Raw genomic sequence first — 144,179 nt, 5'->3', positions numbered from 1 at the left:
AAAAAATTGATCAAAGTCAAATTTCTAGATTTGACTTGTAAGAGGGTATAATCAATAGATGCAGCAATTTAAAGAAACAGGACTATGTTCCAGTTGAATGTGAATTTTTTTCTAGATTTGAAACCCAGAAGCTTGCACTTTACAGTTAGCCAGGACTGCCATTTATTATAATTTAGTCATGTTCCACTAATATTCCATCTGCATTCTGATTTTCCAATGAATACCTTTAGCCGTCAAAATACAGCTTTCCTTTCTGATCGGTGAATTGGTTTTAGGCGTTTCTTTCTCCTGTCTCTCCCTGCAGCGTTTTACTAAACTGCAGTCCTTCCTACAGCTGTCTAATGCATTATATATAAACACATACATAATTGAACTCGTCTAAGATCTGCTAATTCGTCCAATTGTCATTTTTATTAAGGGCATGACTAACAAAGACTCATTTATTGCCGTAAGAGACATGGTGGCAGCAAAATGTGTTTGTGTCTGGTCCCAATGCTCATCTAGAGTTGTCTATACAGGAGAACCCACCTTGTCACAATGTGGCTTATATACAATTGTTTATTAATGAGAACATGGAAATATATGTGTCACTAACTTTCCACCCTACCCAGGTGATTACATTAAGCACATTTAGCATACTGACAGTAGAATATCCAAATAATAAACTATTATACTGATATAAGCATGCAGATAACAGCAATTGACATTTCATGGAAAGGGGGTTAAGACTGCGTTCCTAGAACTGTATTGGAAATTTAAAAAAAAAAAAAAATCTTTGTAGGGAACAGTTTAAAGTGTTATAGATTTTCACAGAAGTAAGGGGAGCTCAACATAGCTGAGATTACTCTTGTTTTATCAACGACACTCTGATAATCATATTTGAATTAATTTTGTTTCTGGTCTCAGTCCCCACTCGGAGACACCAGCCACATTCCAAAGTGCCCAAAGTGCCAGCTCCTGTGTTATAATGTATTAATGAGAGCAAGGAAGGGGCTTTTAAGTAACCCCCTAACATGCCCATATGTAATGACGATGAAAGCTTTTAACCTAATTAGAGTAGACCGTGGTTATAAAATACTATTCTACTGGGTTTCAGTTTAGTCACATTAGCACATAGGCTTCCCCTCATTTCTCATGAGCTGTCTGAGATCTAGAATGATGATAATGAGAATAAAAATAAAGTGAATTCTCTTACAAAGTGTCCTATTTGGCTGCTGCCAATCAGAATACCACACTCAGATTATCCCAAAGTAATATGAAGGCACAAGGCAATTTTTTTTTCAAAATTGCTTAAAAAAAAGTATCCAGTGAAATAATGACTGGAATAAAATATAAAAATAAAGAGGTGCAAACAGTCATAATGTACGGCCCACACTGTATTATTCTTAGTATCCAGGATTAATGTAAGACACGCAAAAGAAACAAAAACAGTGTAAAAACATTAATACAGTAACTCGCACTCAATAAAAAGCTCAATAAGTATTGAACAGTGAGAAGTAGAATGGTGCAAGTATCATGCACATCCGAGGGTCGTATGTGTCCACAAAAACCTTATCATTACTGATCAGAGCTAAGATATGGCCTTGTGTTATCCTATAATGTCATTCCTTAAGGTCCAGAGAAGGTGTATAAATAAATCAGGTTTCCTATTCTAAAATGGACTAGTGCAGGATGGTTATGCTGTGATATAGTCTGTAGAGAATCATTTTTGATATTCTCCAAATATCCCTTTTGCTCGTAAGGGGTTAATGAAATCAGTACAGGTTTGCAGTGAGATAATTTATTTATTAAGTATTAAATGCTAAATGCTGCACAATATGTTTCATCTGAGACTGTCAGGATCGGGACAGGGATCCAACACGCAGGGTACAAAGAGTGGAAAGGTACGTATACCGGGCCTTAGAATGGCCGGACTAACGTACCGAGAGTGATAGAGAATAGTCAGAGACAAGCCGAGGTCGAGGGAACGAGAAGACAGATAAGCGAGAGACAAGCCGGGTCAAGGGATAAGAGAGAAACAGGGTAGTACAACAAGCCGAGTCAAAACCAAATAGAGCAAACTAGAATACCAGAGCACTGAGTGACTAGACAAGCTAGAACCACGACAGGGCAATGAGCTGAAGAGAGAAGCAAGCTTAAATACCCTGGCTCCGGATGGTAAGCACGCCTCTGACAAGTGCCGATTGGATATCGGACACTTGAGTGACAGATCGCTCGTGATAGCGTCATGACGTCACGTATTGAGCGTCCTGCTAGAAAAGGGTGTGGATTCCTCGCGGCCGGTGTTTAAGTGGCTGGATGAACCGCGAGGAACGGAGGAAACAGCTCGCCTGGATGGATAAACCACCAAGTCTCTACCTCTCTTAGAGGTAGAGGCCTCAGGTACCCTGACAGTACCCCCCCTCTCAGATACGCCCACCGGGCGGAAGGAACCGGGGCGAGATGGGAAGCGGAGGTGAAATGCTCTGCGAAGGCGAGAAGCATGAACGTCCTCCTGAGGTACCCAACTCCTCTCCTCAGGACCATATCCCCTCCAGTTGACCAGATATTGCAATTTTCCCCTTGAAATTCTGGAATCAACGATGGAGCTTACCTCGTACTCCTCCCGACCCTCCACCTGAACAGGACGAGGCGAGGAGACCTTAGAGGAGAATTTGTTGCAAATAAGGGGTTTTAACAAGGAGACATGAAAAGAGTTAGGAATGCGTAAGGCAGGTGGCAGAGCAAGGCGATACGCAACCGGATTGATACGAGTGAGAACCCTGTAAGGGCCTATGTAGCGAGGAGCAAATTTCATAGATGGAACTTTTAGTCGAATATTCTTAGTACTTAACCATACCCTATCCCCAGGAACAAAAACAGGAGCAGCTCTTCTATGCTTGTCAGCGTGTTTCTTGAACAACGAGGAACTATGTAACAGAATTTGCCGAGTCTGATCCCATAATTTCTTCAGGTTGGCGACATGATCATCAACCGACGGTATCCCCTGAGAAGAGGAAACCGAAGGAAAAATCGAAGGATGAAAGCCATAGTTCATGAAGAAAGGGCTAGAGCGAGTTGAATCGCAAACAAGGTTATTGTGTGCGAACTCCGCCCAAGGAATCAGACCGACCCAATCGTCCTGGTGTTCGGAAACAAAGCAACGCAGATACTGTTCGATTTTTTGATTGGTACGTTCAGCAGCTCCGTTAGACTGAGGGTGATAGGCCGAGGAGAAGTTCAATTTGATGCCCATTTGAGAACAAAAGGATCTCCAGAAACGTGAGACAAATTGAGAGCCTCTATCAGAAACAATCTCTGAAGGAATCCCATGTAGGCGAAAAACCTCTTTTGCAAAAATCTCCGCCAATTCAGGAGAAGTCGGAAGTTTAGGTAATGGCACGAAATGAGCCATCTTAGTAAATCTATCCACCACCGTGAGAATAACAGTCTGTCTCTTGGAAGCAGGCAAATCAACGATAAAGTCTATGGATAAACAGGACCAAGGTTTCTCAGGAATGTCCAAGGGGTGTAACAGGCCACATGGAGATGCATGAGGTAGTTTAGTTTTGGCACAAGTTTCACAAGCTGCGACGAACTCCTCAATATCTTTTCGAAGTGAAGGCCACCAGAAATCCTTGGATATCAAAGAATATGTCTTGCGAATACCAGGATGACCAGCTACTTTACTTTCGTGAAAACATTGTAAGAGCTCCAGTTGAAGTTCAGGAGGAACAAAGTTTCTTCCCTCAGGAGTGTTTCCGGGAGCTAGATGTTGTGACTTCAAGATCTGGTCAAGTAGCGGAGAATGAATTTTGAGACTGGTATTAGCAATAATATTGCATTTGGGTACAATGGAGGACATAAGTGGTTCAACTGAAGCAGAGGGCTCATATTGGCGAGATAGCGCATCGGCTTTAGAATTCTTTGACCCAGGTCTGTAAGTCAGAACGTAATTGAAATGGGTAAGAAACAACGACCAACGAGCCTGCCTGGAGGACAACCGCTTAGCCTCTCCGATATAAGACAAATTTTTGTGGTCAGTTAGAATGGTAACAGGATGTAATGTACCTTCCAATAAATGTCTCCACTCTTTCAAAGCCTTGATAACCGCTAGTAATTCTCTGTCACCAATGTCATATCTGCTTTCAGTACCGGTCAATTTTTTAGAGAAAAATCCACATGGATGTAATGGTTTATCAACCCCCAACCTTTGAGATAGGACAGCACCTAAACCAGTCTCTGATGCGTCTACCTCAAGTAGAAAAGGCAGAGAAGTGTCGGGGTGAACTAAAATTGGAGCGGAAGCGAAAAGCTCCTTGAGAGTTTTGAACGCAAGGAGAGCTTCAGTAGTCCAATTCTTAGTATCAGCCCCCTGTTTGGTCATATTAGTGATAGGTGCGATAATGGAAGAATAGCCCTTAATAAAGCGCCTGTAATAATTAGAAAAACCAATAAATCTCTGTATGGCTTTAAGACCTGTGGGTAAAGGCCACTCTAGAATGGATTGGAGCTTATCCGGATCCATCTTAAATCCCTCCCCAGAGATCACATAGCCGAGAAAGGTTACCTGGGTTTGATCAAAGCTACATTTCTCCAACTTGCAGTACAAGCCATGCTGGAGAAGCTTGTGCAAAACCCTCCTGACTTGCTTGTGATGAGTCTCAATCTCACTAGAATGAATGAGTATATCATCTAGGTATACAATGACGCAATCTTGCTGAAATTCCCTAAGAACCTCATTTATCAGATCCTGGAATACAGCTGGCGCATTGCATAACCCAAAAGGCATAACAGTATATTCATAGTGACCATATCGAGTATTGAATGCCGTCATCCACTCATGTCCCTGCTGGATTCTCACCAAGTTATATGCCCCTCTGAGGTCTAACTTGGTGAAAATTGTAGAGCCCTTCAAACGATCGAAGAGTTCGGTGATCAAGGGAATCGGGTAGGCATTTTTAATGGTTATCTTATTCAAGCCTCGATAATCAATACAAGGTCTCAAAGAACCATCTTTCTTTTTAACAAAAAAAAATCCAGCCCCGGCAGGGGAGGAGGACCTCCTGATGAATCCCTTGTCTAAATTCTCGTGAATATACTCCTCTAGAACTGAGTTCTCTTTTATAGATAATGGGTATACATGACCTCTGGGAGGCATGGTACCAGGGAGTAGGTTAATTTTGCAATCAAAGGACCTGTGTGGGGGTAAGGTATCGGCTTTCTTTTTGTCAAATACTGCCTTTAAATCTAGATACTGAGACGGAATTTGTGTCTCTGTAGGATTGTCAGAGGTATTCGATGTATTAGTTAATCCGAGAGGTAAGACCTTCCGCAAGCATTTTTCTTGACAATTCTCTCCCCACGAAACTATCTCCCCTGACTCCCAATTAATAATAGGGTTGTGTCTCCTCAACCAGGAGTACCCCAGGACTATGGGAATAGACGGAGAAGAAATGAGCATTAAGGATATATCCTCTTTATGCAGGATGCCAACAGTTAAGTTAATCGGTATGGTCTCATGGAAAATAACAGGCTCAAGTAACGGTCTACCATCGATGGCCTCGACAGCCAGTGGTGTCTCTTTTAACTGGGATGGGATAGCATGCTTGGCAACAAAACCCTGATCTATAAAGCTCTCAGCAGCTCCAGAATCGATTAGTGCCATAGTCTTTACTACTCCCTTCTCCCACCTCAAAGAAACGGGTAACAGAAGCCTGAACTCTTTGTAATTGTGAATAGAGGACAAAGTAGAAACACCCAAGGCCTGTCCTCTAGAGAAACTTAGGTGCGAGCGTTTCCCGAACGATTAGGACAATTTAGGCGTAAATGTCCTCTGACTCCACAATACATACATAAACCCTCCCTTCTTCTGTACTGTCTCTCTCTCTCTGTGAGATGAGTACTGCCTATCTGCATAGGTTCAGAAATACGTAAGTCCTCGAACTCAGAATTTTGAAAGGTAGGCGCTAGTTTAAAGGAGGGTCTACGGGTCCTATCTCGAGTGTTCTGCCTCTCTCTTATGCGTTCATCAATACGAGATATAAAAGAAATTAAATCCTCCAAATTTTCAGGGAGTTCTCTAGTAGCGACTTCGTCAAGAATTACATCTGATAACCCATTCAGAAACACATCTATATAAGCCTGTTCGTTCCACTTAATTTCTGCCGCCAAGGACCTGAACTCTAGTGCATAGTCCACAAGTGTTTGATTGTCCTGTCTAAGGCGCAACAGTAATCTAGCTGCATTGACCTTTCTACCAGGAGGGTCAAAAGTTCTTCTAAACGCAGCTACAAAGGCATTATAATTATAGACTAGTGGATTATCATTCTCCCATAAAGGATTGGCCCATCTCAGAGCTTTCTCAATGAGTAAAGTAATAACAAATCCAATCTTCGCTCTATCTGTAGGATAAGAGCGGGGTTGTAATTCGAAATGGATGCTAATCTGGTTCAGAAAACCACGGCACTTCTCCGGTGACCCGCCATAACGTACTGGTGGGGTAATACGGGAAGAAGCACCTACAGTGGCTACCTCTAGACCTGAGACTGCAGGAGAAATAGAAGGAGTACGTGTCTCCTCAGGTGGGTCACTAGCACGAGACAAAAGTGCCTGTAGTGCTAGAGCCATCTGATCCATCCTATGCTCCATGGCGTCAAACCTGGGATCAGAAGAACCAAGCTGACTGTTTGTACCTGCAGGATCCATTGGCCCTGTCGTAATGTCAGGATCGGGACAGGGATCCAACACGCAGGGTACAAAGAGTGGAAAGGTACGTATACCGGGCCTTAGAATGGCCGGACTAACGTACCGAGAGTGATAGAGAATAGTCAGAGACAAGCCGAGGTCGAGGGAACGAGAAGACAGATAAGCGAGAGACAAGCCGGGTCAAGGGATAAGAGAGAAACAGGGTAGTACAACAAGCCGAGTCAAAACCAAATAGAGCAAACTAGAATACCAGAGCACTGAGTGACTAGACAAGCTAGAACCACGACAGGGCAATGAGCTGAAGAGAGAAGCAAGCTTAAATACCCTGGCTCCGGATGGTAAGCACGCCTCTGACAAGTGCCGATTGGATATCGGACACTTGAGTGACAGATCGCTCGTGATAGCGTCATGACGTCACGTATTGAGCGTCCTGCTAGAAAAGGGTGTGGATTCCTCGCGGCCGGTGTTTAAGTGGCTGGATGAACCGCGAGGAACGGAGGAAACAGCTCGCCTGGATGGATAAACCACCAAGTCTCTACCTCTCTTAGAGGTAGAGGCCTCAGGTACCCTGACAGAGACAAAGGGTATATATATATATATATATATATATATATATATATATATATGTATATTTCTCAATTTCTCCATATTAAACCTTTTGTTATTGACTATGATGTGAAAAGCTATCAGGAATAGTGACAATCACAAAAGAAAGCCGCTCAATAAAATGTACTGTTGCCATGGAATCTATGTTCGACTCCATGGTAATGAACGGAGCCTTTGGAATTATCGATACAGTTGCACTGTAAATCCCAGCACATCTAGAAGGTGCATATTGCCCTGTAGTTGTTGTGGCTACAGGACCCATGTTATATACATATCCAGCAGCACATGTATCTGGGCATCTGACTGCCTACTTAATCAAGTCCATTCATGTAATATGTTCTAGCCCAGACTTAAAAAATAAGTAAATGTCCCAGACAAGTGAAGTTACAGTATTTATTCCACCAGGATATGGCTCCATGAAATTATAGCGGCTTTGTCCTGTGATCTGGTAGTGTTTTGATGGCGTGATGGAACCCAACGGTTTTGTGGTCCTTGATGAGTAGAGTGAAACCCCAGTAGGATACTATAAAGTTCCTGAGAATGGATAGTTCAGAATTACTTCATAGCCTTACCGTTAAATGCATTCTGTAAAATCTTCGATGGGGCATAACATTGGAGGGATCCCACCCAGAATATTACCGGGAAGACAACCAGGGGTATAATATAACTTCTAATATTGGCTGGTTGGTATTGACTCATTTTTTGTTGGTCTCATACAGCAAGCTTCAAAACACTCTTGAGACAAGACATCTTCAAGTCAACGTAGCGTGGCTTTAGAAAAGATCATTGTGTGATTGCGGGATTATTTTAATGGAAGAGCCTACTAATTGATTCTGTAAGATTCTTTTATATGCACTCCTTGTTGCCATATTGAACAAATTCTGTAATTTGCCATCAGTTATAACTACAAGTGCCTCTTGAATGCAACAATAAAAACAAGAACACTAACAGACAAAAAGTTAGCAATGAAAAAAAAAAAAGTCAGACACATTCACATTACATTGACTTCTTATTTCCTCACAGTATGGCAGTATTCAGTATTGAATGGCAGTATGATGGTTAAAGGAAACACTCTAATTATAAAAGAAAATATATTATTTTTAAATTAAGATCTGTTCCTGACTAAGATTTAAAAAAAAAATAATGTTTAAATAAAGTCAGTAAATCTGTAATCCAACGCTTAGATAGATTACACTCTGTAGCTGCTTTTCCCACTGGTCCAACCCAACACGTGGTCCTACAGCAATCACTGCAATCCACCAATTCAATGCCTCTCATGTAGAAGTATGGATTCCAATGCTTCTCTATCAGTTAAATCAGCTGCATTTTGTGTCAAACCTTGTGTTTTGTCTTGCACTTCATATACGGTGGGATCAGGCCCGGACTGGCCATCGGGCACACCGGGCAAATGCCCGGTGGGCCGCGGTGGCCATGGGCCGAGGCCGGCAGGGGAAGGTCCCAGGATCTCCCCTGCCGGTCTATGCAGGGCCGGCACTATCCGAGCGCCGGCCCCGCTGTTTTCAATGAAGGGCCGGTGAGGAGATCATAGATCTCCCTCACCGGCCCCCTTGGAGAGACCTGCGGTTGGGGAGGGAGGGAGAGGACCCGGCGGAGCTCTATCTTGCAGCTCCGCCGGGTTCCTCTCGCGAGATCCGGCGCGTTGCCATGGCAACGACCGGATCTCGCGAGAGTGAACTCTAGCCCTCAGGTTAGAGTTCACTCACCACTGGACCACCAGGGATGGTGTCGGAGTGCCGGTCCCCCCCACCCACTCACCAGCATGCCGGTCCCCCCCTCCCAGGCTAAAGGTAAGAAGGGAGGGGGGGACATAATGCATACTTTTTTATTTATTTTACCCCCCCAACACTCAATCCCTTCTAACATTCACACACAGCACACACATCACTATCACACACAGCACTCTCACTCCCATCACACACAGCACTCTCACTCCCATCACACACAGCACTCTCACTCCCATCACACACAGCACTCTCACTCCCATCACACACAGCACTCTCACTCCCATCACAGCACTTTCACACACAGCACTCACTCCCATCACACACAGCACTCTCACTCCCATCACACACAGCACTCTCACTCCCATCACACACAGCACTCTCACTCCCATCACACACAGCACTCTCACACCCATCACAGCACTTTCACACACAGCACTCTTACACCCATCACACACAGCAGTCTCACACCCATCACAGCACTTTCACACACAACACTCTCACACCCATCACAGCACTTTCACACACAGCACTCTCACACCCATCACACACATCACACTCAGCACTCACACACATCATCCACAGCACTATCACACTCATCACATTTAGGACTCACACACACATCACACTCAGCACTATCACAAAACACATCATACACAGCACTCTCACACACATCACACTCAGCACTCACGCACATCATCCACAGCACTATCACACTCGGCACTCTCACACACAGCACTCTCACACACACATCACCCTCAGCACTCACACACATCATCCACAGCACTATCACACTCAGCACTCTCACACACATCACACTCAGGACTCACACACATCACACTCAGCACTATCACAAAACACATCACACACAGCACCCTCATACACAGCACCCTCACACACATCACACACAGCATCCATCATACACACATACTGCACCCCTCACATACACACCGAACCTCCACAACACACACATACACAATACTTCCAAATATATATATATATATATATATATATATATTATATATATATACACACACGCACACACACACTACATTCCTGACATACACACTCTGGATACCCTATACACACACTAGATTCCTTGTAAGCAAACACATACTACACCCCTAAACACACACTCTCTACAAACACTACATCACATATACACACACACACACACTATAGCCTGTATGCACACACTTGCTACATCCCCTATACACACATTCTTTACAGACCCTAGCCACATATGCATTACATTACACCACAAACACAACACGACTAAAACCGACCTTATTACACAATACCACACCACAATCAGCTCACTCTATACACACACACACACAATCCCACAAGCAGGCTCCAAACACAGCACGATACTCTTTCCTGGCATTTTTGTCTCCTGGTATCCATTTATAGAGACACCAGAGACAAGTTGCAAGGAAACACAGTGCAAGCATGTTATTAAATTTGCTTGCACTGTGCAGAACAAATACAGGGCTTTTTTCTCATGCTAGAGCTCTTTAGCAGAGCTCTGCGCATGGTCTGCCCTGGCCTGCACTTTGAGAAGGGGGCGTGTTTGTCGTTAGTGACGACAAAACACGCCCTCTCTGCACCGCCCCTTCTTAGTGGGCCGCTGTGATAAAAAAATGCCCGGGCCGAATTTTTATCCCAGTCCGGCCCTGGGTGGGATGAATGTTACAATAATTGAGTATAATAACCTGTGTCCAATAAATCGTTAACCTAATTGTTATCCATGGTTTGAAGGTCTGATCCAAATGTGATATTAATGCTCCATATTAAACTTCATGGTATTTATGATTTGTAGACATTATGGTATGTGTTAAAGGTCCTATTTATATATTTGGAATGTATTTTGGACTTTCTCAAGGCTCCTTTTTTATAAAGACATTGAGTTCCTTTAAAATTGCAACATATTGCTAAAAGAATATTCAGAATTTCAGTGAGTATTCCTCAATGTGAAGATGAAAGCCTTCGGGGATTCAGCATTCACATTAATTGTTGTTTATCGTGTTTATGATAAAGTTGTTCAGGCAGCCAGCTGTTTCTGTTTGTCTATATCGTTCAGTGGAAATTTCTGGAGGAGTTTTAACCCTTTCAGGAGATATGGGAGATGGTTTGCTGATTAATGTATGATGCTGAATGGTGTACTGTTGTTCAGTCACAAATTGTCTGCAATATAATTCATTACATTACATCCATATATTTAGCTAGAAGAATTGCTATCAAATGTGTAGAATTGATATTAAAGCTGTACAAAGGTTTGACTCCTGTCATTAATAGTCCAACTCTCAATATAGATATGGTGAACAGAATACACAGTTCTCTATGCAGACAACTATGCAGAGTGATGGGGAGAGTATGAGAACCTTCATTTTGTTCCACATCAGTGTTTGACCTTCCCACTGGCCTGAGAAGCAGGTAGCGAGACCAGCTCTGCATGAGCCGGCAGGGGCGATGAATGGATCTTCTGTTGGCCTTGGCCTATGAGCATCGCGGTTGGTCCTGTATGCTCATGGGGCCCCGGGCAACTGCCCAGCATGCCCATTCATGAAGACGGCCTGGTTGCCAACATTAGATCAGCACACATGCAATTTATGGATGCTTTTACTTCGCTATAGACATCATTTGGAATCCTCGTTCATTCTAACAGGGTTTGTTTACTCTATCCTTGTTTCATTGTTGTTCTGCATGTAACATATTGTCTGTCATTCAACTCTAGATAACTATACACAAAATTAATTGAAGGCTGTCAACAGATTGTTATAATAACACCAAACACCATTCTTCAAAACAATATACCTTAAAAAAAAATTTTGTAAATATGTTTTCTTCAACAATCCCTGGAGAAAGCAAACGGAATATCGCTCATATTGATTTATGAACAATTCTAGTAAAGACTCCAGACATTATTTTGATAAGCTAATGTTTTAAATGGAGAAGACCTCCAGATTTTAAGGTAATTAAGCAAGAGTGAGGCCAGTGAGTAAGGTTTAGTTAATCAAAACAAAAACAAAAAAAGTTAAGAGGACAGGGACACTGTACTAAGACCACTTCAGTGGACACCTAGAGTATGCCTTTAAACCAGGTGATCAGGCTGCTGCATGCTTTTAGAATAGCTAAGCAAATCTAGATCATTAAATGGGCACTCCAGACCCCATCAAGCACTTTGGCTTGCTGAAAAGCATTATGTGCGAAGAGTGTGTCCTCTTTTTTTTTCATTTAATAGAAATTTACACTATAAATTAACCTGGTAACACCTCCTGGCTTTTAAAGCAGACAACAGGTCATGTTACTTCCTGGTTTGTTTAGCTTAGTTGCACTGCACTCACGAGACAGCAATTGCCCAGAGCACCTGCCTTGCAAAGACTTCTCATTGAGCTTGTTGGGAAGTCTGTGATTGGAAAGCCACAGAAAGTCTGGGGGGGCTTACAAAGGTTGCAAACAAGAGATCTGCAGGTTTTGCAAGCGGTTTTTAGCTATAACTCCAAAGAACAAATGCATAATTAAATGCATGCATGTTTTCATTTTGGTATATGAACTAGACAGTGATTTTTTTAAATTAATTTTGTATTTAAGCAGTTCCATCATTCTGTTTCCTGTTCTCCCACCCACAACAGCATCACTATCATAGTGCCTGATGGGAAAATTACTGTTTATATAATATGGTATTGATCTATTTATTTCATTGCTATGATTTTCTAAATTATGAACCACATAATAATAATAATAATAATAATAATAATAATAAAAATTAATGTTGCATCCAAATGTTAGAAAGCTAGTTTAATTATTTTAATGTATTTTTTGCCTGCTGCCGCCCTCCCTTTCCATTCCCAGTAGTCCCAGACGTTTGCAGTGGCGACATTTGCAGTGGCTAGTATCTATTATAATTGGCAAGTAGCTCAGGAATTTACATTTTGAATCATGTGCCACAATATTGTCACGCTATAATCTGAATCCTTATAACAAATAATAATAGTCACAAAACAGTCAACATCCATTTGAGTGACAGTATCAAACCTCCCAAGTATCCCTATTTAGGAGGGACAGTCCCTATTTTGTCACCAAATCCCTCTGTCCCTCTTTTCTATTCTAATGTTCTTCATTTATAGTTTGTTTTTTGTTCTTAATTATATTTTAGTTGCATAAAATGTTATTAATAACTTGCCCGACCCTGGTCACCAGTCATGGCGCAAAAATAAAAGTCCAATTGAAATGTAGGGAGCTATGCAGTTTGTGTATTTCTACATTCAGTACTTGGTTGAAACTCCTGGAGCAACCAATAACATTGATGTTTGCGGTAACTCATGGTCATTCATGCACATTAGTTTGAGATATTTAGCATTTTTTCTCACACCACTGACTTGGGTCAGTGATATTTGTTGCTTTAAAAAAAAATATATATATACAATAAGATCATTTTTTCTGAGGTCTAAGTATAACATTACAATGTGGTTTAAATCAAAACTTACAGCTGACCGTTCGAAGACACGTATGGGTTTCTTTTTAGGCTCATCTTTAGATCTGAAAGTTTGTTTTGTATCAGGGACCTGAACTAGTGTAGTTATCCGTGGTAGAAAGAGGATCCAGGCACTCAAAGTATCTTCAGTTGTATTTATTAGGATAAGTGAGACACCGCAACGTTTCGACCCCTGAAAGGATCTTTGTCAAGCTTTGAGTGCATGGATCCTCTTTCTACCACTGATATATACTCCCTGGAGCTGGGGTTGGGGCTGGCCCTGGTCCAGTTTAGCACCCGGATCTTCACGTGATTGGAGTGCAGTTCTTTTTTTTCCTCTTTAAACCAGTGTAGTGTCAGATCCAGCTCATGCATTAATAATCCCTTTTAAAATCTTCTGAAATAATAATAATGATAACAAAGTGTTTAACCAGGAAAGGTACATCCAGATATTCTGTGATTTCCAAGTATGTCCTGGGAATGTTTGCTCAGCATCCAGTCGATGTTACTAGCGCAAAATTATTTTTCATGTAAATTACAGCAAGATTTCATCTATTATTTTAGAGTCACCCAATTTAAAGATTACATTTTTACAGCCTTCAAATGAACACTCCGAAATTCTCTCTGCAATTTTCTCCTTCTAACCAATTTAACTTTGTCATTTTCTGCCAAGAGGTTTGAGTAACCCATGTTGTATTTTTCATAAATGACTTGTCTTTTACTCAACAAAAATAAACCATTTCAAGTTCCATAGCCCGCAAACACTCTGATCACTTCCTTCTAAGTAACATTAAATTATTTTCATTACCGTTATGCAGTGAGCATACACTGACCACATTCTCATTAGAGGTTTTTAAAAATAATTTCGCGAAATATATGCTTCTCCTCTGTACTCACAGAAACACCAAACAAAACCACTTATGGGGAATTACTAGTTTCTACGACTTCTGGCTAAACACTAATGAAAAAGATGATTGCAATAACTTGTAGTGCATGCATGTAATCTAATTCACGCCACTAATAAACTCTCCCAATTGCAAATAGATATAGTTATCTTATAGAGCTGAACAGATGATGAGTGGGATTCAGAACATATTTACACTTGGGAGATGCAAGATCACCCCCAACCGAGACTCACATTTATAGATATTTTATTCAATGTTCTCAGAGATTGCAATGCAGACTATTCCACTGACCTCTGACCACCAAGTCCTTATAACCACCGTGTGCCACCACTAATAAAGTCAAATATATGTATATATAGTGATGTGAAGTGGGTTATATCAGAGCTTTGACAATAATGATCGAAATGTATTGTTTTTCGGGGGGGGGGGGGGGGGTTTGTGCTCAGTTTATTAAATCAATTCATTTTATTGATTTCCAAGGCGTAAAAATAGAGAAATGTGTTTGAAAAAGGAAATATAAGTAAGGAAATATAAGTAGATTTCACAAATAAATTTGTAAAAAATATTTATAACTCTGTAATATGTATCAGCAGAATGGAACCCATTTATTCAATAAAACGTGCTGCTCTATTATTGGTGAAGTGTATGCATAAAAAAATGTTGAACTGTTGGGTTATGTGCGTATATGATTATCGAGGAGGAAACAACTAAAGAGGAGTATAAATGTACACAATTCATATAGGACAAATATTGCTTTATTCAAAAAGTCTCTTGTTTTCCTAAGATGGAATAAAGCATGACGAAGAAAATGTACTGTATTAGAAATGTATCCATATGCTCTTATGTTTGGAGTGCCAAAATGGTTGTGTTATTCTGGACACATATCACAGATGTATGCTGATGGGCAGCATATGAAAAGTTCTGCTCAGCCGTATGTACAATTCCCACGAGGAAGATAGAAAATTAGTGTATTAATCGAGTCTGAATTTATATCACGTGCAGCTGCAGGCACAGAATTCTAAGCACAGTGTGTGTGTGTTTAACAGTGTGGGCAGCTATGTATGTAGCGGTGTGTGTGTATGACAGTGTGGGCAGCTATGTATGTAGCGGTGTGTGTGTGTGTGTTTAACAGTGTGGGCAGCTATGTATGTAGCGGTGTGTGTGTATGACAGTGTGAACAGCTATGTATGTAGCGGTGTGTATGTATGACAGTGTGGGCAGCTATGTATGTAGCAGTGTGTGTGTATGACAGTGTGGGCAGCTATGTATGTAGCAGTGTGTATGTATGACAGTGTGGGCAGCTATGTATGTAGCAGTGTGTATGTATGATAGTTTGAGCAGCTATTTAAGTAGCGGTGTGTGTGTTTAACAGTGTGGGCATCTCTGTGCATGCCCCCACCCCCTCACTGTATCACTGTATTTAATTAGACACTATAGAGTAGATAGGGAGAGGGATTTTAACAGGCAGAGCAGGTGCCCCCATCAGGTATGTGCCTGTAGGCAGGTGTCTACTCTACCCTGGTATTAACTAAGGAAAAGTCTAATGCAGTCTTGATAAAAGAAACGGAATTCTTTCCTGCATTATTTTAATTCTACATACATGGGGGAGCACCTTTCATGTGCTGCAGTTTAGCGAGTAAAAAGATGGTGGATTCGGCAGCCCTGTGTTCTACAGATACAACAGGGCAGGGCTCCGATTCACGCTTCACAGTTTGTACACATATTAGCACCACTGATATGTCATGAATATGTGGCAATGTTTTGTTAAGGAATTAACCAAACCTACTATCATAAAATATGTATAAAATAACCCATTATTGTGTTTATTTAAAATTGGTGCTAATGTTATTCCAGTAAGGAATTTATGTTGCTGAGGGTTTTTTTTTTTGTTTCAAAGAAATAAGAAAATATATTGTGCCTCAAGACACACCAAGCTGTGACCTGCCTGCTTATGGTTTTACTGTTATTGTGCTCGATTGTGTGCTGGATTTAATGCATTGCCAATGTACATTTAGAACATGTAACTGCAGCATTATGAAAGTAAAATATGTTGACTATACCACCGTATACAAACACAGGAAAAGGTTTAAAGATAACTGGCGCCACAATAATACCAAAAACCAGTGCAGTAGAAATTCACCCAAGTGTTATGCCATAAAAACACTCATACATACATAAATTCTTTATAAAAAGTAAAGTGCACAAATGGTAAGGGTATGTCACAACCGCAGCAATAGGTAGAATGTAACCTGTTAATAAAAACATAAAAGCGACATAGCACAGACTGTATGAAGTGGTATGCGTGCAGGAAATACAAAGGACACTCACATATTCAAGAGCCCTTCATTCGGCTCTGAACTCAGTAGATATAGTATCCCCACTATTGCGATAGCTGGGATCGTCTACACAACACCAATATGAGTGGGGATACTAGATCTACTGAGTTTGAGCCGATCTGAAGGGCTCTTGAATATGTGAGTGTCCTTTGTATTACCTGCATGGATACCACTTTATACAGTCTATGCTATGTTGCTTTCATGTTTTTATTAATAGATTACATTCTACCTATTGCTGCTGTTGTGACATACCATTACTATTTGTGCGTTATCACCTTACTTTTTATCAAGAATATACCACCGTATAGTCTACATATTTTACTTTCTTTATTCTGCACTGAGATCTAGTAAGTTAAACCCCGACTTTAAAATATGGATTAAAATATATATATACTATTTAGTGAATAGAACCCTATAGTCTGTAATAACAGTAATCATGCTGGATTTGTAGCCCTACAATTCTAACTGAAAGCAAAATAAAAACTTGTGGCACTATCTGTTAAGAGGGGGGGGGGGGAAGCACAAAAAAAACATACATCCAAAGATTTTTTTGTACAGCCACCCTTTACATTACAGGACACAAATAACCTCCATCTCTATTGTATCACTTTAAGGGTTACTTTAACTCTAATTTACTTTATATTTTAAATTATAAATTTACCCAATCTCCTTTTTAATTTAAAAACCTATAAAATAAACCTGCTGGAAATCTAGTGTTGGGCAAAGTTTTACTCTGTGATTGGCACGTCCTGTCTGTCGTCACCCTGCGTCACTTCTTTACTCTCTAAAGTCCAATCACATGCTTACCATAGAGAAGGATTTGATTGGACCGATCTCCAGTGCATGTGTATGCTCTGATCCGAGGAAGGGAGAGAGTGTGGGGCGGATAAGGGATGGTCGTCCAGGGATGCAACTCGTCCTGGCCAAAAAGTGCAGATAAAAAAAAAAAAAAAGTGGCCATGGAGGGCAGACTACCTCTTTAATCCTGCATTTCCTTGTTGTATTCCCCACATCAGAAGCCAGTTCACTTTTTTACAAGAATACTTCTTGTGCTACAATTAGTTCCCTTACAGTGGTAAGATAAAGGATCCATTCTGGCCTTCTGAGTTAGTCTATAGCTATCTGTATAGCAGAGTATGTATCCTGGTTCCATTCCTCCCAACATTTTTGACACTTTCATTTTAGGGGTGTGGCCGGGGGTGTGGTCAGGGGCAGGGCTGTTCTGTGAAATTTTAGGTGAATTGCTAATAACAAGTTATGCAACTGAAATGTAATTTAGAACAAGAACAACGTATCTTATTTGCACTGATGGATTTATTAAACATATTTATTGTAGTTTATAGACACATTACTGTATTATTGCTGTGGAGCTGTTATACACTCAGACACACCAATTATATGGAGCTCCTAGAAAAAGAGGGACATTAGGATAGAAAAGAAGGACAGAGGGATTTGGGCCCAAAAGAGGGACACAAAAATGTTGATCTGAGATCTCCTTCAATTTACAGATTTCTAAATGCTTTATCATCTTCAAATAGTTAAAATCCATAATACTAATTTAATTAAATCAACATCTATTCAGAATGATTGTCTAATTCCAATTACAATGTTTCAGAATGCTGGTCTAATTTCAATCCCACATATTTATGAGCACACAGTACCTAAACATTCACTGTCCGTCTGTGTAATCATTACAAATGACTAGTTTTGTCACCAATCATCACTAATTAGGCCACAGAATTTAAAATGTTATTTTTGTGTAGCATTTCATCTTGTGAGAACCCAGATGCTACGGGTACAGATGGTGTGGTCCAAACGAGGTCTTAGTAAATTTACAATCAGGAAAACAGATATTCCCCCCCACCCCTAGATAAATGCTGGACAGACAAACAGGCAGACACCTGTAGAAAGATGATGTTAATTCCTTGAAATATTCCACAAGCAGCAAATTATGTGATACTACCTGCAAAAAGCAAAATAATCAAAATTTACAAAGTGGAAAAATGAAGTACATAAGTATTGGCTGTTTATAGTGCGCATGCATTCGCAATACACTGGATGAAATACAGTTATGATCACAATATTTGAAGATGTCATAAAATCAAATGTCTTTTCCATAGGGGAGTTACACCCAGACGAGTCATTAAGAAGCACGATGGTGATCGATGTGGAAAGAATGACTGGTGGCTTAACAAAAAGTGAAGGATCTCATGTCTCCTGTAATACAGCATTAATATACCGTAATGATGTTTTATGTATGGGTAGGGCACTTTATATAAAATAATAGAGTGGGAATCAGAGGAGGTGGCAATGGGGACGGGGGCAGGGGCGGGGGCTACTAGTAAAGAGTGAATGAACGTGTTGATGCGTCACAGCACAATACTAAACTATATAATGTAATTGCATTTTTTACTCATTATTGTATTCTGGTTCTTGTAGTATTGCTATAAAATATTTCATATAAACTTAGGAAAGAGAGTGGAGTTTCATGATTTGGTCTCAAACTGGGCTACTGATTTGCAGTTGCCCTCAGGCCAAATGTAGCAAGCCTTCCTCTGGTGGGAATGATTACACATGAAACACTTGAATTCCTAAAACAATTGAATGCTACTGAATTTACTTCTCTGAAAGAGATTTAGATGACAATACATGCTGACATTATTTCTGGCTTAATAAATAACAGTTGATCTCACTCACATCAACAGTATCAATTCACACTTATTTTTACAGATTTCTTGGTAACATCACTTAAAGTTGAAATATTTCAAGGAGCCGTTATATAACACATGTAACTTTTAAGGTCACTTTTTAAAAGCTTATTTCGTCAGCAAAACCATCTGGGCAAGTGCATATAATGAGTCATAAAAACAACAATTCCATTTGAAAAAGTCTGTTGACGAAACGCGTTATGGAAATTTTATATTGTGTATTTTTGTATTAAAAAGTATTTTGGTCATTTGTTCGTGCCAATTATCTTTTTTGATATACACATAATTTTTATTCTACCCTGGCTTTTTATTATTTTATTTATTTTTTACTGTTTTTGGTTTTATAATCCTTGGAAGTTTCCTGCACCCCAAGAAATCCTAGGTGGGGATTAATCCACCTATGCTGATATCAAAGAGCAGTCGGTCTGCTCTCCACTTGTAAGTACGGTTTTAATTAATTTATATTGACACTGTCATACAGTGAGCACTATTGGTTGTCTCTTTTTCCTTTCTGAGAATTGGACACCAGTGACGGAGAGGTACCCACTACATATCCCATAAGCGGGGATTATACCGCTGTACGCGCTTTACCCTAGAGCTGGATATAAGCTCTTACAAATGTGAGTTCTCTACCATTATTTTCGATTACGTCCATATTTGAGCTATACATATTGCACTATTGGTTGTCCCTCTCTTTTATCTTCTATATAAGTGGAACCACTACAATATCTGAAGACCCCATCATTGCACTTGCTTCCCTAAAGACCATTCGTAAGGACATATAAGTTGGACTTCCTTTTATTTGGACTTTATTGTGGCGCAGTCTTTTTTATTGTTGTTTTTATTTGTCTTGTTTTAAAGGGTTTGGAGGGATTCTCTTTTTAAGGGTTGCTGCCTGTAAGTTGACCAGCGCTGTCTCTTCCTCTTACCATTTCTATATAATGAGCCATGCACCACCTAGATTAGCTGAAATGTTTGTGTCCACTAAAGTGCTGGTTCTGTGCGCTAGAACTTTATTAGTACAGTATTGTTTATGAAGCAACCCCAGTTTAAAGGGGCACCGTAGTCACCAAAACAACTTTAGCTTAAAGATGCAGCTTTGGTGTATAGATCATGACCCTGCAGTCTCACTGCTCAATTCTCTGCCATTTTGTAGTTAAATCACTTTGTTTATACAGGCCTAGTCACACCTCTGTACATGTAACGTGCACAGACTTCCTAAACAATTCCTGTAAAGAGTCATCTAATCTTTATACTTCCTTTATTGCAATTTCTGTTAAAGTTAGAATTTCTCATCTCCTGCTCTGTTAATAGCTTGCTAGACCCTGTAGGAGTCTCCTGTATGTAATTATAGTTCAATTCACAGAGCAGCAGACACAAATTTTTAAAGCAAGTTACATCAGATTAAAATTGTCACAATATTTTTTCATGCAGACTGGTCACAGCCAGGGGAGGTGTGGCAGGGGCTGCATAAATAGTAACAAGAGTGATTTAAAGGGACACTCCAGGCACTCAGACCACTTCTGCCTATTGGAGTGGTCTGGGTGCCAACTCCCACTACCCTTAACCCTGCAAGTGTGATTATTGCAGTTTTCATAAACTGCAATATTTACCTTGCAGGGTTAACTCCTCCTCTAGTGGCTGTCTACTAGACAGCCACTAGAGGGCACTTCCTGGATTCTAGCACAGGTTTTCTGTGCTATAGCGTCGATGGACGTCCTTGCGCTATGTGAGGACCTCCAGCGTCGCTGAAATCCCCATAGGAAAGCATTGAAAGCATTTTTCAATGCTTTCCTATGGGGAGGACTAATGAGTGTGCGCGGTACTGCCGCACATGCGCATCAGGTCTCCCCCCGCCGGCGGCCACGCATGCACAATAGGTCTACCCCGGCGGATGAAGGCGGGGGAGGAGCGTGGGCGGACCCTGACCCAGCGCCGAAGGACATCGGCGCTGGATACAGGTAAGTCACTGAAGGGGTTTTAACCCCTTCAGCAACTTGGGATGGGGGGTGGGAGGGAATGGGAACCTGCAGTGCCAGGAAAACGGTTTGTATTCCTGGCACTGGAGAGTCCCTTTAACTCCTAAATGGAATTGAGCAGTGAGACTTTAGAGGCATAAGGTATACACAAAAACTGCCTTATTAAGCTAAAGTTGTTTTGGTGCCTACAGTGTCCCTTTAAGAATCTGTTGTATTGTAAATCTCAGTTTGATCACATGGCAACACAGCACTCATAGTTGCGGTGTAGTTTCTAAACAGTCCTAGATTGTGGAACAAGTCCCATAAAAGTTGCAGTGGTGGACCTACCTTGAAGATCAAACATCAAATCAAATTCTGCAGCATCTGAAGTATCTAAAATCTGCAGCATTAGATCCCATGGTACATACAACTCTCACATAGGTCTGACAACTAAGCAAAAATTAGCTATTAGTTATGCTATCTTTACATTTTGAAAAATGATTTAATAGGACACATGGATAAGCCTTAAAGTAACGTTGGACAGAATTGGTCTAGACTCCTTGTGGAACAATGTTCTTTCAACATCACTGTAAACGTCAAATACCAGATCGTGATGGGTCATAACTTTAAGCACACTGGAACTAAATTGACAAAAACTAATAAGTTGTTTACATAATTTCCATATGATCACTAAAATGTCTGATTCTTAATTATAGGAATTGCTATTGAAGAATGATTTCACTTTAACACATATTTTTAGACAAAAGGGTGTGTGTAAAATATTTCTACAAGAAGGCACTTGTTTCCGCTCTTGCCAATGCTACAAAACTTTGCAAGTCGGAAGGTTGATGTAGAGCAGAAATGAAGTATTATATAGTTCGAAGTCAGAAGGTTTAGCTGTAGGCCTGTAGCGCTTGGAATGAAATATATCATGAAATAAGTTCCTTATTTACTTCTAACTAGTGATGTTGCGAACATAAAATTTTCGGTTCGCGAATGGTGAACTTCCGCAAATGTTCGCGAACCGGCGAACCGGGCGAACCGCCATAGACTTCAATAGGAAGGTGAATTTTAAAACCCACAGGGACTCTTTCTGGCCACAATAGTGATGGAAAAGTTGTTTCAAGGGGACTAACACCTGGACTGTGGCATGCCGGAGGGGGATCCATGGCAAAACTCCCATGGAAAATTACATAGTTGATGCAGAGTCTGATTTTAATCCATAAAGGGCAGAAATCACCTAACATTCCTAAATCACAATGGATATGGATTGACACCTGACATATTGACACCTTGACATATGGATTGACACCTGTCCTCAGAGACCCTGATACACACCGACACAGAGCAGAATAGGGACTGTTCTCCCTACATAGGGTCACTTGGCAGAAATGGATTGACACCTGTCCTCAGGGACCCTGATACACACTGAAACAGAGAAGATAGGGAATATTCACTAAATGCCAAACATTGTTATACAGGGGAATATTCAGTAAATAAGTAAGTGTCCTCCCGCCCGCCTCCACCCGTGAGCGGTGGGTGGGGCCATAAAAATAATGAGGGGGGGACCTACTGTATGATGTTGTATCGATCAGGTAGTGTAAGGGTTATGCCCACTTCACAGTGACAGACCAAACTCCCCGTTTAACGCAAACAACCGCAAACAGTCCATTTGCACAACCGCAAACTCCCCATTTGCACAAGGTTGGATACCAAGCTAGCCATGTCCCGTTCCTTGTCCTCACTGATGTCATTGAAGGTCTCTTCCTCCACCCAGCCACGTACAACACCAAGGGTCCCCGAAAGGTGACAACAAGCCCCCTGGGACACCTGCTGTGTTTGGTCTTCCACCTCCTCAAAGCCACCTTCCTCCTCTGACTCCTCTTCTTCAGACTCCTCTCTCTGCATTGCCTCTCTCTGCGTTATTATAAGGTGTGTTAAGTAGTACTATTCTTATCAGTTTAATCCCTGTTATGAGTAGAGGACTATTTCCTTGTTTCGCCAAACCCCTTCAAAGATGGAAAAAGCGGTATGAGTGGAAGAAACGAGGAAATGTGGTCAGGTGGTGGTGCCAGCCCCACCGAGGGCTTGTACCCAGGTATGCTAATAAACTGAAAAATAAAAAATCTCCCAAGAAGAAGATCTAAAACTGGCATAGGAAAAGGTTAGACAACTATAATAAAGTGATACCTACAAATCCTAGTGAGCATAGGTGTATAATAGAGGGAGAAAGGGAAAGCAGAGTAATGCTTTCTAATACCGTGGTTAGTACCCTTTGTTAAAGTAAATTGAGTAATGGACAAAAGTCTTTATTGTATCATTTATAAATAACAAAGGGATACTATACTCATCCCCCTATAGTGGCTAATTGTGTAATAATGGTAATACTATTACCTAGTATATAATATTGCCAGGGGCAAGGAAATTCCCTCTAAATAGATGGGTATAGGCAGAGAGTATGGAGATGCTGTCATAAAAAGTGTCAATAAGGTGATATAAAGTTAAATGTATCACAGACACAAAGCCACCCTTTCTCTTAGCTAGTTTCCAGAAATGCTGGATAGGTAGAAGGGCTATAAAGACTCAGAGAGGTCTAAGAAGAATCCTCTAAACTAGCCCTAATCTCCTTAAACACCTTCAAGGGTGTTCTAAGCTAAAGCTCAATCTAAACGTTTAGATGACTGCCTGATTTCCCATCACAGATGCTGGCAGATGCTAGGAATAACACTGTGCAAGACAAAGAGTGGGTCTAAGTGCCCATAGTGCAGTAAAGTGTCCCTAGTGAAGTGAAAAAGAGAATAACAAGCTGGCACCCAAGAGAATAACGAGCTGGCGCCCTATCAGGGGACGTGTATATGGCATCGATTTTAGGAACCGGGAGATGGAAAAAGATGCTTGGTCGGTCCTCCTACTTCAAATTTGGGGCACTGCGTGTGCAATCTAATGTGCCACCAGATAGGAATAGTACTACTTAACACACCACTCCTATCAGTTTAATCCCTGTTATGTGCCTTTTTTTGGTTTGGTTTTTGAAGCCACAGTGCAGCACCAGAGGCCCGAAAAATTAGGCATGTACACATGCCTGAAAAATTAGGTATTGTTGCAGCCGCTGCTGTAGCAGCAGCCAGAAAAATTGATGTTTGTTTCCCAGGCAGAAAGTGCCCTAAAACATTGCGGCTTGAACCCTAGTTGGTGGCGGATAAGTCACGCAAGTCAACCGGCATTCAGAGCTAAAATACAGCAGCATGTGGACCATTTTTAGCCCAAGGCAGCTCATCTCATCAGGCCTTTTTTAGTCGAATGTATCGCCCACTGTCAGTCCCTTCGGGATCAATCCCTCATTCATCTTAATACAGGGAGTGCAGAATTATTAGGCAAGTTGTATTTTTGAGGATTAATTTTATTATTGAACAACAACCATGTTCTCAATGAACCCAAAAAACTCATTAATATCAAAGCTGAATATTTTTGGAAGTAGATTTTAGTTTTAGCTATTTTAGGGGGATATCTGTGTGTGCAGGTGACTATTACTGTGCATAATTATTAGGCAACTTAACAAAAAACAAATATATACCCATTTCAATTTTTTATTTTTTACCAGTGAAACCAATATAACATCTCAACATTCACAAATATACATTTCTGACATTCAAAAACAAAACAAAAACAAATCAGTGACCAATATAGCCACCTTTCTTTGCAAGGACACTCAAAAAAAGCCTGCCATCCATGGATTCTGTCAGTGTTTTGATCTGTTCACCATCAACATTGCGTGCAGAAGCAACCACAGCCTCCCAGACACTGTTCAGAGAGGTGTACTGTTTTCCCTCCTTGTAAATCTCACATTTGATGATGGACCACAGGTTCTCAATGGGGTTCAGATCAGGTGAACAAGGAGGCCATGTCATTAGATTTTCTTCTTTAATACCCTTTCTTGCCAGCCACGCTGTGGAGTACTTGGACGCGTGTGATGGAGCATTGTCCTGCATGAAAATCATGTTTTTCTTGAAGGATGCAGACTTCTTCCTGTACCACTGCTTGAAGAAGGTGTCTTCCAGAAACTGGCAGTAGGACTGGGAGTTGAGCTTGACTCCATCCTCAACCCGAAAAGGCCCCACAAGCTCATCTTTGATGATACCAGCCCAAACCAGTACTCCACCTCCACCTTGCTGGCGTCTGAGTCGGACTGAAGCTCTCTGCCCTTTACCAATCCAGCCACGGGCCCATCCATCTGGCCCATCAAGACTCACTCTCATTTCATCAGTCCATAAAACCTTAGCAAAATCAGTCTTGAGATATTTCTTGGCCCAGTCTTGACGTTTCAGCTTGTGTGTCTTGTTCAGTGGTGGTCGTCTTTCAGCCTTTCTTACCTTGGCCGTGTCTCTGAGTATTGCACACCTTGTGCTTTTGGGCACTCCAGTGATGTTGCAGCTCTGAAATATGGCCAAACTGGTGGCAAGTGGCATCTTGGCAGCTGCACGCTTGACTTTTCTCAGTTAATGGGCAGTTATTTTGCGCCTTGGTTTTTCCACACGCTTCTTGCGACCCTGTTGACTATTTTGAATGAAACGCTTGATTGTTCGATGATCACGCTTCAGAAGCTTTGCAATTTTAAGAGTGCTGCATCCCTCTGCAAGATATCTCACTATTTTTTTTTTTTTTTTTTTTTTTTTTATATTCTTTATTTTTTCGTGCAGCATATAACAAGATGGCCTGTACCGCCACAACAACAGAAAACAGGCGCAATTTGTGCATAATAAACATTTACATGGCAGATAGAGTCCAGCACTTTTATATATTTAGTGGAGTATAGCTATTGTGTCCTTGGTAGTAGGCTACAGTGGTTCTGGTAGTGAGGTCTCCAGGGGCACAGGGTTGTACTGGTGAGTTGGGGATAACGTGAGCTTATCGTGTGAGAGACTCGTTTGGGGGGGGGGCACAGTGAGATTTCTTATGTGGGTAGGCTGGTCTGCGTGTCAGAGCCCCTACGCGTATGAGTAGGTAAGTCCTCGTTCTAGGCAGAGGTAAAAGTGTGGTCTACTTTCTTTTAGACTAGGGAGGAGGGGGTGTCTCTATTGCGGCCCTCGGTCTGGTCCCCTGTTAGTATGGGTTCATCTGGGGTCTCAATGGTGGGCCTTAAAGAACCATGACCGTAGGTAGTCGTTTATATGTGGAGGGGGAGTGTTGTCATAATGTAAAGGGTCATGTTGTAAAGGGTAGCGGCAATAATGAAAACAAAATTAAAAGCAATAACGACAAGAACAATGACAGGTTGCAGTACTGTAGATCAAAGTTCAGCACTTAGTGTAGACAATCTGTGGACCCGTTGCGAAATGGCAAGTCCGGCCACTTGGGCGCTGTTACCAGGTTTCCCCTGAGGAGCGTATTCTTATTTTAAAGGATAGCGGCAATGATAGCGGCAATAATAAAAACCAAAATAAAAGCAATGTTAACAATAACAATGACAGTTTGCGGTAAGGTAAATCAAAGTTCAGAACTGAGCGTAGTCAGTCTGTGGACCCGTTACGGAATGGCACGTCCAGCCACGTGGTCGTTGTGTTCAGGTTTCCCCTCTGGCATGCGGTTTGCGTTGTGCTGAGCGAGGAGTGAACTCAGGTACGGTGGAGGGGTTTATACCTGCCAGGCTCGTCATGTTTGGCCTTACTGCTCCATGCAGGCTCAGGTGTTGCATATGTTGTTCCAGTTCCTGGTAATTCGTTGCTCTGTATGTCGCACCTTGGTGGTTGAAGGATAGGGCTCTCGGGAACCCCCATCGGTAGGGGATGTCCCTAGCCCGCAGTGTCTGCAGCAGTGGCTGTAGGGTCTTGCGCCATGCGATGGTGCCTCTGGTGAGGTCCGGGTACAACGATAAGGTAGACCCCTCAAACACTAGAGGAGAGTGTCCACGAGCTGCTGTACGGATCGAGATCTTGTCTTGCAGTGTTGGGAGCCGGATGATCAGGTCCGCCGTCGCCTCCGCTGGTGCAGATGTTGGTTTCGGCAATCGGAACATGCTCTCTGGCTTGATCGCCTTCGCTTGTTTCGGCGGCAGCAGGGTATTGAGCAGACGTCTGATATAGTGCGGTAAGTCAGTTGGGTTCACTGAGTCTGGAATACCCCTTATTTTCAAGTTGGTGCGTCGCCTGCGTTCCTCCAGGGCTTCTGTTCTGTCTGCCGTAGCTTTTTGTCTCTGTTGAAGCTCAGCCAGTGCTTGTTCCACAGCTGTGAGTCTGGAGTCTTGTGTGTCCGTCTTTACCTCTAGGAGGGTTATTTTTTGCACGGCTCCGTCTATGGCGTCCTTGTAGTGGGCCATGTCCGCCGCTATATTTGCTCGTAGTTCCGCGAGCATGTCTTTAAGTTGGGCGGCTGTGACAGGGTCTCCTGTAGCCGGTGGCGTGGCTTTAGGCACTGCTGGCTGATTATTCGAGGCCTTTACCCCGGGGTTGTAGGAGAGATCTTCCGAGGAGTACGAGGATCCCTCGTCTCCCGACGCCATTTTGTCCCATGCTGGTCTTTGAGAGCCCCGCAGCATCTCGCCAATATCGTGGCAGAAGGGGCCTCTATCCGCCCTTTGTTTTTTATTTTTCCGACCCATTACACTCTCATGTAGTGGTGTGACAGTTTGGTGTCGGGTCCTGGCACTTTTTCCGTCTTTTTACCGCAGTTTTTAGCTCGGTAGCTCGGAGCTCAGGGAAAGTGTGGCCGCTCCGTTCGGCTGCTCGATATCTCACTATTTTTTACTTTTCTGAGCCTGTCAAGTCCTTCTTTTGACCCATTTTGCCAAAGGAAAGGAAGTTGCCTAATAATATGCACACCTGATATAGGGTGTTGATGTCATTAGACCACACCCCTTCTCATTACAGAGATGCACATCACCTAATATGCTTAATTGGTAGTAGGCTTTCGAGCCTATACAGCTTGGAGTAAGACAACATGCATAAAGAGGATGATGTGGTCAAAATACTCATTTGCCTAATAATTCTGCACTCCCTGTAAAGGTGAGGTAATCTAGACTTTTTTGACCTAGGCGACTTCTCTTCTCAGTGACAATACCTCCTGCTGCACTGATGGTCCTTTCTGACAGGACACTTGAAGCGGGGCAGGCCAGAAGTTCTATCGCAAATTGGGATAGCTCAGGCTACAGGTCAAGCCTGCACACCCAGTAGTCAAGGGGTTCATCGCTCCTCAGAGTGTCGATATCTGCAGTTAAGGCGAGGAAGACTGCTACCTGTCGGTCGAGTCGTTCTCTGAGGGTGGATCCCGAAGGGCTGTGGCGATGCGTAGGACTTAAAAAGCTCTGCATGTCCTCCATCAACAACACGTCTTTAAAGCGTCCTGTCCTTGACGGCGTGGTCGTGGGAGGAGGAGGATTACTTTCACCTCTTCCCCTGTTAGATTCCCGTTGTGCAAAGCATACTTTTTAATTTATTTTGCAAATGCTGCATCCTTTCCGACTTGTTGTAATTTGGTAACATTTCAGCCACTTTCTGCTTATACCGGGGGTCTAGTAGCTTGGACACCCAGTACAGGTCGTTCTCCTTCAGCCTTTTTATACGAGGGTCCCTCAACAGGTACGACAGCATGAAAGGTTGGATGCCGAGCTTGGTTGCACAAGGTTGGATGCCGAGCTACTCATTTCCCGTTCCTCCTCCTCAGTGATCTCAATGAAGGTATGTTCTTCCCCCCAGCCACGTACAACACCACGGGTACCAGATAGGTGACAACGAGCACCCTGGGATGCCTGTTGTGGTTGGTCTTCCTCCTCCTCCTCAAAGCCACATTCCTCCTCTGACTCCTCTTCCTCACAATCCTCTTCCAGCGTTGCCGCAGGTCCAGCAAGCGATGCTGATAAGGCTGTTTCTTGTGGTGATGGTGACCACAACTCTTCCTCTTCACGCTCATCTACGGCCTGATCCAGCACTCTTCGCAGGGCACGCTCCAGGAAGAAAACAAATGGTATGATGTCGCTGATGGTGCCTTCGGTACGACTGACTAGGTTTGTCACCTCCCCAAAAGGACGCATGAGCCTACAGGCATTGCGCATGAGCGTCCAGTAACGTGGCAAAAAAATTCCCAGCTCCCCAGAGGTTGTCCTAGCACCCCGGTCATACAAATATTCATTAACGGCTTTTTCTTGTTGGACCAGGCGGTCGAACATTAGGAGTGTTGAATTCCAACGTGTCGGGCTGTCGCAAATCAAGCGCCTCACTGGCATGTTGTTTCGCCGCTGGATATCTGCAAAGTGCGCCATGGCCGTGTAGGAACGCCTGAAATGGCCACACACCTTCCTGTCCTGCTTCAGGACGTCCTGTAAGCCTGTGTACTTATGCACAAAGCGTTGTACGATCAGATTACACACATGTGCCATGCACGGCACATGTGTCAACTTGCCCAACTTCATTGCCGCCAACAAATTTGTTTCGTTGTCACAAACCACTTTGCCGATCTCCAGTTGCTGCTGAGTCAGCGACTTTTCCACCTGTGCGTTCAGGGCGTACAGGAGTGCTTGTCCGGTGTGACTCTCTGCTTTCAAGCAAGTCAAACCCAAGACGGCGTGAAACTGCCGTATCCGGGATGTGGAATAGTACCTGGGAAGCTGGGGGGGTGCCGTTGATGTGGAGCAAGACGCAGCAGCAGAAGAGGACTCAGCAGAGGAGGTTATGGAAGAGGATGGAGTAGGAGGAGTAGAGGAGGTGGCAGCAGGCCTGCCTGCAAGTCGTGGCGGTGTCACCAACTCCTCTGCAGAGCCACGCATTCCATGCTTGGCAGCCGTCAGCAGGTTTACCCAATGCGCAGTGTAGGTGATATACCTGCCCTGACCATGCTTTGCAGACCAGGTATCAGTGGTCAGATTGACCCTTGCCCCAACACTGTGTTGCAGACATGCCATTACTACCTTTTGCACAATCGAGTACAGGTTGGGGATTGCCTTTTGTGAAAAGAAATTTCGTCCGGGTACCTTCCACTGCGGTGTCCCAATAGCTACAAATTTTTTGAACGCCTCAGACTCCACCAGCTTGTATGGTAAAAGCTGGTGGGCTAATAGTTCAGACAAGCCAGCTGTCAGACGCTGGGCAAGGGGGTGACTTTCTGACATTGGCTTCTTATGCTCAAACAAGTCCTTGACAGACACCTGACTGTGGGCAGATGAGCGGGAACTGCTCAAGGCGAGAGACGGAGTGGCGGGTGGTTGAGAGGGGGCAAGGAGGACAGCAGTGGTTGATGTGGCTGAAGATGCTGGACCAGGAGGAGGATGGCGGCTTTGAGTTTGTGTGCTGCTTGTACTCATGTGTTGATCCCATAGGCGTTTGTGATATGCGATCATGTGCCTACGCAAAGCAGTTGTACCTAGGTGGGTGTTGGACTTCCCACGACTCAGTTTCTTTTGGCACAGGTTGCAAATGGCATCGCTGTTGTCAGAGGCAGACACACAAAAAAATTCCCCACTGCTGAGCTCTGCAATGACGGCATGCTGGTGGTGGACACAGCATGCGTTAATTGGCGTGCTGTCGGGCTGACCCCGGGTGCCGATGCATGCTGTCTGACTGTGCCACTAGCACCTTGCGACAACCTCCCCCTGCTTCCAACTCGCCTCCTCCTCCTCTCTCTCTCCCCATCTGAACTTTCTCCCTGTTCTTCTTCTTGCCGAGCGGGCACCCACGTGACATCCATGGACGCATCGTCATCATCAACCGCTTCACTTGTATCTGACAACTCAGCAAAGGAAGCAGCAGTGGGTACAACATCATCATCATCATCATCACACCGTACGTCCATGTGTGTAATGCTGCCTGACTGAGACATATCCCTGTTATCTACATACTCTGGCAATAATGGTTGCGCATCACTCATTTCTTCAAACGGATGTGTAAATAACTCCTCTGACAGATAAAGTGAAGCGGCTGTGGTGCTAGTGTTGGTGGTGGCGGCAGGCGGCCGAGTGGTATCTTTAGCGGTGCCCGAAGCTAAGCTGGAGGAGGATGGTGCGTCAAGGTTCCGAGCGGAAACTGTAGAAGATTGTGTGTCCTGTGTTAGCCAGTCAAATATGTCCTCAGAACTTTTCAAGTTCAGGGTACGTGGCCTCTGAAAACTGGGCATTATTCTAGTGCAAAAGGGAATCACAGCACCACGACCACGATGGCCCCTGCTGGGTGGCCTGCCTCTGCCTGTCATTTTTTTGGGGGATTAGTGGTACTATGCGTGCAAGCTACTGTGAGACCAGATATGAGTGGCATTGTGCAGTGGCAGAGGTTGGCAGAGTACACGCTGTAGGCCTGACACACCCGCTTGAAGACAACTAACTGCTATTCAATCTACAACAGTGAAAAAAGTTTTTGGGTTTTTAAATGCACGCTACTGTGACACCAGATATGAGTGGCAATGTGCACTGGCAGAGGTTGGCAGAGTACACGCTGTTGGCCTGACACACCCGCTTGAAGACAACTAACTGCTATTCAATCTATAACAGTGAAAAAATTTTGGGGGGTTTTTAAATGCACGCTATTGTGACACCAGATATGAGTGGCATTGTGCACTGGCAGAGGTTGGCAGAGTAGACGCTGTAGGCCTGACACACACGCTTGAAGACAGCTAACTGCTATTCAATCTATAACAGTGAGAAAAAATAAATTTTATTTTTAAATGCACGCTATTGTGACACCAGATATGAGTGGCACTGTGCACTGGCAGAGGTTGGCAGAGTAGACGCTGTAGGCCTGACACATAGACGCTTGCAGACAACTAACTGCTATTCAATCTATTACAGTGAAAAAAATGTTTTTGTTTTTAAATGCAAGCTATTGTGACACCAGATATGAGTGGTGGCACTGGGCAAGTGGGCACAGTATCCACTGTGAGCCTGACACAGAAGCTGACAGGCAGGCAACTGCAATTACATTACACAGAAATAAAAAAATAAAAAAAAGCAGACTGATGTTCTAGCCCTAAAAAGGGCTTTTTGGGGTGCTGTCCTTACAGCAGAGATCAGATGAGTCCTTCAGGACTGTAGTGGACACTGAATACACTAGCCTAGCTATCCATTTCCCTATCAAATGAGCAGCAGCTACACTTTCCCTCCTCTATCTAAGAATGTAGCTTAAGAATTAATCTAAAATGGATGCTGTACAGAAGGTGGGAGGGTCTGGAAGGGAGGGTCTGCTGCTGATTGGCTGGAATGTGTCTGCTGACTGTGAGGCACAGGGTCAAAGTTTACTCAATGATGACGAATAGGGGGCGGATCAAACCGGGCATATGTTCGCCCGCTGTGGCGAACGCGAACATGCTATGTTCGCCAGGAACTATTCGCCAGCGAACAGTTCGGTACATCACTACTTCTAAAAAAAAATTTAAAAAAGCAGTCAGAGTCTTCTAACTGAAGGCTGAGAGGTGCAGATCTAAGCAGTTAATGTTTGTAAAAGTGTGAATAATGGGGGGGGGGAGGGGGAGGAAGAACATAAAGGGGCAGTCTAAGCATCAACTACATTACATTTGAATGTGGTAGTTTTCATGCACAAATGTAGTTCCTTTTTAAACAGAAAAGTCGTAGAGCTGTTATCCTTAAAGGATCACTATAAGGTCGGGAACACAAACATGTATTCCTTGCCCAATAGTGCTAAAACCACCATCTAGCCCCCCTGTGCCCCTCATGCCTCCATAAATATAGCAAAATCTTACTGTATTAAAGCCTGAAGCTGTAGATCTGCATGCTGTTTGCCTTAAAAAAAAAACAACAAGCAGTCTGATGACATCATCAAAAGTAGTAGCCTGATCCAATCACAATGCTTCCCGATAGGATTGGCTGAGACTGACAAAGAGGCAGATCAAGGGCAGAGCCAGCATGATTCAAACACAGCCCTGGCCAATCAGCATCTCCTCATAAAGATGAATTGAATCAATGAATCTCTATGAGGAAAGTTCAGTGTCTGCATGCAGAGGGAGGAGATACTGAATCTTTGGATGCATTTTAGGCAGCCATGACCCAGGAAGGATCTCTAACAGCCATCTGAGGAGTGGCCAGTGAAGTTATCACTAGGCTGTAATGTAAACATTGCATTTTCTCTGAAAAGACAGTGTTTACAGCAAAAAGCCTGAAGGTAATGATTCTACTCACCAGAACAAATTAAATAAGCTGTAGTTGTTCTGGTGACGATAGTGTCCCTTTAAATACTTTTGTAATGACACCAAATGCAGCTAATGCAGAGGACAAAAAAAAAGACAAAAGGGACAATTGAATTGAAAAGTGACTAGGTGAGATTGATGCAGACAAAAGCTACAGAGTGAGATAAGGGAAAATACTTGGAGAGGAGGAGAGAAGCAGTAAAATATAAAAAGGGACAATCACATGAGCAAAGTGGACAAAAAGCAGAGTAGGAGAGTGGTGGCTATGTTAACGGCAGGACATCTGCTGTAAAGTAGGTGATAAAAATCAAGGGTAGAAAAAAGGGATTTAGAAAACAAAGATAAGGATCAGAGACTGATAGTAAGAAAAGGAAACATGTCTCAGAGTAAACAGGGAGATAGATGTAGAGATGATAATTGAAATACATGTAAAAAGAGAAACTACTACTAGGCAGGAGAGAGAGGTTAGAAACAGCCCATAGCGAGCAGAATGCAACACACAAGGGGCATAATATAGGATGTATGGACTTCTTTGGCACCAGATTGCAAAGTGTCCATATACAAAAGTGCACATGCAGATTGCATCCATCCAAAGTTGTTTTCAGCACTTCCCATGAAGGATGGGAGAAAAAAAATAATTTTAAAAACCCAGATCCTACAATTATTGAATTGTTTTGTACTAAAAGGCTAGCCATATGATTACATGTAAATGCACCCAGTATAGAAAATACATCATACTTTCAAAAATTCACTTTAGCTTCTCCACATGCGCCACTGAGTGAATGAACACCTGCCCCTTAGGGTTGCCACATATTTAAATAAATGCGTAAGCTATATATATTATCATTATCTCAAATCATTATCTCATCCCTTCCACGATATTACTATATTATTGTTTGTGTTACGATGTCACAGCGCGTAATCCTCACGTTCGTTATGCACATCCTGTACAGCTTGGTAAAAATAGATTTTATGGCTGTGTTAAAAGTAGGTGGTAGGCTTTAGAGTCTTATCTTCAAAATGCAACGTAAGTTCATAAACTCCGTCTCAGCTAAGGTGTGGTGAAATGGATGTTAATTACAAAGCACAAAAATATATAAAATTATTTAATCTTGTTGTCAGACAACTACTAATTCTGAAAGGATTTTAACTTATTTACTCCTTTAAACACTCATCCCGCAGCAACTAAAATGTTGTTTTGATCTGAATTTTTATGCCTGTGCATCTAACTTTTAATATAATTTAAGTGAAGCAGTCACCTGCGTGTATTTGATTTTCAGAGAAAATACAAACATGACCTTAAAGGCCAAAAAAGTGTCTGGTGTAGTGGTTATGGTGCCAGGAGTACCCTGGTACTTTCCCAGTGTAAGTAGTCAGACCATTTAAGAATGGTTTGACAACTTAGCTGGGTACCACCAGATGCCTGCTGTCGCCTCCCCTGCTGATTGAAACTCCTGCCACAGAGATAGGCCCAGCCATGCAGCGCCATTTTAAGTTGATTCTCTCAGCCAATGAGTGCATCCCTGCATGGCCAATCTGGGTACCTGGCCGTACGCAGGTAAGTTTTCAAACTGCTCCTTAACACTTTGACTACTTACTCTGGGAGGAAGCCAATGCACTACTGGCACCATAACCACAACATCTGGCTGTAGTTGTTATGGTGTTTGAAATGTTCCTATAACTATCAATATGGTGCAAAAGGGAACTTTTTCAGCAAATGTTAAGTGTGACTGAATCTGCAGGCGATGCTACAAACTCTAATTATTATTGTATTTGAGTATTTTCATAATTTCGTTCTGGATTTCAGATGTTTAGTTGAATCTAGGCAGGTAGGAATCTGGTCTAAGTTATCTATAATTCTGAGGCTGTACAGTACTGCACAATCAAGATACTGGTAAATCTTGAGAACAAACTCTGGATTTTGCAGTCTGAATGCACCCTGGATGGTCCTGGATTATTTTTTTTACTAATCCAGCCTTTCAATTCCTGACAATCCACACTTTATTGAATAACTCTGGGAGTTTTAGAAGTGTAGTAAATAGCCCCGGGAGAGCATTGGGAGTTTCATGAATAACCCAGGGAGGTATTCAGAGTTGAGTGAAAACCATGGGAGACTATTGGGTGTTTTGTGAATATTCCTAGGAGTGTATTTGGAATTCAGTTAATAGTCCTGGGAGAGTATTGGGAGTATCGTACATAACAAGGGCCTAGAAGGATTATTCGCTAAACTTCAAATTGTAGTGAATTAAAAGTGAGGCTAACATAGTCAAGCTGTGACTACAGATGTGTTGAAGAATTTTTCCAAATCAGCTATTTCTGCCTTAAAGTTTCTATTCAGATTTTAATTCGCTACAATTCAGAATTTTACTGGGAATTTAGTGTGTAACCCTGGCAGGATTATTCACTACAGAGTGAGTTGTCAGAAATAGAAAAGGGATTTGTAAATTTTAGATAAAAATTCTCTGTCATGTTTTCATATCAGCTGCTTGGGCCGGCACTTTGAATGATGAATTATTCACATGGTAGTGAATAACTCTGAGTAAAGGGTTATAGTCAGGGCTGCCATCAGAAATTTTGGGCCCCCCCCCCCACCGACCCCTCCCTCCCGGGCCCGCCCACGCCCTACCTAGTCCGCTGACAATGATGCGGGACTGAATGTGGTGTGTATAGTGGAAGTGAATTAGAATGTGTGTAATGGATGTAGTGTTTGTGTGTATTAGATACTGTTTGTGCAGTGAATGCAGAGTGTGTTAGTGTAGCGGATGCAGTGTGTATAGTGAACGCAGAGTGTGTTTGAGTAGTGGATGTAGTGTGTGTACAGTGATGTAGTGTGTGTTTGTGTAGTGGATGTAGTGTTTGTATGTACTAGATGAAATGTGTTTAGTGGATGCAGTGTCTGTAGTTTATGTAGTGTGTGTATTAGACGCAGTGTCTGTGTATAGTGAATGCAGAGTGTTTCAATTTGTGGTGGATGTAGTGTGTGTACTGTGAATACAGGATGTTTGTGTAGTGGACGCTGTGTGTACAGGTGATGCAGAGTGTATGTTAGTGTAGTGAATGCAGAGTGTGTGTCAGTATAGTGAATCCAGAGTGTGTGCATAGTTTAGTGAATGCAGAGTGTGTGTTAGTGTGTAATAAATGCAGAGTGTGTGTTAGGGTGTAGTGAATGCAGAGTGTGTCAGTGTAATGAATGTAGTGTGTGTGTAAATTTGTAGTGAATGCAGAGTGTGTGTTAATGTGTAGTGAATGCAGAGAGTGTGTTAATATGTAGTGAATGCAGAGAGTGTCTTAGTGTAGTGAATGCAGAGAGTGTGTTAGTGTAGTGAATGCAGAGAGTGTGTTAATGTGTATTGAATGCAGAGAGTGTGGTAGTGTGTAGCGGATGCAGAGTCTGTGTTAGTGTAGTGAATGCAGAGAGTGTGTTACTGTGTAGCGGATGCAGAGTGTGTGTTAGTGTAGTGAATGCAGAGTGTGGTAATGTGTAGCGAATGCAGAGTGTGTGTCAGTATAGTGGATGCAGTGAGTGTGTTAGTGTGTAGTGTATGCAGAGTGCATGTTGTATTAGTGAATGCAGTGTGTATTGTATTAGTGTATGCACTGTGTGTGTTAGTGTATGCAGTGTGTGTTGTATTAGTGTATGCAGTGTGTGTGTTTGTGTATGCAGTGTGTGTTGTATTAGTGTATGCAGTGTGTGTGTTTGTGTATGCAGTGTGTGTTGTATTAGTGTATGCAGTGTGTGTTGTGTCAGTGTATGCAGAGTGTGTTGTGTTAATGTATGCAGTGTATGTTGTGTTAGTGTATGCAGTGTGTGTTGTGTATGCAGAGTGTGTGTTGTGTCAGTGTATGCAGTGTGTGTGTTTTGTCAGTGTATGTAGTGTGTGTGTTGTGTCAGTGTATGTAGTGTGTGTGTGTTGTGTCAGTGTATGTAGTGTGTGTGTGTTGTGTCAGTGTATGTAGTGTGTGTGTGTGTGTTGTGTCAGTGTATGTAGTGTGTGTTGTGTCAGTGTATGTAGTGTGTGTTGTGTCCGTGTATGTAGTGTGTGTTGTGTCAGTGTATGTAGTGTGTGTGTGTGTGTTTGTGTTGTGTCAGTGTATGTAGTGTGTGTGTGTGTGTGTGTTGTGTTAGTGTATGTAGTGTGTGTGTTTGTTGTGTCAGTGTATGCAGTGTGTGTGTGTGTGTGTGTTGTGTCAGTGTATATAGTGTGTGTGTTGTGTCAGTGTATGTAGTGTGTGTGTGTGTGTGTTGTGTCAGTGTATGTAGTGTGTGTGTGTTGTGTCAATGTATGTAGTGTGTGTGTGTGTTGTGTCAGTGTATGTAGTGTGTGTGTGTGTTGTGTCAGTGTATGTAGTGTGTGTGTGTGTGTTGTGTCAGTGTATGTAGTGTGTGTGTGTTGTGTCAGTGTATGTAGTGTGTGTGTGTGTGTGTGTTGTGTCAGTGTATGTAGTGTGTGGGTGTGTGTTGTGTCAGTGTATGTAGTGTGTGGGTGTGTGTTGTGTCAGTGTATGTAGTGTGTGTGTGTTGTGTCAGTGTATGTAGTGTGTGTTGTGTCAGTGTGTGTGTGTTGTGTCAGTGTATGCAGTGTGTGTGTTTTGTCAGTGTATGTAGTGTGTGTGTGTTGTGTCAGTGTATGTAGTGTGTGTGTGTTGTGTCAGTGTATGTAGTGTGTGTGTGTTGTGTCAGTGTATGTAGTGTGTGTGTGTGTTGTGTCAGTGTATGTAGTGTGTGTGTGTGTTGTGTCAGTGTATGTAGTGTGTGTTGTGTCAGTGTATGTAGTGTGTGTGTGTGTGTGTTGTGTCAGTGTATGCAGTGTGTGTGTTTTGTCAGTGTATGTAGTGTGTGTGTGTTGTGTCAGTGTATGTAGTGTGTGTGTGTGTGTTGTGTGAGTGTATGTAAATGTCCGAGGGGGAGGGGGGGCATTTTAACATTATTTAAAAAAAATAAAAAAATTTAATTAATTAAATTGTTTCTCCCCCCTCCCTGCTTACCTGTGTCTAGGGAGGGGGAGATTCCATCCCCGGTGGTCCGGTGGCATGGTGGGGCCCCCTGGCTTCCCTGTTACCGCAGAGGGGGCCCAGGCAGCACACAGCCTCTTCTCTTCTCTCCTCCAATAACTCTCGCGAGACCCGCGGAGCGTTGCCATGGCAACCGGGTCTCGCGAGAGTTACTAGCAGGGAGGAGAAGAGAAGAGGCTGTGTGCTGCCTGGGCCCCCTCTGCGGTAACAGGGAAGCCGGGGGGCCCGCGGCTGCACACATAGATAGCGATATTCGCTATATATGTGTGCAGGGAGGGAAAGTGGGGCCCAGGACTGCCAGAGCAGTCCGGGCCCCCCAGGGCCGCCGGCCCGTGACAACTGTCACGGTTGTCACCCTCTGATGGCGGCCCTGGTTATAGTGTACAGGGAGCTTAGTAAGTAGCCCTAGGAGTGTATTCTAAGTTTATTGAATAACTCTCACGGTCAGTCACTAAAGTTTGAATTGCAGGGAATTCAAAGAGAATTTCAAATTATAGGCCAAAATTCGCCAAACTGAAAACATAGCATTTCTCCAGATTGGCTATTTTAGGCTAAAATTTTAAAAATCATTGTTAAGGCTATTAATTAAAGTGAGAATTCAAAGTGAATTCCAAGTGTAAGGCCAGAGTAGCCAAACTGAACCAAAGAGCATGGAGCTTGTCCATGCTCTAGTAATTTCCCACATGGATTATTGTAACCCTTTCCTAATTGGTCTTCCTAAAAAACGCATTGTCTCGCTACAGTCTGTAATGAATGCTGCCGCCAGACTGATTTTCCTCTCTAGTCGTTTCTCTCACACCTCTCCCCTCTCTCAGTCCTTACATTGGCTTCCTGTATCCTATAGGAGTCAATTCAAGGAACTAATTCACACCTATAAAGCATTGACCAATTCTAGCTCCTCTTATATCTCTTCACAGATCCATAGATATGCCCCTTCTTGGTCTCTCCGATCTGCCCCTGACCTTCCCCTGTCCGTTGCTTGCACTCGTGGGCGGCTCCCTTCCTATGGAATAGCCTGCCTAGTCTTCAATTGTTTAAGAAGTGCCTTAAAACCCATCTCTTTAGGAAAGCTTATGGCCTCCCAGACTAACCTCTACCTCACATACCTGTCTCTCTCCTAAGGGAAGTACTCTACTTTCTCCTCCAGCTCTGCTTCACTCCCACCTTGTTTGATTGCTATTTCCTGTCCTAATGTGTTTTATACCCCACCTCCTATAGATTATAAGCTCATTTGAGCAGGGTCCTCTTCAACCTATCGTTTCTGTAAGTTTTCTTGTAGTTGTCCTATATATAGTTAAATCCCACCCTCTCATAATATTGCAATGCGCTACGGAATCTGTTGGTGCTATATAAGTGGCGATAAAAATAATAATAACTTAAAGTATAGCTCTCTTAGCCCTAGCTGGGAGTTGTTGGAGTGTACTCTCACTGAGTAACCCTGGATGGGAGTTGTGGGTGTGTATTCTAAGTGAGTAGCCCTGGCTGGGAGTTGGGGGAGTGTATTCTTAGTGAGTAACTCTGGCTTGGAGTTGGGGGACTGTATTATTAGTGAGTAACCCTGGCTGGGAGTTGGGGGAGTGTATTCTTAGTGAGTAACCCTGGCTGGGAGTTGGGGGAGTGTATTCGTAGTGACTAACCCTGGCTGAGAGTTGTGAGAGTTTATTCTTAGTGAGTAACCCTGGCTGGGAGTTGGGGGAGTTTATTCTCAGTGAGTAGCCGTGACTGGGAGTTGTGGGTGTGTACTCTCAGTGAGTAGCCCTGGCTGGGAGTTGTGGGAGTGTATTCTCAGTGAGTAACCCTGGCTGGGAGTTGGGGGAGTGTATTCGTAGTGAGTAACCCTGGCTGAGAGTTCTGAGTTTATTCTTAGTGAGTAACCCTGGCTGGGAGTTGGGGGAGTTTATTCTCAGTGAGTAGCCGTGGCTGGGAGTTGTGGGTGTGTACTCTCAGTGAGTAGCCCTGGCTGGGAGTTGTGGGAGTGTATTCTCAGTGAGTAACCCTGGCTGGGAGTTGTGGGAGTGTACTCTCAGTGAGTAGCCCTGGCTGAGAGTTGTGGGAGTGTACTCTCAGTGAGTAGCCCTGGCTGGAAGTTGTGGGAGTGTATTCTCTGGCTGGGAGTTGTGGGAGTGTATTCTCAGTGAGTAATTCTGGCTGGGAGTTGTGGGAGTGTACTCTCAGTGAGTAACCCTGGCTGGGAGTTGTGGGAGTGTACTCTCAGTGAGTAACTCTGGCCGGAAGTTGTGGGAGTGTATTCTCTGGCTGGAAGTTGTGGGAGTGTATTCTCTGGCTGGGAGTTGTGGGAGTGTACTCAAAGTGAGTAACCCAGGCTGGGAGTTGTGGGAGCGTATTCTCTGGCTGGGAGTTGTGGGAGTGTATTCTCAGTGAGTAGCCTGGCTGGGAGTTGTGGGAGTGTATTAGAAACATAGAATGTGACGGCAGATAAGAACCATTCGGCCCATCTAGTCTGCCCAATTTTCTAAATACTTTCATTAGTCCCTGGCCTTATCTTATAGTTAGGATAGCCTTATGCCTATCCCACGCATGCTTAAACTCCTTTACTGTGTTAACCTCTACCACTTCAGCTGGAAGGCTATTCCATGCATCCACTACCTAGAAACTAGAAACTTCTATGTTTATTAATGGGTTAAGCCTTCCCCCAAATCCTGTAGTGGCTGTCTCACTGACAGCCGCTAGAGGCGCTTGCGTGATTCTCACTGTGAAAATCATGCTTTCCTATGCGACCGGCTGAATGCGGGCGCAGCTCTTGCCGCGCGTGCGCATTCAGCCGACGGGGCGGAACGGAGGAGGATCGGAGGCAGAGATCTCCCTGCCCAGCGCTGGAAAAAGTTAAGTTTTACCCCTTTTCCCCTTTCCAGAGCCGGGCGGGAGGACCCTCAGGGCACTCTAGTGCCAGGAAAACGAGTATGTTTTCCTGGCACTAGAGTGGTCCTTTAAGTCATCTAAAAAAATCACCCCTAAATCCCTTTCCTCAGATGTTGAGGTTAGGACTCTATCAAATATTCTGTACTCTGCCCTTGACCATTTTTCTAGTTTACCTAACTCATTTGCCATTTGGCTTATCCCTCCTGGAACATCAACCCTGTTACATATCTTAGTATCATCCGCAAAAAGACACACCCCTTACCATCAAGACCTTCTGCAATATCACTAACAAAAATATTAAAGAGAATGGGTCCAAGTACAGATCCCTGAGGTATTCTCTGGCTGGGAGTTGTGGGAGTGTATTACCAGTGAGTAGCCCTGGCTGGGAGCTGTGGGAGGTGTTGTTACAATCTCGGTTTAGTAGATACATTCACCCTCTCCCCCCTCCCCCATGACGTCGCACAGTCGTGACGTTGCGGCCTCGGGTTGGTCCGGGCATTCCGTGGTGACGTGTGACCCCGCCCCTCGCTGGCCCCGCCCTCTCCCGCAGTGTCTGGGGGCGGGGCTCCGGCGGGCTGTGTACACACTTCCTCATAGTGGTCGCTGTGGCCGCTCGCCGTGTGACCGGACCGCCTCAGGCCGACCCCAGGCTGACCCCAGGCCGGTGTACGGGCAGTGTCTGCGCGGTGAGTGACTCCGGGCTGTGGGGGGCACAGGGGGGGCTCGGCGAGGGTCTCAGGCTGGGGGGGAGGGGAGTAGGGGTTAACCCCCTAGTGACCGGAGACAGCTTGTACCCGAGTTCTGGGAGCCCTGTGTGGGAGTCTCACCTTAAAGGGCAGCAGACCAGCGTGCCCCAGCTGGGGGGCATGGGACATTGTACTAGTGGTTCACACACTCTCCCCATGACTCTCATTCAGCCTTTGTCTGGCTGAGCATGATGGGGGAGGTAGTCTGCCACCGCTGGGGTGCAGTTCCTGACCTCACTTGTCCTCAGGCTGAGAGCAGCATTCATTCTGCCATATTACTCCTCACCTGTCACAGAGCCTGCAGACTGGGGGTTAGTTTAACTATTTACTGTAGGGCATCCTGGCTGAGGATTGTGGGTAAGGTAGTTCAGCACAGCTGGAGTCCTATTCCTGACTTATACTGCTTGGAGACCTGCAGCTGCAGGCACTGTGTGATGTTATTCCTAAGTTGGCAATCACACTGACCATATTTTGGGAACCCATTAACCCTTGCAGTGACAGGAGGGTGTGTTTTGTAAGCTGTCACCCTCTTCCTGTTGTCCCTCACTCCTCCCTTCAATGTCTCCACCCTGGAGCTGAGTGGGAAGGAAGGACTGAGCCTGCTGCATGCTTTCCCATGTGAGGTCCAAATAGCTGGAGCCTTTTTGTTGATGTCCCTGGGTGACCCCAGAGCACCCCCAAACTTACCTTACTGTCACTTGACATCAGATTTGTTTGTTTTTTTCCCTCTGTTGATTTATTCCCAGGGTTCTATCACAGCCACCCTCAGCACATGGAAATCACCTTCATCGTTTTCCCACTTTGTTTTGGGGAATTAGATGTGGCATGCCCTGAAGGGCAAATGCCCCAGGGTGTACATACCAGCACCCCTGTACTGCCAAAAGCAGCAGAGCCATTTTGCAAGGTGCTGTTTGTTTCTCTGGGTTGAATTCCATGGCCATGTCTGAGCCTCATGAAAACTTGCATTCCTTGTTTCTGTCGCATTGTGCTGGGTAAGTAAATGTGACATCCCCTGTGGGCAAAAAAGAGCATGTCTTTGTTTCATTGAACCCTTTCTAAAAGGCAGTATTTATCAATAGATATAAGGAAAACAATACCATACTTCAATCACTAGTCTGCCTTTTAGCTTGCTTTGTTTTCCTATATGGTCAGAGACAACTGTCTCTACTCTCTCTAAATTGTATCTTTATAAACCTAAGGTTAGTGTGTGCTCTTTTGGGGTAATTGGGGTATTTCTGATCCAACAGGAACCAAAGCAAAGCATGCTGTCCATCTCTGGTGTTTACATTTTTACATGTTCGATTATGTAGACAATATTTCTTGTTTTGTCTATATACCTAGTCGCTAATTGCCTGGATAAGGCTTATTCTTTTTTTTTTTTAGCTGTATACAGTGTATCCATATTGCAATCTCTCGAAGACATCCTTAAACCAACACAAATGCCTATTTCTTTATTACATTTGTGTATATTTAAACCATCTTTAATTTTTGTAAACACTTGTGTGCACAGAATGGTCCATATCCAAAATGTTGTATTATAGCTTCGTGGTTTGCATGCTTCATTTTGGGTATTCTGAGTAATCTCACATTTCATAAATTGTGTGCTAAAATGCACAATTACAAATTAAAAATAAATAAAAAATTGCACAAATACCAATTAGAAAAACAACTCTGTGGTTTTTGTACCATTGTATTGTGTTTGAGTCAGAAACAGTTAATTATGTCCTTTCTGTCTGTGGAATGTGATTGTACATGTTTTGTTCATGTGAATTAGTTATTGCTGCACCCATTCTGTCATTATTTATAAACTACTATTCTATTCCAGAAATGTATGCATGTCATAATGTCAACAAACATCTAGTGCTTCAAGCTTGCCATATCACTTAAGGACCGGAAACTGTATAATATTGCAATATATGGATTGCATGTAAATCAGGTTTGTGATGAGGATTGGGCACATAAAATAATTCCTAACCGGAGAGGATTGTAATCATTATTGGAATGTAGAGTGAACCATTCATGTTAGTCTTTGATCCAAACTCATGAAGCACTAAGCAGCAGCATGTGGTGAGATGGAGGCGTATGCATGCTTATTTTCCTTCAAGTGGTTTGCTGTATATTAACCATTTGGAGGCCGAAGTGTTAATTTCCATTTGTAAAATCCATTGAAATCAATGTGAGCAGCAGGATGATTGGTTTACTTTTAAGGAAGCAAAAAGAAACGATTGTTGCATAAGTGAGGGACATCATCTGGCTCACTTCTACGCCATGTTTGCTGTAATGAAAACATCTGTCTGAAACGGCAGCCTTTAGTGAATTGATGTTTGTTGCAGGATGCGTTCTGCAAGTGGGAATGCAGTTATTGCTGTATGTGAACAAAGAGCAGATAGAACCATTGTGTCGTTTTCGAGGTTCTAGCCGTTTTTAGATGTGTCCAAACCCCGCTGTTTATTACAGGCATGTAGAAAATCTTTGTTTGATTGCGCATGGGCAAAACTGAAATAACCTTATCCTGATATTTCTTGTTATATTTCTAGCTAACATGAGGTTAATACATATATGTTGAGCCTTTAAAATGTAAGCATCTTCGCTTTTTTCATTTATTTCTTTGTTTTTCTCTAATGGTATTATGTCAGTAATTGCTTTTAGATTAAAACAAACAAACCAACCCCCATCTATGACATACAGGATAATCAATACGAAATACATTGTTAAAACACTTATTTTTTTTTTTTTAGTTTTTATAGAGCTGAAATTCTAAGGAAAGCTATCTGTAACCAAGGTTTATGAAGGCAAAAGCAAGTGCTATTCTGGGGCAAAGTGCTAAATAAGTAATCACCATGGAAACCTACCAAGTATATGTCAACATTTAGCATTTTGCAGCCCAATTCGCAGATGTTGGGGGAGATTTAGGTAAACAGGCACTATTTTGGATGTAAAGTGCTGATTATTTTGTGACATTGTATTGGTTTCAATGGTGATTGTTCCTTATTTAGTACTTTGACTATGTGTTTGCTTTGATAAATCTCTCTCCCCCCCCCTCCACCCCATTATTTTTAGGTTTTTTTTTTGTATTCAGTATAGCAGTTTTTTTAAAATTGTTTTTGCACACAAGTTAGCATGACAGCTTGGCTAAAGTATGAATTACTCAAGTGATCCCAAGAATACAAAAATGGACTTCATTATGCCATTAGCAACAGGCACCCCCCTTCTCAAAACTTATCTATCATGGGGTGTTCCTTCTGTCTAACCTTCTCTCCTGTTGTCTTGCTCCTGTCTTCAGTACTCTTCAACTGCTTCACAGCGTTCATTACATTCTCAGACTGTTTCTAGCCATTTTGTCCGTGGTGTCCTGTGAATTCCCTTGTCCCCAAACCTTAGAATCACTGATGTGCTTGAACTTCTTCCCTACCTTATGGCTCTTTAGGATTTTAGATTTTCTAGGTACAGCCTTCTTTTCTGATTCATTTCCATTGGCTTTTAGTGTAGAGCTGCAAAACAAGACACTGCCTGACAAATGATTCAATTAGTATCAAGTTTAAGTTAAAAGCAATGCATGGCCAGCAGGAAGATGTATGCGCAGCTCCTCAATATGGTTCTTTCATGGGGAATCTGTAAAGTATTGGTTCTCCTCTAGGCAAAACAATTCCCCATGGTTATTCAAGATCAATAAAACCTTAAAAAGCATTTATATTATGCAGCGCTGAACTGCATGCAAAACGACCCCTTTAAGCTATATATAAATGATTGAAACAAGCTGATTGAATCAAATCATCTTTCGAAAGCCTACTCTTAACCACAAGGATGTTTCCTTTTCCTGTTACTTGAGATGCAGTTTTTATTGTTAATTTTTTTACATCTAGTGTCATTTTAAGAATGTATTTAATAAATAAAAAATTCAAATTTGGATGATGGGTTGGTTTAACCCCTTAAGGACCAAACTTCTGGAATAAAAGGGAATCATGACATGTCATATGTCCTTAAGGGGTTAAATATGATTTTCTGCAGTGATCTGTTTATGTGATAGCTCCCTAGTGTAGGTTATGATGTTTTTACATCTCCAGATCAAAAATCAAGGTATTCTGATTTTTATTAAGCACAGCTAGAGACATCCAGACTACTTCTCTTACTGTTTCTGTCAATTTTGTTTGTGGTTGGAAGGTTGGTCCCCAATGCTCCTCTATTAGGTGCATTGAATTGGACGTTTGGAAGCGTCTGCTTAACATTGCCGGAGGCAGGTCAAGTGGCTGCAGGGAACCAATCTCGGTAATTAAAACCTTCCTCCACCCCCCAATTTGAATTTTCGATTAAGGAGGTGGCTGAATCTAAATAAAGAGGAGAACACTATGGTGGCTTCCTGCCATCAACTTTTGCTTAAAAAAAAAAAAAAAGTATGGGAAAGAGTTGTGCAAGTTGGTCCGTAGACTGTTGTACTTTTGCTCATGTGCACGAATCTAGCAGTGACCAGAGGTTCCTGGCAATGAAGTGCCAGGACCTGAAAAAATATGACAACACTTGCGAGGAGTTGCATCAGGTAAGTGTTCATGTAACTCAATCTTCACCTCCATGCTGCCACTTAGAAAACGGGGATGTCCGCCTCGGGGATCTTTGCAAAATGTGTGAAAAGCCTCTGAAAGCAACAGCCAATTTTATTTTGTTGCTTTCCGATTTCAGTTTTGCTCTTTACTGTATACTACAAACGTGTTTGAATTTAAAAGGGGAATTGCAAGTTTAATCCTAACCCTTCATTAAGGGGTGATTTTTCCTCATTATTTTGGAGTTGCAAGTTTAAGACTAGTATAGATAAACGGGACATATTATCCAGCTTGACAATTCTTCTCCGTTAAACTGCTATGTTTACATATGGGTTAATCCAACCTCTAGTGGCTGTCTCATTGACAGCCGCTAGAGGCGCTTCCGCGCTTCTCACTGTGATTTTCACAGTGAGAAGATGCCAGCGTCCATAGGAAAGCATTGAGAATGCTTTCCTATGGACTAGCTGAATGCGCACGCGGCTCTTGCTGCGCATGCGCATTCAGCCGATGACTTCAGAAGAGGGAGGAGAGTTCCCAGCGTTGAGGGAGCCCGGCGCTGGAGAAAGGTGAGTGTTTAACCCCCTTCCTTCCCCTTCAGCCCGGAGGGTGGGGGCACCCTAAGGGCACTATAGTGCCAGGAAAACAAGTTTGTTTTCCTGGCACTATAGTGGTCCTTTAAGTGAATAACTCTGAGAGAGTCAGGTGACAGAAACCATGTCCTGTGACAGAGGTAGTAAAATAGACCTGTTGTAGGTGCTGGGACTTGAGTGCATCGCAACCGATGGAATTGGCAAACATTATTTTGTTGCTTGATATCACATTAACTCAGAAGCACTCTCTCTCTCTAATGAATATGCACAAATGTGTGCAACCGTCAAAACAATGTTTTGTGATCAAGGCCTATTCACATATACACATACACCATTAATGTTTACAGCAGTTCTAGATATAATAATAAAGACTGGCAGGTTTCTCCTCTAATTTTCTCGTTATCTTTTTTTTCATTTGGTTTTTCTCTCCTCTCTTGATTGTATTTCTGGTTGTATTTACGTGCATGGCAGTGCAATTGAAGTAGCATTCTACTGAGCCACAGCTCTTTGGTCAAATGCAAACAGAATCCTTTAAGCTGATTAAATTATTATGATTAGGAGTTTGTGCATATTGTTCACTTTGTGTTTGTCTTATTATCCTTCTGGAAGAGATTTGTGGTGACGTACGTACTGGTCCAATGTTATCGTTGTATGTAGTCATATTTATTATTGCTGTTTAGATAAGTTGAGGTATAGTCTCAGCTTATTGGGCACCCTGTTGTACAGTACTATGGAATTTTGCTGGCACTATATAAATAATAAAATAATAATAATATGTTTTGGATTTTGTCTTTTTTTTTATAGTCATGCTTTCCATGTGATCGCATTTTATGAATTCCAAAATGGACATTTTAAACCGTTTAAAGAGCATTGTCCCATGTAAATATAAATCACAAACACAAAAACAGGAAATGGATGAGAACATCTCAGTTTATCAGTGCTTTCTGATGCTGTTCAGTGGTTGATTCATATGATTACTCCAACCACCATGACCGCTTAAGTGATTTGAAGGGATCATGGTGAAAGGATTCTGTACTTGCAGTGTTTATGCGATCCTATTCTGAGCACACAATGCACCCCTGTTCATTCATGTTTGCTCATTGAAACACATCAGTGAGTAACACTGGCTGCTGCCATTCACTTGCAGGAGGATACACTTCACTGATGTGTTTTAGAGAATGGGACAGCTGGGTCTCTGGTGCCTTGATTGCTACTTTAATAGTCCTATAGCATTTTTTGAGAGTGGGGCATGTGATTTGCTTTCTGTACAGAGTTTCTAACTTTTACTTGGACGTTAGACCAGGGAGGGGCACTGGGCAAAATCAATTTTTATTTTCCTGTTACTGTACAACTTTGAGCATGCATCTAAAGTCTGTATTGCATATTTCCCATTTATGCAAATGGTAAAGAGGCACAATTTAATTATTAGGATTTAAGTCCTGGTCCCTCCACTACTCAGCCACCTGGTTCAAACACCAGAAACCACAACAACCTAATACCCATTCCATGTAATTCTCACTATAATTCCTCTTTTAAAGCTGCCCTCTGGAATGCACGCTCTGTGTGCAGCACCTTTAAATCTACTTCCATCCATGACCTATTTATCTCACACTCCCTAAACCTACTTGCACTAACAGAAACATGGCTCTCTCCCTCGGATACTGCTACCCCTGCCTCACTGTCCTTTGGTGGTCTTCACTTTACCCACAATCCAAGACAAGCGGAGATTAAAGGTGGCGGTGTAGGTTTTCTTCTCTCACCCCACTGCTCCTTTAAAACCCTGCCCACCCCCCCTTCCCTCTCTTTCCCATCATTCGAAATTCATTCAATTCGCCTTTTCAAACCCTTCTCTGCTAACATTGCTGTTATTTACCGCCCCCCTGGTTCCCCTCTCCTCTTCCTTGACCACTTTGCTGCCTGGCTACCCTACTTCCTCTCTTTCAACATTCCATCCCTAATTCTTGGAGACTTCAATATTCCCATTAACCCACCTTTAACCCCAGCAGCCTCTAAACTACTTTCAATTACTTCCTCCCTTGGACTATTGCAGTGGGCTAATTCTCCCACTCATGTAGCTGGCAATACCCTCGACCTTATTTTCTCCTATTCATGTACATTATCTAATATCTGCAATACTCCATTTCCTCTCTCTGATCACCACCTCTTATCGTTTGCTCTCAATTACCCCCTCACCCAACAACCTCAGCCTAACCCCCCTCAGCTCAGGAGGAACCTTAACTCTATTGGCCTCCAGCAGCTGTCGGCTGACATTGATTCACAACTGCTATCCATCCCTTCCCTCTCCTGTCCCTCACTGGCCATCTCCACATATAACACTACCCTCACATCTGCCTTGAACACTGCAGCCCCACTCCAAACATGCACCACGAGGAGAACACGACCCCAACCTTGGCATAATAAATCAACACGCTATCTGCAGAGTTGCTCCCGCTGTGCTGAACGCTCCTGGAGGAAGTCCCGCACCCAGGCAGACTATCTTCATTATAGATTCATGTTGCTTTCGTACAGCGCAGCCCTTGCCCTCGCCAAACAGTCCTACTTTTCCTCTCTCATTAGTTCATGCTCCCGCAATCCCAGACGTCTCTTTGACACTTTTAATTCCCTTCTCCGCCCTGTTGTGGCCACCCCCCAAACTAACCTTACAGCTGATAGCTTTGCATATTACTTTACTGACAAGATTGAACAGCTAAGGAAACAATTCTCCCCTCCTTGCCTTTCTCTTTCTCAACCACACATAAATCATGCTTTCCCTACCCTTCAGACTTTCTCCCCAGCTACTGAACAAGAGGTGGCTGCACTTCTCCATTCCTCTCGCCCCACCACTTGCCCACTTGATCCTGTCCCATCTCACCTCATCAGATCTCTCTCCCCTTGTCTTGTGCCTATCCTAACACACATCTTTAACTGCTCTCTCTCTTCTGGCACTGTTCCTGCTAACCTTAAACATGCCACTGTAATACCTATCCTGAAAAAACCATCTCTTGACCCGTCCTCCCCCTCTAACTATCGTCCCATATCCCTGCTCCCTTACTCATCAAAGCTTTTGGAAAGACTTGTCTTCACCCGTGTGTCTCACTTCCTTAATTCCAACTCTCTCCTTGACCCTCTTCAGTCTGGCTTCCGCCCTCTCCACTCTACTGAGACCGCTCTTATCAAAGTGACTAATGACCTAATCTCCGCTAAATCCAAAGGTCACTACTCCATATTAATTCTCCTTGACCTCTCTGCTGCCTTTGACACAGTTGATCATGCTCTCCTCCTTCAAACTCTTCAATCACTCGGTCTCTGTGACTCTGTCCTCTCTTGGTTTTCCTCCTATCTCTCCCAACGCTCATTTAGTGTCTCCTTTTCCAAGGATACCTCCTCCCCTCGCCCTGTCTCGGTTGGAGTTCCCCAAGGCTCTGTCCTTGGTCCCCTTCTATTTTCTCTTTATACTGCCTCTCTTGGAAAACTTATTGCCTCTTTTGGATTCAACTACCACCTGTACGCTGATGACACTCAGATATACCTCTCCTCACCGGACCTCTCCCCGGCCGTCCTGCAACGTGTCACTGCTTGCCTCTCTTCCATCTCTGACTGGATGTCGTCACGCTTTCTCAAACTTAACCTCTCAAAAACTGAACTCCTTGTCTTTCCTCCTCCTAATACTGATCCTCCTCTCTCACTCTCCCTTCAAGTCAGTGATATCCACATAAGTCCATCCCTACAAGCGCGCTGTCTTGGCGTCATACTTGACTCTGGTCTCACCTTTGAGTCTCACATCCAGTTTGTTGCCAAGTCCTGTAGGTTCCAACTCAAAAACATAGCCCGCATCCGCCCCTTTCTTACGCAAGATGCTACCAAGGAGCTTGTCCATGCTCTAGTAATTTCCCGCATGGATTACTGTAACCCTCTCCTGATTGGTCTCCCCAAAAGCCGTACTGCCCCGCTACAGTCTGTAATGAATGCTGCAGCTAGACTGATTTTCCTATCCAGTCGGTCCTCTCACACCTCGCCCCTCTGCCAGTCCTTACATTGGCTCCCTGTATCCTATAGGAGTCAATTCAAAGTGCTAACCCATACATTTAAAGCACTGAACAATTCCAGCCCCTCTTATATCTCTTCACTGATCCAGAGGTATGCCCCTCCTCGTACCCTCCGCTCTGCCCGCGACCACCTCCTGACCGCTGCTCGCACCCGTACGGCCAACTCACGCTTGCAGGACTTCTCACGGGCGGCTCCTCTCCTATGGAATAACTTGCCTACTGCCATCAGACTCTCTCCTAGTCTTCAATCATTTAAGAAGGGCCTTAAAACCCATCTCTTCAGGAAAGCGTATGGCCTCCCAGAGTAATCTCTCCCTTACATACCTGTCGCTTGCTCTCCTATGGGATAGTGCTTTGCTCTCTCCTCCAGCTCTGCTTCACTCCTACTTGATATTTCCTATCCTAATGTTTCTAATACCCCACCTCCTATAGACTGTAAGCTCATTTGAGCAGGGTCCTCTTCAACCTATCATTCCTGTAAGTTTTCTTGTAATTGTCTTATTTATTGTTACATCCCCCCCTCTCAAAATATTGTAAAGCGCTACGGAATCTGTTGGCGCTATATAAATGGCAATAATAATAATAATAATAATAATAAGTGGCAGTGTTGCCAGAGGTGGTGCTGCTTTTATAAATTACAGGGGACTTATTAATAACAATTTATGCAACTAAAATGTAATTTAGAACAAAGACATGTTAATGTAAGTATCATTGATGTGGAGCTCTGTTATACATCCAGAGACACCAACAATATGGACCTCAAAGAGGGACATTTAGCATAGAAAAGGTTGACCGATTGGACTTGGGGCCCACAATAGGGACTGTCCATCCTGAATAGTGACACTGGGGAGGTATGATATTGTAACATGAGCTTTAAAGATACACAAATGCCATAACAGCTTATGCTCTATGTATAGACTGTTGGTGTAAGGAGTCCCCATCTGTCTCCACACTCATGCCACTTGGCTGCTCATATGTTTCTGTGTAGTGTTCTTGCAGTGTTCTATGATGGAGCTGCAGTGATGTGCATGCACAATAACCGCTATAATCTCTGCTTTCATACTTCATGCATGTTTATATTGTACAATTAAAGGCTATTTACATGAATACATGTTTGATTTCTTTATCTGAGAAATATTTTCTTTCCTCAGGATTTATACACTTTCCAACACACGTGATCATAATGATGTGCCCTGTTTACCTAAAGAGGTAAAACCTTTTACGCAAACAGAGATGGCTGACAAAAGTGGCAAACCTTTGCCTGGACCACTGTTCATTGAAGTAGAGTATGATTATGAGTACGAATACAAGAATAATAAGATTGTTATAAAACAAGGTGAAAGGTATATCTTGATAAAAAAGTCAAATGAAGATTGGTGGCATGTCAGAAGGGATGAAAACTCCAAAGCATTCTATGTTCCTGCTCAATATGTGAAGGAAGTTGGTCGGAAGGCATTAATGCCCCCTGTAAAGCCGGGAATGCTACCAAACAGCCCATTGAAGGTTGTGCAAGGGCTTCAGAGGTCCACAGAGAATTTAAATAAATCTCCAGAACTTTCTAGTTTCGGTAAAACGTCTTCAGTTCGAGATGCCAATCAGAATATCGGGCCCAGTAAAAGCCCAAGCCAGACAAGGGGACTGACTTTAGATCTTGTGCATAACAATGGCAAGCTAAGTAGTGATTTGCATTCACCAAAAGCCTCCAGCAAGAGCCCGTCTGTTATTCACTTTCCTGGCCCTGAATTAATGGACTTTGAAAAGACTAGCTTTGTAAACGACCACTCTGGTGATTCGGCTGGAGAAAATTCTGAAAAAATTCTCATGGATTCAGAGTCTGGTGATGAGCTTAGTAGCAGTTCAACTGAACAATTACAGGTAAGGACAAATATTTTATTCTTTACAAATTTTATAAAGTTGTATTTTTTTCCTTTTCTTTTTTAGAACTATAACAAAAAAATGTATAATTTGTATTGTGCCAACATGATTGGCAGCATGTTTATGTCTTGGCATTTGTTAATCATATAGGGAGTTTTATATTGTGCTCTAATGCAAATGATTAGCCTCTTATTAGTATGTTAAGAAAATCAGCTGGTCTCTGTTGGCATTGTAGACAGAAATTAGTGTATTAGAACATTAAATGAAAGTCCCTTGTGGCTGACGGGAATGTAATTAAGAAGTCCAAAGTGGCAAAGTGTTATTATTCAGAAAGTGTTTAATTAAAAAGATGTGCTTGTTTGGCTCAGTGTTCTTTGACATCATTTAAAGAGTCCCCATTGTAAACTAAAGACAGCTGGTGTTTACTGTAACATCTGCCTACATACAAGTAACCCACATAAATATGTAGTATGTCGTTTCACACATTACCTATGCACATGACCTCCTGCCTAATCCCCACTGTATGGATATCTGATTCATAAAATGCCTTATCAAATCCGCATCTTACTCTCAGTAAACAGCACGCACTGCTCTCACAGAACTGGCTTACATGCCTGACATCCCATTCTGTATGAATGTACTCGCAGTGTCTGGGGCTCAGCTGTCAGCTCCCTGGGTGTAGTAATGAGCGTAGGAAAACGGGAACTGGGAAACACACTCCAGAAAAAAAACATTACTAAATAATAGCGCTGTAGAAATAACTTTACTTTCTATCAAACACACAAGATTGATAGAAACATAGAATGTGACAGCAGTTAAGAACCATTCGGCCCATCTAGTCTGCCTCAATACACTCACAACATTTCAAGGTTTCTTAATGGATCACTATAGCATTATGAAATGAATGCAAGCATGTATTCCTAATGCCATAGTGTTCTCTTCTTTATTTGGATTGTCACTGCCCTAAATATATATAAAAATGTGAAAATTAAAAAAAAAAAAAAAGTTTCAACTTTCTTTCCAGTTCAGAGATTCCCTGCAGCTTCTTGTCCTGCCTCCGGTGACGTCACACCCTATGGAGACTAAAAGCGCAGACGCATCAGTGCTGCTATTGGAGTTTTGGCATGAGAACCAAGATTGACTTACACTGGAAAACACCTCTAGTGACTGTCAGACAGCCACAAGAGACGTATTTAACCCGGCAATGTAAGCATTTATCTACCAAACAGCAATGCTTTACATTGCTGGGTTCAAATGATAGTGCCACTTCATGACCACTTCATTAAGATCCAGTGGTCTCGGTTCCTTTAGTGTTCCTTTAAAACAGAACTAAAGTGGAACACATGAGGATTTGGGCACCTGAGACACACAGCTTAAGCAGTAAAAAATTGCAGCTAGCAAGTTTGTCTTCCTTGGTAAAATTAGATGGGACTTCACCAATATGATGGTAATTTGACATATTGGTAGTCTCTGATGATGAGATCAATATTATTTTCTGTGTGTGTATATGGAACCCTTCTCTTTTAGTATATTGTACTAAGAGTGGGGATGAGAGCACAGTAGACTGCCTTTTATTTGTTTGCATTTTTGGTACATATGTGGTGACCGTGTTTATATGGCTTAAAGACTAAAAGAACTTTCTATGTGATTGTCTGTGTATATCCTATAAATCCTACAGTTATTGTGTCTGGCCATTGAGCCTATACTACTGGATTGTATGTGAGTGCCACTTTAAACATCTGCATGAAACACCCCTTAGTTCTTTTACCCCTTTCATTATTGAACTTTCATAAAGATTCCTATGTTTTCTCGCACCTTTGCTTGACATTACAACATACACATCCTTAGTGGTTTGGATATTCGTCAACAGAATTCAAGCCTTGTAAAAACTGAAGATAAAGGCTGTATTTTGGTGTGTTTCCTGTGTTACTCAAACTGTTCAGAAGCTTTGATCTTCCTTACAGCTTCTGAGAGCCAATCTTTCCTCCTTAGTAATTGCCATTATGTGTGTCCTCGTGACTTTAGTTATTAAACATAACTATTCACCTCGCTGACTCATAAGGCGATGCTAGAATACCATATGTTGCCAAGAGCAACAACATTTCACAGGGTTCTGACTGCTGTGCTTAAAGATAAATTGTCACCTTGTTACAAATAACCTTTCTTTCTGTGCCATGTCTAATTAGCATAATGTGGCATGTATTTGGCACAGAAAGGGTATGCTGTGTTTGTTATGCATTCTCAAACCTTTTCCCCGTAATGATAATCTTGTACTGTTTAAATTGCTGTGGGATGGTATCTCCAATGTTACTAAATAGCAATCACTGCCTAAAAGTGTAACCTTGAGGTTGAAACTAATGTATGAATTTCGTATTTATTTAGAACATATGCAGTGAAGGGCGAATAATTAAAGGATTCATAACAAAATGTTTAACATGGGGCTTGACAAATGCGGTTTAAATCTAGGAGCCATCCCAAAGATTTATTAGCCAAGCTATGCTTTTGTGAAGAGAGTATTAAAAAGTCTTCCAGTGTGTGAGGCATGTCCTATACCCTACACGTTTATGCTTACTTTGCACTTTTAGCAGTATTTTTATTGTAGCTTCGTATTTATTTATTTTTGTCACCAAGGTAAATAAAATGTGTGCACACAAACGCCTATCTACAATTTCCCAAATTAAACTAATAGGTAATTGCATTTATCTGCTCAAATCCTGTGCTTCCATTACTCGAAACGTAAATTCTTTATCTAGTCCCCATATTAATTTGAGATATTGTGTACCATGTAACTACATCTGTCAGAAGACCTCACTGAAGTTAATGCATTGCATTCTCTAGTGTGGCTTTTAAATCTGATACACTTCCAGTCTGCTCCTGTCTTATGGCACAGCAACATACTGCGTCATTCTTTGCTGCCCTGATTGGTTGCTCTTTACATTAATCAGAGAAGCTGTCTGATTGGGAGACTGATCTTGTCACGAACTGCCCTACTAGCAAAATCCCTTGGTTACAGTAGAGCAGGGCTGGAGTGACATGGCAAATCCTGGTAGGCTTAGCAGAAATGCTGCTACCAAGAGACAGCACAGCTTTTAACCCCTTAAGGACACATGACATGTGTGACATGTCATGATTCCCTTTTATTCCAGAAGTATGGTCCTTAAGGGGTTAAAGAAATGAACAAGAAAATCTCCAGGCAGAATGGGCTTTTACATCAGAAACTTAAAATTCTACATGGAGTTAATTCGCAGCTAATTTATGGTTGGGGATTACGCAATCTAACAGTTGGGTAGCTGTTTTCAGTCACCATAGCGACCTGTCGCTCAGTGATTGAGCCTAGTGTTCATTGGATTATATATATCCTTTTATTTATTTTTTTACTGCAGATTTATGCTTTCAGGACAAAGATTTGTTTTTTTAGTAAAGAATTACATTTTTTTTTTTTTTTTTTTAAACGCTCTGATTTAGCATAATGTTTTTCGTAGTGAGCCAGTATGGATTCCTCAATGGCAAGTTAAAAAAAAAAAATGAATGTCCCCCATGTCTATCCAATTAAAGAAATCTGCCATCGACCCCTTTTGTTATATGTACAGTTGAAGTAGAATACTGTTGTGTGTTTCTGCCATAACATTTTAGGAATTTAGTTGAGCTGTAAAAGTAGAAATATTTAATTCAAATATCAACAGGCAAGAACACGTCTAGACCTATTGGGCTCTGTCTGTCATTTATTCACATTTAGTCAGTTGAAGTTGTGTGATGTGCTGTTCATCCCCCAAATGTTCAGTCATTGTAAATTATGTAAATCAATATGTTACGACAGGACTTGACACTCTTTAATGACTAAAAAGCCATACCTTCTTTTTTTTTTTTTTCTTTTTTTTTTCAAATGTTGGTTGGGGTCACTTAGCAGGCAGTGGGACAACTGGCTGCTGTGTTAACACCGGCACACATATATAACTTACACACACATCTGTCTGAATATCTACAAAGCAGCAGAATGGGTACACACAAACCTAACCAAAAATGTTTTAGGTATTGTATTGGGTAAAATATAATCACAAACATATTTTTTTGAAAGAGCACAACAGTATGCAGGATCACAGTTAAAGGGACCCTATATTTACCAAAACGACTACAGTGTAATGTTGTGGTTCTGGGGTCTATAGCATGTCCCTGCAGGCTTTTCAATGTAAAAATCGCCTTTTGCGAGAAAAGGCAGCGTTTCCATTTCTGCCTAGTTAACACCTCTAGTGGCCGTCACTCAGGCGGCCAGTAGAGGTGCTTCCTAGTCCAGTGATACAGTGTGCAGCACTGGTGTTTAATGTCTCTAGCATCTCCATGCAGGGTGTGAACATTGACCATAGAGAAGCATTGATTTAATTCATATCTAGGAGGAGATGCTCATTGTGCAGCTCGATGTTTTGCTGCGCAGGTGCAATAGCCTCCAATACTTTCATATTCTAAATCATTGGATTTGCTGAGATTGTCAAGATTGATGATCTCGGTCATGGGGGTGGAGCCAGCCTCAGTGATATCTACGTGGGAGAAAATGTGTGTAAAATCACCTTTTCACCGTGCACAGAGTTGGGCTTGTAAATTCCACATTATGACTATAGTGTCACGAATACAAACATGTATTCCTGACACTAAAGTGTTCATTTAAATACTAGCTGAACAAACACTATCATACCTTTGTGGTATTAGACAATGTTTTCTGTAATTCCTTATAATATCTCATTCACTGTTTTTATCTGCTTTGATATTAAAACTTTACCTCTCGGGGAAGCAACATAATTGTTTTTCATTTTTAGTTGCATTTTTTCCCATTATTTACATTTGACGTATCAGTGGAGAGAAGCTTAACGAGCTGAGAAGGCAGAGACGAGGTAATACGATAAGCTAAAGGTTGGTAAGGCCTGAGAAGGTGCAAACCGGATTAATAAGCTAAACAAATGTCAGTAGTAAGAGTGTAGATAGTTCATAAGTTGAATTATTAAGAAAGAGCGTTTGGGAAAATAAAGCATGTAACTAGGTTGATAAAAAAAAAAAGTACAAATTAAAAACCGCATGTGACGAACAGAACCTTGTCACAGGCTCTTGGAGGGGCCTGCTTGCCAGCCTCCTGACCCAGGACTATGGCCCCTGTAATAGACCTGGGCCCACCTACTTTAAAAAGGCCCTGTTCGTGCCTTTGGACTTGTGTGGTTCGTGTATGCGGTTCCCCTAACGGATTATATTCTTGTTGGTCGTATGTGTAAACACATGGTGGCGGCCATTCTGTCCCTCGCACGTGTCCAACGATGTTGGGTCATCGAGTGCGTAGAACTATAACTCAGACACTTAACGACCACAAGGCTGAAAGGACTCCCATTTGGTAGACTTGGAGCGAGGGGCACCGAATACACTTACACCTAAAGACTTACTGTTGCTAGTTTTGTGTACTTTTGTACTCCCAAAAGAGACAGACAAGACCGTTGGCCCTGATTTTCTGGAACTGTTTTGGGCCTAGGACCATGTGCACGGTCGGTCAAAAATGTGACTTCCATGAAAATCCTGAACCGATGTGGGTGATTTATGGATATGTCACCCAGATCGGGGCTATCAGGGGATGTGACTTTTGTGGGGTTTTCAATGTGTTTTGGGGTGCTTTTGGGGTTTGTTAAATTGTATGTTTTTGTATCTGAGAGATAATTTAATTATATGTTTGTGTGCTCAGGTAATTATCTCTCAGACACAGGGGAGGAGTATGTGGAATTTTTGCTTTGTAACAGTCTCCTCTCAGGTCCAGTGGGGAATGCTCCTGGAATATGTTTGAGGAAACCCCTTGCATGGGGACTGACCTAAAAGGCCGCCTGTGGCTCCTGTTAAACGCTTTACCCCTTCATGAAGTCTAGGCTCATGTTTTGGAGATTGGAGAGCTATACTCACTGCAGCTCTTGGGATTGCTATACCTGCTATACTCCCTGGCTTAAGAGAGGTAATTTCACTGGGGACTGGATCTAGGAGTTTGGTCCAGGGTGAGAAGGGACTGCGAGACCCCGGCCAAGCTGCGGCGGCTAAGGGGCTACGGTGGTTATGCAGTCATAAAGATCAAGTAAGAAGTGGTGAGTATATTTGTAGTATATTTGTAGTACATGATATATTGGTCCCCCAAAGTCACTATGATTAAGTTGCCCGAACTGGAGATGTCTTTAATTTCTATGCCGATTCAATACACATTTATCCATTGCAGTCAGGTGAGAGAAAATTTTTGTATTTCTCTCCATTGTAAACCTGTTAAATATGAGTTATGCCTGTACCCCCACCTCATCTTCTGTCTAGCTCTATGTTTGGGGTGTCCTGAGCATTCCACGAAGGTACGACTACAAAGTATGTTATTGTTGAATAGCACGGCTTGTTCCTTAAAAATAATTAGATTTCTGAGCTCAGAATACACATTGCAAAATTCTATATATTTTATGAGGTTTTTTTTCTTTTTAGAAAGCCATATAATTTAGGAGGGGGTGGCCTTCTCCTATAATCTAGAAAGCTTGCAGAATCCATTATGACCATCTGCTATTAGCTTAGCTCTACAGGCAACAGATTACTCTATTAGCCTTATAGGCGCAGTTACCAAGAAAGCACTGTAGTCAATCCTCAGACTTTTACTGCAGTGAATAAACTCATTAGGAGATTACAGATGTTCGTTCTGGAGACAGTCCATGAAATTCTTTGTGATTGTTTGCAACATTTGGGGATTCTGAGGCTTCATACTAATAGGAAAACTGAAACTTAGAAGGGTTACTCCAACCCCCTTTTTAATTTTTATTTAAGCTATAACTTACTTGAAATCTTGAAATTCAGCACTCGCAGTGCTGCTCCCCCCCTTTCTCTCCTATCTGATGTCACAGCAGCCGTCTTGAGATTTAATCAAATGCTTCTCATAAGAAGCACTTGATTGGAATGTTTAACCTGCCGTAGCGAGTTCTTATACAGTTGCCTTCCTAGCGACTCCGTCTGTTTCCTCTTACCGATTTAAGAACTCAAGATATATATGCTGCATGCAGTTTGGTCTAGTATAACTGTAAAAGCAGCCAGGCCTGTTCTAGAATTTAGTGTTGCAGGAGGAAGTAGTGATATTTTAGTCGACTAGTCTTTTTATATGTAAACTTGCTGGTTAGCACACTATGTAGATTAAAGGGATACTAGAGTGCTAGCACCCTCACCCCCTGCAGTGTAAGGGTTAAACCCTTACTGTACTTAGATTCCAGCACCGATGTCCTTTGACGCTAGGTCAGCGCTCTGTCACCCTGACTAGGGGGGAGGGGGGTGGGCGCTAATGACCATGCGTGGTGAACCCGGCTATGCTTTTTATAAAATGTGTTTGCATAGTAATCCCTTGTTAATGAATGAGAACTACATGTGCATTACAAGCACACATGGTCATTATTTGCATCTTAAAGAGACACTATAGTCACCAGAACAACTACAGTTTATTTTATTTGTTCTGGTGAGTATAATCATTCCCTCAGGCTTTTTGCTTTTGCAGTAAACACTTTTCAGTGAAAATGCAGTGTTTGCATTACAGCCTAGGGATACCTCCACTGGCCTTTCCTCATATGGCTGCTAGAAGTGCTTCCTGGGGCAGTGTCTGCACCCTCTGCATGGAGACACTGAACTTTCCTCATAGAGATGCATTGATTCAGGGCTGTGCTTGGCTTGTGCTGGCTCTGTCCCTGATCTGCCTCCTTTACAGTCTTAGCCAATTCTATGGGGAAGCATTGTGATTGGCTCAGAGAATCACTTCTAATTATGTCAGGCAGGCAGATCAGGAGCAGAGCCAGCAGCTGCAGACTTGAACAAAAGTAAGACTTTACTATCCAGGGGTGCTAAATGGTGGCTTTAACACGATAGGGTCAGGAATACATGTTTGTGTTCCTGACCCTATAGTGTTTCTTTAGCAGTTTTGCTTACTTGCAAATCATTTTGTAAAAAATGCTGAAGCTCAAATGCTGCCTCATATAGTTGTCAATCGGGCAACTCAAAATAAGCGTTTTTGCTTCCTGTATTTCTCTTGTCCAACGTGGGCAACATCAAACTGAGCCTGGATTACTACTTTGTATATAATATACCCCCAATGAAAACATGAATACATTTTTTTTTCACTGGGGGTAGATCTAAAAACAGCAAAACCTGCAGTTCTTTTGTCTGCAGACTTTCCAAGCCATTCTCTTTAACCCCTTAAGGACACATGACATGTGTGACATGTCATGATTCTCTTTTATTCCAGAAGTTTGGTCCTTAAGGGGTTAAATCCCACCCAGACTTTATGTGACTATCCAAACAGACTTCAAAACGCAGCACTATGAGAAAAGTCTTTGCAAGGCAGGTGCTCTGGGCAATTGCTGTCTATTTAGTTTAGCTCCACTGAGCTAATCAAACCAGGAAGTAACCGGACCGGTTAAAGTTAATTTCCCATGTTTGTAAAATGGGAAAAATTAAGCTAAAGCAAGCTAAAGTGATTTAGAGTGTCCCATTTTTTTAAATTTAAATATAGACCATGTGGTAGCTTCTAACTGCACAGTTCAGACCTACTGCTGGAGTATTTTGGTATGGAGGAAGTGATTTCACAGTGTAGAATTATGTTTACAGGAAGCAGTCAGTGATCTCCATTAAACAAACATGCACAAACGCGTGTCTTCTGACAACTTGACCAGAAAAGCATGTCTAGACTGGCGAAGAATGACAAGCCTTTCCACACCATAGTCATTTTCTCCCTTATCTCTTTAGTCCAAATAAATTGTAAATCGAATGTGTCAGAATTCGGCCCAGATTATTCTGAAAACCTTTTCTAAAAACACATTGTAAACTTTTTGTTTTTTGTTTTATCCTCCTCAACCAAACATATCAAACTTCAAAGCACTGTTTTGTGGGTCACACCCAAACGTAAAGTATATATTTGTTTTAAAGTGGTTTTTAATGCAATTGAGTAAAAAGAACATTTAGACTCCCAACTTTATCAAATTAAATCTGAATTTCAAAGTTTTAGGTAACAACCCCTGCATGTTGGGCTAAGGTAACATCCCCAGGACGTACCTAAAAACAAGAGTAATCTGAATGTGCCTTTCCTGATTAAATACTTTATTATTATCTGCAAAAATTCTCCAACTCTGCAAGTTTAGACAGTTTTAGGCAATTCAAACTTAATTTGCTAAAATGTATAGTTTAGTCAGTAACGTTGTATAATTATACCTGTTGTGTATACTGGAACAGGAAGGCATCACTTCCTTAAAAAAAAAAAAACGACCTGATGCTCATCTCTGTTCGCATCCTTTCTTGTCCTACTTACTGGTTAATCTACCCTATTGTATCTTTTCTATTTGTCATGGGCACAGATGTAACCTAGAAAAGAAGAGTCACTGATTCTTGAAAGAAGTTATTCTGAATTTAAAAATACCAAGTATTCTGAACATTCTATTCGGTCCTTGCCCTGCAGTGTTACGGTGTATCCCATTGTTGAGTCTATTTGCTGTTGTGCATTGTCTCATTCTGAGCTAAACTTGTCTGAAGGCCACTTTTATAAAGTATTGAATGTTCAGCTTTTAACTCTTGCTACCTGAAAGTTTGTCTGGGTAAAAAGTATGCTATATTGTTAACTTGTTAAAGTCATTTGGGTCCAGAGTGGGACTCATCCAGTGGAGATGCTGGAAGAAGAAGTTTTGGTATTGAAATGATTGAAATCAGTATATTTTTTTCATACCATATACCGGAAGTTAAACTTGACATTTACGCAGTTTGTGGGTGGCAGGAGTGCTTTAAATAAAAGCTGCTATGCACTTGACTGATCAGACCACTTACTACTGTTTGAAAATTACATTTTGACTGGTTTTCCATAAAAATAGTTTTGTATGTCTTGTTCTCGGTTTTACAAGAATTGCGGATAAATGTATTCTTGGTCAGTAGGCCTCGAACAATATCGCAGTGAAATGATGTCTCACAGTTATTAATACATGTGACATTTTTTTTTATTGTATGCACGGGTTAAAATGTCAACCTTGATCTAACTTCTACTGTGTTGGCATGAGTCAGAGGCAGTACTGCTAGTACCAGCCTTCTCCACCCCAGAAACCCCATGCTTGTTATCTTTCAATAATGCTTATTGTTCATAGGGAGTCAGCTGTGAAAAAATGAACCGTTTAATAAGCTCCTTTTTCTTGCTTGCTTTCTTTATGTCTGCAGATGGAACATGAAGTCCCTGAGAGACTCGAATGACAGAAATTAAGTCTTATACATTCTGCTAATGCAGTGCAGCACTGTTTTGGAGAGAGAAAAAAAAAATTAAATGGTTATTTAGGATTCCTCTTGTGTATGATTAAATTTTTATACCCCCCCTTCTATCTAGATATCGCAGCTCACTGCTGTTCTCTAGGCAGTAAACAGGGTTATTGCTGATCTCCAAAATATGTCTAATATTTTTTTTTTCTTAGCTTCATTCTTTAGAGATTGTCTTAAGAATTATGTGTTTTAAAGTCTTAAAGATAAGAGAATGTTTTTTTTTTTTTTTTTACTTTTTTTTTTTTTTTTTTTTTAACACGGTTTCATTACTTTAGGCATTTTTGTGTGGAACGGTTACATCTTCTTTTGGAACAACCTGAATTATAATGGAGCTAAATAAGTAGCTGTGTGGCTAAGTCCAGTTATAACAACCCGAGCTTACCATACAAATTACAGAAAACTCCACATGTTGTTGGCACGGGCAGCACTGTGGAAGGAATGCCTGTGTGTGTGTACATGTAATCACATGGCATTTGCTCAGCAGATGCCCAATTGCCCAATCATGGAGTGATAACCTTGTCCTGGCCTAAAGTGTTTTTTTTTTTTTTTTTTTTTTATAAATACTTGCGTTGTGTTTTTGGAAAGGACATCACAACCCAGTTTAATCCAGACACAGCCAAGACACACAATACAAACTTGGAGAACAGAGACATTGTTTTGGATTTTTCTCTTCCACCATGTTCCATGACCAAAAAGCCAAGATGGGGAGGCATGCACTACCAGGAGAGTGTGACCAATCCCCTGTAATTCGTATAGTACATTCGTTTGCAGTCTCCCGAACTCTTATAAGGTATTGAGAAATAAAGTCGAGACTTGATAAAGGTCACAGGAATGCTTTTATTATGGCCAGATGGCCCATTGTTATACATAGACATGGGGTCTCCAGCAAAAGTATGGGAAAAACAGGCATCTCTGTCTGGTAGAGAAGTGAGTTTACTTTACTTAAACTAATTACCTCCCAGGCACTACAGGTGCAATGAATAAAACATAAAACACCCCAAAACATACATTATATTAATAGGGTCCCCCACAAGTCTTATATCCCTGGATAGCCTGGAGTGCCCAAAGTGTCTAATTAGCACTCAGATTCCATGAAAAAAAGCTGAATCGCCACCGGGGTAAAGCTTTGACTGACCGAAAATGTGGCGTCTGCCCAAAATAGTTTTTAGAAGAAAAGTGGCAGTGGTCGGTCACTTTTGGGAGTCCCAAAACAAAAAAAAAAATACCAAACGGCTCCCCTGGCACATAGGTAGCGATTGTTTGTCTAGTTCGTGCGTACCTTTCCACCAAATAGCGCTCTCCTGGCTTGTCGGGAATAGAAGCAGGCGGCGGTACAAAATTACCGTTGTTCGCGAGTTAGTGCCGGGCTTGGAGTTCCAGACACCTGACGACCAAGTACCACTGCCTGCGTTCGGGAGACAAGATGCCCACTGTTTTCCAGTGCATGTTTCTTTCAGTTATACGAACGGTGGCTGCCCAGAGAGAGCACTTAAGTTTATGATTTCTTTGAAGATAATGAGCCATGGGGGTGGTCTGCATTCGGTAGATAGAACCACAGAATAAAGGGAAAATAAATTGGGCTAAGGGAATCACAGGGTTTTCAGGGTTGTTTGTCATAGAGAGGTTTGTGGATTTCTACATTTTATTTCTCAGACCTCACTAAAACATATTCTCTAATTCTAGGAAGCAACTGTTTCCATTTAAGCCAAAATTAGATATATTCTAGGAAACTTTCTTGGATGATCTGAACTCTAATCAACCCAGGCCAAGTATGTGTTTAAAGCAAAATATGCTAGTGCATTAAAAGCCCACTTTCACTTAAAGAAAAAAAAAATACTCTACAACCTAACTTTAATCAAAGCATGCCTTTGACCCATTTGCAAAGATGGCTATTGTTTTATCCATATAGATAACGATTACTGCACTTGCAAAACAGGTGTGCTTCAAATGGAATGTGTGTTGATTAAAGCGACATTGTCTAAAGTTAGAATTGCAAACATAATTTCTTCTGACTCTCCATACCAGAAGAGGAGCTGCACCCGGCAGGTCCCAGTTAAGAAGCCAAGCGTTTTGACTGCTTACATTGAGGGTGGGCTTCGGCACTTGGGGAACCATAACCACTACGGCCATCTGTAGCAATCATGGGGCATGTAATGTTCCTTTAATATGAAAGAGGAAAATTACTGTAAATGCCAGGTTTTGTTTTTGTTATGAAGTTGGACAATTGCCTTAGTCATTCTGTTAATACAATTTTTTTTTCCCCTTGGATAACAGAGTGAACTTGAGCTTGTTCCTAATTTGTGGTGGCTGCAGTCTCTCTTTGGCTCGGAATGCTTCTATTGTATCAATTTCTTTCAAGGAAAGGTCAGACTTTGTGCAGTGCATATTGAATAGTCCTGTAGTGGCTAACCTTGACACTAAGGATGTGTACGTTTCATGTACAATGTAACTTGCAAGCATCCGTTCAGAGTAGATCAGCCATGATTAAAAGGCTTATGCTTACAATAACGAAAAAATGTGTAAAAGCATCTGTATGTCTATACTACTAACTGGAATTTTGTAGGAACAATCCAAGCACCATAACCACTGCAGCCCGCTGTAGTGCCCTTCAAGAGTAATCGGTTTGCAATTCGACAACTTGCCAGGGACCCTACTCCCCGGTGCAAGAAGCTCGTACATAGTTTGCATTAGGTACACTGAACAAAGCCCTGTGGTGAACTGAGCGCTCTCAGCCAATGAGCACAGCCCTACACAGGACTTAGCAGAGTGGCAGAAGCTTCGACCATCAGGAGAAGTGACCGGCACCCAGCTGGACCAAGGTTAATTATGAAGCTTTTCCAAAATGGTTTAACTACTTGGGATGGGGATAGCACCATAACCACTGCAGCAGGATTTTTAACAGGTTCTATTATTAGATAGAGAATCATGTTAAATGCTACTGATCGTTCATTTACATATCTTTTAATGAGCACACTGGTTCTCGATTCACTGCCTTTGTTGGAAAATGTACACGTAGAGGATTTACAGGGTGTGGATGGAGAGGTTTGGTTAGGGGATGAGGCGTTCAGGAATGGTTGAAGTGAAATCTGTAATGCCAGGTTCATCTTAAGTTAGAGTTCCGATGGCAAATCCATTATAAAGAGGAAAGTCCTCATGTTGTGTCCTGTTAGTCTGTTCTCTGGATAGAAGTCTGTGCCATGGATGGATTGATTGACCGGTGAGGAAAGGAACACATTTACAAAGGTCATTACAATTCTATTATTAAAATATATGCATTTGCTAGCGTATTGTAGAGAGACCCTTTTGAGACACTAATTTACGCAATTTAAATTACTTTACACTCACGTGGGTTCACATACACGATGACATAGCGTGTCTTGCTTGATGGCACACACTGAACCTTTTAATAGATTTCAAGCACTGTAATTAGATTTATTTTATTTTTTGGCAGGACAAGTGCGTGCACCTTAACCTACGTGTGCACTTTTAAAAGATTTTTGCTGGGGCCCTGCCATATTATGCTTTAACTGTGGATCAAAATACTGGCATTAATGTACTGGGAGGGTCATATTCTGTTTGTTTTCCTCTGTAATGTTATTAGTCACTTGCTGTTTCTAGCTGCTTATGTTTAATGAAGGCGTAACATCCACCTTACCAGGAGAATGGGAACAATTGGTAACTGTACCAGCAGAATACAGTTTACTTGGTGTAACCACTTTTGTATTATGCCAGGTACACCCTCTGGTCCCTTGCAATAGGTAAATATTGAATACTTCCTAGTCATTTTAGGGTTGGCATGTGAAACCATGTGCTCTGTCCCAGCATTTCCGAAAAGGATGTTGAATGCTACTAATTGCATTTATATAAATTCTGTGTACTGAAGTAGCATTGCAGGAGGAACAAGGCTTTCAGTGTTAAATAGTTTTTCAGTTGCTCAGAGCCTGTGAAAGGCACTTGGCCGAGACTGCCGCTTAAAGGCACAGCACTGCCTTTTAAAAAGGGGAGGGAAGGGGGGAGCCTTCTTTATTCAACGCCACATCGTCACTTTTAAAATCAACTCTTGCCTTAGATATATGTGACATTTGTTTTCCTAGATCAAAACTTTCCAGCCACGTCTTTTAAGTGCAACTCATTCACGAGTCTCTTTCCATTTTCTTCTAAAACTGTAGACAGATGTGTGACAATTCAGTAAAGGGTAGAATTTGTTATATGTGGGTGTTTCACTTGCATGATTTATCTCAGAACTCTATTCAATGTGTACATTTTCACCTACAGCCTCAGAAACAGATCTGAGAATTGGGGCTCTAGCTGCAATGTTTCTCATTCTTTTTCAAACCACCGTGTCAGTGAATCAGCTGAAGTTCTAGTTACCCAGCTCAATGATCAGTTTTATTGACCTTATAAAAGGATGTCTATATCTCACAACATATTTGATTATCAGTGAAAGTTAAATGTATCTTTTCTTGGTAAAACTATTTCTAAAGTGTCAACATAGGTCACTGTACTTTCTAGTTTTACAACAGGGATGTGTAACTGCAAGTAAGTGACCATTAAAATATTGCTAACATAAACAATCTAAAACAAAGGTAAACACAAGGACAAACACGTCAGAAGGAAGGAAGCATGACACATTTAAACCTGTGAAGCAGAGTAGATAATGTGTGGGAGAGCTGTATAGTGTGGTAGTACCTGTTATGTGGGGGGAGGGACTAGTGTAAAGAGAGAAGTGGCCTATGAAGATGTGCGTTATTGTCAGTAATTCTAATTAGGTTCTGAAGGTGTTATGATAAACCACAGAAAGATTTACCTTCAAATTAAGGTGAGAGAAGCTGTAGGTAGGGCATATAAGCCTAGCAAAATGATTTATAATAGATTGTTGTGGTGCAATGTGGGTGTTGGAGGAGCTGTTAAAGAGTGAGTTTCTCTAGTAAATAAGGGAAATGGGCGTGTGACTTAGTGCTCATCACACCTTCATGTAAGCATTGTTTTAAGGTTGAAATTACAGGATTTGGAGACTGTAATCCCCTCCCCTCCCCGATTTGGAAAGTACGTTTAGGAAAAGTAACTTGCCATTAAAGTCTCTCGACATATCTGTTGGTTGTTAAGGTGCCGGTGTGGCTACTCCAATTGTAATAGAAGAATGAAGCAGCCAATATGTTGTTGCAGATTTCACTACTGAATACATTGTGGTTATCTCACTTGAAGGAATTGTCTCCCTATCTCACAACTGTCACATTTCTGTTTGTGACAGCTTGTTTTATTCATCCTTGTAAAAACCATTTTGTACTGGGTGCAATAGGCAGAGTTTGTAAGTAAAAAACATGCTCCAGTGATTCTTATTGCACTCACTGTCTTCTTATTGCAGTAAACTTCCTGAAGAACGTGCTCCTAGCTTCAGCCAGTCTTACTAATTATAATACTATAGTATGAGAATATTAAGGCATGTACAGATGTTGACCCCCATCTACTGCTATTCACCATTTTGGAAAAGGGATCCACCGACCTATGTGCTTTGTGTGTCTTATGCCAATGACTAGTCCACACGAACTGGGTTTTTAATTGGTATTTTTATTAAACTTCTGCAGAATACAAATATTTGCTTTGGCTGGCCACTTCACTGTGAATAAAATCAACATTTAGTGGCTATAAATGAACCATCCATCACAACCCTCCCCCCAATCCCTCAATTTTGTATTTTTTTTATTTTTTTTGCACCATAGACGGAAATCAAAATCTTAAATAAAATTAGCATGTTTGTTCCATTATGTGTCTATGTGGCACTACAGGCTTATGTAATTCGTTAACCCGTCGTTCTTACAGTGGCTCACCAATCTGCAAAAGTAAAATGTATGAAGATACATTCAGGACTGTGGGGTGTTGAGTCCAAGTAATGTTGAGGAATTCTTTTTAACGCTTACAATGTTGACTTTCATGCAGATATATACAGTAAGTTGTAATACAGTAATTGTAATGTAATATAATATAAGGAGTTGAATATTTTGTTAACTAACTTTACAGCCCTGAATGCAATAACTTCGACCTCCCTCTCTAAATTCCCGGCCCCAGAGCGCCCCGTTAATGTGTCCAGTGCAGTGCTGGTGTGGTGAGGGTCTGAATACATACAGGTGCTTATTGAAAAGGAAACGCATTCCCAAAATGTAGCCCTTCCACTCATGTTAAACTACAACAAGTGATACTCTCCTAGAATTGTTTTAATCCCACACTGGCAAAGAATCACAGAAACGCGACAGCTGGGGAATGCTTGCCTCCTGTCGTCTTTCTAACCAGCTAGATTTCTGTAGGCTTTCTAAAACAATATGAATGATTTTTATATAGATTCACACAACTAAAACCTTATGGGTTAAGCTGGAAAAAAGTGATTTAGAGGTAAGACTCACAGTTGCACCCAATGCTATTGCTGTGTGTGCTGGCTATTAACAGAACAGAAAGATCTTAACACTGTGTGATGTGACAGCGGGTACATGTAGAAAGCCTCCCACCCAACTGGCACAGCCCATGTGGATTTACAAATCGGGATATAAATAGATAATTATGTCCTTCTGCTATTAATTTGTGCTTATTGCTAGCAGCACTTTTGATTCTAGATCTGATTTCATGAGATGAGATTTGGCAGCACGGCCCTGTACTGCATTGCCAGCCTTGCTTCAATAGAGGAATAGCAGTATCTGCTACAGCGTTCAAGTGTCTCAATGTTCGTACAGATGCTAATGGATTTGATTTCATCAAGGTATTCTTCCAGGAGATATCCCATGCAGTGCCCTAGTTTAGGACGTTTGTCTTTTATTCTTGCAGCCACCCAGACATAATAATAATTTTGCAGTAAAACTGACGTGACGTGGACAAGCATGGAGCACTTTATTGCGGACAGCCCATGACTTGACACTACTTAGATTGGTGCAATCTCCATATGGCGTCGCTACCCAGCTAGGTTTGTAGGTGTCCCTAAAAAGGCATATTGATTAATGCATGATTCTACAAGTTTTGATAGTTCCAACTAGTTTGTTTACTTGGAGGGTAAGATCCTGCATATGAGTCTCAAGACATTCAGCCTGTTACTTTATTGCACGTGGAAACACTTTGGTTTCTAATTAGTATTGTATGGAATGTGAATTCACAGAGAAAAAAAAAGAATTGGTGGCCCATTTCTTACATTGCTAAATGTATTGAATATTTGGACTGGACCGGCGGTCTGTTTGCACAGTTTGAGGAAATCAGTGAAAACATTTGCTGTTATTGAAGATCTACACAGAAGACTTACATCTGACAGACTAGTAGGATGTTAAAACCTCAGTGTAAATTGCTTCTCTCTCACAGATATGTGTAGGCCCAAAATGTTACCAGGAAAGTAGCCTTGAAAAGACACATGTCTAATGTATGATGCTCGAAATTTTGATTTTCTTTTTTTTTTTCTTGTAGTTAATTCTACACGTGAATCTCTAGTCCATTATTCTGTAAGGCTGAAGTATATGTAAACTATTTATAAACTCTACTGGGCTGTAGTTTAAGATTATTGGGTGCATAATCCACCCTCTATTGTAGTCAATTACTAATTACTTTGTAAAAGCGCAGCTACCAGTCACACGTTTGTGAGAGAAAGCGATCCCTGTTGTCTGTACTGCATCCTTGATAAAGTTAGAAACTTAGAATGTGACTGCAGATAAGAACCATTCGGCCCATCTAGTCTGCCCAATTTTCGAAATACTTTCATTAGTCCCTGGCCTTATCTTATAGTTAGGATAGCCTTATGCCTATCCCACGCATGCTTAAACTCCTTTACTGTGTTAACACCTCTACTTCAGCTGGAAGGCTATTCCATGCATCCACTACCCTCTCAGTAAAGTAATACTTCCTGATATTATTTTTAAACCTTTGTCCCTCTAATTTAAGACTATGTCCTCTTGTTGTGGTAGTTTTTTTTTTCCTTTTAAATAAAGTCTCCTCCTTTACTGTGTTGATTCCCTTTATGTATTTAAATGTTTCTATCATACCCCCCCGTCTCGTCTTTCCTCCAAGCTATACATGTTAAGATCCTTTAACCTTTCCTGGTAAGTTTTATCCTGCAATCCAAGAACCGGTTTAGTAGTCCTTCTCTGAACTCTCTCTAAAGTATCAATATCCTTCTGAAGATACGGTCTCCAGTACTGCGTACAATACTCCAAGTGAGGTCTCACCACTGTTCTGTACAATGGCATGAGTACTTCCCTCTTTCTACAGATAATACCTCTCCCTATGCAACCAAGCATTCTGCTAGCATTTCCTGCTGCTTTATTACATTGTCTGCCTATCTTTAAGTCATCAGTAATAATCACCCCTAAATCCCTTTCCTCAGATGTTGAGGTTAGGACTCTATCAAATATTCTGTACTCTGCCCTTGGGTTTTTACGTCCAAGATGCATTATCTTGCACTTATCCACATTAAATGTCAGTTGCCACAACTCTGACCATTTTTCTAGTTTACCTAACTCGTTTGCCATTTGGCTTATCCCTCCTGGAACATCAACCCTGTTACATATCTTAGTATCATCAGCAAAAAGACATACCTTACCATCAAGACCATCTGCAATATCACTAACAAAAATATTAAAGAGAATGGGTCTAAGTAGAGATCCCTGAGGTACCCCACTGGTGACAAGCCCATGCTTCGAATATACTACATTGACTTCAAACCTCTGTTGCCTGTCACTCAACCACTGCCTTATCCTTTAAACAATATTGGAATCCAAACTCAAAGATTGCAGTTTATTGATAAGCCTTCTATGTGCAACAGTGTCAAAAGCCTTACTGAAATCTAGATAAACAATCTCTACTGCACCACCCTGATCTATTATTTTAGTTACCCAATCAAAAAAATCAATACGATTAGTTTGGCATGATCTATCTAAAGTAAACCTATGTTGTCTCTGATCTTGAAATCCATGTGATTTTTAGATATTCAACAATCCTATCCTTTAACATGGTTTCCCTACTACCTTTCTTGTGAATGGGCACCACATTCGGTAACTTCCAATCCTCTGGGACTACTCCTGTTAACAATGATTGGTTAAATAAATCTTTTAATGGTTTTGCAAGTACACCACTAAGCTCTTTTAATAGCTTTGGGTGTATTCCATCAGGTCCCATTGACTTATTCGTCTTTACTTTTGACAGTTCAAATAGAACCTCTTCCTCTGTAAATTCACATGTAACTCATTTGTCCTTTTTCCTAACTGAGGCCCATTTCCTTCATTTTCATCTGTAAATACTGAACAAAAATATTAATTGAGGCAGTCAGACCTTTATCCTCTTCTACATACCTTCCTTCTTTTGTTTTTAATCTAAATAATCTTTGTTTTACTTGTTTAAAAAAATGTTTTGTCCCCCTTTTTTACGGACTGTGCTATTTTCTCTTCTGTGTGTGATTTGGAAGCTCTTCTAACTTGCTTAGCCTCTTTCTGCCTAATCTTATAGATCTGTCTATCTTCCTCACTCGTTTTTTTTTTTTTTTTTTTAATAATTACTAAATGCCAACTTTTAGTTTTTTACTATTTTGGCCACATCTGCGGAGTACCACAGTGGTTTCTTGAATTTTTTGCTTTTACTGTCAAGCCTAATGCAATTTTCTGTTGCCTTCAGCAGTGCAACTTTTTTAAATAATCCCATTTCTCCTGGAACTAATTTAAATTGCTCCAGTCTGATAATGACTCCTTTACACATATTCTGATTTTAGAAAAGTCTGTTTTTCTAAAGTCTAAAACTTATGTTTTTGTATGGTGTGACTCAGTCACTGTTCTTATATAAATCACACTGACTGATGATCCTAAACTTTCACCTACAGTAATATCGAATACCAAATCTCCATTTGTTAACACTAAATCTAGTATGGCCTCTTTATGAGTTGGCTCCTCAAAGTTGATACAAGGTACCTGACTAACAGCTCAGGAGGGCTGTTGTATTGCTTAAAGGATTACTCCAAACCCATAAAGCAATTTAGCTTGCTGAAATGCTTTACATGTGAGGAGTATCCCATTAAAAAAAATACTTTCTATAAGAAACCTGGCACTTTTATTCTTAGTTAATGAAACGCCCCCTGGCTGCCAATCAAACAGCCAGGGAGGTTTGCGTCCTGCTCCTTTTCGCTCCACTCAAGCATGACTGCCTCCCTCAGCATATCTCCTTCTCAGACCTCTGATCAGACCAGCGTACGTTCTGAACATTGCGCAGTGTGTGGCAATGAGAAACTTCAGATTGGCTAGATGGTGGTTTTAACAATATAGAGTCAAGAATACATGTTTCTGTTCATGACCCAATAGTGTTCCTTTAAGATTGCGTCTTGTGACTGCCAGAGGCACTTCATGCTGTGTCATGGAGTGAAACCGTACTGGACGTCTTCACCCTGTGCATGAGGACATCTAGCGTCTTCAGATCTCCCATAGGAAAGCATTGCTCACTGCGCATTCACATTCGATTTCCCCTCAGCGCTGACGTTTGAGGAGGTGAAGATGAAGCCAGCACTGAGGGAACTTGGTGCTGGTATCGGGTAAATGTTTTAAAGGGTTTATAACACTTTAACTGCCGCAGGTGGAGGGGAGCAGAGGGACGCTATAGCGTTAGGAATACAGCTTTGACTATAGTGTTCCATTACGTTAAGTGGTTTCTCAGGTTTGATGCTGTGCCACATCGATGTGCAAAAAGTAAAGCATTGACCGTATTTGACATGCCACTTGAAATTTTTATAATTTCACTCAGCAGTAGCATGCTACTGTGTGTATGTATATATATTCTACTGTGTTCATTTTATTGTGGACCAAAGATGCACAGGTTTTTATAGTGGGTGTTGATGCGTTTTGCATTATATCATGTGTGGTTTGCAGATATGTTATCTTCCAAATACCAGAGTATATACTTTCTAAAACTTGGATAAATTGTTCTGAAATACTTTTTGATTCTGCAGAATTTAATTTGAATAAGTTGAGGAAAACGTTCTGGTCCCAGCAGATTAAACTGATAGAGGACATAGGATACAACTACAAAAACAAACAAACAAACAAAAAAAACACACAACAAATCTAATGTAAAGTTATTTTGTTTATTTCTGAACAATGAATGTGAAGTGTGTGTGTATGTAAGTGCAAGTATACTAGTGAGCCTGTATTCACACTGATCCTCTTAATTGCTGATCCAGAATTCTAGCCGAACACTGTGGGAGGGGGGGAAGTGTTTGTTATAATTAATGGCAACTCTCCAGATTACTGGGCGCTGCTTTCTCAGCACAAAACTAGAAGTTGGTTCCTGCTATCTCAGCTGTAATAGTTAGCAAGTGGATTTATTTGCTAATCATTAGCACGGTCTAGTTACTTAACATTCTAAAAATATTCGTGGTACATTCCGGTCACTTTTATTGTGTGGGATCTGGTTTAGTTCTGCTGTTGTAAATTTTTTTTTCTCAGAAATGCTTTTACTAACTTTCAGTGTTAACGATGGAAGTGCATATGTGGCATGTCAAAAACAAAATATATAAATCTTTGTCTTGCGCTTACATCTGTTCCTGAAGTAGTTCTGAATTACCCTTCACACATGTCTTTGCAGTCTTGTTATGTAACTTCGTAAATGCAACAATGTTCCTGAAGGATGATGGTTTAGTTGTTTGAAAATGTTTTTGTTAGGTTTCTGTGGCTTCAATGTATATTGATGCAAAGTAAAAACAATAGAAGGGGTAGCGCCACTAGGGTACAGTAAAAAAACGTAAAATAGTAAAGAGATTTATTTATATATATATATATATGTATATGTGTGTGTGTGTGTGTGTGTGTGTGTGTGTGTGTGTGTGTATATATATATATATATATATATATATATACATACACACAAAATGTCCAAATAATAAAGTCCAGAGGTTAAATAAGTCCAAAAGAGTATTCCAATGTAGATGCAAATATAGACTTGCCAGAGGTGATATACGAAGGTTATTTGCAGGGTTCCTCTATGGGGATGTCAGAGAGGGTCAGCAGTGAATCCGTATATGAAAAAAGAAAGGAGATGATGGTGCATTATGTATTTGCAGGGAGTATTTTAAAAAGGATAAGATCTAGTCCTCCTCACGTTTTATGAAGCTTGAACTAGCTCCAGTATGGATAGCGTACAGTGGTACAATCCCCACTTAAAAGATACGTGAATATAGCGTCTCAGTCAGGTGTGGACCATAAAATATAAAAAGAAACAACAAATAGTGCTCACAGTATACAACTCCAGAAACATAGATAACAGATATTGTACTCGCTTATTCCAGAGCAAGCGAACTGCTCTATGGATAGGGCGTGGGTGGAATAATCCCCACCAAGGATATATCTTGAGAGTGATGCTCTCTGGAAATAAAAAAAAAAAAAAAAATTAGGTCCCAGGCAGTATATGATAAAAGTAATAAAGTAGCAAGAATAAAATGTAGGGTAAAATGGCACAGAACGTAACCAAAATAACATTCATACACTATAAAAAACACAACATCTTAAAATGTTTTTTGTTGTTTTTTTTTTTTTTAAGTGGAGGTAAGAAAAAACTGACCTGCCATGCTGGTGTTTATATAGGGGGTGTTGGTAATTCCTAAAATTATATACCGTATATACTCGAGTATAAGCCGAGTTTTTCAGCACATTTTTTGTGCTGAAAACCCCCAACTTGGCTTATACTCGAGTCAGTGTCTGTATTATGGCCATAATACAGACTGGGGGCTGGCAGGGAGCACTTACCTCTCCTGCAGCTCCTGTCAGCTCCCTTCTCCTCCGCGCCGGTCCATTCAGCACCTCTGTCAGCTCCCAGTGTAAGTCTCGCGAGAGCCGCGGGGTCATAGTGCGGCTCTTGCGAGACTTACAGTGTGAGCTGCACGGACCGGCACGGAGGAGGAGGGAGCTGACAGGAGCTGCAGGAGAGGTAAGTAACAGCTCTGCCAGCCCCCTCCCCCCCACTGAACTGCCAATGCCACTGGACCACCAGGGAAGGAGAGCCCCCCTCCCTGCCATGTATCAAGCAGGGAGGGGGGACGAAAAAAAAAATATTAATAAAATAATATTTATAAAATAAAAATAATAATAAAAAAATATTAAAATAATAATTTAAAATAAATAATAATAGAACAAAAAATGATTAAAATAATAATTAATAAAATAACAAATAATCAAAATGCCCACCCCCCACCAACACATACACAAACACACACACTGCATCACACACACTGCATTCATACGCACACTGCACTCATACGCACACACTGCATTCATACATGAGTGCAGTGTGTTTGTGTATGTGTTGGTGGGGGGTGGGCATTTTGATTATTTGTTATTTTATTAATTATTATTTTAATAATTTTTTTGTTCTATTATTTATTTTTAAATTATTATTTTAATATTTTTTTTATTTTATAAATTTTATTTTTTTTCGTACACACACACTGCATTCATTATATACACACACTGTAAATAAATATTCAATTAACATATTTTTTTTAGGATCTAATTTTATTTAGAAATTTACCAGTAGCTGCTGCATTTCCCACCCTAGTCTTATACTCGAGTCAATAAGTTTTCCCAGTTTTTTGGGGTAAAATTAGGGGCCTCGGCTTATATTCGGGTCGGCTTATACTCGAGTATATACGGTACACACTACACACACACTGCATTCACTATTCAAATACTTTCACTGCATCCACTACACACACATTCTTGAAAACATAAAGAATTCTGACTGGCATGTATATGTTGTGCATTTACCGTAATAAAAAAAAAGATTTGCAAAAAAAAATAAACATGTTCAGTTAACAGTAGATTTGTGCAGAAATGTTTTATGTTTTCAAAATGGTAAAAGTACAGAGTATCGGTTATAAGCTATCGGCCTGAAAGTTCACAGATTATCAGTATCTGCTCTAAAAAATAAATATCAGTCGATCCCTAGCGCTGTCCCTTTCTCGATATCTCCAATGTATATTGATGGTGAGGTATTTATCAAATTGTAAAGGTAAAATGTACACCTACTTTCAGAATGTGATACTTTTGATAAATCTCGCACTGCTGGCTCCATGCAATTGATTTACCACCACCGAGTTAGACTATAGCCTTTGCTTCTGTGCTGCTGGTTAAGAAGCTATGTTTATAATAGAGCAGGCTGTTGCTAAGGAAAACTACTGAATGTGCGGAGGAAATCTGCAAGTGCCAATACTGTCAGACCGATTTTTAGATTTGGTAGCAAAAAAGCATGGTCTTTGTATTTGTTTATTTATTTTATACAGCTGTATCACAGACTTCATTTGAGATATTATGATTGCAAGTAAATTACATGTGCTATAGATGCAATTGCAATACCTCTGAAAAATAGGTTTGTGAATTACATTTTTTTTTTTTATATATCAACGTTCAATTTTACATTTAAAAAAAATATATATTTTTTTGCTCACAACTTTCAAGGCTTTAAAGTGAAAAATGCATTTTCACAGAGCAGCTTTAACAGCATGGATATCATGTTTGGTTTGGTGAAAGGAGTAAAAATGCACCATAAATTCATCAGAATGAAGCTGGCATGGCTTCCTTATTCAAACCTCGGACAAAAGCTAAAGGAGAAGGGTAGAGCTAAATGTAAATTCATACACTATGACTGTTACAGCCCTCAGTTGTGATTATGGTGCCAGGAGTGCAATGGTGTTCTCTCAGGCTAAGTAGCCGAACCATTTCATAATGTTTCAGAATGTTTTAACAACTTGCCAGTTGCAGGAAATGTTCATTGACCGAGGTAATTGAGTGCTTTCCACCACTGAGATCCGACGGACTTGGTTCAGTGCAGGAGCTTTAGACTGGAGAGAAGCCAATTGCAGTTTTACTACTTATTCTGGGAGGGTGCCAGGACACGCCTACACCATAACCACTAAAACTGTTGTATAAAAATAGCAGACGCCATACCTACATTTATTTCATTAGAATGTGAAAAAAATCCAATAGGCGATCACTTATTAAACTGTTTATATGTAAATGCCAGTTTACAAGTTTTATGACGCTGTCAATCTCTTAGATAGTGTAATAAGCAACTTTCCTCCATGATGGTATTCTGTCCATAATATTATCCATATAGCGTCAGCCACATCTTTGGAAATATGACTTTTATAAAGTAAACCTCCAGGCATCTGTTTACAATTTAAGTAGTTACGACAGACATTTCCAAGAAATTGACTTTCATCTTTACAGAAGTGTAAAACTCCAATCCTTAGTTGGTGCAGACATGACAATTTCACGTTTGCAACATTTATTTATTGATTATGAGAGATTCTTTAAAAGTGATGGCATACATATTTTTTTTATTTATTTTTTTTACTGTTTACTTTAGTGATATTTGCATAGTAGCTGGATAACTTTTTCTGAAATGCATATGGCTCTGTTTTCCATAGTAAATTTTGGATTTCTGAACTTTTTAAATATACAACAGTATATTTATTGGTCCAAACTGTAATGCAAACAATATGTCTTGAAAACGTTATTCATTTGAAGTTAACTTTTCTCCCGCGTGTGTGTGTACGTGTCCTTTCTTTTGTTAGGAAAATATTTAGGTTCATCTTAAAAAAAATTACTTATATTTTAACTGTGAATGAGAGTAGTGGTGAGTTAAAGGGACACTAAGTGCAGTGTCCCTATTGTACTTAATGCTGCTGCGTAAAACATTGCAGTTCCAGAGAAACTGCAATGTTTACGTTGCAACACTGTCTGCCTCCAGTGATTGTCTACCAGAGAGCCACTGGAGGCCCTTCCTCGATGTTAATGGACTTTTGGTCCGGTAACTTATGCTTGACATCCTCACGCTCTGCATGAGGACATCCAGCTTTGGCTATTTCCACATAGGAAAGCATTAATTCCATGCTTTCCTGTGGGGAGGGCCTAACGCACGCGTGGCACTTACGCATTGGCCCCACCTCGTTAGTATTGTCGCAAGAGGCGGAGTCCAACCCAGTGCCAAAGGACATTGGTTCCAGAGTTCAGGTAAGTAAAGTATTTTTTAACCCTTTACCCTGGGGGAGGGAAGGGGGACGCAGAGGGAGCTATAGTCCTTTAACAGGCTTGCAGGTTTTAAGGTGGAGGGATCTTCAAATTGGACATGTTGGAGATTTAAAATACATTGGAACCTTGGAACTCTAACTTAATCTGTTCCAGAAGACTGTTTGCGAACTCATTTGTTTGAAAACCTAATCAAAATTTTCCATAAGAATGAACGTAAATTAGATTAATCTGTTACAGACCCCCAGAATTACAGCATTTTAACACTAATTTTTACAGTTTAATAATGCCTTACATGCATAAAATCATGAAATTTTTACTTCACTTTACCAGTCAGCTCAGTTTGCTGACGGAATGGAGCGCTGTTCGCTTTGTCTAGTGCTAGAAGGCCAATGCGTCACATCAATGTTGTTCAGGTATCGAGACAGTTGTTTGTCGTCCCCCCCCCCCCCCCTCCCCCTCTCTCTAAATTTATGTTTGAATACCGAATTGTTCGGGTAAGAGAGCATTCCAGTTCCTAGGTTCCACTGTATAATTATAAATAAAGGCAACTGGCAAAGGAGAGAGTGTGATTATTAAGATACAAGGGGCATAAGTAAAGGAAAGCCAAAAAGGAAAAAAAGAAAATGACCGTTCCGCTTTAAATGGATCTGTGGTGTATACAAACTTAAGGGCCTTCCTGCATCATCCAAAAATCACGGTCCATCTTGAGGTTGTAGCAGGTCCCCGTCCTGCAGAAGCCAAAGTAAATAATAGCTGTTTGGAAGTACCATATTGTCATCGTATAACACTATCCATAATACGCTGTGGATAAACCCAAAGGGTATTTTTTTTTTTTTACTTATATCTTAAGTCAGGGTAACCGGAATTTTAGATTTGAGATAAATTTGACCTGAGTCCGGTAATAAAAAATGAGTTTTAAGTAGTGTACCTAATTTGTAAAAGATGTGTTTTTAATTTTGTTACTGCTAACTAGAGTTATAAACGAAACCTTGTCAAAATCTGAAATTGTATAGTATTGCCTTGGCAATGTTCATCTGCTCTGTTGCCATGGTGTCTGTTCTGTACAGTGTAGGTTTTACACTCTACATATATTCTTATTTTACATTTCACCCCTCCTGCAAATGACTCCACAGCTAATGAATTGAATGTCGTACTTGGCATGCAATGTTTTATGGGGACATCTAGTGGGTATAAGCATAAATACCCTATTTATTGCTATATTGTTTGAGTTATAGATTTGTGGCTTTGCTGTTTGTCGTAGTAATTCTTAAATTGGTTCTACTTTTGAATTTGTACAGTTTAAAAGTAAAAGAGAGAGAAAGAAAAAGTTAGGAGAAGGTTCTTTTCATGTAAGAAAACGTAGTATATACATGTTGCCTGTGAATCTGTTCCACAATGCCTACCATGTGACGACACATTAATCATTGTGCAATTATGTAAGCCTGGGGTCATATGCACCCTTGTATGACGTGGTGTTGCTACAGGTATCGGTTATTATGTTACTGGTGAATAACATTCAATGTGTGCGCTGGTAATTTACCACCGTTTTATAAATCTTATGTTGTAATTAATAAAGTCCCATCTTGATAATTATGCATGGCGAGCTTACTATAAGATTGTTATAGTTAAAATTATATCTCGGCTTTATCCTGAAAAAAATGTGTAGCACACAGCTGGTTTTGGATTAGATCTGTACTGCATCTGTTCTTTATAAACTTTAAACAATTTACAGTTTAAAAAGAAAAGTAATCTAGACCAAAGATTTTTTTTTTTCTCATTCATTCATTCATTTATTTTAAAACTGCTTAAAGGACCACTCTAGGCACCCAGACCACTTCAGCTTAATGAAGTGGTCTGGGTGCCAGGTCCTTCTAGGGTTAACCCATTTTTTCATAAACATAGCAGTTTCAGAGAAACTGCTATGTTTGTGAATGGGTTAAGCCTTCCCTTATTTCCTCTAGTGGCTGTCTCATTGACAGCCGCTAGAGGCGCTTGCGTGATTCTCACTGTGAAAATCACAGTGAGAGCACGCAAGCGTCCATAGGAAAGCATTCATAATGCTTTCCTATGTGACCGGCTGAATGCGCGCGCAGCTCATGCCGCGCGTGCGCATTCAGCCGACGGGGAGGAGAAGAGGAGGATCGGAGGAAGAGAGCTCTCCGCCCACCGCTGGAAAAAGGTAAGTTTTAAACACTTTCCCCTTTCCAGAGCCCGGCGGGAGGGGGTCCCTGAGGGTGGGGGCACCCTCAGGGCACTCTAGTGCCAGGAAACAGAGTATGTTTTCCTGGCACTAGAGTGGTCCTTTAACTTAAAGTGTACAAGGTTAGCTTCTGGTAGGTATACAACTGTAGTCTGTATTGTGCTACCAAATGTGTCAACTTGAGTTTGCCTAATCCTTCTCCAAGAGAGAAGAATGGTGTACACCTGCCTGTCACCCAAATGAAGCATATATAGTATCTGTGGAAATGCTGTTAATCAGTCATGTTTTGGCCATGCGTTTGTTGTGATGTTCAGCTGCCCCTGCCTCCAGGTGCTTCTCTGTGAGAAGCATCCTGTTGGATGGGAGAACGTCCGTGTTAATGCTCTCTCTGCGAGAGGACTGGAGAAGTGGCGATAAGACCCCCTCAGTGCTGGATTGGAAGTAACCTCTTTATTTCAGGGTATAGAGGAGACACCACAATCTAATTTAGGAGTACTACACTCCATGGTTTATACATAAATGTATTTAGTGTTATTTTTAAGACAAATGGCTCTATGTGGACATATGGCTTCAATTATTAGTTTTAAAGTCTTGAAATTATGCAGTCTCTCCCTTCCCCCCTCTCCGAAACAAAACAGATAATTAATTGTTGCACCCATAAATAAAACAAATCTATGGTTCTCCAGTGTCTACAAATACTAAAGTGATACAGATGCTATCTTAATATTTAATCGATGCATTTTGTTTGGTTGTGATATTATGTGGAATGTACATGAAGTGCTTTTTGAGCTTATAAGTTTTTGAAAAGAGAATCATTTTACAATCCTGCTATTTTATGACATTTTTCCAGTTCACATTTTCAGAATAAATATTTAACTATATGTGCTTAAGAGTTTCTTCGCTAGGAATTCCTAGCTTGATAAATGATGCACATCATGTCTTATGTTAATAATGAAAAAAATGAAGAAAAAATAATTCCTAAAAATGTTAATTGTAAATAAATATATATATATATTGGCTATGCTTACTTAACATCAAAGGGATCTGCAGAGTAATGTCTTTGTTTGCACACCGTTTCATCCATTGCAAGTCTTTCGACTCACATACCCATAGGCATGTGTTATACAGGTCCCCATTCCGGCCTCCTTCTCTGTGTATTTAATAAGTGTGGAAAACAGGCATCACTTGCAGTAATGGTGCCGTTGTGAGAAAATGGAGTGATTTGAGAAGTGTGAGCACCTTTCCCAAGTTTATACACACACACACACACACACACAAAAAAAAAAAGAAGCTTAATTTATACCTGTGTCTATCTATTCTAATCGATCTATCTAATCTAATCTGATCTATCAACTATGGTTTATAGCCTCTTTTTGGTTTCTTGATTCTTCCTAGTATTCGGTGTCTCCAGCCCCTGCCAGATCGGATTCTCCTGTGTACGCAAATTTGCAAGAACTGAAAATTTCTCAGTCTGCGCTCCCCCCACACCCAAGTGCTCCTCCAGTCCAAATTACTGGGGAATGGGAAACGCATAGAGATAACACTGGGCGTTTCTATTACTATAATAAAACCACGCAAGAAAGGACTTGGAAACCACCACGTTGCACTAAAGAAGCCAGTAGAGGAGAATCTTTTAGTCAAGCCGATCATGAGGTATGGGTTCTATTCTATTCTGTCAATCTTCTTCCCTTCCCTACACTTGTGAATAATGGTTTGTATGTATAATTTCACTCCGGTGTATGCAACAAAGTGTTGAAGTTGTGAATTCAAACTGATTTTAGGCCAACAAATCCAATTGTAAAAATAAATAAATACATTTCCTCGTTGGTTATGTTTTCAGTTATTTGGGCCTAAAATGTGAACCTCTTTGAATTTGACAATCTGTGTCTCTCTCTCCCCCTCCCCCCCCCCCCCCCCCTCTTTCTCTCTCTCCTTATCTACTGTAAAGGTTTGAAAAATAGCAATTCCCTTAAGATTATTACAAGTTCAAAAAAGTTGTTCTGAGCTTCATCTAAGCTATTGGAGAAATTTGCATGTATATGTATGTTTGGTTTATGGTTTAACGTGTATTTTTATGGTATATACCCTGCATTGGAATAAAAGGGGATATGATTTGCAAAGGGCCTGTGTACACTTTATACCCTTGCTGCTTTGTTAGATGTGCTTGTTAGATGATATACCTTGAAACACCTTGTCTTCTCAGCAGGACACCTTGTATAAAAAGTATTGTTTTGTTGTTGTTTGTATATGTATGAAAAAAACAAGTAATAAAAAAAGAAATGGGACGCACACACACTGGAAATACACACACATATACACGTGCACACACACACTGGAAATACACACACATACACGCGCACACACACACGGTAATTGTGATAGAAGAGGACTCACTAATTAAAATTATTTGTTCTGTTTAATGTTCTATGCAGCCATTGAAATACCTTTATGAACCTGTGAACAGTGCAGCTTATGCTTAAAATCACTCTCCAGACCCCTAAAGTACTTATGGCTTGCTGAAGGGCTTTATGTGTGAAGATTGTGTCCTCTTTTGTCACTTTACAAAAAGTGCAGATTTTTAGTAGAAATTGGCACGGTTCTAAATGAACATTCATACAAGCCCCTGGCTGTCTGACAATCCGTCCTGCTAATTCCTGGTTGCTTAGCTCAGTGGAAATAAACGCAAGAGACAACAATTGCCCAGGGCACCTGCCTTGCACAGACTTGTGCTGCATTGGGATGTCTGTGATTGGACAGCCACAGAAAGTCTGGGCGGGGTTACAAGGGGAGGACTTGCAAAGACCGATCTTTCATGTATTTCATGATATTTTCACGTTACTTGCAAATGTAAAATCACTAAGCAGCTGGTTTTGTTGACCTAAATAGTAGCTATTTACAGAAATATTGCTAATGAGTGAGGTTGTTCCATTGCACTAGCAGTATATTTTGCACATGCTCGTTGCCCCCATTCCATGTTAAACAAAAACAACCCCGGAGATCAAGGAAGATTATTTTGTATTCTAAAATTTATAGGATATTTATTTTGGGATTAGATTAAACCCTTTAATGACCATGTGTCATATTGCCTATAATTTGTCATCTTTCCATCAGTTCATTGAAGCCTGCAAAGAAACACAGGTTGAAAAGTCTTACAAGGATGTTCACACTTCTTTATGGAGGAAATGATTTGTTTATAGTGACTTACTGAAAACTGCATTTATTTAATTGTACAAGATGTCCCTTTAAAGGGACACTATAGTCACCAAAACAACACTAGCTTATTGAAGCAGTTTTGATGTACAGATCATGCTTCTGAAGTTTTACTGCTAAATTCTCTGCCAATTAGGAGTTAAATCAGTTTTGTTTCTGTTTATGCTGCCTTAGCCACACCTCCCCGGCTGTGACTGACACTGCCTGCATGAAAGCAAAATGGTTTCATTTTCAATTATATGCTACTTACTTTTTTTTTTTTTAATTCTTTATTTTTGAGTGCAGGTTTAAATACAGTTGTATACAGTGACTTGTTCAACACAACATATCATGTTATACATTTGGCACAGGTAGTCATGAGGTACTGCACTTTTTTTTTTTAACAAGATAGGAACATAGATAATACAAGATATATCATAATTATGATGTACAACGTTTGAACAGTCGAGTGTTATTCTAGGTTAGGCTAGGGTCGTTGCTTGGGTGTACCTAAATTTTTTTACAGTAAGTTAAAGATCATGAGCGTACAAAAAAAAGAAAAAAAAAGGCTAGGCTGGACATGTCTACAACAGCAGTAATGACGTGTGACATTATGGTCGCTAGGCAGCGCTTTTCAAAAGATTAAACATAAATACGTACAGTTGTAATCTGGTTAGCCTTGCATTATATGAATGTGCTACGTTTGCCTACTAGCGTGTTTGCGCATTTGAGGAAAAAATAAAAATAAAAATTAATTTAAACATCAACAATAACATGGTAAGATAGGTGATAGGTTTTCAGTTGCTTGTGGTAAACATGCTAGCTAGATATTCATGATGCTCATATCAACGTTGGTTATAGTTACGCTTAATTATGCATTATATAGCTTACACGGTAGAAAGTCATAACAGTAGCGGAAAAAAAACAAAACAAAAAAAAAAAAACGATAACTTGGCTTAACAATTAGTATGACTGTTCGCTCATGGGACACTGAGGTTCGGAGCTGTGTGTTGTGATGCCTCCTTTTCTCCCTGGGTGTCAATCCTGGTCACACCGTACAATAGGCTTAGGCTAAAGATGATGGGCCTGGCGCTGACCTGTATGGAGGCTTTGTGTAGAGAGTCTCTATCATCCGATGCCTTCTCCTGTGAAGCAGTGGACAGTGGATGAGGTAGTGTCGGAGGCTGCTGCAGCGGTGGGCAGTGTGGGGACATCCTTCCAGCCCCAGGCTGTTGTGTAGGCCTGCATCACGGTGCCACTAACTCTGCAGCTACAGGAGCCAGAGTTTTTTCCCCTGACGGGGGCAATGGAGGGCCTGGTGGTTTTTGGCCTCTTTCGGCAGTGGAGCCTCCTTGCGTGTGGACGATGCGTCCGGGACTTCGCCCATTTGGCCTCCAACCCGGGTGGGCACTGTGGTGTGGGAGTGTGTGGAGCGCCTGTTGCTTTGCCCAAGGGTATGCTCTCCTCTCCCCGCCGCTGTCTGCCTCCCCCGCCCGTCAACCGTGCTGAACTTTGAGCGATGTGTGCTGCTCTCATGCGGTTTCTAAGATTTGCCCAGAAGCGGCTGAATATTACCTCCAGGCGCTGTGCGGTGTCTTGGTAGATCAGCGTGAGCTGGGGTTGATTTGGCGCGGGCGGCGTATCACTATCCGCCATCTTAGGGGTGCCTAGTGGGCACCGGCAGTGGTCTTTCTCCACCTCGCTTCTCGGTGTGGCTGGCGGCTCCGAACCCACCGTGCGGACCGGGATAACCCCCACCGGTCCAGAGGGGGGGGGGGTAGGAGGTGAGTCGTGTGGAGGATTTCCCTTTCGATTCGCCCACGAGGAGAGCGGCCGTCTCTCCCCGATGGGGCCTCGAGTAGGCCTCTTGGTGCTGGTGCCGGTTCTCGGCATGCAATTGTTGAATGGCTGGGATCATTCGATTTGCCCGGGTGTCCCCGGTTGAGCTGTCACCTTCCAAGCGTTGAACGAGCTGTTTTATTGGGGTTTTTGCCCCAAATCGTGCCATAATGCCCAGGAGCTCTAGTTCAGCACGTCCTTGCAGCCTGGAAGCCAGGCTCCGCCCCCCATATGCTACTTACTTTAAAAGTTTTTATCTCCTGCTCTGTAAATTTAACGTTACAGGGGGCTCCTCCAGGGTCTAACAAGCTTTTTAGCTGAGCAGGAGTTAAGAAATTCTAAATTTAACGGAATTTGCAATAAAGGAAGTGCAAACATTAGATTACTTTTTATATGAAGTATTTAGGAAGGCTCTGTAGGTCACATGCAGAAAGGTGTGCCAAGGGCTCCATAACAAAGTGATTTAACTCCTAAATGGCAGAGAATTGAGCAGCGAGACTGCAGGGACATGAAATTTACACCAAACCTGCTTCATTAAGCTAAAGTTGTTTTGGTGACTATAGTGTCCCTTTAACTAGGATTGAGAGTTGTACTTGTCAGAATGAGGCATATTTACTCAAGGTTGCATACTTGCATCTGAAGATAAAATTAGTTAGATAAGGTTATGTGAGGAAGTATGACTCTACATGAGGCATAAACTAAAGTTCTATCAAAACATGGTGGAGAGCGGGTGTCTGTTTGAATTACGAAAAGTCGTGGAGAATCATGAAGGGACTGTAGTGTAATGTGGTCGTTTTTTTTTTTTTTTTTTTTACTTTATTTGGGAGGTTTCGTCAAAGAAGCGTTTAGGAGAGCTGTGAAGCGCATATGTAAAGCTTGTAAATTGACTGGAACTATAATTGTTACGTAAACCTAAGTTGTTAACTTTTAATATCTATAATTATTATATACAGCGGACAAGAGTGCAAGGCACATCAATTTAAGGCCGAATGGATTAGAAATATCTCAAAATTAAAGATGACTGAGCCTTTTCTGATTCAATCAGTCACTATTGTTGGACAACCTGACTTGTGATGCAGCAACCATTAGGCTATTGACTGCTAATCCCTGCAACATGCACTGCTGCAGCTGGGCATCAACTGTCAATCACTCCATAGGACCAGAAAGTAATATCAAGTACCCCACTCTATCGTGGTGTGCTGTTATTAATGAATTGCTCACTTGGTAAACACAGGGACTCCACATTCACAAAACAGGCTTAGAAAAGGTACCTTTCTTTTCAAGCCAATTTTGTGAATGAGGGAGTATCTAATTGGCTGAGAGCCTCAGTTGACCGTTTGCAGCTATTCAGCAGCGCCCCTGCCTGGCGGCACTCCTTGCTCCCTTAAAGGGAAATTCCAGAAACCGCTAGAGGCAATTTTGTTTTTAATAATGTGTGAGAAAAAGGTGAGTAGAAACACATTTTTAGCACAATCTGAGCAGGGCCGGGGACCTAAAGAGCCGTACCAGGACTATACTGTCAGGAATACATGTTGGTATTCTTAACACTATAGTGTTCATTTAACATGTAGGGGTTCTTTTGCTTATTAAAGTTTTTAAAATGCTGCAGTTGAAATCTAGAAACTTAGTCTCAATTGCTTTTTTTTCTGGGTGAAACAGTGACCCAAAAAATTCCAGTAGTCGCTGAATTGGAAGGAGCATAACCATCTAGTGTTTGTTCATTGTTTTAGCAAAGCAGAATTTTGATATAGGTTGATATTGGTAAGTTGTTCTAATTTTGTATGCAACAATGATGTACTTGCCAATAATCAAACGGAACAGATCCCTGTGCGCTAGTACTTCTTATATATAACCTGCAGTCTTTCTAGAGAGGAAAAGTGCTAAATATTATAAATATCTTACATTGTGAAGAGTAGATGTTAACATTGCATGTTTATTGATATTGTTTATCTATTTTTTTATCTTGGTTGTCAGGGTTTTGTTTTTAAGTGAGCTGTGCAGGTCTTATTCATTGTTAACAAATCTAAGTCTATTTAGGGTCTACAGTAGTCTTCTTTTCTTTTTTTTTTTAAAACACTATAGCCTGTTATAGTGACTATAGTGCCAGGAGAGCCCTGGCCCTGTGCCACGGTTTTAGTACGGTTCAACTGACCGGAGTCCCCTGGGCACCTGCACCACATCCTTTCCAGCCTCTAGGTGAAGCTGGGTGTCTTGATTTAAAATAAAAATAAAAAAGAACTGACGATCCAGGCTCACTCTCAGCCAATGAACACAGTCCTGCTTAGCTTTGTACAGTTGGAAAACTCAAACCGACATCCAGGCACCTTATGGTTTCTTCCAATAGCAGTCTTTATTTAGGAAACGGATCAAGTGCAAACGTTTTGGCTCTTACATGACCCTTTGTCAAGTCAGACTTCGCAAAGGTTCTGTTAGAGCCGAAACGTTGTCACTTTATCCTGTTTCCAAATAATGACTGCTATTACAAGAAATCTCTAGGTGTGCCAGGACATCTGTTTGAATTTTCCATTGGATCTTTGGGGATTTAACCTCCGTGTCTGGACCACCCAAGTGGGAGTAATCTTTTGTAAGCATGTGCACTGTCCACTTTTTGTTATAACTCTGTACAGCTAACTGGCTTCTCCTGCAGGAAGAGAACGGAAACAGGGTCAGTGGTTCTGGACCCAGGTATATTGTCCAACTATACCAAAATGGTTTGACTGCTTACCATGGGAAGGAGATATAGGGCACTTCGAGCATCATAATCACTACTGCATGCTGTAGTGGTTATGGTGCTTGTTCTTTTAATAAAACTTGCTTACCAATGCTAGAGGTTGGCCTCATCCCTGGGCCACATAAATTAACATCGAAGAAAGCAAACAAACAAGACACTATTCTTGCTGACCATCCAGAGCAGCTTGGTAAACATGTATTTATAGCTGAAGAATTCATTTGTAATTTCTGTTCTTGGAATGAAACATTTGTAAGCAAAACTGCTGTGGCATCTCCTAGTAGTCAAAATTAATAATCATGTAAACTACAGAACTTCTTGTTTGTTCCTCACTTTTTGTTGGGATTCTGGTGCATCCCACGAAAACACGCATTTGTTATTATACATGACTCCGGAACATGCTGAGGTGCAAGCTGCTGGAGCATCCTTTTATTTATTTATTTTCTTACCTACCAATCTTCATGACAAAACATGTTATTGCTGCTTGTCATATCTAATTACACGTTGCTAGTTACACATAATTATATTTAGCTTCTTTCAAAAAGCATTCCTACCTCAAAACTCAAATTTGCTTAATTACCAATGAACATATGCAATGCTATGTGGAGAGAAGATTGTGTGTGAATGTCAAGGATAGGCCATGTTCGTGACACAATCTAATTATTGCATATTCCAGCACATGATTCTGCTGATTTCTGTCGCTACATTCTGCTGTCTCGTTACTGGGGACATGCAGAATTGTGGTTTGTTTGTTTTTGTTTTTCTGTTCTTTCTCTTCTTACTTTCCTTTCCGTATTTCAGTCATTTTTCTTCCCTGATGCCAATCAATCTTTGCCCTTGCATAATCAAATTGTTCAACTCCTCTTATAGCAAATTTCATCTGAAGACAATTTCCACAGCACTTGTGACAACCAATCAGATAGTCAATACGGGTCCCCTCCAAGGGGCTGGTCAGAAGATTTGGATCAGCATGGCCATACCTTCTTTATCAATGACCAAACTAATGAAAAGGTACACTGTGATTCCCTTTGTCTCAGACCATTCGGATGATGCATTTACTATGTGCGTGAATGCATGATTTGTAGGTCTTGTTGCATTTAATTCTCCTATTTCATGATACTTAATAAACTGTCATTGGGTTGTGTTATTTATAATTAGATGAAAATATATTTTTGCCTGCTAAGCAAATAAAAAATTAAAAAAACAACTCTATGTTTATGCTATATGACCGCACAAAGATAAAGCCTTTTATAAGGGAATATCATTCCTTTTCAGATTAAAATAAGATATTGGCGTTTGGCTTCCATTATAATGGTATTGCTTCTGCAGGATTTACTAATATAGGCTGTTTAGTTAAATGTGGGGAATAAAACTCCAAAACCGTGAAATTTCAAAAGAATCTGACAGTGATATATCTATATTGGTAGAAAATGCAGTACTGCTGCTTTTATTCATTTAATGGAAATTAGACTATAGAAAGGTAAGTTTCATTAATTAAGTTAAAACATGTCCATATTCATTTTCTTTTTGGATGCAAAACTTGGTGATATGATACGAAAGCCCTAAAAAGATACATTTGATATACTTTCTGATATAATCTCATTCTTGGCATTGTGGTCACTTCTAACTTTGTATCTAAAGGTAAGACATTTTAAAGAAACTGTATGACCCATAAAGTTCTTCCTAAGCTTGTCAATCTTTTGTACCTTAGTGGTCCGTGTACTGGCAGGGTATGTGTTTGTTTTTTTTTTCAACCGGGAATCTGGTCATCCCCTAGCTCAGGGGCAGGCAACCTTCGTCACTTCAGATATTGCAGACTACTTTTCTGTTAATGTTCTTACAGCCATAATGCTGGCAAAGCATCAGGGGAAATGTAGTCCACAATATCTGGAGTGCCAAAGGTTGCTTACCCCTGCCCTAGCTCATTATTCTTACAATCTGCATGTATCTGGTAATTACACTTACTCCATCACATTGTTCATAAAGTGGAAGAAGACTAGAGCTGTATGACGAGCTTCCAACCTGGCTAGCTGTGTTGTATGAGACCACTATTCAATATTTTTCCTGATATTTAGGTGATTTTTCAAGAGACCCCAGCACAGTATTTTAATTAGTTTGAGTTCTGTGGGAGAGAGTGGAAATCAACACAACCCTCTGTGTTTCAGATTTTATACTACTCTGGGCATTGCAGAGGAAGCAAATCATTAAATATTCAGAGAGTGAAATGGCACTACTGTCACTTTAAAACTAACTTACTGTGAATGTTGGAGAATTGTCACCAGATTTGCAAAAACTTGTCCAAAATAGCCAAACTGGGAAAACATTTTCCCATTTCTCCAGCAATGTTTATTTAGGCCTCAAATTTGAATTTTTGTAGTTTGTTCCCTACAATTCTTCTTGGCTTTTTATTTTTATAAATAATCCCGCAAATGATTTAGTGCATGAGATTATCAGATGTGGGTAGAATTTAATAGTCTCCTAAATATATTTATTTTTAATTGTATGTAGTTTGAGGGGGATATTTTCAGACATTTCAAAGTTAGAATCTTGCAGTAACATTTCTCTGTGTCCACATGTTTGGCAAGAAATGCTGTGTATTGTTATGTATTTTTACATTTTTTGTAAAAATTATTTTCTTCTTCTTAGAACACTGCGTACAGTCCAGTTATTTGAGTCTGAGTGTTTTCTGACAAGCAGATTGATGAGATTTAACAGAGCTGTTCTAGATTCAGTGCTTGGGGGATCTGAGTGGGATCAGAGCAACACCCTGTACATTGCCTCGTTACATGCAAAACGGATTGCTTAGAATTTCATTAAAGAATATCTAATTAACAATACTCGTTTCTAGGTCGCTGTCCTAATGTAGGTGACTTTGTAACCACACTAAGATGAAAAATCACTGCACTTGCAAGAATTTACAACACAGTTAAAATTTGTAGAACCAAAGCAAACATTTTTACACTGTAAATGTTGAACTCTGTAAATATTTTACGTTTTGTTTACAGTGGATGAAACATGTGGATGATCAAGGCAGACCCTATTATTACAGCGCTGATGGATCACGGTCAGCATGGGAGTTGCCAAAGGTAAGACAACACCTTTTCTATTGAGTTTACAATCATTGGATCTTTCTGCAAAACGGTTTGTTTTATATGCTTATTGCATGCAATCAAAAACACAACAAATGAATAATGAAACTTAAATGGGAGAGTTGATCTGAGGTTCTTTGATTACATTGATTAGAGTTTTGACTTGAAATTATTGTGACTTTTTAATCAACCAAATGTGTCCTTATAGTCCTAGACGTTCAGATACCAACCTACCTCTCTATTTAATGTGAGCAACCACAATCAGAACCTCCTTTCTCCTGTTTATGGGATTTGTTATTCAATGTGCAACTAACTCTTTGATGATCTAATGTCTGCTTGCATCCTTTCTTTTAATAAAAATTTAATTATAAAAAAAAAAACTTGCCAAAATGAAAATACAATTTTTATAATACGATACTATTTCTAAATGCAAAATGTTTTTTTTGTACCAGAGAAAAGTGCATCCTAAGTTCTATAAAACATGGGGGAAATAAACAGATGTGTCTTATTGTCTGTCTTTTCCCCCTGTAGCTACATCCACATTCTTCGTTTAGCTGTATTAGTGAAAAACTAACAATGTGTTCAGTAAAACCAGCGGCCTCGTTGTGTGAGCACTAATTGGTGCTAGCCTCTTTTAAGAAACCAAGTGCAGACTCCATTAGTGCCAAATAAATATAAATAAATATATATATATATAGATCTGGCTGTTAATCTTCCATCTTCTCGTAGGGCCTTCTGTCACTTTGTTTGTATATGTATGTTTGTATCTCTGTCTATGTATCTTTAGTGCCCTCTCTCTATATCGATCAATCATTCACACCAATATAATCAATTACAAGTGTAGCTAATGCTGCAACCTTGTACTCCCCTACCCTCTCTCCTTCTCCTCTTTAGTATAATGCTTCTTTGCAGCCACAGCGAGAGATCACTAAAAGTCGAAGTCTCGACAGAAAGCTTCAGGAACCTATAGTTTTAACAAAGTGGAGGCACAGCACATATCTACTGGAAGCCAACGATAAGGTGTGTAAAGATTCCTGCTCAGGCATCCATTATTAAATACCATACTGTTGGATTTGTGAATTGATAAGCTGGCCTGTACGCAGTTTTAGTACTTGGAATGATTCAAGGACTATTTCAAAATGTATCCTAATTTTTTTCTGTTCGATGTTACTGTTGTGGAGTTTCATTTTTAGCTCAAACTTAATGCTGCAGTGATTTGTTTGGATGGTTTTTAGTACATTTTCAGGTAATAGTTTTTACAAATTGCGCAGGTCACATATACAATATTTAAAAGGATACTCGAAGTACCAAAACAACTTTATCTTAACACAGTAGTTTTAGTGTATAGGTCATACATCTGCAGTGTCTCCAATCAATTCTCTGCCTTCTCTGTTAGTTGAACTCTAATCAAACAAGGAGGTTCCTTTAGGGTCTAGAAGGCTATTAACAGCCTAGTAGGACAGAAGGAATTCCAAATTAAACAGACTGTGCAATAATGTAAGATTAAACATTTGATCTCTCTTAACATGAAATGTGTAGGGAGACTGCATGTGACCTACACAGGGGAGGTGTGGGTAGAGCTGAACAAAGTAATGAAACTCCTCATTGGCAGAGAATTGTGTAGTGAGTGCAGGGGCATGATCTATACACCAAAACCACTTCATTATGCTAAAGTGGTTTTGGTGACTATAGTGTCCCTTTAATCAGTAAATAATATATATACACATATAGATTTCATCCGTGCTTAGCATCTATTAGCTAACGTGTAATAATCAACGTTCCTGAACGAGAATTGAAGAACACAGATCATCATCCATGTAAATTGCATGGAGACTATTTCCATCGACTCACTGTTAAGGTATGTGCTAATGCCATTAACAGGTACATTTTTATTTTACAGTTGCATATCAAGCAAAAGCGTAATTCCTCTGGGTATTTCATGCATAACCCTGGTTATTTGATTCCACCTTATACAGAAAAAGTTAGTACCCAGTGTGTTGTCCCTTGCTTGCCAAAACGCATCCACGTGTCAACATTTTTTAATTTCAACATACAGATCTGAAATTACTATCTTATCTGCTGCAATGCTATGAAAAAGTAATTTTGTAATAATAGACATTGATCATTAACGGGGAACATACATGGGAAAAATATTTGTTGTAGAATATGTTCAAATATGCTACTTGGCAATATTTTTGGCCAGATCAATTTACTTGTGACTTCCCACAATTGTTGATGTTCACTTATCCCTTATATTTAAAATGTATGTAGTTTGTGTGGTGTAAAACATACAATTAATTGTAGAAATCCACATCTTTGTCCTGCAACAGAACAGAGTTCCTCTATCTTAGGTTCCCGTCAATTAATTGGTATGTGCTCACATCTTTGTATCTGGAAGTCGGCATAGAGAAAACATAAAGAGAAATGAAACTGTTTCTATTTCTCCTCATCATTTGCATTGCATGCCGTGCCTATGCCTGGAATTAACTGGATTGTGATTTGATTTGCTAAATCTCAAGTATATGTTTAACCCCTTAAGGACCAGACTTCTGGAATAAAAGGGAATCATGACATGTCACACATGTCATGTGTCCTTAAGGGGTTAAAATACACTAAACAAAATTATAAACGCACCACTTTTGTTTTTGCCCCCATTTTTCACGAGCGGAACGAAGATCTAAGACTTTTTTTCTATGTACACAGACGGCCTATTTCTCTTAAATATTGTTCACAAAACTGTCTAAATCTGTGTTAGTGAGCACTTCTCCTTTGCCGAAATAATCCATCCACCTCACAGGTGTGGCATATCAAGATGCGGATTAGACAGCATGCTTATTGCACAGGTGTACATAATGTCTGGGTAATATTATTGTCTATTGTTTTTACTATTCATTTGTGTATGGCGCGCATCTTCCCCCAAACACGCATTTTGTTATACACGCAGAAATCAAACCATTTTACAAACTGACAAGGAAGCTAGAACATGTGTAAAATAAGTTCAATTTTGCATGATAGTTCTCCTTTAATGCACTATCTGATCTCAGCTGAACCTTTCAGAATCACACTTCAAAGGGTATGGCTTTGAGCATCTGGTCTTGTCAGTGAGTACAGCTGGTACATTGTACAAGGGCTTTCTTTTATGTTCTGAGAATCCAGTGTGTGTGTGAAGCAGTAAGAGTCAACCGGTTACCACAAAAAAAAATTGACTATCAGTTGGTCAAAAAATGTAGAACGTCAAGTTTAATTAGGAGAAATCGTAAAGCTTTTTACATAGATGAGTGCACCTCAGTGCTGTCTTACAGAAAGGCTTTTTAGAGCCTGTGCATGTATTGCACATACCCCTGGGCTATGGCTGAGGGTTAATGGTTATCCAGCACTAGTGAACAAACTACTCATTATTTGGTCTGTCTGCTTGGTGCAGTGTGTTACACTCTTGTATAGTTGGGGGGTTTTCCCTTAATTTATGGCCTTGCCAAATTTATTTTTTCATATTCGTATTGGTTAACCCATACCCTGACACATTAAAGACAAATTTATCTTTTTAAACTGTATTATTACAAAATTACTTTCATTCAACCGGTTTCCGCTTTTTGAGTGTTTTCAAATTGCAGTACTAATTGTTGGAAATGTTTTGGTAAAATGATAACACTAGCAAATTGGTCTGTTTGAATGACTATTTTCTTGACACTTTTTACATGTTTGTAAATGTTACTTTTGTTTTCCGAAAAACTTTAGAAAAACCAGCAATGGAACAACAATCAACATTTTACTCTTCCTTACAATATTTGTTTTGTGCTACATGGTTTAAAATTTGTGACCGTTTTTAATTAACATGAGTAACCCATTTAATTTTGAAATATGTTTGATTTATGTGTGTTTGTGTATGTATATGTGTTCGTGTGTGTGTGTTTGTATATATATTTCTCTTATACAATGCTAACATACAATGCTTTGCCTTTGTTATTTATCTGTAAATGAGATACAAGCTAAAATTGGAAACACGCTTCTGTGCATGTGCAAAATGTTTACAGTGTTCACAATGTGAGCTCTAGCTCAAGGTATTTGTTACAATGTCAAGAGCACTTATCGTTTTCTTTTTAGACTAGTATCTCATTAAAATATAATTTTTGTGTAATTAATGAGGTTAATTCCTTAACTTTTAGTCCTTATAATTTTTATTTTTCCACTCCAATATTCCTATGAAAGCATCTGCTACTGTATTTATACAATTTACAATCTCCTCTAACTTTACAGGATTCTCCATTGTCCAAACCCATCTTTCCGGACATAGAGACCTCGCCTTCTTCTCCAAAGCACCAGTCAACGGTTAGTAAAGAACTCTGTATTGTCACTGTACATGTTTTTGCCTTTCTCAATGATAAGTAGAAACCTTGATAATGTACAATCGTATATGTAAAACTAAATAATGTATGATAAAATACAATAAGTCTAAGTCTTCTGGATTGGGGTTAATTACCTTTTTAGTCATGGTGAACTCCACAACAGTTGGAAAGCCACAGAGGGGAAAAAATTGATACAGTCATGGGGAAAAGTATAACACCCTCTTTGAATTCTGTCGATTTACATATCCGGACATAACATTAATCATCTGTTACTTAGCCGGTCTTAAAATTCTGTAAATACAACCTCAGATGACATATTACATCGTGTCAAGATTTAACAAAAATAAAGTCATTAAGGCAGGGTTTACATTGCTGGCTAGGAATACCTCTTGTGTCAGTCACTCAGATGGCCACTAGAGGTGCCTACTAGTCCAGTACTGCACAGTGTGCAGCACCTATGTTTAGCATCTCCACGCTCTGAAAAAATTAAAAAATTAGCGTTCAAATTAGTTGTTTTTTTGTTGCATTTTTCATACACAAATATGAACGCTAACTAAAAAAGACTGGACATTCCCAATTTTGAATACCCTGGGTTGTCTACTTAAAATAAATAAATAAATATATATATATATATATATATATATATATATATATATATATATATATATATATATATATATATATATATATATATATATATATATAATGTATGTATGTGTGTGTACATGTGAGGTGTGATTCAGAGATTTATGACAGATAAGTGTTACAGTGTCACTATTGATACATTTTAATAATATATATTTTGAAATCGCAATGCCCTACTTATACTTATAGCCCTATAACTTGCAAAAAAAAAAAACTGTTTTTTTGGCGGTTGTAGATGCGTAACAGATTTTGGAGGTCAAGGTTAGAAAAGGTGTTTTTTTTCCCCATCATATTTTATAATTCTTTTTATAGTACTTTACATGATATGATGAAAATAGTGGTATCTTTAGAAAGACCATTTAATGGCGAGAAAAACGGTATATAATATGTTGTGGTACAGTAAATGAATAAGTGGAAAATTACAGCTTAACACAAACACTGCAGAAATGTAAAGACAGCCCGGGTCCTTAACAGTAAGGAAATTGAAAAGCCTTCTGGCCACTCAGGGGTTAAGTTAAGTGCACTGCTCAGAAATGGGAGCCTATTAAGGTTATTATACGCTTGCAACCTGCCTCTATTGTGCACACTGCTAGTCAAGGATTTCCCTAAACTTTGTTGAAGGTAAGGACCGTGCAGACACGTTTTATTAAAAAGTTTTTTTTAACATCCTTATTTGACCGTGTATAGTTATGGCTGCTCTTTGTTTGGGTGCCAATCCTGAGTATGTGCTTCAGCCTTTTCGCCTCCTTCCAGCAGCCATGTTTCTTACTCCTCAAAGCTATAACCAACTCTGAATATTCGGTCTGATTATTCGGTCTCTGTTCCTGTGGTTTAACTGTACTTCCTTTACTCCGCCAAAATCGTTTTGTCCCCATTATGGTCTCTGAGGGTAGGAGTGACCAATCTATTGTAGGGCCTTGAAGCTACTTCTATGCTTTATACAAACACAGCAGCCCTCCACCACGAATACACTAGCAAAGACAAATAATCAAATAATTAAGAAAGGCCTATAGTTCAAAAGTAACACTACACATGGCTGATTAACAGTTCGTTTGTGTAGTGACAGTCCATGAGACTCTTCCCTGGTGGCTTATCTCTTTAGGGTACTGTAGTCCTATTATATTTATTTTTTTGCTCCTGTCTGGATCCTTTATGCTTTTCTTTCCTGCTGGCTTTCTTCTCCTCTGCCTGGCTAAATGACTAACTGCGGATTTTCCAGTGGGTAGAGCAAGGAGTTGTTGACGTATACAAGGCTTTCTGAGGTTTAGTTGTGGGATGCAATATCCCACAATAAATAAATTATCGTAGTCCATGAAAAAACAGGTAAACGGTAATTCATCAGCCGGCATGCATTTTGTTTTCTCTGTTCATTAATATTTCTCACCCGTGTTTAGCTTTTAATTTAAGCTGAAATTTATTTTTCAGGATCAAGAAAAGTATGGTGTCTTAAATGTGACAAAAATTACAGAGAATGGAAAAAAAATTAGGCAAGTATCACTTGATTGTTTTAATTACTACTAACTTTTATTTTTTTATATTCTTTATTTTTGGTAGTGCAATGGTGAACAAAACCTGTATATACTGTCATATCAGCAAGATGATATAATACAGGATAAATCACATGTAAGTTGCTTAACGTGTCATGAGTAGTGCACTTTTTGTAACATTAACGACAAAGGAAAAAACAAGAATAAGAAGTTAGGTTACCATGTCTAGTTGCTTGTCGAAGGTTAAACTTTTATGCCCTTTTAGCTATCACAACATGAAGATCTAGCGCTTATTAGCAGGATGAAAAAACAGAGCTGTCTGGCTGCACAGTTATAGGATAAGCTCTAGACATGTAAGTGGTCAGTGATCAGATGTTAAGCATGCTAGACTAAGTTGCTCTGAGTGAAAATAAAAGGTGAGTCACAACATCTCATAGCTCTCATGGACATTTTAGCACGGGTACCACTGACTTGGTATCGGAAAGTATTAACTATAGAAGCCAAAGGGATACATGAGCCTTGCTCACAGATTGGCATCACAATTTCAGTCAATGTCGGAATGAAGGTCAGGTTAGGGCATCACTTTATGATACTGAACGGAGCACACCTGGCTTAGTATCTGACTGCACATGCTTTGTGATTAATATAGTAGGTCTGATTCAAGTAAACCTGCTAAGATAGGTAAAAATACAATAAAAAGTAACTGGCTTTATCACGAGTAAACAAAAATACATGAAAGACAGGAGTCCACCACGTGGTAAGCTCTTCGGTGCAGTAGGCGCTCTCTTGAGGGGATAAGTAAATCAAAGTCCCCGATCTCCACACGCTGGCTTGGCCCCCAATTGGCTGCAGGACTTGCTTTCGGTTGCTTGGGACCCGGTTGCTTAGTTGAGCCTCGTTCCCTTGGCATCCGCCGTGCAGGGAGAGAGGTTCTCTGGTAATTCCGCTTTCCTTGAATTTTGGAGAGAGAGATGGGCTGATGTTTGTGAGTTGCTGCATCCGAGGTATGGGAGTGCGTAAACAGAGCGTGCTGTTGCCTACCCTCTATTTTCGCCCAGAATTTGGCAAAGATGCCATCCAGCTTGCTCAGGGTCGTTTGTGAGCAAGGCCTTGGCTTGACCTCCGACTATGAATTCCCCCATTTTAAGAGACATGGCGTCTCTGCATGCCACAGCTCTGAGCTATGGAGAAGCAGTGTGTAGGCCCCTGAAAACCATGACCCCTCCCTACCCCCCGGTTCAAAGTAGCTAAGAGTTACAAGATGTGGCATCTGGAGAGCGGCTCTCCCTCCGACGCCAGCCAGGTTTGCGGGCCGCAAGAAGTTGACGGCAGGTGTTCTGGGTCAGGACAGTGCCAAATCTGGTATCATTCGAGTCCCCAGGGTCCCCCCTGTGCATACAGTTGAATTTTATAGTGATATAGGTGAGTTGGCATACAGAAATAGGCTTAATAAGCAGACTTTGGTCAGGAGCTTGCCTTGCATGTGTCCGCTCTGCCCGCCAGTTAGGCCCCGCCCCCCTACTACTAACTTTTTATACATGAGTGTTTTGTTTTTTTCTTAACTCTTTTATGTTGGTTGTAAATTCTGCCCATCTCATTATTTATGGAATGTGGGTCTTTTTTAAAGTGATATTCTAGATGTGTTATCAACCAAATCTCCCTGCAAATGTTATGTTATTGTCACTGTTCAATTAATTATAGATGCAGAGATGTGGAAAAATAGCTGCAGTTTTTTAAGTTCCTAAGTTTATGGTTTCACTGTCTTATTGAAAATTTACTGTTGTGCATCATTGACATATCTCTGGTAGGACCTAGTGTAAGTGCTCCTTGGATGCAGTAGTTTTGAGAAATCATGATTCCTCATTTCTATCCAATATTCCCAGCCCAGTATGCAAATGAGCACAGACAGTCACTAGACTGCATCCTGCATTTCTTTAACCCTTTAATGTTGTCATCATCCTACATTAAATGGACTTAAAGGGACTCTCCAGTGCGAGGAAAAACTATCCGTTTACCTGGCACTGCAGGTTCTTGCAGTGCCCCTCTCCCTTCCACCCCCTATCCCGTGTTGTTTTAGGGGTTAAAACCCCTTCAATGACTTACCTGAATCCAGAGCCGATGTCCCTCGCCACTGGGTCAGGCTCCGCCCACGCTCCTCCACCGCCATCAGCCAGCGGAGGAGACCTAATGCGCATGCGTGGCAATGACCACCCGTGCACATTAGACCTCACCATAGGAAAGCATTATTCATTGCTTTCCTATGGTGATTCCGGCGACGCTGGAGGTCCTCATGCATAGCATGAGGACGTCCAGCGTCTTTTAAAACACTTTTCGTGTTTAAAGAACCCGGAAGTCCCTCTAGTGGCTGTCTGATAGCAAACCAATCTGGCAAATTTCAATGTGTAAAAAACAGAAAAAGGGAAAACCTTATATTTGACCTTGTAACTTTCCAAAACACAATAAAAACCGGTACATCGTGGATACTGTTGTACTTGTAAGACATTGCTGAACACAAATATGTGTATTTTTTTAGATTTTATTCATTTTAAATTGTTTCATATATAAATATTCGATGAAAACTAAAAGCCCTATTTCTCCTGAACAAAATGCTATATAATAAGCGTGGGTGCACTTAATATGAAAGAGGTAAATTATGGGCGAACACACACATACCTCGAATTCAGTATCTAGCCAAATACTAAAAAAGTTGTGGTGAGACCAAACATGATAAGACCCAATGGTTCTGCAAACTCAAATCTCGCTGTTGTGAATCATGTACATATTTCGGATACTTTGGGAACATTCTGCCTCGGGCACAGTAATTCAGAGAAATCGTGTTTCCACAGCTCTCCCCCTACATGTGTGAGATCTTGTATTGTATGAACCTGCTCGTGTATACGTGTCTTAACTTCTATGTGACATGTGATGCAGCTGCACATATCTGTAAGCTTATTGTAGGATCATTTCACTCTTGTTTTTTCATGAGATAAGCAGATTGTTCAATGATGTAATCCTTAAAACCCTGCTAGGCAATTTGGATATGCACAATATTGTCTTTAAAAATAGTGTCCAGGGTTGGCTGAGAAACCTCCTCTGTTTGCTGGGGCTTTGTAGAAAATGCACATTAACAGCAAACAGGGAATGTAGAGGTGTATCCAGCCTAGAATGTCCCTTTAACTAGTGTGTGACAGGCCTTGTGTTATTTTGTCGTTTAAAAGGAATACGATTTCTTTTTAACATGTTTACTTATCCCTCTATTTAACAAATATGTACTTGTGAGGCATGAAAAAGTAAATTTAAATGTAGAAATCCACACCTCCACAACTGGGCGCCTCCATGTTATCTCGAGCACTTGGCAGTCAGCACTTCAAGAAACATACAGAGACCAGGAGAAATTAAAACATGTTGTTTTTTTTGTTTGTTTTGTTTTTTGTCTCCTCTTCATTTGCAATGTTTGCTGTGGCTTTGCCTGTATCTGAAATTGATTTATTATGTCACAAATAATGATTAACACACTTTAACATTATCCTATTGAATTATTGCTATTTCATCGATTTGATTAACAAATACATTTTTTAATAATCTTTTCCGTTTATTACTATTTCAATATTGTAAATTTTCTTTTTATAGGAAAAACTGGACTTCTTCATGGGCTGTATTGCAAGGCTCATCCTTATTGTTACAAGGGACTGGAGCTAGCTGGGTAAGATTATTAGTATATCGGTCTACATCCGATCCAATTCACTGATCACTCTCCTGATATATGTTAAGATAGAGATATATAATCTAGTTTTAAAGGTATAGAAGTAGTTAGCATTATGCGTGTTCCTTTTTGTCTGGTATATTCTGTTTTATTTCTTCTCTAAACACATCTAATAAAAGGGCATGTTTAGCTTCTTTTATTATTTTTGATGACTTTTCTACAGAGATTTAAACATCTCTCTGTTTAGTGTTCCAGACGATTTGTTCATGTGGTGATAGTTTTTGGACAGTTGATCCTAGCTAGCTTTACTCTAGTATTCTGATAAATGGCTGTGTACATTAAACACAGGGGAATTTTGCAGTGTGATTTGACAGCAGTGTAGCCAATATCATCTTGGGCAAAGTGTGATCACAGTGATATGATTCTAGCCCATTAAGGGAACTTACTACATTATATTTACCTACTGTGTGGGAACATGTTTTCCATTCGGTTCCCTCAATAATGAAGCACATTTTAAAGGTGTTTCATTTGCACAATTCTACTACTTTTGAACAAAATTTTAAATTCACTGGGGTTCTTTCATGAGTCTATATTGGCACATGTAAAGGTACGAGTTAAAGAATGGATGAAAAAAATCACAACAGGGTTATACTTTCAAGAACCTGTGATGACAGGTTTGTTATTTATGAGAACATGTTGTATAAGTTCTGTATATTTTGACCACTTTACTATCGTAGAGATTTTAAATATTCATTTAAATGCTGAAATATGAAAATGTAATCTGTCCAAAATATAGCTTCTCCATTAATTTTTTGCTTCAGTGTTTTCTAGAAAATATAAAATGTTCATTATATAGGGGTTTAAATACAATCTGGAAGTATTTGTCATACATTATTAGGCCCCATGTTTTGTAATTGTTATGATTCTTAAAACTCCCTTTTTAATTAATTTAATTTGTTAAGAAAAAAAACACAAAACCTTATGATTTGTGCAGATACTGTTCTCAGATTTGTAGCAGTGCTTCCTGATTTTGCTTATAACCTGACCTACTCATAGTTTTTAATTATCTTGAGAACACTGGGGGGGAAATGGACAATTTCCCTACATATTTTTTAAGATGGTTTTTCCATTGGAATATGTGCACGGTCTTCTCTAGATTCGTGTTAAAGTGAGATTCGAAAATATGTAATTGCTTATAGATGTATGGAAGACATCCGAGATTCTGTGGATTCTAGTTACAAAGGATTTTATTATTTTTGGAGTGGGAAAGTCATGAGAATTTCCAGACACAAATGAGTGTTCTCTCTAGGAAGGCTTCAGTTTTAGAGCTTAGATTCTATTAATTGTTTTTTTTTTTTTTGTTTTTTTTTTATATATAGCACTTAAATCATTATGGTTATCACCTTCTACTCTGAATTATTGTAATAATTATAGCGCTACGGAATCTGTTGGCGCTATATAAATGGCAATAATAATAATAGGTTGAAATGCACCACTTTTCCGTCTGGTAACTTGAATGAATATATGATATAGAAGGAAATAGTGTTTTATAGAAAAAAAAAATGCAACCTGCAGTTGTTTTGCAATGGATTTGTCGGTGACTCTGAGAGCTTTAGAGAGGTTCTGTCACATTTTTCAATAACAAAACCTGTCTCCTAATTTTTGTTCTTTTTAGTGTTCTGTTTTTTACTTTCTCGTGCTGGACCTTTTTCATTAAGACTTAAATTTACTTGGGCAGCAGTTTCTTTAACTGTTAACGGAACACGATAGGGTCAGGAATAAACACTATTTAGGTGGCCAGCCTCTTTGACCCCTTAAATAAGTTAAAAACTCACATTTATTACAGTGCCGCTCTGATCTGCCTCTTTGGCTGAGATCATCAGAATTGATTATCTCAGCCAATCAAATGCTTTCCCAGAGTAGCCGAACTGAAAGCATAGCTGCCTTGGAGAATGTTCCTACTTTGGCTATTTTACCTTAAGTTTGAAATTCACTTTGAATTCTCACTTTAGTGAATAATCATGTATGTGAAACATGGCTGTTGCTTACCCCTAAATAGTAGAAATCCTGAAAGTGTAGTGGTAGGTAGCCGTGGTGTTAGCTCTGCATGTATGGTAGCTGAGCTGACGTGCAATCATTCCCACATTAATATTGCACAGAGCCCAGCTTTTTATGGTGATTTCCCTGCACCATTTCCAGAATCTTTCTTTGCGATCCCTATAAGCAGGATTGTATGCTATGAAGGTGCACATTCAAAAAAGAAAAGAGAACATAATTGTAAATCTGTCACCTCTTCATTAGCTCACGATTTCCAAGCAAAGTGAGTAAGTCAAAATAGATTTTAAAAAGTGTTTTCTTACAATGCAAGAGGTTTTTATGTGACCGGTTTACAGTCACTAGTGCTGGTCTGCTTTTTAGTGGTGTTTGTCTTGCCCTACCTGTAAACCTTGCATTGTTTATATGTTTTTTTTCCCCTTTCCTCAACAAGTCGCTCTGCTCACGTTGCTCAATTCCTGTGCTGCTGTTCTCGCTGCTGTCTGCCTGGAAAAATTCTGTCCGCCGTACTGCTGTCACCTGTGTAAACTCTGGCTCTGTATCTTCCATCAGTGTATGTGACGGCGTCCGTACTGCATGTCTAGAACCTACACTCTATTAAACTTCGCTTATACCTTAATGGCTTGTTTGATTAGACCTCACTAAAAATACTAATTTAAAGCTGCTCTTCAACATTCACTAGATGCAGTGGGTAATACCCAGAGAAAATATTGGATTATGTCCGTATTTACCCAATCCATATTTTATTCAGTGATAGTCGAATAAGCTTTTTTGCTGCCATGCCAGGAAAATCATTTAACCGTTTGTTGTTTTTGCTTTTAAACATTTGAAATATTATTGTCCATCGTTATAATCCAGTGATGGAGACGCTATGACAGTATTGTAATTTAAAAAAAAAAACAAACACATTACTGCAATGATCTGTGTTATCTTGCAGAATGTTTCAGAATAAATTCATAGTTCTGCTTATTTTGTGTTCACCCATGCTTTGCCTTCGAGTAGCAGCAACATTTAAGTGACAATTTAACACCTGCTGCAGCCTTGAATAGGCGCTTATCAATGGTCACTACTGGGCTGTAAAAGAAACAGCATGTCAAATTCATTTTAAATGGTTACCACACTCATTGGGATAGTTTATATAAAATGTGCAACTTTATAGCCATGGCATTAAATGGTGGCAAATGTTATGCAAACCTCTAATTTGTTTTATTTATGAAATATTGAAATTCTAACCTCCCAATAATGCCTCATTGCTTAGGGGTGACATAGGACTCATTATTCTAAGCATGATAGCCATCAAGTGTAAGATCTGGGATAGGTTGAGTGAAAAGGCTGATCTGCATAAGCCTTTATTTTATTCTATATTGTTTTTTAAACCTGCTACCCACCCACTGTTTTAACACATTATGTACTCAATATAAATCGGTTAGAATAGATTGTATTTGTGGCTGCTGATGAAATGCTGTCACTTTGATAAATAAAGGAGATCAGTTAGGACAGAGACGAGGTTGTGAGATGGAATGTCCGCTCAAATTCCAGAGGTCCCTGCAGCCATGGATCATTGAGAGTTTCTTGCAAACTGTGCAACATACAAATTATTAGAGAAAGAACTCCCATTCTAAGCTGTGCCCAGAAGACAACTTAGAAGCAAGCACGTTTTCTAGTGAGCTAGGTGGGTGCCAAAGGGATAGCCCCTTATTGACTTTATGGAGTCCTATAAATTATATGCGTAGTTCATATGCTACAAGAGACCGTACCAATAAAATTGTATTCGACAATAGACCGTTAGTTTATAATGTTTTTACCCCACAACTTGGCATTCACATTATTTCTCCAATACTCCAGACCTGAAATCACATTATCAAACCACTAAACAAGACCTCACTTTAAATATTTAGCCTGCTCTGTAGGTCATTTCCCAGATGAGGAAACATTTGACTAGTCCAAATAATTAAATTTGAAGTTATGCTAATAGGATAGACAGACATCATTTGGAGCAGTTTAAAGGACCAATAATGTTACAAATGAAATTATTATTTTTTTAATTTTGGATTGTTGCTTTTTTGCTTTTAGATTAAGGGCCTGTTTAAAAAAAACAAAACCAATAAAAAACAACAAACTTTAAATTAACTTGTTTAAACAGTACTTGGTCAGTCAGTCTCCCCTCCGCAGCCCCTCCTCCCTTATCATGACTGATCCAACCCTACAGCGTGTGAATGGCAATAGTAAAGTGCTGAATCTAATGCTTCTCTATGAGAAGCATTGGCGTGTTTTCTGCTTTATCATGCTGTACGTGCCTCTAGTGTGTGTCTTTAAGATAATTGTGAAGAGTAAGGGGAGCTGTCTAGAGTAGCATCCCTTGTAAAATTTCAGTTTTACAATGGATTCTGGGCTTGTTTAACCCCTTAAGGACCAAACTTCTGGAATAAAAGGGAATCATGACATGTCACACATGTCATGTGTCCTTAAAGGGTTAAACTCTAAAATACATTTCTTGGTAGAGCCGATCAGTGTCAGAGGCGAAGTCTATTATGTTGTAATTTTTCTACAGGACCAGAATACAATTTGCTGATATATTCTATATGTACATTAAACTGCTGAGCTATGTATTCACACAGACCTTTTTGTTTCCATAAAAAAAAATGCCTGCAGTAAGAATATTTTGGCATTAACACTTAATTAACATAATAACATCATGGAGTGAATCTCTCTAATTGCATTAACAAATATGTTGTACCTGCATGCTTATATCGGTTTGCTTCTCTCTATAGTCCTTGAAATTCTGTCATAAGGCATGAAAACACTGCAAGATGTATAAAGAAAAAGCCTTAACCTCATTAGAATCTCAATGGGGGGGAAAGAATGGCATTTTGCTTCGTTTATTGCCCTTATCAAAATATCTTTATTCTTATTCTGACAAGTCTTTGACATTCTTCTACGAAGGTCATAAAATATTAACCACAATATTTCTTTAGCTCTAGGGGAAGATGATTAAACCAGATTATTCTGTCTCGTAAATAGAGACTTACAGTTCTTTTGGGCATTCGTGATGCTTGTTGCTGCCATCATTAATTTCCAAGAGGATCTAATTCACTCTTGAAGTTGGTGGTGTGTCACTCCATGTAGAAGCCTGTTGCCATGGTAGTGTACACTTATATCAAGCTATATATTGTATTGCTTCCTGCTGGATTGTAAACTTGCAAGAACAGGACCCCCTCAGTCATTTCGTGCCAGTGTGCATCTACACATTTTGCATTTCAAGTAATGTTTTCTATACCAACGTGGTAGTAATCCTGTTCTATTGCACGGTGCTCCAGGACGAGTTTGCTTTTATAAAAATTAAATTGCAATGCCATCACATTCAACAGTGGCATTTATGTAGCAGCATTGTATCAACGTGCAGTGTTGTGTTTAGGACTTTATGAGCCTGGAGCTGAGCATTTGACAGGCCTACATTTTAGAGAAAAGTTGAATTTTATTTTAGTCGTCATGGTTGCTGTTATTGATTACATATGTCAAATATTGTCAATGTAACCATGTGCCACATGGGCTTTTAATTCTCCCTTCTGTGCGATTTAGAAAATTGTGCTCACCGCTTTAAAATAAGACATGTAACAGGAAATACAATTACAATACATAACAAGTGGAACATGTGCAAAATAGGAGAAATAAAGCTGAACATTTAAATTGTGGCTGCTTTGCGTCTACTTAAAAATCATTGCCGTTCAGCTTCCACTTCAATAGCCCCTATGTTAATCTGGCCCTCTCATCTTGAGCTTATCTGATGAACCGCAATCTTCTGGAAATTAAGGCCTCAATTTAATATTACTGGATAAACTTTTCAAACCATTTCATGTTTTTGGATAAACTTTTAAAGTTCTATATTAACAGTGAAAGGTTAACAGTGGCTATTAAATTTTTCTCTTTTTATTTTGAGCCAAGGAAATCTGGTACCTGCCTTGTATATTATTGTAGACTTGTTTGATTAACACTATAGATGTTAAACAAGATTTATTTTTGTTGTTTTCTGCCTTGTTAAGTCAAAATAATTGAGTGAATTTGTACTTAATTTAGTGAAACATTGTAGGGTTATTCTGCAGAATACACTATATTAAAGATAAATGTTACTCTTTGTATCTAGAAGTTTGGTGGTAACCAGTCCAAACCAGAGTTTACTGTTGATCTAAAAGGAGCAACTGTCGAGTGGGCCTCAAAGGACAAGTCCAGTAAGAAGAATGTTTTGGAGGTAAATGCTGTCAGTTCTATTCTAATCTGAGAGATTTAAAACTTTTGCCATGCATTTTTTTCTTTTTACTTTTCCTTCACTTGGCCATTGTCATTCTTTTATGTTTTATCAAAGTTAGTGTACTTTAAAAATTAATTCAATGCCTAATTGCTGGGATATAATACATACAACGTGGCATCCTAAACTGTGATTTGGTAAATGAATACTAGTGTAAGTATCCACCTAACTATTGCTTGGGTTTTCTTTAAGTCAAAACAAATCTGAATTTTATTTGACTACTGTAAATGACCATAACTCTTCTTGGTTTATTTAGTAAAACTTGTTTTCTATGTATATAGAATAAATTAACACATGTATGTTTATCTTTCGTTTAACAGCTAAAAACTCACACAGGGACAGAACTATTGATTCAGTCTGATAATGATGGTTGGATCAGAGAATGGTACACAGCCCTTTGTAACACTACCGGCAATCCTGTAAGTAATTATTTGTTTTCTAGATTGGTGGATACAGTGGGGAACTTCAGGGCAAGTGATAACTGTGGTGCCACCCAAAATCTGTCCCCAAATCCCTAAATCAAAGTTCTTAAAATAAATCCCCTGGGCCACAATTTGTTAACACGGCTCTACAGACAAGGGAAAGGGGCATTTCATTGTTTTGTCAAACAGGAATCAGAGAGTCCGTTTCTTAGGAGAAGCTACACGTCTGCATGTGTGTAGGTGTTTGTACATTTGCACATCTGTATTTGTTTGAATGTATGTGTCAAAGCTTAAAAAAAGAACCAAAAAAAAACAAACAAGCAACATTTATTTTGCATATGTTGTGCTATTGTAATGGAATAGATGGAAATAAGGAGCAAAATGTTATGTTTATTTCCGCAATAGGAGGCAAATGTCTCTGAATAGGAGTTCATACTTTAGAAACATGATCTGCATATGGATTCTAGACGTCTGGCAGTCTCCTATTCACACCAGTAGTGACTCTGTTGCTGCTATATAAATGATAATAATAATAATAGCCTTTCTGTCTTAGTTTATTTCTAGGAAGATGCAGCAAATATCTTAGTATTTTCTTTTTTACAGATATAATAAATACACTGTAGTTTTATCTAATTGAGGCTTGTCTGCAGCCTTGATACGATTACTTCAGAGGACACACATTTAAAATTAATATGCACATTTGTAGACCAGTCCTGATAAATTGGGGCCATGCTTGTCAGAGCACTAGGATGATGTACCTGTTTTAAATTAGACACCCTGCTATTTATGTTGGCAGTAAACCTCGTCAGATCTCTTAAAAAACCTGGCAGAATTACTTTCTTGTTTAACAATACCTCTCACTCCTCTGTTTCCAGATACGGGAGTCTGACGAAGCATTTGAGGAGAATGTGCCTGATTCCCCGGTAGAAAAACATGGAAAAGAAAAGCACGATAAGGAGAAGGAGCACGACAGAGATTCAAAGAAAAATCGATGTAAGTCATTTTAACACACGCTTCTATAACTGCTGAGCAGTAAGTGCATTATTCTAAAATATTGCCAATGGAATGTTGAGTCCAATAACACCACACTGTCAAAATCAATAACCTTATCTTTTAAGTGTATAACAAAATTGATGCACCTTAAAGATGGTTTGCTTAATCACATGAAAAAAATCTGAATAAATCCTTTAAAGGTGTAAAACAGGAAGTCAGGTAGAAACCTAAAGTTTAGTCCTGGTTACATATTACCTTGGATATGCAAATAAATTGTATTTTTATTTTTTTATTTTGTTTTATAGTTAATTTTTTATTGTTTGGAAGGCACTCCATGCACCATACCCAGTACAACTTGCTACAGAAGTTATGGTGAAAGGATTCTAGAGATGCAGTCCTTTTTTGTTTTGTCAGAGTTCAGGCGGTTTAACAAAAAACAAAACTGCAGATTCCCAGAAGCTTCCCCCAGGTTTCTCTTTTCTCATTATTGTTCAATATTACCTAGATAAGCAAGAGGAATTAGGCCATGCCCAGCCAAATCCACACGTTAATCATGAATCACTTACCAGAAATAGAAAGGTGAAACATCCTCGAGTGATAACCCAAGTAGACAGGTGGGCTCTGGGTGTTAGACAATTGGAGGAACCCAACAAACTGCAGTGCTAGGAATGTCTTTTAGAAAGCTTTATTGCAAAGTTTGCTGGACCCTTCATGTTACACTTTTCTGTGTTTACAGCAATAAAACCTGGAAGCAGCATTGATAATTCCGAGCAGAAGAAGACTAAAACAAAACTAAAGAAATTTCTCACTCGACGCCCAACAATGCAAGCTGTTCGCGAGAAAGGTTACATTAAAGGTAAGTTCCTTTTTATCAGATCCAAATGTAAGCTGTATCTGTGATGTTTGTTTTTCGGGGGGCTAGAATATGAGTGCTTACTTAGTGTTGCAGGCATATTAACATTATTCTATCGCTCACACAAATATTTAATATTATATTTTTATCTAGAATAATATGCTGCTATAATGCAGTTTAGTATTACTGTGGAATTAACCTTCATGTAATGTGGAAATAAAAAGTATTTTCCAAAACCTAGGCTTTTCCTACATCTTATTATGTTGCAATAAGTTGTATCTTTTTTATTTTTTTCTTGTCTTTTATGTTGTGTTTTATTTTTTTTTTATCACACATTAATTTGGCACATGCACACAAACTCTCTTAACCATAGGGAAGGTCTTGGACAGCAAAATCAATGAATGATTGATTTTTAGTATAGTAAAGGGATATATCCGGTACTGTATTTGTTTTCGAAATGTAACGGTAAAAGATTTTTCGTTTTTCTTTTTTGTGTGAAAGTAAACTAGGTAGACAGATTTACCTTTACTCTCCCTCCACCGTACCGATATTTCATTATGTGAATGTACAGTGTTATCTCATAGCATTGAATACTATTCGCACATTACTATTGTAATGTAATGCTGTACTGTGCTTTTTCAAGTAAGTCCTATTTATTCCTGTGCGTGAAGCACTGTACATGTGTGTGATGGGATTCATTCTATACTTCTTGTATTGCTTTCAGTAAGAGACCAGGTACTGGATGAAGTATCAATTTACAGCATGGTTTTACGCAGCCTCTGGTGCAAATGGATCAATAACTTGCAAGACCTGGTTTCTCAACCTGTGCTGTGCGTACCCAGGGGGTAGACCAGAAGCAGATAGAGCTACAGCTTAAAATAGTCACTGACTGGCCCTGCCATCACTCACCCTGCACGCAGAGGTGGGTGTCTAATTAGGGAAGTTAGGCAGTTTCCAATGATTTCCGAACGCTATTTTGGATAGCATCCTCACCTCTGGGGTGACAGGTGTGTGCATTGCTCCATTGAAGGCTCTCCCTGGTAGTCTCTAGCACGATAAGTCCTGTTCTGTGGCCACCTCACACTGACCTTGGCTGTAAAGAGCTCAGATTTCTGCCTGCCAGGCAATATTTGCATAGACAGGACAAACAGAGTTTCAGGTTGTCACTGGTGCTTGGCAACATATCCTTTTGTTGAATTTTAACCCAAATGGGGATAGGTTGGGCAGTGGTGACACAATGCGGGTCTTATGCCGTTACACTTCTGTGTGTGTGTAATATTCTAATTTTCTGACTTTTATACTTCAGATTAATAGTTCACACACTCCTCCATACATGCACAATATTCACATTGTCATGTTTATTTAAAAACATATTCTTTACTACCTTTAATCAGGCTTGTTCTCCAATATGGGATTAACCAAAATATCCCATACACATTTCATTTTGAGTTTAGAAATGACTTTCTTAAGGCAAGAGTACTTAATGCAGTAATACGATCTGTATCTAAATTGTAATAATTGTAGGCGTTGAATTACAGATAAGGGAACTGTTGAGGATTGAAGTGGGATGGCCTAGGCATTCAATGGTGCAAATATCAGTTAATATTACAAGTAAACGGTTTGGTTTGTAAGACATCTTTTCCAAACATGAGTACGATTCAAGTTTGTTTGCCCAGCAGAAACTCTTGCCAACCTTGTGATTCCTGAAAACAAATACCCAAAATTCAATGCAACACTCACATTTCTTTCCCAAGAGGCATGCATTTAAAATTGGAATCTGTAATTATATTTTCAGAATAATTAATAGAATTTTGTGTGCACCCCTTGTGAAGTGCCTGTTACCTGTAACTTTCTGCAGATTGTTAATGAGTTTTCCTTGTGTTGTAGATCCTGTATTTGGCTCCAGCCTTGCCAGTCTTTGTCAGAGAGAAAACACTACAGTGCCAAATTTTGTCAAGCTGTGCATCGATCACGTTGAGGAACATGGTATGTGAAGTATTTGTAATGCTTGACTGATTTTCTTTCTCAGTGTAACCGGTTTTTGGAATAGCTTTAATTCCATCTGGTTTTATGCTTCTCCTCGGACTGTTTTTTCCAGTAAGTGCCAGTAGAACAGATCTGAGTTGGCTTTGTAAACACCTGCCCTGACTTTCTATGCTGCAGTCTAACTTAGTAGATTTTAAAATGGTCTTCAGCACCCTCCTACAAGCCTGTTTTGGGGAATCTATCAACCACTAATGAGGAGTCCTACAAATGTACGTGAAATTGTTTTGTTCTGGATTCATGGTCCTAAGGAATTAAACTGACATTTCATAAACTTACTCAGATTGGAGTACTCCATAAATAGCAGTGAAGGGTAAAACATAAATAAATCTCTAAATGCACATTTATATGGAAACAAAAACTAACATGAATGGAACAAAACCTAATGTGCTGTGCAAAATCCTAAGGACAATTCCATTACATTCATCAACTTTTCTGACAGCAGTTTAGTTATTTTTCTTTCAGGGCTATACTATACCTAAGAAAAGAAAAGGTTACCTGCGCTCTCTCCTTAATCCCTATGTATATTTAGACAAATGAAGGTCATTTAGTTGCTCCAATGGCCATTGGAGGGAATGCCCGCCTGCCAACGTCAAGGCAGACCCCCCCTAAGCGGGTCCTAACACTGACCCTTCATCCTGCTTCCTTGAGCTTCTGGCAAAGATACCTCTAATGAGACAGAGAGGGGTATTTTTTATATACACCCCTATATACTTATTAACCCTTAATAGGGAACACATGGGATGGGCGGCATCATTGTAACCAGGCTGTGTGATACAAAGTAAATACAAATACAAAAAGATAAGTCCTGCGCTCACTCCCATTGCTACTGGGCCGGCAGCAATGACTACAGTACACATCAGCCCCAATATATAGTAAACAAGGCTGTGTGATACAAAGTAGGTATACTATACCTAACCTGTTCTCCTTATCTGAAAGTCTCTTGCCAAAGAGGACTAAAATACAAAAAATGATAGCTTTTGCACAATTAAAGATTGTGTTTTGCCAATTAAAACAGATTTTTATTTTTTTTTAAAATGAAGCTTTATTGTTCAATTTACTGGAACCTACCATATAAAAGTGAAAACAATTTGTGGGAGGGTTATAATTGTCGATATAAAAAAAAAAGTAAATGGAATGTTGGAAATCATGTTCTTGATTGGGAATGCGAGCAGAGTTTAGTGTGATTTTTGGTGTTTTATATGTAGAGAGAGACCATAACTCCTCCCCTCACCCGTTCCCTTATCTGATATCCTATGCCTGTTTCAGAAGCCTGCCCACAGTTGCGGTAGTAGGTGCCCTCTGGGATAAATTCCTGAACTTGTTTGACAGGAGTAACGCATTGCTAGCTAGCTCACATTCCGGAAGCATGTGCACTAGACTTTCACCTTGGCTGACTGGGCTCTTCAAGAAACCCAGTGATGGAAAGGAAAAACGTTAGCAGCCCCCATTAAAGACGTTAAAATATGTATAGTCTGTGCCAGCTGAGATTTACAGCTGCATTATTATATTGAACTATATTGACCTATGAAAAGAAGTCATTAATAATATATATTTAGTTATTAAATATTTTACCAGGAAAGATACATTGAGATTTCTCTCATTTTCAACAATAGGATACAATATTACAAAAATACAATATACAAACTATATATACATACACATACATAAATGTAATACATAAACGGTGATAAATATATTCAACCATGACAGGTGCATTCTGTGCGGGGGTATATTGCCATAGATCTCTTAAAAGATTTTAGATTGAATGAAGATTTGACTGTGTCCCTGAGGTTATTCCATAATTGCAGTGCTCTGTAAGAAAAGGAGGATCGAGTCACTTTATTTTTGTATTGCGGTATGCTAAGTATCATGCTAGTACTGGATTGAAGGTTTATACCAGTATTTCAGTATGCAATCATTTATTTAATATATATATATTTACGTGTAACCTCTAATATATAAATAGTGTAGATTGGATTAGGCGTATTAGTCCAGGAGACAATGCCAAAATACCAGAGTATTATATATATTTATATATTAAAGAAACCAAGAGGGCTGCACTCACCAAAACATGCTACTTTATAGGATGCTGCTGGTGCCAAAATACAGAATCCAGCGCACTCGCTTATTCACTAAACATTGATTTCAAATCTTAGAAATTGTAATAATTTTATTTAAAAACACCTCACCTAGGCAAAAAAATAATGGGGGTTTAGTTACATTATATGATCATAAATTGCATAAACCAGCCACACAGTCAGTGTACTCCATTCTTGGCAGGTCCTACTCTCGCAACCTAATGCTTGTCCTTATGAGATTAATCCACTTACTTGGGAAATATCCTTACTGGGACTCTCTGCAAGTCCAGGCTAAATAGGGTCCTGAAATGAGGCACCTGTGACAGGGAGGGGTGCAAAACCAAGGAGTAGGCCTGGACTCCCAAATATATAAATAAAACCAAGAGGGCTGCACTCACCTGAACATGCTTACATTGTAGGGTGCTGCTGGGGCCGAAATATACAAAATACCGAATCCAGCACCCTCCCTGTCAAAGGTGCCTCATTCCAGGACCCTATTTAGCCTTGACTTGCAAAGAGTCCCAGCAAGGGAGTATTTCCCAAGTAAGTGGATTAATTTCATAAAGGCAAGCATTAGGCTGCTAGAGTACAATAATGGGGTACATTGACGTTGTGGCAGGCTTATGCAATATATGATCATATAATGTAACTAAACCCCCATTATTTTTTTGCCTAGGTGAGGTATTTTTAAATCAAACTATTACAATCTCTAAGATTTGAAATACTTGTTCAGTGAATAAGCGAGTGCGCTGTATTTTATATATTAATCTATCTTCTTTTATTCTTTTTTTTGTTTTATTATAAGGTCTCAAGCAACTGCAAATGAATTGTTAGTCTGTCACTGCGATCACTGTTACAATGTTTCATCCGATGAATTCTATTGAAAAATAAAATGATAGATTTTTTTTTTTTTTTTTTTTAAAGTAAAACATTAAAAAAAAAATATTTTTTACAATTTTTACCCTCTTAGTGTTGGTCACAGTATCAGCTGTTTATACTGCGATCAGTCATTTTGTTTACATTTTTGGCTTGGGTGTAGGGTTTTCTGTGGATGGAAGTGGGAATTGTGTTATCGACTTTTACAAATGGTATGCCATGATGGTGTTCATTTTCTTTCCTGGGCTGCCCTATGGTCTCAAATGAAACATAGGCCTAGCAAAGCAATCTGGCAAATTTCAATATGTATAAACTGAAAAGGGGAGAGCCCTATATTTGACCCTGTAACTTTCCAAAACACCATAAAACCTGTACATTTGCGGACATCGGTTTACTCATGGAACATCACAGCATGTATATGTTTTATTGCAGTGAAAATATTATGACATTCTCATTCATTTCCATTAGTTAAAATGCCATACAGACTTTGGAAATTAAAATGTCTTAATTTCTCACACTTTTTTAGATTTTCTTCATAATGAATTGTTTCATATATAACTTGTTGATGTGAAATTTAAACCATGTTTCTCCTGAACAGAGTGATGTATAATAAGTGTTGGGTGCACTTAATATGAACAAGGTGAGTTTTGGTTGAATTCACATATAGCTCAAATTATAGCTTTTGTTTTGGTTCAGAACTTGTACAATTGCTTCCGTCCTTAAGTTAATTGTATGCCTCAATATTTTTGTCTGTTTTTAGGACTGGATATTGATGGCTTGTACAGAGTAAGCGGAAACCTTGCTGTGATACAAAAGCTGAGATTTGCTGTTACTCACGGTAAGATTCTTTCTCGGTTCTTCTTTAGAAGACCTATTTACCTGCTTTTTCCATAACATTATGTGAGACCAGATTTCCTTCATCAATGCTGTTTTAACATGTTTCTCCCAGCAAGAGTTAAGTGATTCTATGACTATATATAATGGTTACAAAATTACCTTAAAGAAAGAAATTAAAATCATTTGTCTGTACATATGTGCATTTTTTGTTTTATTTTTTATTACAGATGAGAAATTAGACTTGAATGACAGCAAATGGGAAGACATACATGTGATTACCGGTGCTTTAAAGATGTTCTTCAGAGAACTGCCTGAGCCACTCTTTACCTTTAACCATTTTAACGACTTTGTGAATGCAATCAGTAAGTAAAATATTGCTTTTCATAAATCCATCACATTATAAAAAACCTCTTCCCCATGTAATCTTTGTAGAATTCTTCGTTAGTGGTACATAGTGTGACGGTAATAGCACATTATGTGACTATTTCTGCCCAGTAAATCTTGCTGGCAGTAATTAAATATTACCACTAGGTGTCACTGTATGACAGACACTCAAATATATTCAGATCCACGTATATTTGTAAGGCATAATTCATGGCAAACAATCTTCTTTTCAGAGCAAGAACCCAAGCACCGTGTTCAAGCAGTCAAAGATTTAATTAAACAGTTGCCAAAGCCAAACCACGACACAATGCAGGCTCTTTTCAGACATCTCAAGCAGTAAGTGTAATGCATTTAAAGCACAAATAGATTTGTCATTGCATTTCTTTTTAGTTCCTGTAAGTGGTTTTGCAGCTAAGCTGGTGGGTTTGTTTTGTTATAAAGCAGTGGGCTGAACAGAGCCAAACTTTTATTGAAGCCCTGAAACAATACATTCAAAATTTTGGTTGTTTAGCACATCTAGTCGTGTGTGTGTGTGTGTCTGTGTCTGTGTGTCTAGATAAAAGACAACTTAACCAAGCTTCTCCTTTTAATTACCATCTAGTCTCCTCCTGCTCAGTTATTCATCAAGCTTCCTGAATGGATTATATACATACATTACTCAACTTGTTTAAAGTGGCACTGTCACCCTCCCCTCTTAAATAATGAGTATTTTATAAAGATAAAATCTTTATGAAATACTCATATTGAGTGTGTTGAAATTCCAACCCAGTCAAAAGTTATACTGTGGGGGGGAGGAAATAATGCAAAGTCCCAAGACTGTGACAGTGCTGCTTTAATTGAAGATATCTGATTGACCCTTTTACATAAACACTCCACTGTAAAAATAAATATAATTTTTTTTTAAATCCACGTTTAGTAGATATACACTGATAAAATACATATCTAAATACAAATATTTTTATAATTGGGGTATATCTAAAAACTGCTTGTAAAAGTAGCAGATCTTTTGTCTGCCGTCTTTGCAAGCCTTCCCCTACTAACCCCGCCCAGACTTTCTGTGGCTGTCCAATCACAGACTTCCCAATGCTGCTCAATGAGCATGGCAGGTGCTCTGGGCAATGACTGGTGATCGAGTTTAACTCCACTGAGCTATACAACCAGGAAGTAGCAGATCAGGTTGTCTGACAATCAGGAAGGTGTGTAAGGTTCATTTAGAAAAGTACCAATTTTGATTGAAATGTGCACTTTTTGTCAAATACAAAAAGAGGAGACAGTTTGACTAGAATACTTTTCTGCTCTTGATTATGGTTTACCTAATTCTTTTTGTAATTTGTTTTTATGTCCTAATTGTACAGTGCTTTTAAAACTATGCACTGTATTCATTGTACGAATAACAAGTATACCTTTCCTCCACTGATTTTTCACCTTTCTCCTTGAAGTGTGTCAGTAATCCTATCTGTCACTTTTTAAATCGTGTTATACACTAGCCATAGGCTCTGTGTTTAAAATCAAGGCATACAATTTCACATGCCCTTTCTAAGAGCTAGAGATCCCATTAGGGGTTAAGAAATAGAAGTGAATATGCATGAATTTGTTTTGCAACTGTAAATGAATATTTTGTGCTTGTTTGAGTGTCCATCTAATAATTGCTTGCAAACCCTTTTTTTGTTTGTATTCAATATTTGCTCACTCTGCATGCATATATAATTATTAATTAAGTTTAATGTTATCCTCGATATCTAACATTATCTTTTATATTCTCTGTCCATGATATTCAGCAAATAATTTATATTATTTTGTCTTCCTTCAGTGTTGTGGAAACTGGAGAAAAGAACAGAATGACTTTTCAAAGTTTAGCAATTGTTTTTGGACCAACTTTATTGAAACCAGAAACCGAGACGGGTAACATAGCTATCCACACTGTTTACCAGAATCAAATAGTGGAACTCATTCTATTGGAATATAACACTATTTTTGGGCGCTGAGTTTAAATTTAACTTGTGGAGTAACCACTCAATGACCATCTCATTTCCAAGGACACAACTTATTTTCTCAATTCACCTTATTGAATTTCATTTGTGGACCAAGAACCCCCTTGACTATTTTATTATTTTTTTGCACTTTTATGGTGTTTGGACATCAATCTTCTAACATGTTTCCAATTTTCCTCTCTCGACATAATGATATACTGAGATGTTTTACAATGTACACGCACATGCAAATTAACAGAAGAGTCTAATGCACACACTGGATTTACTGGAAATAAAGCTACTAACTTCATACCATAGATATGAACATTTAATCACTATTGCTGTTCTGAAGTGTTTGAAGCTGATCTTGGACTGTGTGAAAACAGTTGCCGATTTTACTAAACTTGCATTGTGTTTGTGTCTTGATGTAAACCCGAGCAATAGTCTGTGTTGGCATGCAGTAAAAATCTTCAGCCATTGCTAACAAAGCTCTTTGTATAGTGTTTTAGAATGGAATGCTTTTTAACAAAGAAAAAAAAATCTCCTTTTGGTTTTCCTAGATATTTAATTTGCTGAATATATTTGGCATTTCCCTTGTTTCCTTGGCCGCAATGAACTGAACATTAGTATTATTTGGAAAACACTGAAATCACTCTATCAGTAACTATTTATCAGTGTGTTTGACTATGGCTGACTTTTAATTATTTGTGTGTGCCAGTTATTTTCCATTTTTTAGCTGTGCTCTAACATTGAGAATAGAATCTAACTTGGAAGTTGATACTATATTTTTATTGATATAATAATTCTTTGGTATTAAACATTTTTGTCACTGTAAATAGAAGCTAAGGTTTTCCAGAACCTTTTGGCTCCTTGTATATAATGAAGTTGGTGTATAGTCTAAATTTGCTTTGTATTTCAAATCTTTCTGGATATAATTTTGACATACAGGCAGGCAGTTTTTTTTTGTTTGTTTTTTTTTCTCGGATTTTAAATATTTTATTTGCAAGAACACATTTGAAGTAGGCAAAGGTACTGGAAATATTTAATAGGCTCAGTCTGTCAAGCCAATGCGTTATTTAAGATGTATAGTATATTTTAGAAAAAAAAAAAGAGAATCCACATAACATTAAATCCTATATTTTGGCGTGCTTGTTGGTAAATGGTACCCACGTACGAATTGGTAAATGCTTTAAGGAACAAAATGTCAATTGCAAGTACGGTATTTCTTTTATATTAATAATGTAAGCCAATTTGTAAAATAAAAGTGAATTTGGAAGATTTTGTTACAGGGAGTACGGCCTGAGAATTATTTTTATGATTTTCTTTTTGTAGGCCATCAGCTGTTGCACTTTGTATTTCTCTAATGTCCACTCCAAATAAAAATACACAGAGTACAAATTATATTTAAGAGGTTTAGTAATGTGTCTTTAATTTTGGATTTCTCATTAGAGCATCCAAGTGCTATTTCCAATAAGAGTCGATATTGGGTGTATTTACTAAGCAGGGAAATTAGAAAAATTCAAGAGACCGGATTTAGACAAACTTCAGGCTAAAATATCCAATTTTTAAATTTTTTTTCAATCTGACCATTCTGGTCTACAGTTTTTTTTTGTTTTTTTTATTTACTTTCCCTCACTTTATGACTAAACCCTTGTTTAAAATTGCCCTTTGAGGACCTTGAGGGATATACGGCAAAATGAAGCACCTAAACCATTAAAATGTTTACTTGAAGACCGGTATTAACTCACAAAATAGCCCTAAAGTAGTTTTAAGATACTGTCTCAGTATTAATCTAGCCATGCAAGTGTGACAATTAAAGAGCCCCGGCATCTTTTCGTGGTTTTGGTGTGGATATGAATCTTCTACATTATCTGAGCTGCAGAAGATGGGTCGATCTTGAGTAATTAGAGCTCCTGTTAATGTCAAACAGCAAAAAATGCTTGGTGTTCTCCTTCAATGACCTTATTGCCAACAAATAAGGTCATATTTTAGTCTAACAAAATGCCTTTGGATGGTTTTGTCTCTGCATTATAGCAGATGGGATTGGAACCAGGACTACGCTTAAGAAATTTCAACACCTATTTTAGGAGTGCGTAGAGAAAGCACATTTGATATGTATTGAATTGACATTGTTCACCAAGGTCATGACAGGTCGAACCAGATTCTTAAAGAAATGGCTCAGCCAGGCCAAATGATCTTTGAGGCCTCTTGATATGTTCCAAAGGATACAAGATGTTCAGCATTTTTAAATGGAATCCATTGTAAAATTACCATGACTATATCGCTTTATAAACAAAAAATAATAGACTAGTTTGTACATCCTGTGTTGGAAATGACATGTAAAAGGATTAGTAGTGATCTTAAATGCCACAAGTTCACTCTTTGGTGGGGGAGGCGGACATGTATACAATTCAAACTGTTAATAAAAAAGAGAATTTGTACACGTACTGACTGACATTTTATTTAGAATGTATTTTGGTAGCTGTTGTATTTTTGAATGTTCTGTACTGTCCATTACAAATAAAACATGCATAGTATAGTATGTGTTAATAAGTGAGAACAGTATAGTAGTGTTTTTATTTTAGTTTGAATGTTTTTTCGTTAAGCACCATGTTCACTAAAACATAATACAAATTAGGAAGATAGTCCTGAGTTGTTTTCCTTGGATATATTATAAAACCTATAAACTAACTAACTCGGGGGCTTTTCAAACTCCAAAATGGAGTCCGCACTCTGGATTTTGTACTGACAAATAAACGCTATACTATAGACCAGTGGTAGTCAACCTTTTTCTAACTACCGCCCACTAATGCATCTTTTTGGTTGAAAAAATTTCCTTACCGCCCACCAGTTTTCGCGCAAGTGCGGAATATTTTTTTCGAAAGGAGGGTGTTTTAAAAAAAATAAATGTACGTACATTTATCTTTTTATTTGCAATTAATGCATGTTTATAATGTTTTTAACTTTATAAAAAGTTTAATGAGAAAACAATAAAGTAAATTGAAATTACCTTTACTAGTGATTAATGAGATCCTTGAGGTTGTAAGGAACAAACGAAGGTCTCCTCTTTCGGTGATATTCAGACGACTTCTCTGTTTGCGCATAATATGATTTCTCATCTGTGCGTCAGCTCCCCTCTTCTCCCTCCTCAATTCCCCTCCCCACCTTTTTTCCCCCCTTTTTTTAACCTTCCTTATAGCAATGCCCAGTAGGAAGGCTGAGCTAGGTATCCCACTATAACAGACTGGCACACATACATACAGACATACAGACACACATACAGACATACAGACACACATACAGACATACAGACAGACAGGCACACACACACACACACACACACACAAAGACATACATACAAAGACACATACACATACAGACAGACACAAGAAACAGACACACATACATACACACATATATACAGACAGACACACACACGACACATACATACACACATATATACAGACAGACACACACACACGACACATACAAAGACATACATACAAAGACACACACACACAAAGACATACATACAAAGACACACACACACAAAGACATACATACAAAGACACACACACACAAAGACATACATACAAAGACACACACAAGACACACACACAAAGACAAGACACATGTATACAGACATACACACACACACACACGACACATACATAAGACACACACACAAGACATACATACAAACACAAGACACATGTATACAGACATACACACAAGACACATACATAAGACACACATACAGACACACACACAAGACATACATACAAAGACAAGACACATGTATACAGACATACACACACACACACGACACATACATAAGACACACATACAGACACACACACAAGACATACATACAAACACAAGACACATGTATACAGACATACATACATAAGACACACATACAGACACACACACAAGACATACATACAAACACAAGACACATGTATACAGACATACACACAAGACACATACATAAGACACACATACAGACACACACACACAAGACATACATACAAAGACAAGACACATGTATACAGACATACACACACACACACGACACATACATAAGACACACATACAGACACACACACAAGACATACATACAAACACAAGACACATGTATACAGACATACATACATAAGACACACATACAGACACACACACAAGACATACATACAAACACAAGACACATGTATACAGACATACACACAAGACACATACATAAGACACACATACAGACACACACACAAGACATACATACAAACACAAGACACATGTATACAGACATACACACAAGACACATACATAAGACACACACAAGACATACATACAAAGACAAGACACACATATATACAGACATACACACACACATAAGACACACACAAGACATACATACAAAGACAAGACACATGTATACAGACATACACACACAAGACACTTACATAAGACACACACAAGACACTTACATAAGACACACACAAGACACTTACATAAGACACACACAAGACACTTACATAAGACACACACAAGACATACATACAGACACACACAAGACATACATACAAAGACACATACACAAACAAACACACATTATATTTAAGTCACCCTCCTGTTTCCTACCTTTAAGGTGCAGGAGGGTGACTTTCCCTGGGGTCCAGTGGTGGCTCAGGTGCATGGGAGTCAGAGTTCCCACTCTGACTCCCTCCTCCTCCTTCCTCCCGCGCGGCTCTCTGTATGCTGGGAGGAGTGACCGGGGAATCACTTCCTCCCAGCAGATTTGATGTCATCACAGGGGGCCCGGTCGCGCTGTTAAAGCGCCCAGCGCTGACCAGGCCCCCTCACAATCCACATCCATCGGGTGGCCCTGACAGCATGGGCCACCCGATGGACCCCTCCATATGCGGCCCCGGCGGTTTGCCGCCGGGGCCGCAAGTGGTGATGGCGGTACCCAGTCACAGCGGTACCGCCGGCTCGCGCCCGCCCGCCTGCCCAATTTATAAAAAAAAAAATTGAAAATCCCTACCGCCCACCTGGAATCCTGAAACGCCCACTAGTGGGCGGTAGGGACCAGGTTGACGACCCATGCTATAGACATACATTAGAGTGCTCACTAACTTTTTTTCTATCTCCTAATGAACCCTTTGGTGTGGCACTACTATAACATTAAAAATGCCATACATTGAGATCCCCAATGGCACACAAACAACTACTAATGTTTTCATGTGAAACGCAAAACCTAACAATTGTGGACGCTGAAACAACATTTTAGTATTATTTGCTAGCATAGCACTGTGCTATTTACTTTGCATTAGTTAGTATTAAACACTTTGTATCTCCCAATCACTAATGACCCTCCTTTAACTACAATTCTTTATGGTAATAAAGCTATACACCTAACTTTGTTTGGGCTGTTGACGGGGTTTAGAATAGCCAGAAACGACCCACACTCCAAATGCCACTGAACAAAAACACAAACTATGCCCAACAGTCACTCACTGATTTGCAATCTGAGATCAATGTGCCTATTGAATATCCATTTGCTATTAAGAAATCACTCCTGATACCCATGTTAAGAAGGTGTTCTATGTGGAAACATAAAGACCGATTTCCTTGGAACGGGATGAAGTGTCTATAGAATAGCTGACTGGCTACATGCTTCTGTAAATGCTGGGGGCATTTACAGAAGAATTAGAAATCATCCATCTTGGAGAATTATTAAACATGTAAAATTCCTCAGCTGCAGACCAGAGAGAGCCCATACAAACTGTGTGTAAGATGGGGCAGATATGCCTGTTCTCTCCAAATGGTTTACTTTTAGTCTGTTTGTTTTTGTGTTTTGTTTTGTTACTAACTACATAAGTTTATCTCAAAGTAAAACAGATTGCCTTGGTAACAAAGCAGAAAAGACAGGTGAAAAGCAGATGTTGATACTTCTGCAGTACTTTTTTTTTTTTTTTACATAAACTTTCTTGTCTTTATGTCTTCACAGCATGTCTAAAGTCGAAATCTATTTAATGCATTTTTTTTTCAACTATTTAGTGGGTTTCAGAAGGATAGCATTCTGCTTATTTGATGGTGATAGGTCCTACGATCATTTAAAGCAGCAGTGTCACCATCTGGGGGTTTGCATAATTTGCAAAGACCTCCAACGCTGACATTGGTGCTGGTATTTCCATGGCCGGAGACAGGTAGAGGTGAGATTATCTTACCTGAACCGATCTCTTGCCAGTGCTGCCATTTTCTTCAATATATCTCAGTATATCTTTTGACTAGGTTACAATTTCAGTGAAACTCCAACACAGCCCATATGAGTATTTCATAAAGATTTTCCGGGGGAGGGCAGGGAGGACTAAAAAAAATGTAATCATTATTGGCCTAGTGTCCATTGTAGTGTGTGGGGAAAGAAAATTGTCAACGGTCAAACCCCCAACTGACCTAAATCTCCTCTATGCAAAACATACTCCGTATGGTGTGGTCCAGAATTTTACTATTCAGTGTGTTGTCTTCTCCATTAAGGTAAAGGATTAGTGGAATACGAACAACGAAAGGTAAAGTTGACCATAACCCTTTTAAATTCAACTCCTAGCTGAATAAAACAATGCAGCACAGATTAAATCTCTGGTTATTTGCTGACTTGTATGCGAATGGGTGACGCATCTCTATTTTTCAAAACCGTTTCCTAAAGGAATTATATTTGCTGTCTATTTAAAATTGTTCTGAGCAAGCCACATGGCCGGAGTAACAAAGTGTGTACTGTATTTTATGATGAACGAATGACAAAAGACTCACACATTTGCCTGGGGCAAAGCAGACATTGTGTCGGTGGGGGACAGAGAATTACTGGCCTGCGTCACATAATTCCATAGCTCATGGGGCAACACAGGATGTCCTTTTGTTAAGGAACAAATATTGCCGTTATTGTAAATAGATTTCAATTGACAAAAATAAATGACAATTAATGCCTTTTAATTGGAAACAAATTTGACAATACAAATAATCTCTAATTCTAATGAGCCAAAATCAAAATGGCAGTTAAAGTAGTCAAGCAGTTATAATAGAATAATATTTGTTTTCACTCAAAATCTGCTATGTTTGAACAAAAACAAATTCCAACCAAAATTTAGGCAGAGTGTAGTGATTAACACCCTTCCGGTCTGTTTTCCTATTTTAGTTATTTGTATCCTCAAATTATTTGCGGGGTATTTCTGGTTTCACCACCATTTCTCAATGTAATTAAGCATTTTTGGCCTGGTTGTTCCAATTGTGTCATCATTGGGGTGGCATGAACATGATGAAATTGTCATTCAACTATGGTCACATAATACACCTTAGTGTCCCAAGTCCTGACCCTTGTTGCACAGTTTGATAACCTTGTATCTCTGTTTCATTTGTACATTGGTTTATTTTTTCATCCACAAATGGGAAACCTTGCTTCAATTTGCTGAATATATTTGGCATTTCCCTTGTTTCCTTGGCCGCAATGAACTGAACATTAGTATTATTTGGAAAACACTGAAATCACTCTATCAGTAACTATTTATCAGTGTGTTTGACTATGGCTGACTTTTAATTATTTGTGTGTGCCAGTTATTTTCCATTTTTTAGCTGTGCTCTAACATTGAGAATAGAATCTAACTTGGAAGTTGATACTATATTTTTATTGATATAATAATTCTTTGGTATTAAACATTTTTGTCACTGTAAATAGAAGCTAAGGTTTTCCAGAACCTTTTGGCTCCTTGTATATAATGAAGTTGGTGTATAGTCTAAATTTGCTTTGTATTTCAAATCTTTCTGGATATAATTTTGACATACAGGCAGGCAGTTTTTTTTTGTTTGTTTTTTTTTCTCGGATTTTAAATATTTTATTTGCAAGAACACATTTGAAGTAGGCAAAGGTACTGGAAATATTTAATAGGCTCAGTCTGTCAAGCCAATGCGTTATTTAAGATGTATAGTATATTTTAGAAAAAAAAAAAGAGAATCCACATAACATTAAATCCTATATTTTGGCGTGCTTGTTGGTAAATGGTACCCACGTACGAATTGGTAAATGCTTTAAGGAACAAAATGTCAATTGCAAGTACGGTATTTCTTTTATATTAATAATGTAAGCCAATTTGTAAAATAAAAGTGAATTTGGAAGATTTTGTTACAGGGAGTACGGCCTGAGAATTATTTTTATGATTTTCTTTTTGTAGGCCATCAGCTGTTGCACTTTGTATTTCTCTAATGTCCACTCCAAATAAAAATACACAGAGTACAAATTATATTTAAGAGGTTTAGTAATGTGTCTTTAATTTTGGATTTCTCATTAGAGCATCCAAGTGCTATTTCCAATAAGAGTCGATATTGGGTGTATTTACTAAGCAGGGAAATTAGAAAAATTCAAGAGACCGGATTTAGACAAACTTCAGGCTAAAATATCCAATTTTTAAATTTTTTTTCAATCTGACCATTCTGGTCTACAGTTTTTTTTTGTTTTTTTTATTTACTTTCCCTCACTTTATGACTAAACCCTTGTTTAAAATTGCCCTTTGAGGACCTTGAGGGATATACGGCAAAATGAAGCACCTAAACCATTAAAATGTTTACTTGAAGACCGGTATTAACTCACAAAATAGCCCTAAAGTAGTTTTAAGATACTGTCTCAGTATTAATCTAGCCATGCAAGTGTGACAATTAAAGAGCCCCGGCATCTTTTCGTGGTTTTGGTGTGGATATGAATCTTCTACATTATCTGAGCTGCAGAAGATGGGTCGATCTTGAGTAATTAGAGCTCCTGTTAATGTCAAACAGCAAAAAATGCTTGGTGTTCTCCTTCAATGACCTTATTGCCAACAAATAAGGTCATATTTTAGTCTAACAAAATGCCTTTGGATGGTTTTGTCTCTGCATTATAGCAGATGGGATTGGAACCAGGACTACGCTTAAGAAATTTCAACACCTATTTTAGGAGTGCGTAGAGAAAGCACATTTGATATGTATTGAATTGACATTGTTCACCAAGGTCATGACAGGTCGAACCAGATTCTTAAAGAAATGGCTCAGCCAGGCCAAATGATCTTTGAGGCCTCTTGATATGTTCCAAAGGATACAAGATGTTCAGCATTTTTAAATGGAATCCATTGTAAAATTACCATGACTATATCGCTTTATAAACAAAAAATAATAGACTAGTTTGTACATCCTGTGTTGGAAATGACATGTAAAAGGATTAGTAGTGATCTTAAATGCCACAAGTTCACTCTTTGGTGGGGGAGGCGGACATGTATACAATTCAAACTGTTAATAAAAAAGAGAATTTGTACACGTACTGACTGACATTTTATTTAGAATGTATTTTGGTAGCTGTTGTATTTTTGAATGTTCTGTACTGTCCATTACAAATAAAACATGCATAGTATAGTATGTGTTAATAAGTGAGAACAGTATAGTAGTGTTTTTATTTTAGTTTGAATGTTTTTTCGTTAAGCACCATGTTCACTAAAACATAATACAAATTAGGAAGATAGTCCTGAGTTGTTTTCCTTGGATATATTATAAAACCTATAAACTAACTAACTCGGGGGCTTTTCAAACTCCAAAATGGAGTCCGCACTCTGGATTTTGTACTGACAAATAAACGCTATACTATAGACCAGTGGTAGTCAACCTTTTTCTAACTACCGCCCACTAATGCATCTTTTTGGTTGAAAAAATTTCCTTACCGCCCACCAGTTTTCGCGCAAGTGCGGAATATTTTTTTCGAAAGGAGGGTGTTTTAAAAAAAATAAATGTACGTACATTTATCTTTTTATTTGCAATTAATGCATGTTTATAATGTTTTTAACTTTATAAAAAGTTTAATGAGAAAACAATAAAGTAAATTGAAATTACCTTTACTAGTGATTAATGAGATCCTTGAGGTTGTAAGGAACAAACGAAGGTCTCCTCTTTCGGTGATATTCAGACGACTTCTCTGTTTGCGCATAATATGATTTCTCATCTGTGCGTCAGCTCCCCTCTTCTCCCTCCTCAATTCCCCTCCCCACCTTTTTTCCCCCCTTTTTTTAACCTTCCTTATAGCAATGCCCAGTAGGAAGGCTGAGCTAGGTATCCCACTATAACAGACTGGCACACATACATACAGACATACAGACACACATACAGACATACAGACACACATACAGACATACAGACAGACAGGCACACACACACACACACACACACACAAAGACATACATACAAAGACACATACACATACAGACAGACACAAGAAACAGACACACATACATACACACATATATACAGACAGACACACACACGACACATACATACACACATATATACAGACAGACACACACACACGACACATACAAAGACATACATACAAAGACACACACACACAAAGACATACATACAAAGACACACACACACAAAGACATACATACAAAGACACACACACACAAAGACATACATACAAAGACACACACAAGACACACACACAAAGACAAGACACATGTATACAGACATACACACACACACACACGACACATACATAAGACACACACACAAGACATACATACAAACACAAGACACATGTATACAGACATACACACAAGACACATACATAAGACACACATACAGACACACACACAAGACATACATACAAAGACAAGACACATGTATACAGACATACACACACACACACGACACATACATAAGACACACATACAGACACACACACAAGACATACATACAAACACAAGACACATGTATACAGACATACATACATAAGACACACATACAGACACACACACAAGACATACATACAAACACAAGACACATGTATACAGACATACACACAAGACACATACATAAGACACACATACAGACACACACACACAAGACATACATACAAAGACAAGACACATGTATACAGACATACACACACACACACGACACATACATAAGACACACATACAGACACACACACAAGACATACATACAAACACAAGACACATGTATACAGACATACATACATAAGACACACATACAGACACACACACAAGACATACATACAAACACAAGACACATGTATACAGACATACACACAAGACACATACATAAGACACACATACAGACACACACACAAGACATACATACAAACACAAGACACATGTATACAGACATACACACAAGACACATACATAAGACACACACAAGACATACATACAAAGACAAGACACACATATATACAGACATACACACACACATAAGACACACACAAGACATACATACAAAGACAAGACACATGTATACAGACATACACACACAAGACACTTACATAAGACACACACAAGACACTTACATAAGACACACACAAGACACTTACATAAGACACACACAAGACACTTACATAAGACACACACAAGACATACATACAGACACACACAAGACATACATACAAAGACACATACACAAACAAACACACATTATATTTAAGTCACCCTCCTGTTTCCTACCTTTAAGGTGCAGGAGGGTGACTTTCCCTGGGGTCCAGTGGTGGCTCAGGTGCATGGGAGTCAGAGTTCCCACTCTGACTCCCTCCTCCTCCTTCCTCCCGCGCGGCTCTCTGTATGCTGGGAGGAGTGACCGGGGAATCACTTCCTCCCAGCAGATTTGATGTCATCACAGGGGGCCCGGTCGCGCTGTTAAAGCGCCCAGCGCTGACCAGGCCCCCTCACAATCCACATCCATCGGGTGGCCCTGACAGCATGGGCCACCCGATGGACCCCTCCATATGCGGCCCCGGCGGTTTGCCGCCGGGGCCGCAAGTGGTGATGGCGGTACCCAGTCACAGCGGTACCGCCGGCTCGCGCCCGCCCGCCTGCCCAATTTATAAAAAAAAAAATTGAAAATCCCTACCGCCCACCTGGAATCCTGAAACGCCCACTAGTGGGCGGTAGGGACCAGGTTGACGACCCATGCTATAGACATACATTAGAGTGCTCACTAACTTTTTTTCTATCTCCTAATGAACCCTTTGGTGTGGCACTACTATAACATTAAAAATGCCATACATTGAGATCCCCAATGGCACACAAACAACTACTAATGTTTTCATGTGAAACGCAAAACCTAACAATTGTGGACGCTGAAACAACATTTTAGTATTATTTGCTAGCATAGCACTGTGCTATTTACTTTGCATTAGTTAGTATTAAACACTTTGTATCTCCCAATCACTAATGACCCTCCTTTAACTACAATTCTTTATGGTAATAAAGCTATACACCTAACTTTGTTTGGGCTGTTGACGGGGTTTAGAATAGCCAGAAACGACCCACACTCCAAATGCCACTGAACAAAAACACAAACTATGCCCAACAGTCACTCACTGATTTGCAATCTGAGATCAATGTGCCTATTGAATATCCATTTGCTATTAAGAAATCACTCCTGATACCCATGTTAAGAAGGTGTTCTATGTGGAAACATAAAGACCGATTTCCTTGGAACGGGATGAAGTGTCTATAGAATAGCTGACTGGCTACATGCTTCTGTAAATGCTGGGGGCATTTACAGAAGAATTAGAAATCATCCATCTTGGAGAATTATTAAACATGTAAAATTCCTCAGCTGCAGACCAGAGAGAGCCCATACAAACTGTGTGTAAGATGGGGCAGATATGCCTGTTCTCTCCAAATGGTTTACTTTTAGTCTGTTTGTTTTTGTGTTTTGTTTTGTTACTAACTACATAAGTTTATCTCAAAGTAAAACAGATTGCCTTGGTAACAAAGCAGAAAAGACAGGTGAAAAGCAGATGTTGATACTTCTGCAGTACTTTTTTTTTTTTTTTACATAAACTTTCTTGTCTTTATGTCTTCACAGCATGTCTAAAGTCGAAATCTATTTAATGCATTTTTTTTTCAACTATTTAGTGGGTTTCAGAAGGATAGCATTCTGCTTATTTGATGGTGATAGGTCCTACGATCATTTAAAGCAGCAGTGTCACCATCTGGGGGTTTGCATAATTTGCAAAGACCTCCAACGCTGACATTGGTGCTGGTATTTCCATGGCCGGAGACAGGTAGAGGTGAGATTATCTTACCTGAACCGATCTCTTGCCAGTGCTGCCATTTTCTTCAATATATCTCAGTATATCTTTTGACTAGGTTACAATTTCAGTGAAACTCCAACACAGCCCATATGAGTATTTCATAAAGATTTTCCGGGGGAGGGCAGGGAGGACTAAAAAAAATGTAATCATTATTGGCCTAGTGTCCATTGTAGTGTGTGGGGAAAGAAAATTGTCAACGGTCAAACCCCCAACTGACCTAAATCTCCTCTATGCAAAACATACTCCGTATGGTGTGGTCCAGAATTTTACTATTCAGTGTGTTGTCTTCTCCATTAAGGTAAAGGATTAGTGGAATACGAACAACGAAAGGTAAAGTTGACCATAACCCTTTTAAATTCAACTCCTAGCTGAATAAAACAATGCAGCACAGATTAAATCTCTGGTTATTTGCTGACTTGTATGCGAATGGGTGACGCATCTCTATTTTTCAAAACCGTTTCCTAAAGGAATTATATTTGCTGTCTATTTAAAATTGTTCTGAGCAAGCCACATGGCCGGAGTAACAAAGTGTGTACTGTATTTTATGATGAACGAATGACAAAAGACTCACACATTTGCCTGGGGCAAAGCAGACATTGTGTCGGTGGGGGACAGAGAATTACTGGCCTGCGTCACATAATTCCATAGCTCATGGGGCAACACAGGATGTCCTTTTGTTAAGGAACAAATATTGCCGTTATTGTAAATAGATTTCAATTGACAAAAATAAATGACAATTAATGCCTTTTAATTGGAAACAAATTTGACAATACAAATAATCTCTAATTCTAATGAGCCAAAATCAAAATGGCAGTTAAAGTAGTCAAGCAGTTATAATAGAATAATATTTGTTTTCACTCAAAATCTGCTATGTTTGAACAAAAACAAATTCCAACCAAAATTTAGGCAGAGTGTAGTGATTAACACCCTTCCGGTCTGTTTTCCTATTTTAGTTATTTGTATCCTCAAATTATTTGCGGGGTATTTCTGGTTTCACCACCATTTCTCAATGTAATTAAGCATTTTTGGCCTGGTTGTTCCAATTGTGTCATCATTGGGGTGGCATGAACATGATGAAATTGTCATTCAACTATGGTCACATAATACACCTTAGTGTCCCAAGTCCTGACCCTTGTTGCACAGTTTGATAACCTTGTATCTCTGTTTCATTTGTACATTGGTTTATTTTTTCATCCACAAATGGGAAACCTTGCTTCAATTTGCTGAATATATTTGGCATTTCCCTTGTTTCCTTGGCCGCAATGAACTGAACATTAGTATTATTTGGAAAACACTGAAATCACTCTATCAGTAACTATTTATCAGTGTGTTTGACTATGGCTGACTTTTAATTATTTGTGTGTGCCAGTTATTTTCCATTTTTTAGCTGTGCTCTAACATTGAGAATAGAATCTAACTTGGAAGTTGATACTATATTTTTATTGATATAATAATTCTTTGGTATTAAACATTTTTGTCACTGTAAATAGAAGCTAAGGTTTTCCAGAACCTTTTGGCTCCTTGTATATAATGAAGTTGGTGTATAGTCTAAATTTGCTTTGTATTTCAAATCTTTCTGGATATAATTTTGACATACAGGCAGGCAGTTTTTTTTTGTTTGTTTTTTTTTCTCGGATTTTAAATATTTTATTTGCAAGAACACATTTGAAGTAGGCAAAGGTACTGGAAATATTTAATAGGCTCAGTCTGTCAAGCCAATGCGTTATTTAAGATGTATAGTATATTTTAGAAAAAAAAAAAGAGAATCCACATAACATTAAATCCTATATTTTGGCGTGCTTGTTGGTAAATGGTACCCACGTACGAATTGGTAAATGCTTTAAGGAACAAAATGTCAATTGCAAGTACGGTATTTCTTTTATATTAATAATGTAAGCCAATTTGTAAAATAAAAGTGAATTTGGAAGATTTTGTTACAGGGAGTACGGCCTGAGAATTATTTTTATGATTTTCTTTTTGTAGGCCATCAGCTGTTGCACTTTGTATTTCTCTAATGTCCACTCCAAATAAAAATACACAGAGTACAAATTATATTTAAGAGGTTTAGTAATGTGTCTTTAATTTTGGATTTCTCATTAGAGCATCCAAGTGCTATTTCCAATAAGAGTCGATATTGGGTGTATTTACTAAGCAGGGAAATTAGAAAAATTCAAGAGACCGGATTTAGACAAACTTCAGGCTAAAATATCCAATTTTTAAATTTTTTTTCAATCTGACCATTCTGGTCTACAGTTTTTTTTTGTTTTTTTTATTTACTTTCCCTCACTTTATGACTAAACCCTTGTTTAAAATTGCCCTTTGAGGACCTTGAGGGATATACGGCAAAATGAAGCACCTAAACCATTAAAATGTTTACTTGAAGACCGGTATTAACTCACAAAATAGCCCTAAAGTAGTTTTAAGATACTGTCTCAGTATTAATCTAGCCATGCAAGTGTGACAATTAAAGAGCCCCGGCATCTTTTCGTGGTTTTGGTGTGGATATGAATCTTCTACATTATCTGAGCTGCAGAAGATGGGTCGATCTTGAGTAATTAGAGCTCCTGTTAATGTCAAACAGCAAAAAATGCTTGGTGTTCTCCTTCAATGACCTTATTGCCAACAAATAAGGTCATATTTTAGTCTAACAAAATGCCTTTGGATGGTTTTGTCTCTGCATTATAGCAGATGGGATTGGAACCAGGACTACGCTTAAGAAATTTCAACACCTATTTTAGGAGTGCGTAGAGAAAGCACATTTGATATGTATTGAATTGACATTGTTCACCAAGGTCATGACAGGTCGAACCAGATTCTTAAAGAAATGGCTCAGCCAGGCCAAATGATCTTTGAGGCCTCTTGATATGTTCCAAAGGATACAAGATGTTCAGCATTTTTAAATGGAATCCATTGTAAAATTACCATGACTATATCGCTTTATAAACAAAAAATAATAGACTAGTTTGTACATCCTGTGTTGGAAATGACATGTAAAAGGATTAGTAGTGATCTTAAATGCCACAAGTTCACTCTTTGGTGGGGGAGGCGGACATGTATACAATTCAAACTGTTAATAAAAAAGAGAATTTGTACACGTACTGACTGACATTTTATTTAGAATGTATTTTGGTAGCTGTTGTATTTTTGAATGTTCTGTACTGTCCATTACAAATAAAACATGCATAGTATAGTATGTGTTAATAAGTGAGAACAGTATAGTAGTGTTTTTATTTTAGTTTGAATGTTTTTTCGTTAAGCACCATGTTCACTAAAACATAATACAAATTAGGAAGATAGTCCTGAGTTGTTTTCCTTGGATATATTATAAAACCTATAAACTAACTAACTCGGGGGCTTTTCAAACTCCAAAATGGAGTCCGCACTCTGGATTTTGTACTGACAAATAAACGCTATACTATAGACCAGTGGTAGTCAACCTTTTTCTAACTACCGCCCACTAATGCATCTTTTTGGTTGAAAAAATTTCCTTACCGCCCACCAGTTTTCGCGCAAGTGCGGAATATTTTTTTCGAAAGGAGGGTGTTTTAAAAAAAATAAATGTACGTACATTTATCTTTTTATTTGCAATTAATGCATGTTTATAATGTTTTTAACTTTATAAAAAGTTTAATGAGAAAACAATAAAGTAAATTGAAATTACCTTTACTAGTGATTAATGAGATCCTTGAGGTTGTAAGGAACAAACGAAGGTCTCCTCTTTCGGTGATATTCAGACGACTTCTCTGTTTGCGCATAATATGATTTCTCATCTGTGCGTCAGCTCCCCTCTTCTCCCTCCTCAATTCCCCTCCCCACCTTTTTTCCCCCCTTTTTTTAACCTTCCTTATAGCAATGCCCAGTAGGAAGGCTGAGCTAGGTATCCCACTATAACAGACTGGCACACATACATACAGACATACAGACACACATACAGACATACAGACACACATACAGACATACAGACAGACAGGCACACACACACACACACACACACACAAAGACATACATACAAAGACACATACACATACAGACAGACACAAGAAACAGACACACATACATACACACATATATACAGACAGACACACACACGACACATACATACACACATATATACAGACAGACACACACACACGACACATACAAAGACATACATACAAAGACACACACACACAAAGACATACATACAAAGACACACACACACAAAGACATACATACAAAGACACACACACACAAAGACATACATACAAAGACACACACAAGACACACACACAAAGACAAGACACATGTATACAGACATACACACACACACACACGACACATACATAAGACACACACACAAGACATACATACAAACACAAGACACATGTATACAGACATACACACAAGACACATACATAAGACACACATACAGACACACACACAAGACATACATACAAAGACAAGACACATGTATACAGACATACACACACACACACGACACATACATAAGACACACATACAGACACACACACAAGACATACATACAAACACAAGACACATGTATACAGACATACATACATAAGACACACATACAGACACACACACAAGACATACATACAAACACAAGACACATGTATACAGACATACACACAAGACACATACATAAGACACACATACAGACACACACACACAAGACATACATACAAAGACAAGACACATGTATACAGACATACACACACACACACGACACATACATAAGACACACATACAGACACACACACAAGACATACATACAAACACAAGACACATGTATACAGACATACATACATAAGACACACATACAGACACACACACAAGACATACATACAAACACAAGACACATGTATACAGACATACACACAAGACACATACATAAGACACACATACAGACACACACACAAGACATACATACAAACACAAGACACATGTATACAGACATACACACAAGACACATACATAAGACACACACAAGACATACATACAAAGACAAGACACACATATATACAGACATACACACACACATAAGACACACACAAGACATACATACAAAGACAAGACACATGTATACAGACATACACACACAAGACACTTACATAAGACACACACAAGACACTTACATAAGACACACACAAGACACTTACATAAGACACACACAAGACACTTACATAAGACACACACAAGACATACATACAGACACACACAAGACATACATACAAAGACACATACACAAACAAACACACATTATATTTAAGTCACCCTCCTGTTTCCTACCTTTAAGGTGCAGGAGGGTGACTTTCCCTGGGGTCCAGTGGTGGCTCAGGTGCATGGGAGTCAGAGTTCCCACTCTGACTCCCTCCTCCTCCTTCCTCCCGCGCGGCTCTCTGTATGCTGGGAGGAGTGACCGGGGAATCACTTCCTCCCAGCAGATTTGATGTCATCACAGGGGGCCCGGTCGCGCTGTTAAAGCGCCCAGCGCTGACCAGGCCCCCTCACAATCCACATCCATCGGGTGGCCCTGACAGCATGGGCCACCCGATGGACCCCTCCATATGCGGCCCCGGCGGTTTGCCGCCGGGGCCGCAAGTGGTGATGGCGGTACCCAGTCACAGCGGTACCGCCGGCTCGCGCCCGCCCGCCTGCCCAATTTATAAAAAAAAAAATTGAAAATCCCTACCGCCCACCTGGAATCCTGAAACGCCCACTAGTGGGCGGTAGGGACCAGGTTGACGACCCATGCTATAGACATACATTAGAGTGCTCACTAACTTTTTTTCTATCTCCTAATGAACCCTTTGGTGTGGCACTACTATAACATTAAAAATGCCATACATTGAGATCCCCAATGGCACACAAACAACTACTAATGTTTTCATGTGAAACGCAAAACCTAACAATTGTGGACGCTGAAACAACATTTTAGTATTATTTGCTAGCATAGCACTGTGCTATTTACTTTGCATTAGTTAGTATTAAACACTTTGTATCTCCCAATCACTAATGACCCTCCTTTAACTACAATTCTTTATGGTAATAAAGCTATACACCTAACTTTGTTTGGGCTGTTGACGGGGTTTAGAATAGCCAGAAACGACCCACACTCCAAATGCCACTGAACAAAAACACAAACTATGCCCAACAGTCACTCACTGATTTGCAATCTGAGATCAATGTGCCTATTGAATATCCATTTGCTATTAAGAAATCACTCCTGATACCCATGTTAAGAAGGTGTTCTATGTGGAAACATAAAGACCGATTTCCTTGGAACGGGATGAAGTGTCTATAGAATAGCTGACTGGCTACATGCTTCTGTAAATGCTGGGGGCATTTACAGAAGAATTAGAAATCATCCATCTTGGAGAATTATTAAACATGTAAAATTCCTCAGCTGCAGACCAGAGAGAGCCCATACAAACTGTGTGTAAGATGGGGCAGATATGCCTGTTCTCTCCAAATGGTTTACTTTTAGTCTGTTTGTTTTTGTGTTTTGTTTTGTTACTAACTACATAAGTTTATCTCAAAGTAAAACAGATTGCCTTGGTAACAAAGCAGAAAAGACAGGTGAAAAGCAGATGTTGATACTTCTGCAGTACTTTTTTTTTTTTTTTACATAAACTTTCTTGTCTTTATGTCTTCACAGCATGTCTAAAGTCGAAATCTATTTAATGCATTTTTTTTTCAACTATTTAGTGGGTTTCAGAAGGATAGCATTCTGCTTATTTGATGGTGATAGGTCCTACGATCATTTAAAGCAGCAGTGTCACCATCTGGGGGTTTGCATAATTTGCAAAGACCTCCAACGCTGACATTGGTGCTGGTATTTCCATGGCCGGAGACAGGTAGAGGTGAGATTATCTTACCTGAACCGATCTCTTGCCAGTGCTGCCATTTTCTTCAATATATCTCAGTATATCTTTTGACTAGGTTACAATTTCAGTGAAACTCCAACACAGCCCATATGAGTATTTCATAAAGATTTTCCGGGGGAGGGCAGGGAGGACTAAAAAAAATGTAATCATTATTGGCCTAGTGTCCATTGTAGTGTGTGGGGAAAGAAAATTGTCAACGGTCAAACCCCCAACTGACCTAAATCTCCTCTATGCAAAACATACTCCGTATGGTGTGGTCCAGAATTTTACTATTCAGTGTGTTGTCTTCTCCATTAAGGTAAAGGATTAGTGGAATACGAACAACGAAAGGTAAAGTTGACCATAACCCTTTTAAATTCAACTCCTAGCTGAATAAAACAATGCAGCACAGATTAAATCTCTGGTTATTTGCTGACTTGTATGCGAATGGGTGACGCATCTCTATTTTTCAAAACCGTTTCCTAAAGGAATTATATTTGCTGTCTATTTAAAATTGTTCTGAGCAAGCCACATGGCCGGAGTAACAAAGTGTGTACTGTATTTTATGATGAACGAATGACAAAAGACTCACACATTTGCCTGGGGCAAAGCAGACATTGTGTCGGTGGGGGACAGAGAATTACTGGCCTGCGTCACATAATTCCATAGCTCATGGGGCAACACAGGATGTCCTTTTGTTAAGGAACAAATATTGCCGTTATTGTAAATAGATTTCAATTGACAAAAATAAATGACAATTAATGCCTTTTAATTGGAAACAAATTTGACAATACAAATAATCTCTAATTCTAATGAGCCAAAATCAAAATGGCAGTTAAAGTAGTCAAGCAGTTATAATAGAATAATATTTGTTTTCACTCAAAATCTGCTATGTTTGAACAAAAACAAATTCCAACCAAAATTTAGGCAGAGTGTAGTGATTAACACCCTTCCGGTCTGTTTTCCTATTTTAGTTATTTGTATCCTCAAATTATTTGCGGGGTATTTCTGGTTTCACCACCATTTCTCAATGTAATTAAGCATTTTTGGCCTGGTTGTTCCAATTGTGTCATCATTGGGGTGGCATGAACATGATGAAATTGTCATTCAACTATGGTCACATAATACACCTTAGTGTCCCAAGTCCTGACCCTTGTTGCACAGTTTGATAACCTTGTATCTCTGTTTCATTTGTACATTGGTTTATTTTTTCATCCACAAATGGGAAACCTTGCTTCACTATTGTTTTATTTCATATTAACCTGGGTGAACATTTTATGCATGTGCCTGGATCCAAATTAAAGCTCCCATCTGCCATTGCAATCTCTCCCACATATCACAGGATATTTATCATAGTGTTTATAACTGAGGAAGTTTAGCGTAATTTGCTCTATCCCCAATTGTGGTGCAGATTTAGAATAGATAATTGTAAGATGTGTTGCATTGGATTCTGTTTTATTTTGGTTTCCCCCCCATATTTGGTTTAGTTTTCCCATGGTTTTTTTTTTCCCCTATCCTGATAAACCTGAAAAAAGATATGCTTACCTGTCTATGCCGATGTATTATACATCTGTGTAGTATGCATTAGGAATACATTTAATATGTCACGGTTGCGGTCAGAAGTCTGTCTGTCTAATGTTCATGGTTATTAGAAAGTGCTGGGTAATGTCTTTCTTTATTTCATGAAATTATATTATTGTGAAGAGAGCTGGTTATAATAAAAGCTGGTAGTAATACGAGGAGATGTCCCACAAAGTCAGAGGGAAAGGGGGAGCATTCCAGAAGGTAGGTGAGGGGTGTAGGCAGTACTGGCTATTTCCTTTACTGCAGGGGAGAGGGCAGGCTGAATTGGGGTGTCAAGGGACGAATTGACATAAGTTCCTATTACTGTCTAGGGCACAGCTCATACTTGCGCCAAAGGTTGAGACAGATTCCAACCGGAACATTCTGTGGCTCTGTCTGGCCTTTTTTTTTTTTTTTCGTCAATCAATTTTTATTAAAGCGAGTATTGAATTGGGTACAGAATAAAGAAGAAGGGACATAAAGTTTGTGTACAGGCTGGGAACATGCTAACATGCTGTCACGGCTCCTAGGAGCATAGAGATAGCTTAAAAGTTAATTATGCGTTTTGCTAAATAATCATCTTGTAACAGAAAGAGGAAAAAATAGGTAGACAAAACCAACGTATATTATCTACAAATGTGAGTAATTATTCTATCAATCAGCATTTTGTGGGAAGTGTATCCGTATAGCATAGACAATATTGGGCAGTGTCTTAACAATGAAGCTATTCTAGCGATGTTTTATAGCACACTGGTAACATTAGACTGTATAATCAGAGGTAGCTGCAGTGTAGGCACGAGCAGTGATATCATCTTTGGTAGAGGGTTGGGGGTAAAATTCAGTGTCGGGCTAGGCTAATGGTTAACTCGGTGTTGAGGAGAGGTTCACAGGATGGCGTACTGAGATGCCAGGCTTTGTTGCAAGTCATTTACAGTGAGGCCTGTGTGACCCGTGACCAGGAACATCTGTGGATGGGTGGGTAAAGTCTGTGGGTACAATACCTTAGGATGTCCAGCCGGACCTATGTAAATCGTGTTTAAGGTAACCTGTACAGGTGCCGCTGAGGGTGGCGGAGGCCTGTTGTATCTTTAGAGCGTCTATGGGTGGTATGGCCCTTTGCGAGTAAGTTCGAACGTTAGTATGTAGGAGGTCGATTTGCGTCGGGTGCCACATGTGTGCATTGGTAAGTAGTTGTCCGTGTGATGGGCTATGCATAAGCTTCAGCAAGTCCGTCCGTCTGGGACTGTCATGTGGGTGGGGGGGGTGAGAGTCTGAGGCCTCCGGCCCGCCGCCCCTGCTACCGAGAGGTACCATAGCCAGGGCGTCCAGGTACGGGTGCATTTCTCCTGTCTATAGTGTTGCCGTAAGGGATTCCATGGTGTATATTTCTCCCACTTTGTCTAACCACTGCTGGAGCGTGGGCGCATCCTGCCTCTTCCACTTTGTGGGGATCAACGAGGTGGCTGCTGTCAGCAAGTGCTTTAGCAAGGACTTTCTATAAGTAGAGGTTGGCATATCTGTGTGATGTAGGAGCATGGATAGGGGTTGGAACGGTAGGGTAATGTCTGTGATTTGTCGGATAGAGTCTCTGATCGTTGTCCAGAAGGGGATGATACCGGGGCAGGACCACCAGATGTGGAGGTATGAGCCATCGGCGGCTCCGCATCTCCAACAGTCCCCTGGTGTCTCCGCGTCCATTCGGTGCAGAGTGTCCGGGGTTCGGTACCAGCGAGTTAGGATTTTAAAGTTTGTCTCCTGGTATTTGGAGCTGATGGAGCATTTGTGCGTTAGGGTAAAGATCTTTTCCCACTCCTGGTCTGTGAGTGTGGTCCCCGTCTCCCTCTCCCACCGGGATACGAATCTAGGATGTGTTAGGTTTTCGCTCGTTAGTAGTAGTGCATAGAGCCTGGAGACCCCCTTATCGGGGTGGGTCCGTGTTGTGCAAAGTGATTCGAACTGCGTGGGGTCCCTGTGTAGGCGTTGTTTGGTCGAGAAGGTCATGTAGTATGCCTGAATTTGTAGGTAATGGAAGTTGTCTATGCCCGAGGGAGTTTTGTCTCCAGTGAGATCCGCTAGGGGCTTAAGTCGGTTCCCTTGTAAGAGTTGTCGAAAGCTTAGCCAGTCTGTGTCGGTGTATGCGCGTAGGTCCGCGGGGGTTAGTCCTCCGCCAATCTTAGGGTTGTGTGTTATGGGCGTGAGGGGACTATCTGTGGTCGTAAGTTGGTGCGAGTATCGCAACGTACACCAGACTCGCAGTGTGGCATCTATGATTGGGTTGCCAGTTCGCAGGGGTCCCAGCGTCAGCGAGCTTAACCAGAGGCGAGATGGGTGCGTGCCTCCCGCTTGTGCGAGTTCCATGGGGACCCATAGTTTGGTCGTTGGGCGAGCGTGCCAGTCTACCATCCGCAGTAGGTGGGCCGCCTGATAGTATCTCAAGAAGGATGGGAGCCCAGCACCCCCTCTGGTTTTAGGTCGTTCTAGTATCGCCCTGCTCACCCTGCTTGCTTTCCCGTTCTACACGAAGTGTCGTACAGCCGCGGATACGGAGCAGAAGAAGGTTCTCGGTAAGGAGACGGGGACCGCTTGGAACAGGAACAAAAGACGTGGTAGAACATTCATTTTGACGGCGTTTATTCGGCCGAACCATGAGACATAGAGGCCTTTCCATCGCCGGAGGTCAAGCTGTATGGCCGAGAGTATGGGGAGAAAGTTCAGTTGGTATAAGAGGTTCAGGTCGGTGGGGAGCCAGATCCCGAGGTATCTTAATTTGGTAGTGCACCATGAGAAACGGAATTGTGTACGGAGGTGTGCGGATCTCTCGGCGTCGAGTGAAATCGTCAGGGCTTCAGATTTACTCGTGTTCAGCTTGAGATTGGAGATTTCGCCAAAGTCCCGAAAGGCCCGCAGGAGGTTGGGAAGTGAGATCGCGGGGTTGTTTATAAAGAATAACATGTCGTCCGCGTAGGCGGCAACCTTGTGTTCCACGCTGCGCAGTCTGTACCCCGTGAGGGCAAACTGGAGGGGGGACAG

The 144,179-nt window shown here is 40.0% G+C and overlaps 1 protein-coding gene across 10 annotated transcripts; it reads left to right on the top strand.

The window, feature by feature from the left end:
• The first annotated feature begins 41,995 nt into the window (after nucleotides 1–41,995).
• ARHGAP12 (Rho GTPase activating protein 12) lies at nucleotides 41,996–122,041 on the top strand. Of its 10 annotated transcripts, none has more exons than XM_063452606.1 (20): nucleotides 41,996–42,104; nucleotides 42,922–43,167; nucleotides 52,498–53,221; nucleotides 83,153–83,410; nucleotides 90,384–90,524; nucleotides 92,519–92,599; nucleotides 93,497–93,622; nucleotides 94,503–94,583; nucleotides 96,857–96,928; nucleotides 99,016–99,077; nucleotides 102,708–102,780; nucleotides 108,977–109,081; nucleotides 109,459–109,557; nucleotides 110,436–110,553; nucleotides 111,290–111,409; nucleotides 113,294–113,392; nucleotides 117,167–117,244; nucleotides 117,471–117,605; nucleotides 117,861–117,963; nucleotides 119,438–122,041. In XM_063452606.1, exons 2-20 carry the CDS (start codon nucleotides 43,109–43,111, stop codon nucleotides 119,610–119,612), a joined length of 2,709 nt encoding a protein of 902 aa, XP_063308676.1. In that variant the 5' UTR covers nucleotides 41,996–42,104; nucleotides 42,922–43,108; the 3' UTR covers nucleotides 119,613–122,041. The 10 variants fall into 10 exon arrangements, with proteins under 10 accessions (XP_063308676.1, XP_063308678.1, XP_063308677.1 ...); XM_063452608.1 differs by having other exon boundaries at nucleotides 41,996–42,115; nucleotides 93,515–93,622; XM_063452607.1 differs by having other exon boundaries at nucleotides 41,996–42,115; nucleotides 108,980–109,081.
• Nucleotides 122,042–144,179: the final 22,138 nt, after the last annotated feature.

Source organism: Pelobates fuscus, chromosome 4 (assembly GCF_036172605.1).
Source record: "Pelobates fuscus isolate aPelFus1 chromosome 4, aPelFus1.pri, whole genome shotgun sequence".
Lineage (NCBI taxonomy): Eukaryota > Metazoa > Chordata > Amphibia > Anura > Pelobatidae > Pelobates > Pelobates fuscus.
The sequence above is the reverse complement of the archived record's forward strand: the minus strand, read 5'-3'. Positions and strand labels throughout refer to the sequence as shown.

Excerpts from the sequence above, each read along its gene's own strand:
- ARHGAP12 (XM_063452606.1), top strand. The coding sequence starts at position 43,109 with ATGGCCATGTCTGAGCCTCATGAAAACTTGCATTCCTTGTTTCTGTCG. Across the intron at positions 90,525-92,518 it reads ATGACCAAACTAATGAAAAG|TGGATGAAACATGTGGATGA; the intron begins GTACACTGTGAT and ends TTTTGTTTACAG. Across the intron at positions 117,245-117,470 it reads GAGATTTGCTGTTACTCACG|ATGAGAAATTAGACTTGAAT; the intron begins GTAAGATTCTTT and ends TTTTTATTACAG.